The sequence below is a fragment of the Micrasema longulum genome, unplaced genomic scaffold (genome assembly GCF_059751315.1).
Source record: "Micrasema longulum isolate JH-2025_06_02 unplaced genomic scaffold, ASM5975131v1 h1tg001509l, whole genome shotgun sequence".
Lineage (NCBI taxonomy): Eukaryota > Metazoa > Arthropoda > Insecta > Trichoptera > Brachycentridae > Micrasema > Micrasema longulum.
Genome location: NW_028278693.1, coordinates 23,918 through 133,131, shown reverse-complemented (window position 1 = coordinate 133,131; position 109,214 = coordinate 23,918). Strand labels below are relative to the sequence as shown.

The 109,214-nt window shown below is 36.1% G+C and overlaps 3 protein-coding genes across 4 annotated transcripts; 1 reads left to right on the top strand and 2 right to left on the bottom strand.

The window, feature by feature from the left end:
* Positions 1 to 23,699: 23,699 nt before the first annotated feature.
* LOC148275111 (motile sperm domain-containing protein 2-like) lies at positions 23,700 to 25,693 on the bottom strand. The gene has a single exon (XM_088236124.1). The coding sequence runs from the start codon at positions 25,318 to 25,320 to the stop codon at positions 23,914 to 23,916; it is 1,407 nt and encodes a 468-aa protein (XP_088092250.1). The 5' UTR covers positions 25,321 to 25,693; the 3' UTR covers positions 23,700 to 23,913.
* Positions 25,694 to 27,914: 2,221 nt separating this feature from the next.
* Positions 27,915 to 32,603, top strand: LOC148275110 (apoptosis-enhancing nuclease). The gene is made up of 3 exons (XM_088236120.1): positions 27,915 to 28,727; positions 30,057 to 30,252; positions 32,295 to 32,603. Exons 1-3 carry the CDS (start codon positions 28,012 to 28,014, stop codon positions 32,469 to 32,471), a joined length of 1,089 nt encoding a protein of 362 aa, XP_088092246.1. The 5' UTR covers positions 27,915 to 28,011; the 3' UTR covers positions 32,472 to 32,603.
* A 15,361-nt stretch (positions 32,604 to 47,964) lies between these two features.
* LOC148275109 (alpha-1,6-mannosyl-glycoprotein 2-beta-N-acetylglucosaminyltransferase-like) lies at positions 47,965 to 83,318 on the bottom strand. Of its 2 annotated transcripts, none has more exons than XM_088236123.1 (13): positions 83,028 to 83,318; positions 73,790 to 73,949; positions 72,692 to 72,770; positions 72,331 to 72,470; positions 71,483 to 71,578; positions 67,979 to 68,139; positions 62,194 to 62,337; positions 60,798 to 60,895; positions 59,805 to 59,950; positions 58,867 to 59,027; positions 54,433 to 54,653; positions 49,572 to 49,745; positions 47,965 to 48,187 (listed from the first exon to the last, which is right to left on the bottom strand). In XM_088236123.1, exons 4-13 carry the CDS (start codon positions 72,467 to 72,469, stop codon positions 48,097 to 48,099), a joined length of 1,431 nt encoding a protein of 476 aa, XP_088092249.1. In that variant the 5' UTR covers position 72,470; positions 72,692 to 72,770; positions 73,790 to 73,949; positions 83,028 to 83,318; the 3' UTR covers positions 47,965 to 48,096. The 2 variants fall into 2 exon arrangements, with proteins under 2 accessions (XP_088092249.1, XP_088092247.1); XM_088236121.1 differs by having other exon boundaries at positions 71,483 to 71,581; positions 83,028 to 83,304.
* Positions 83,319 to 109,214: the final 25,896 nt, after the last annotated feature.

Genomic DNA, 109,214 nt, shown 5'->3' with positions numbered 1-109,214 from the left:
TCTTGCTAACAACAAAGAGAAACTGCAATTCGTCATTCGTAGCCCTGTCTTACATTGAGTTCCCACACATTCGTCCAAGAGATCGCATTTCAACCGCGTTCATAAGTGTCGGGACTAAAACTCCGCTGTGCACTGCCAGTTTAGCTTCGATTGACATATTTTTACTAGCGAGACTGTGCTTAGTGCGCCGTTCATTTTGCTGCCCGCATTCACTCTCCTTTCAACGTCTTTTTCTACTCTTCCATCTGTTGAAAACATGCTTCTCAGATACACAAATTCTTCTCCTTGTTGGAGACATTCGTTGTTTACATTTATTATGCAGTCAGTAATCTCGCTTCCCCTTTCAAATCACCATCACTTTTGACTTGATTTGGTTCATCGCCAATTGGCTCTCCAGGCATACATCATACATTCTAGAGACTATTTGTTGCAAATCCTCGCTGCTGCTTGCTAACAGAACTGCATCATCAGCATACAACAAGCAGCTTACTGAAAAATTATCCATTTTTGCTCCAATACCCATACTTGTTAAAACATTTCGTAGAAACTCAGCTACTACTACTACTACCATCACGCCATTTCTCCGCAGGGGTAGGCAGAGAGATTGGAACTTAGCTTCTTCCACATTCATACATGCCCTTCGGTTCTGTCTGCTTTTGAAATGACCGGACTTAAGATTTTGGTTTATCTGATTGTGCCACGTCTTCCTCGCTCGTCCCCGTCATTTTCGCCATATATACTTGTTTTACCATTCTTTCGTCGTCCATTCGCTCCACGTGACCAAACCATCTCGGAGACCCTTTCTTAAATTTATCAATTATACTCGACTCAGATTTACACTCTCGCCATTATTCGTAACCCTGTCATACATCAATTTCCCACACGTTCGTCTAAGAGATCGCATTTCAACCGCGTTCACTCGGCTTTCATCCTTCCTCTGCCAGTTTCATGTTTGACTTCCATACATAAGTGTCGGGACTAAAACTCCATTGCGCACGGCCAGTTTAGCTTAGATTGAAATATTTTTATTAGCAATTACTGCGCTTAGTGCTCCGTTTATTTTGTTGCCCAGTACAAATAAAAATTTTACCGCCTTAAATGTTTATATCCAATTTCCCATCACACTGAACTTCACTCACATCTTTTTCGCTTTCGCCACTATTCTTGATAAAAATAAATACGTTTATAATTAAAATGATTTTTGTTCGTTTATTTGAGTATCCAGTATCCGGCCAGATATTAGCGAGCATTTGGCCGTATACCAAACTGGCACTGAAAAATGGCCAGATACCGGAGGAGAGTAGCCGGATATCTGTTTCATCTCTAATTCGTATCCTTGTATGTACAATAATAATAACTATCATAGAGTTTATTTATTTAGTATGTATATTGTTATAGGGTAATATTTAAAATTAAATATTCCTTAAACTAAGAAAATCGCAAGTCGCATTCGATGCGAAAAAATATACTTACGATACATAAAAGACATTGATAACGCAATAAATATACATTAATCGTAAATGTTCGCATGTGTTAATGCAAGATACGTAAATTAAAAATAATTTTAAGAAATACAATACATTAGATAAGTATAAAACATATTCTAATCTGTAGCAATGTTATTTTTTGTGAAGAATTAGTTTTTTTTCATATACATTGTATTCTTTAGCCGAGGCATGTTACATTTGTGTACCGTGTGAATATGATAAATTGTTATGTTGAAACTTGCAAGTTTGATTTCTTGTTATTTTTTACGCTTGCGAGTTTGAATTCTTGATATTTCAATACTTGCAAGTTTGATTTCTTGTTATTTTTTACGCTTGCGAGTTTGAATTCTTGATATTTCAATACTTGCAAGTTTGATTTCTTGTTATTTTTTACGCTTGCGAGTTTGAATTCTTGATATTTCAATACTTGCAAGTTTGATTTCTTGTTATTTTTTACGCTTGCGAGTTTGAATTCTTGATATTTCAATACTTGCAAGTTTGATTTCTTGTTATTTTTACACTTGCGAGTTTGAATTCTTAACACGTCCGCGGACTCATTTTTCTCATAGGGTCCATTCATATGGACACATAACACTCGTAATTTTTGTAATATTTAACCTGATTAAATTTAAAGTAAATCTTAATAGACTAACTTTAAATAAAATTAAAAATTTCATAGTGACCTAACATACAATTATTTTAGTTTCGCGTAGGCTGTAATCGTCTTTTCGCTACCAATGTCTTTTGAACTGAAATTTCCCAAATGAAAGACACGATTTTGACGGCTGTAGCTGGCGTAACCGTGATGTGTTAATATTTCGATACATGCAAGTTTAATTTCTTGTTATTTTCATACTTGCGAGTCTGATTTCTTGTTATTTTCATACTTGCGAGTCTGATTTCTTGTTACTTATCAACTTGCGAGTATGATTTATTGTTATTTTATCACTTGCGAGTTTGAATTCTTGTTATTTTGTTACTTGCGAGTCTGAATTCTTTATCGACGCTCTAGTTTTAACTATTGTTATTTGTCAACTTGCAAGTTAAAATCCTTGTTATATTTTCAAGTCGTCTTGCTTTTTAAAAATAAAATCAAGTAAACTTTTGATCACTGCCATAGTATTATTAACGAAAATTAGACCTTAAATTCCATAAAAACATCGATTTTGCACGGGCAGTTTTTTAGATGCGAAATTCATGCGAATTGGATTTTTTATTATATTGAATTGATTTTATTTATACTGTGTTTATTTATTACATATATTATTAAGAATTGATTGTAAATAAATATTATATTAATATTTTTTATTAATTAAATGTTACTACAACAGAGATGGAGACCAAGGCATTTACAAGGCTTATGACCTGTCACCCAAATGTTTTAATTTTGAAAATGAGAAAATGGGATTCAAATTAATCCACGACACAAGCCACGCTACCACAAACCGGTCCAAGTGGCCCCTTTAAACGCCGTGTAATATTCACCATTCTGCCGGCGTTTGAACGCGTGTATATTTTCAATTATTCCGTTTGTCGATTGAAATCTTTATTGATGCGGGGGAGACACTCAATTTTTACACTTCTCGTACCAGTCGGTATGATCAGCGTAATTTGCGTGATGAAACTCTTGCTTTAAAAAATCAACAAACGGACGAATTGAGAAAATGCACTCGTCCGCATCGTGGTGTTGAGGTCAGCGCGTTTGCGAGAGGTCTCGAGCTCGATTCCCGACGCTGCTGACACGAAACATTTATTGACTGATCGTCTTATCCTCGTATGCAAAAATCATCGAGATACGCGCGATCGCTGTACCGGTGCAGTGCCCTACGCACCGTTGAGTGCAGAGTGGGAGTGACGGTGATGATGTAATGTGGCCCCTTAAAACAGCCGATGACAGATCGTAAGCCTTCTGTATTTCCTTATCTGAAATGTTCACAGTCTCTGCAATATGTGAATCTTGATACCCCCCAGTTGCTCAATCACAAATAACTATCGACGTGCTTAAAATCATGCTAAAAATTTGAGCGATCACAATGAACAATAATGAACATGCTTAAGTCATTGCGGTCATAAGTCGACGCGTGTGTAATCTCTAAGTCAACGCTCGTGCCGGTTTGTTTTTTGTTTTCCTCGTAAATAAATACAGTTCACTGGCGAAAAATCGGCGTTTACTATAAAAAATAATACAATATATTGCATTTGCAAATAGCAAGGAGTATCAAATACCAAATAGTGAAAATTAAATTACATACAATTACTATGGCGATTGCTTTTCTTGACATTTGGCTTGCCAACCGTCGCATCGGCTAAATGCAATAAATAGTGTGATAAATAATAAATAAATAAATAAATAAAAATAGCCGTTTTGGAATGTTTTTCATATTTACACCGGTGAAAATCAAATATGTGATTGCGCAGCAGGATTATACGCCGCGAAACGTTAATATTTTGACATTTAATATAGGGTGTTCACAGATGTCCCATTGTGATCGCGAATACAAATAAATAAAAAATAAATAGCAAATAAATGAATAAAAATAGCAGTTTGTTGCAACAGAGAGGGAAAACATTTAAAAAAATGGAATATGGTAGTCTAGGCAATTACAGGGCTTATGACCTGTCATTGGCTTGTTTTAGTGGCCACTTCACGCACTGTGTAACATTCACCATTCTGCCTATTTCATCCACATTTCCTCAACTCTTCCATCTGTTGACTTTTGTGAAGTAAATTAATTCATCTTTAAATTTATTGCAACAGAGAGGGAAAACATTTTCGAGAAGGGAATATGGAAGTCTAGGCATTTACAGGGCTTATGACCTGTCTGGTTTAAGTGGCCACTTTACACACTGTGTAACATTCACCATTCTGCCCATGTTTGAACATCCACATTTCCTCAACTCTTCCCTCTGTTGACTTTTGTGAAGTAAAAGAGCTGAAACCTTTATCGCGTGGGTGTGATTCATCCGGCTGAACCAAATCACCTCAAAAATGTTTTCCCTCTCTGTTGAAATAAATTTAAAGATGAACCTAGGAAGGAAATCCAGCCAGTCTGCAAGCATTTGGACACACTCAAACATTGTTAAATTAATTCACTTCAAGTACTTCACAAAAGTCAACAGATGGAAGAGTCGAGGAAATGCAGATGTTCAAACATAGGCAGAATGGTGAATTTTACACATCGTGTAAAGTGGCCACTTTAACCAGCCAATGACAGGTCATAAGCCCAGTAATTGCCTAGACTCCCATATTCCCTTCTCAAAAATGTTTTCCCTCTCTGTTGCAACAAATTTAAATATGAACAACTCCCTGCGGAGGAAATCCAGCCAGTCTGCAAGCATCTTGACTTACTCAAACATTGTTGAAAAAATAGCAGTTTTGGAATGTTTTCCATATTTACTCCGGTGAAATTCAAATATGTAATTGCGCAGCAGGATTATACGTCATGAAACGTAAATATTAAAAAATGTAATATTAGGTGTTCACGGATGCTCCATTGTGATCGCGAATACAATAAACAACCATGTTATCACGTCGATAGTTATTTGTGATTGAGCTACAGGGCGTGGAATCCAGTCCTTGTCTGCAAAATTTTGGACGTACTCAAAAATATTGTCGACTAGCATTTTCTTTAGAATTCTATGTAATTAGCGATGTAGGATTATGAGATGTTAAAATCAAATGAATGGTCTAAAGATACGGTGCTTAGGGCAATACGAAAACAGGTATTCAAACTTAACAAGTTACAACAGAGATGAAGAACATTGGGAGCGAAGTATGGACTTGGAAAAACAAGCATGAAAGTAGCCTGAATGCTGTCGAAATGCGATCTCTCGGTCGAATGTGTGGTCAAACTATGTACGATAGATGTACAAATGTCGAGATCCGTACGTTATGTAAGGCTGAGAAAATCAAGAAGGAGGTCTGCGCTGGTTAGGTCATGTGGAGCGAATGGACAGCGAAATAACGGCTAAGAGTATTTACAATGCGAATGTTGATGGATGCAGAAATAGACGAAGACCGATAAAAACATGGCATGATCAAATCTAACAAATACTCGAAGATGGATATGTCAAAAGTCGGAATAATCAGCGTGCGAGCATGAGAAGACGTATGAATGTAGAGGAAGCGAGATCTGAATGCAAAGATAGAGTGATGTGGCGTTCTATCTTTGCCTACCCTTGCGGGGAAACGGCGTGATGGTTTGTTTAAAAATTTTTTGCTCCTATTTCTGATAGTCTAGTCTAGTATGAATCCAATATTTGTCTACAAAAATTTGGACAAACTCAAAATATAGTTTATAAAATTAAACGGTCCAAGAAGCACAAAAATTGAAAATATATTTTTAGGCGTTTTAGTATGAATCTCACCCGCATCCATAAAGGTTTCGGCTCTTCAACTCACAAAAATCAACGGATGGAAAAGAATGTCACACAGGGCGTAAAGTGGGCACTCGAACCAGCCAATGTCGGGTCGTAAGGCCTGTAAATGCCTCGGCTTTCATATTTTCCTGTCTGTAATGTCCTCCATCTCTGTCATCGCGAGAGACGAATTATCAGTGGATAGCTGATTAATTTTCACCGCCATATCTTACACGAGATCCTTCTTCAGATGGTAGTGAAAAGAACTGAGCCATAATATCGTACTTTTGATTGAAATGTCTTTGAAGTCGACTAGTAAACAAAACATGAATATATTTTTAGGTTAATTGAACATTTACGGTATATTCTTCGCTCGCTCTTCTCTTCTTCCAAGTCGGTTCCTCAATGCTGAGGATCGTGACCACCGTGGACACTTCTGATGAGTCTGTTCCACTCCAGTCTGTCCTCAGCCCGACACATCAAATTTTAGCCCCGTAGCCTCATTTATTTGGTCAGTCCATCTATATGGGATTCTACCCCGACTTCTCCTACATTCAACTCGGCCAGACATTGCCTTTCCTAAATTGTCTGGGTCACGTAAATGCAAGCAATATGTCCAAAGAAAGACAGTATCCTTCTTAAACACACCACTGATAGACGAGTTGTAATATGGAGCTCTTCCAGTATCGATGCATTCGTCTTTCTGGCTGTCCGAGGCACGCGCAGCAAATTGATTGAACATTTACAATATATTCTTAACTGCCCAATGGAGCATTAACAGATCAATTGAACATTTACGATACAGTAAAACCTCGTTTTCCCGCTTTCTAAGCCGAAATATTTAGGTGCCATTTTTTTTTCATAATTTCTCATTAAAATATCCCCAATTAACGTTTTTCATAACCCCGGTTTTACGTGGAAAATTTTTCAAAACTACTTTGATCCGTCATTTGCCCAAAATGGTAAAAAAAAAAAAAGTAAATTATTGCCGAAAAGGGAATGATCATGTGTGTAAAGTTGCCACTTCAACCAGCCAATGACAGGTCAAAGACCGTTTCACATTCCAATATACAGGACAAACCTGCCAATGGTTATGCCTGTTGGAAGGGCTATCTCTATGTTGAACAATATTACTTTGGACATTGACATTTTTCACATCTCTGAAGGAGTTTTTTGTTACAAGATTCTCTTACCTTTTTAACATATTATTCTCTGGATATTATGAATACTTGTGTTATTTTTATATATATACAGTATAACCTCATTTTTACGTTTTCCCGCTTTTTACACCGACATATTTAAGTTTAATTTTTTTTCATAACCCCGGTTTTACGTCGAAATTTTTTCACAACTCATTCGATCTGTCGAAACACGAGCCGCGCGCCGCCGCGTGAACGGAGAATAAAATCGAGGTAAATAAAAAAATGTGCAAATTATTGTCTCAAACTAAATTCAAAGTAGGTGCAGTGTATTTGACCATTTTGTTGAAGTGTCTAATTTTGACGTTTTACTAAATAGTGACATGCAGTTGACGCATGTTTAGGAAGAATAAAGTCTTTACATCAATAAATTACGACGCAGAAAGTTTAAAAATTTGGCAATAGAAATATTATTTGATGTCAAAAACCTAATGTGAAAAGAAGATATTTAAACAGTTATCATAAAAGTGTGAAACGTTTTTGCCGCGATGTAAATGACAGATAAAATTCTGCGGTGCCATACTAAAAAAAGTGATACCGCATTAATAAAATTTCCCAATATTTAGGGGAAAAACCATTTTATGTATTTTATGCAAATTCAATTAAAAAACACATAATAGTATTGATTGAAAAAATACAAAATATTTTTAATGAAATCATAAGCAATGATTTATATAATCCCTAATTATGACAGTTTTTACAATTTTCTGCACTATATTTAGTAAAGTCTAGTACAATAATTATATTTTTATGTAATTTCTATTTTTTCATGCATTTTTTTTCCTAACATTAGCGTTTTCCTCAGTTTTTTTTTTTGTTGCTCTAGAAAAAAATAAAACAGGGGTTTTACTGTATATTCTTAACGGCAATGTGGAGCATAAATAGATTAATTGAACAATATTTTGAGTTTGTCCAAATTTTTGTAGACGAGGACTGGATTCAACTCCCTGGGGAGCTGTTTATATTAACATGTTACATCAGAGATGAAGAACATTTAAGAGAAGGTATAGAATAGTATAATATAGAACAGCTCCCCAGGGAGTTGAATCCAGCCCTTTTCTACAAAATTTGGACAAACTCAAAATATTGTTGATAAATCCACCCGGTCCACGAAGAAGTATAGAAATTGAAAAAATAAGATGTGAAATAATTCAATTAGTTGAATCTCACCCGCATAAATAAAGGCAAATCAGCTCCTCAACTTCACAAACATCGACAGATGAATGAATTGAAGGAATATAGATGTTCAAATATGGGCAGAATGGTGAATGTTACACAGTGTGTAAAGTGGCCACTTAAACCAGCCATTGACAGGTCTTAGGCCCTGTAGATGCCTAAACTTCTATATTACAAACCATCACGCCGTTTCCCCGTAAGGGTAGGCAGAGAGGATAGAACGCCACAACACTCTATCTTTGCATACAGATCTCGCTTCCTCTACATTCATACATCTTCTCATGCACGCGCGCCGATTATTCCGACTTTTGACATGTGCATCTTTAAGTATTTGTTGGATTTGGCCATGCCATGTCTTTCTCGGTCTTCCTCTATTTCTGCATCCGTCAACATTCGAACTGTAAATATTCTTAGCCGTTCTTTCGCTGTCCATTCGTTCTACATGTCCAAACCAGCGCAGAGCTGCTTTCTTGATTTTGTCGATAATGCTTGTCTCAGCCTTCCACATTACCTTCTCTTAAATGTTCTTCACCTCTGTTGTAATATTTTAAGATTAATTGAACATTTACAATACATTCCTAACTGCACAATGGAGTATGAACAGATCAATTGAACATTTTAAATTTATTTTTCATTTCTTCAATGGAGCACAAATAAATTAATTGAACATTTACCAAATATTCTTAACTGTCCAATGGAGTGGAGCAATGACAGATTAATTGGATCGGAAATACCATACATTTCAAAAGAAAATAAATGATCGAGCACTTTTCACTACCAAAACCGCAGTATGTTTTTTTGTATGGATTTGTCCGCAAGAGTTGGGACGTGTGAAATGATTATAATCTATTCGGGTTGTACATATTATAGGTAAGAAATTTATCTAAGCAAATGTATAGAGCTCATTGAATAAATACATGTACAGAAAACGGCATTTATCTTATGTAAAATGGCTACGAAATAATATGTTATACATAATAAAATTCGTCAAAAATAATTTTTGTATTTTATTTTTCCCTCTTGTTGCGTATTTGCGCAGCTCGCGACGTGTTTTATCTTCGATCATGATCAGCGAACGCGCCGACCACTACACCGCGAAGTAATATGTAGGGTCCATAGTCGATGACACACACGTGTTAAATTAGTTCACCCGAAGTAGACTAATGACCGACGATGCAATGTCATCATTTTCTATCGAATCCATTACATACGTATAATGCAACTCTTACAGTATTGCTCGTGAAATCGGGAGCATTTTTCTGCAGTACATTCACATTGTCCCTACCATGATGAAATGAACTACAAAGGAACGTCGTCTAAAGAGAGACCACAGGACGTAGCCAACATCAGTCAGCCCAAATAGGTGCGAAGGTTTTCACGGTCACTGTTATCAAAATATTATGTATCTTTTTTGGGTAATACCGTGTATGTTGGATTTGATCCGACGTTTCGGCTACCATTGCAGGAGCCATCTTCAGGGAAAACTGTGTGTTTTATAAAGAAATGTATATGTTTATGTACTAGTAATTTGTACCGTGTCACAGTCAGCAGTAGGCACATTTCTAGTTTTGTAGGAAAGAATAATTATGTTTATGTACTAGTAATTTGTACCGTGTCACAGCCGGCAGTAGGCACATATCTATTCGTTTTTGTCATATGTAGTGCTGGGAACCATGTTGAATTTAATTTAAAATTCAACATAAACCTAGTAATTATAGTGCACGAATAATAAAAGAGGCAATTGAAATACACAGACATCCAGATAATATAAACAATGACGACGGGTTTAAATTAAATTCAACATGGTTCCCAGCACTACATATGACAAAAACGAATAGATATGTGCCTACTGCCGGCTGCGACACAGTACAAATTACTAGTACATAAACATAATTATTCTTTCCTACAAAACTAGAAATGTGCCTACTGCTGACTGTGACACGGTACAAATTACTAGTACATAAACACATACATTTCTTTATAAAACACACAGTTTTCCCTGAAGATGGCTCCTGCAATGGTAGCCGAAACGTCGGATCAAATCCAACATACACGGTATTACCCAAAAAAGATACATAATATTTATATCAGTCAGCCCGTTCAGTTAATCAGCGCAACAAGATCAGTGCAGTTCATTCAGCTCCAGCATGTAGTTCAAGTGCAGTCTCTTCGACCCATCGTCAACGTAACACTCGCCCGGCATAATTAATTATTTATTTGCCATTGCAAACATAAAACAGCAACCTCCTGTCTTCTCTGCCAATCTCAAACTGGGGTAGGAACATCAGCCAATACCCAACTACCATATTCCCACAAATATATTATTTAAAAAGGTTTCTCAGACCTGGTTGTTTCTTTTAATGTGTGGGGAAATTTAATAAATAAATAAAAAAATTAAAAACGCTGTTTTCTCAGACCGGGCTCCTGGGCATTTGCCTCCTCTGTCCCCCCCTGTCGCCGGCCCTGCACAGATTATCCATAGAACCGGTGGGGTATTCTGGATCTTCCCTACCCCCTAGAGCAGTGGTTCCGGTTAACCGGTGCTCCGCGAGCTTGTTGCAAGAGCTCCACGTAATTATGAAAACCCAAATTTGACGTTGACTCATTTGCTGTGCGATTTGAGTTGCAAATATAATTCAACAATGTTTTGAGTATGTCCAAATGCTTGCGGACTGGCTCAGTCTTGGTTCCCATATCCGCTTCTCGCCGTTTCCCCGTAGGGGTAGGCAGAGAGGATAGAACGCCATATCACTATCTTGGCATACAGACCTCGCTTCCTCTACATTCATACATCTTCTCATGTACGCACGCCGATTAATCCCAGATAGCAATTTAAACTTGCCTCAAGCTTGTATCAAGTTTGAAGTATCAAGAGTTCAAGCTTGACCCAAGTTTGAGATTGCAACTCTGTAAACTTGAGGCAAGTTTAAAGCAAACTTCCTAGTTACCATCCAACAAACATCATGCAAGTTTGGATTTATTTAGCAAAAAAAAAAGAAAAAACTAAAACAAAAAATACAAAAAAAAAACAAAAATAAACAAAAAACAAAAAAAGGAAAAAAACAACAAAAAAAACAAAAAACACGAAGCTTCTTAAAAATATTAATATTAAACAAAATATCTTGTTATTATTACTCAGTATATTTATTTTGAATAAATAATAAAAATTACGGGCTATTTTTGCCGAGAAAGTCAGATGATGTGATGACAAATAATTCATGTCAATTGACTGGAGATCAGAGTCCGGTGCATTCTTTTGTCTCTCAACTCTGAAACAAATAAATAAAACTGTTTTATGACTTACTAGCTTTTCGACTAGCGGGATTTCTCATGGTAAAAAGTATCCGATATTCAAATCAAAATTTGTTGCAACAAAGGGAAAACATTTTGGGAAGGACATATGGAAGTCTAGGTATGTACTGGGCTTATGTACTGTCATTGGCTGGTTGAAGTGGCCACTTTACAAACTGTGCAACATTAAGCGTTCTGCCTATGTTTAAACATCTTCATTTCCTCAACTCTTCCATCTGTTAACTTGTGTGAAGTATAAGAGCCTCTGGGGTTAAAGTATTGGTTTATTATATCGATATATTATCAACAGCCTTTTCGTTCCGTAAATAAAACATAATTCAATCAATTCAATTCAATAATAGTATAATGTTTGTGATATTAATTAATTAATCAGTTTAAACTATTGTAAGCATTATGCGGTGGATGAGATATTAACATCATACTTACTTTTAAAGAGCTCTTGACAAGACGGTTTTGTCGAGTGACAGTGCAACAAAAACTCATTTTTATTGTTTTTTCCTCAGTGCCATATCAATAGTTTATCCTTTTAAATGAGAATTAACACTTCGACAGTATTAAAAGTTTTCAAATCGCCGGAAAAACGTCCAACGATAAACGCATAATTAAAAATGACATGAAACCCACGGACAAAAACGTTGAAATATAGAATTTTTCTATGACTTTGATAGTATTGCCAATATGAATGTTGTTTGGAATTAACCACTTTTTTAGATATTTGTCATGCACTCATTTAATTCGGCGGCCTCCGTGGTGTAGTGGTTAAGACATTTGGCTCACATGGAAGGTTCTGGGTTCGATTCCCGGTGAGAACACAAAAATTAAATGTGATTTTCTTAAGGCTGGGCGTACCGTGCTGTAATCCACCACTGTAATTGGGCCTCACGGCCTGTTGTGGTGCCAAAAAAAATCGGTCTTGTAGAAAAGTCCTGGGATTAAATATAACAGTTTAAATAAAATAAAGGAATTCTCTCCATATGTTTATGTATATGGCAATGTGTTGATCATCACTATATGACTTTCGGATTCCATTCTTGACATAACAAGATTCCAAATACCATTCTTGACATAACAAGATTCCAGCAAGTTTTGTCAAAACTTGTCTCTTCAAATTTGTCATAACAATATTCCAACAACTTTCGATAAAAACTTGTCGCGTAAAATTTTCCTTTTCAACCTTCCATCAATCTTAAATCAAGTTTGTACCAAGTTTCACTGCTATCTGGGATCCTACTCTTGACATGCCCATCTTCGAGTATTTGATGGACTCGATCGTGTCATGTCTTTCTCGGTCTTCCTCGTTTTCTGCATCCATCAACATTCGCATCGTAGATCCTTTTAGCCGTTCTTTCGCTGTCCATTCGCTCCACATGTCCAAACCGACGCAGCACCCCTTTCTTGATTCTGTCGATAATGCGTGTCTCAGCCTTACACACTTCACGGATCTCGATATTTGTGCACCTATCATACATCGTTTTACCACACATCCGCCTGAGGGATCGCATTTTGACAGCATTCAACCTACTTTCACGATCATTTTTCCAATTACATACTTCGCTCCCATACATTAGAGTTGGCACTAGAACTCCGCTGTGAACTGCTATGCTATTATTTTTGTATGTTTTTTGAATCCTTAGTTTTGGTGTACCGCGAATTTTCCTTATGATCAAAAGTGCTCCCAGACTTCAAAAAGGTTCAGAACCACTGCCGTAGAGAGTGATTAATTTGAAGATTGTTATTTGCTTCATATAATGGCCACACTGATGATTAAGCGTTAAATGGTGTATAAAACTGCTTCAAAAACGGAAATAAAACTAATACGTTTATTATTAAATCGGATTATTCCTATGACCATAAAATTTTGCGACATTACTTAGTATTTGTCAATAATGCTAATCATATTTCATGAAATATTTGTCTGCTAACCTAACGCTAATAATTACATCACTTGTATAATGGCGTGACTACTTAACTCAAGAATACTATTGACCTTTGACTGAAACTACTTTTTTGTACTCTGCGTAGTTACGTAAACTCGACAAGGTACTAGAAGTAAACTGAATAATGAGGTATTTATGTCAAAATAAAGTTGGAGATGAAATGAACCATTCACATATTATACAAAAGACGTTGCAACAGAGAGCATTTTTGAGAAGGGCATATCAGAGTCTAGGAAAATGCCTGTAATTACAGGGCTTATGACCTGTTGTTAACGAAAAGGCGGACTGTAAATGAAAAACTAATTTCATTCAGTTTTGTGATAGGGAAATATTTGAATAAAGGATAGGAACATGGAATGGATACCTACCTTCAATATTTATTTATTTACTCATATTTTTTGCTTACAAACTATAATTAACAATAAAAGTAATGTGAACTCACTGGGATTTCCCGTGCCGAGGACACTTAACAATATACTTTTTAAAAATTAAATTTGAGAATAAACAAAGAAGACTAACTTAAAAAAACGAAAATAATTAACAAATATTCAGACAGTTTTGAAAAAAAAAATATTTATGTACATCTATATTATTTATATTACAAAACACACAATGAAAATAACAAAAACCTAACATAAGCTATACACTTGTGGAGCAGTTGATTCAATATTGATATATAGGCGAATGAGACAATCCATTTTACTTCTTCCTAGCTCCACTATCCATTTTTTATAGCCTTTTTAAACGTTTTCTCGTTACTAATTGTTTTAATAGATAGTGGAAGTAGGTTACAGATTTTAATTGAATAATACTCAAAATCCCTTTGTCCGAAAATGGTTTTAGTTTGTATTTGTTTAAGTTGTCTATGTGTTGAGGATCTAGTGATTATATTATTTGTATGTGATGTATTGTGGGGGTTATGTCTTTCATTTGAGTTAGAGTAGTTTTTGAATCTGTAAGTGAGTATTGTTTTAGCGTATAATTGTTTTGGTGTCATAATTTGTGAATTATGGAATATTTCTTCAGTAGATGTCTGTATCGGGACTTTTGTTTGTTTGATATTACGATCAAAGGTTTCTTCAACCAAGGTCAAACAAAAAAAGGAAATAAATTTCGTAACAAACAGTGTATAATGACGTACATACAACTTCTAATTTAAAACGATATAAGAGGGGAGTTTTACGATCTAAATTTGTTGCAACAGAGAGGGAAAACATTTCTGTGACGTTCACCGTTCTGCCCATGTTTAAACATCCACATGTGAGGAAATCTGTTGGCTTTTGTGATGTAAAAGAGCTGAAACCGCGCGTGAGATTCATCCGGCTGAACCATTTCACCTACTAGGCAACGTCTGAAAACAATTTTCCAACTTTTATATCTTTTACACCATCACAAATAACTATCGACATGATAACATGGTTGTATATTGTATTCGCGATCACAACGCAACATCCGTGAACACCTAATATTAAATGTCAGAATATTTACGTATAATCCTGCTGCGCAATCACATATTTGAATTTTACCGGTGTAAATATGGAAAACATTCCAAAACTGCTATTTTTGTTTATTTATTATTTATTACGCTATTCATTGCATTCAGCCGGCGGTGGCGAGCCAAATGTCAAGAAAAGCAGTCGCCACAGTAATTGTTTGTATTTAAATTTATTTCAACAGAGAGGGAAAACATTTTTGAGAAGGTAATACGGAAGTCTAGGCATTTACAGGGCTTCTGACCTGTCATTGGCACTTTACACACTGTGTAACATTCACCATCCTGCCAATGTTTGAACATCCACATTTCCACATTTTTAATGAATGTTACACAATGTGTAAAGTGTCCACTTAAACCAACCAATGAAATGTCATAAGCCCTGTAAATGCGTAGACTTCCATATTCCCCTCTCAAAAATGTTCTCCCTCTCTGTTGAAATAAATTTAAATGTGAATAACTCCCTAGGGAGAAAGTCCGGCCAGTCTACAAGCATTTTGACTTACTCAAACATTGTTGAAAAATAGCAGTTTTGGAATGTTTTCCATATTCACTCCGGTGAAATTCAAATATGTGATTGCGCTGCAGGATTATACGTCACGAAACGTAAATATTAAAAAAAATAATATTAGGTGTTCACGGATGCTCCATTGTGATCGCGAATACGATAAACAACCATGTTATTACGTCGATAGTTATTTGTGATTGAGCTACAGGGCGTGGAATCCAGTCCTTGTCTGCATACTCAAATATTGTAATTGTTTGTAAATTAATTTTCACTTTTTTGTATTAGATACTCCTTACTATTTTGCAAATGTAAAATATTGGATTATTTTTTATAGAAGACGCTGATTTTTCGCCAGTGAACTGTATTTATTTACGAGGAAAACAAAAAACAAGCCGACACGAGCGTTAACTTAGAGATTACACACGCGTCGACTTATGACCGCGATAACTTAAGCATGTTCATTATTGTTCATTGCGATTGCTCAAATGCTCAGCATGTTTTTAAACACGTTGATAGTTATTTGTGATTGAGCTGCTGTTAGTTTAATCGACAATGATTTAAGCGTGTCAAAATGTTTGTAGACAGGCTGGACTTTCTCCCTAGGGAGTTATTTAGATCTAAATTTATCTCAACAGAGAGGAAAAATATTTTTGAGAAGGGAATATGGGCATTTATATGGCTTATGACCTGTCATGATAAAATAGTGTTTTGAAAAATGATAACTTTTATGTTTTTGTAAGCCAATTTTCGGCGTGTCTTGGCGAGTAATTTTTCAAGTAATTGATGCGTTTCGATACTGGCTTTAAATTTTTAGAAATAAAACCTGTGTCTGCATGTGTGGCGAATGTCATGTTATCACGAACCTGACTCGGGAGGACGCACAGGAGCTGGCAGCCGAGAGAGATGCGTGGAGGCTGTTTGTGGACACCATACGCGCCAACTAGAGAGCGGACATGTAAAGCTGACGATCAAATAAATATATCGTCAGCATCGTAGAACAACGACTGAAGTACGAAAAATGCGATATTGACTTTTTTTAATATTTGATATTGTGTTCCTGTGGCTAGCGCCTCGGACTCGCGGATTTAAGGTCCGCGGTTCGAACCCCACTCCGCCACAACTTGATTTCCATTTTCTAGTGAGTTATTTACAGCTCATTGAAAATGGCCATTCGTTCAATGATATTCAACAAATAATCAAAACTAGTACAAAAAACATTTTTATTTCAAAATCCTTTTACATTTACAATGTTACAGTTTTTATGAAAATAAATATAACAATTTTAATTATAAATAAATTAAGTATACAAAATAAATTTATTGTACAAAATGGAAGGACCCTTAAAAATAAACCTTAGTACAAACACGATATGATAGCTTCCGAAGCTTAGTTATTTGAGGTCGCTGCGTGAGGCCAGGCTGCGGAGACTCGACCTGACCAAACAAAACAAAAGAGGTGTCCAGGCCACAGCCAAGAAGGAAGAAGGGCTGACGACATCGCTGTTGATTTAAAAAAGGTAAAATCAACAATGCTCTAGTATGTCCAAATGCTTGCACACTGGCGGGATTTCCTCCCTAGGGAGTTATTCATATTTAAATTTATTTCAACAGAGAGAGAAAACATTTTTGAGAAGGGATATGGAAGTCTAGCATTTACAGGGCTTATGACCTGTCATTGGCTGGTTTAAGTGGCCACTTTACACACTGTGTAACATTCGCCATTCTGCTCATGTTTCAACATCCGGAAGTATGAAAATAATTTCAGGCGTTGCCTTGTATGTAGGTGAAATAATTCGATTAGAAGAATCTCACCCGCAACAATAAAGGTTTCAGCTCTCTAACTTCACAAATGTCAACAGATGGAAGAATTGAAGGAATATATATGTTCAAATATGGGCAGAATTGTGAATGTTACACAGTGTGTAAAGTGGCCACTTAAACCAGCCAATGATAGGTCATAAGCCCTGTAGATGCCTGGACTTCTATATTGCCTTCTCTAAAAAGTTGTTCATCTCTGTTGTAATCTGTTAATAAAAACAGCTCCCCGGGGAGTTAAATCCGGTCCTCGTCTACAAAAATTTGGATAAACTCAAAATATTGTTGATAAATCCACCTGGTCCATGAAGAAGTATAGAAATTGAAAAAAATAACATTTTCAGACGTTGCCTAGTATGTAGGTGAAATAATTCAATTAGATGAATCTCACCCGCATAAATAAAGGTTTCAGCTCTTTAACTTCACAAACATCGACAGATGAAAGAATTGAAGGAATGTAGATGTTCAAATATGGGCGGAATGGTGAATGTTACACAGTGTGTTAACAGCTCCCCACGGAGTTGAATCTACAAAATTTTGGACAAACTCAAAACATTGTTAATAAAGCAATAGTTGTCCATGTTACGCTCATAAGCGCGAGATTATTTTTATAACGCGTATGCCGTGCGACGTCATACCATGGGCTTATTCACGATACTACACAATGGCGTTTGTGTATTGAATATTTTGTTTTATAAAGAAATTATTAATAAACTAAAAATATGTTCATATTCCACTGGTTTTCTCAAATTTAACGGTTTGGGTATTTTACCTCTGCAATAAAATCTGCATTTTGCATAAGCTCCCTTGTTCAAGTGACATCTTCGTTTGAAAATGTGTGCTGTTTGAGCTTCTCGCTACTATCCGTGGCCCTGTTATAGGTCCTGTCGGATATACAGATCTGGTGGCTTCTAAAAAGAATTTCGAGGCTTTTAAAAAGTTTTGTAATCATTTCGGCGAATTGATCATGTCCAATCAATTTAATCCCAGTCAGTGAAGAATTCACTTCCCTCTCTTCTCAATCCGATGAAGTACATATTATTTACTTCTGGATTACTTTCTTTCTACCAGATTTCAGAGAGCTCCTTCGGGCAGCTTTTCTCGTTTGACAACGAGCAAATTTTCCGTGTATGTGGGCACCGCCGAGGAGACTTATGTCCTCAGATGCGGTGTGCGGTATGTGGTGGGCGAGCTGTTTATTAAAAACCCAACTGCCCCTCTTAAATAGAAACTTATGAGAATATATAATTAGATTCATTTGTTACAAACATCTCTTAATCGGTAAAAAATTGTCCAAAGGTTACAAAAAAGACTTTGAAACGAGCTCTTCGTAATGAATTCCAATTATAATTAATAATTACTCAACAATAATTTAACGCAATTGGAAAAATGACGATGAAAGTTTTACATTTTCATGAAAAATAGGCTCTAGAATGTATGAGCCTGGATAGCGAATTGGCGATGGACGAAAGTAAGTCAAAAGTGAGGTATTTGAAAGGGGAAGTGAGGTTACTGACTGCATAATAAAAGTAAACAACGAATGTCTCGAGCAAGTGGAAGAATTTGTGCATCTGGGAAGCATGTTTTTTAAGAGATGGAAGAGTAGAAAAAGACGCTGAAAAAAGAGTAAATGCGGGCAACAAAATAAACGGAGCACGAAGCACAGTAATTGCTAATAAAAATATGTCAATCGAAGCTAAACTGATGGTGCGCAACGGAGTTTTAGTCCCGACACTTGTGTATGGAAGTGAAACATGGAACTGGCAGAGGAAGGATGGAAGCCGAGTGAACGTGGTTGAAATCTCTTAGACGAATGTGTGGGAAATCAATGTATGACAGGGTTACGAATGATGAAATCAGGCGAGTGTAAATCTGAGTCAAGTATAAATGATAAGATTAGGAAGGGGTCTCTGAGATGGTTTGGTCACGTAGAACGAATGGACGACGAAAGAATGGTGATATATGGCGAAAATGGAAGGCAACGTGAGGCGAGGATGACCGAGGAAGACGCAGCATGATCAGATAAACCAAAATCTTAAGTCTGGGTCATGTCAAAAGCAGACAGAACCGAAGGGCGTGTGTGACAAGATGTATGAATGTGGAAGGAGCTAAGAATGTATTCCAGGATACAGGAGACGTGTGATGGCGTGATGGTAGTAGTAATGATGAAAGTAGGTTGAATTCTGTCGAAATGCTATCCCTCAGGCGAATGTGTGGTAAAACGATGCATGATAGGTGCACAGACGTCGAGATCCGTGAAGTGTGTAAGGCTGAGACACGCATTATCGACAGAATCAAGAAAGGGATGCCGAGTCGGGTTGGACATGCGGAGCAAATGGACAGCGAAAGAACGGCTAAGAGGATCTACGATGCGAATGCTGATGGATGCAGAAAACGAGGAAGACCGAGAAAGACATGGCACGATCGAGTCCATCAAACACTTGAAGATGGACATGCCAAATGTAAGAACAATAGGTTGTATGCCAAGATAGTGATATGGCGTTCTATCGTCGCTGCTCTGCGTCTCTATGTGGAAACGGCGGGATGGTTTGTTTGTTTGTTTTGTACGCAGAAAGCAGCCAGCCATAGAAAAGCGAAACTTAGATAATAATAACAAATCTACGTAACAATTAGAATGTTTTTTACTTTGATAAATTATAAATAATAATTATTTAAATCTATTTTAATGAAAGTTAGCTGTTGGCGCACTTAAACTTTTCCTAAACAAATCTAAGCCATTGTTAAACCCATTAAGACTACACATTGAGATCAGCTCCTCTGGCAGCTTATTCCAACCATCAACAACCCTATTGCTCAGGAAATGCTTCCGTGGATTTAGAATGAATCTCGTTTTCTCCAGCCTGAGACTGTGGCCTCGAAGATGAGCATCGTGTTAAAGCTCGAATATGGGATCCAAATTTGGGCAGCTATAGTGACTGTCGAGTATCTCGTATGTCTCTATCAGGTCACCCCTTTCTCGCCGTTCTTCGACGTTTAAGGCCGAGAGTTTCCAGCCTCTCCGCATATGGAAGCCGGTTTAGGCTCAGCGACAACTTTGTGGCTCGTCTTTGGACTCTGTCCAACAAATTGATATCTTAAAAAAATAGCAATTCCATATCTGAAACCCGTACTCACATATGATTGGTTTATTCAATGCAAAAATGATTTAATTATGTATTTGACCAGTTTTAATGATTTTTAAAGTCTGGCTGACCACACGACCTAAGATGAGGGACCATGTGACAATGAAACTCTTCAAGATGTCCCTCGCCTGTTGATGCTTTGCCCCTTTTTCAGCTTTCAAAGACAACAGCCGGAGGCACGATGCTGAGGCCTGGGTGAAGATCTACGCGACATCCCATCGGTGATAGGTAATAAAGAACTCACACAAGAGGTAGTATCATTCATGGTCAATATAGTGCAGGCAATTGGTAAAATAAACCAAAGTAGAGAACAAAATGCCGAACACTCTTCTAGTGGAACCGACGGCCTGTTGACTGCTGTTGACAGCAAGTTTTAAGTGGTTTTCTCTCCACATGAGCAAATGCTGAGAAGCTCCTGATTGGCCCACTCTAGTATATCCTTCCTGATCCAAACAGTTTAGATAAATTTAAAGAAATGTGATTGCAGAATATTACTTTGCAATATTTAGGAAGTTGTCAATGCTACGAGAAAACGGATCTTATGCTAACACCCAATACAATTGTCTTGTTTGACCTCCTGGAAAACTTCCAATTTAGACATACCACAATGTGCCTCTGGGCGCGCAACATATTGGTGCATAGGGCACTGCCATGGCACACAAAGTCCGAGAAAGACGTGGCATGAACAATTTCAACAAATACTTAAAGAAGACATATTAATAAAAAGGAATCAAAGTTAGAAAATTATTTGTTTATAAAAATATATTTTTCATTCGGTAATTTTTTTGAAGATTTTTTACATTTTTTCAAATAATTTATTTATGACGATTAATACTTTAACAATTTAACAACATACGTATGTAATTTGTGTAAAATCACAAAGAATTTAATATGCCGACCGGTTTTAAGAAAATGACAGTTCTACTAACACTCGTAGATCTGAATTTGTTGCAACGGAGGGGAAAACATTTTTAACATCCATCGACAGGTCATAAGCCCTGTCGATGCCTAGACTTATATTACCTTCTCTAAAATGTTCTCTTGATCTCTGTTATAATATGTTAATATAAACAGCTCCCCGGGGAGTTGAATCCAGTCCTTGTCTACAAAAATCTGGACAAACTAAAAATATTGTTGAGAAATAAATGTATTTACAATACCATTACTTAATGGGAAAAAGGAGGATTGAGGAAGAGAAAGGAGATGTTTCTTCAGACGTATGAAATGTCCTAGAGCGAAAACATCTTTTTAAATAGATATTCAACGTCAACCATGTCGGGAATCGGACCCGAGACCTCTCGAGTGGTAGGCAAGCGCGCTGACCACGTCACGGCGAGGCCGACAACATTTCAATCTAGTGTCGGTTCATTTCGAAGCCTCGACAAACGAACTGTCACGCTCTGAAACCGGTCAGTACACAAAGTGAATACGACTTAATTTATCCAAACTCCAATCATCGGGATTGTCGTAATAACAAATAAAAAAGGGGCGCCAGCGGCCGGGGTATTTCTACGTCAAAGCAGAATTAACTTTGCTGGACATGTTTAAGTTTATTTGATTAAAAATATATATATACACAAGACCTTTATCGAGGTTTTGAGTCTTGACTCTAAAGACATCGAGCAACTGGAAAAGTTCAAAGATGTGCTACGAAAATCCTCAAATTACTTAGAAGGATGCCTCATCACGGTAGATTAAAAGCGCTAGGACTTACATCATTGGAAGGACGATGGAAGAGAGGACTTTACTGAAACTTATTATGTACTCAATAATTACTAGGACCGCCTCCTGCATGAGATGTATCAACTAAATCCCAACACAAATTTACAGGGTCATACCTGGAAGCATTATCGTCCCCAATTCCACCTCAATCCCAAGATAAACTTCCTTTCCAGCGGGTAGTTTCCGACTGGAATGAATTGCCAAGTCTAGCTGTCCATTTTGTTTTGGTCAACTGGTTCAAAAACCGTTTGGATGCTTTGTTGAAGGCAGAAAAACATAGACAAAAAGCAGTCCACGAGATTTAGGCGCATCAGCAAAACCTGCCGGCTTATAACGAATAATGATTTTAAAAAGTATGAATTTATTGAATTTAACAAACATTATTGCGAAGGGAATATGAAAGTCTAGGCATTTACACGGCATGTGACCTGTCATTGGTTTAAGCGGCCACTTTACACACTGCGTAACATTCACCATTCTGCCTTTAACATCCACATTTCCTAAACTCTTCCATCTGTTGACTCTTGTTTTATTTATACTTCCCTTTGTCTCTACGTTGTAGACGACGACGGGTGGTTTTAGAGCGACAGTGAAAGCGACATTGAAAGTTGTAAATGTAAATATTTGTTTGCGCTTTTTCTTACTGAGTTTGGTTGGTAAAGGATGAAATATAATCAATTCGTAATGAAAAAATAAATAAAAATTGCTCGCTTGTATGAGTGAATCCGAAGAAAGACATTTAGTCTTTAAAACCTTTATCACGCGGGTGAGATTCATCTGGCTGAACCAATTCACCTGCTAGGCAACGCCTGAAAACAATTTTGAATTTATTATGCTTCTTCTTTTACTAGGTAGTTAATTCAACAATGTTTTGAGTATGTCCAAATGCTTGCAGATTGGCAAGATTTTCTCCATAGGGATTGTTCATATTGAAATTTGTTGCAACAGAGACGGAAAACATTTTTGAGAAGGGAGGCATTTACTAATTTAAATTAATGAATATTAATTAATAACGCGAGACTTAAATGCCTAGACTCCCATATTCCCTTCTCAAAAATGTTGCAACAAATTGAAATATGAACAACTCCCTAGGGAGAAAATCCAGCCAGTCTGCAAGCATTTGGACAAGCTCTAACATTGTTGAATTAACTACCTGGTAAAAGAAGAAGTATAAAAAATTGGAAAATTGTTTTCGGGCGTTGCCTAGTAGGTGATTTGGTTCAGCCGGATGAATCTCACCCGCGTGATAAAGGTTTCAGCGCGTTTACTTCGCAAGAGTCGACAGATGGAAGAGTCGAGGAAATGTGGATGCTACGCAGTGTGTAATGTGGCCACTAAAACCAGCCAATGACAGGTCATAAGCCCTGTAAATGCCTGGACTTCCATATTCCCATCTCAATAATGTTTTTCCTCTCCGTTGCAATAAATTTGAATGTGAAATAGGGAGGAAATCCAGGCAGTCTGCAAGTATTTGGACATACTCGAACATTGCTGATAAAAAAAAAAGGTTTTTTGGGACGTCTGGCACTCATTAATCCGGATAATTGGAGTTTTACAGTACTTATATAATTTTTTGCTGATTTCTGCCAGCTGCGTTTACATCGTAGCGAAGCTCGCACAGTGTTAATTTTATTAAGTTATTTAATAGTTTCAAGCAAAACGGCAGTACGCCACAATGTTGATCATCATAACAGCCAGGCACGCCACCACGATACCGTAGCGCAGGGTCCGGTCCGAGCTCGTCAGGCCGGCGGGGAGCTCGTGCTACGGGCGGCAGAACTCCGCGGAGTGGTCCTCGGAGCGCATGAAGAAGTACACCACCCCGCAGAGCAGCATCAAGTTGAGCATCACGGAGAACAGGAGGAGAGACTTCAGCGAGTGGAGTTGGACTTCGAGGAACTTGAATTTTTTATCGACGTACGTTTTGGAGACTTCCGAGTCCACGGGGCTGGAGCTTCCGAGCTTCGATTTTTCTTTGCACATTTCCGCGCTGCCGTTGTCGTCCTCGGAGCCCCGGTGCGCGGGCGTCGCGTACCAGCAGCGCAGCTTGTGCTGCTCCGGCTCCGCCGCCGGGGCCTTCCAGACGCCGAGGATCTCCTCCGCCGACATCCAGTCGCTCGGCGCCGGCAGGCACATGACCAGGAACTTCTCCTTGCCGGAGTTCGTGTCGATCTTGTACGGGTGCAGCAGCGTCAGCTGGATCTGCTTCGTGTCGCCGGCGCTCAGGATGCCGGTGCTGGGCCGCACGCGGAACTTCTCCGGCGAGGTCGTCTTCACCTTGTAGATGATGAATCCGGTGTGCGTGTTCGTTATCGACAGGATCGCGTTCGCGTCGTTCTTTGACTGCGAGAACGCCACGTTCTTCGGCGAGATGGAGATCATGCTGTCGCCCCCGCCCTTCGGGGGCGTCCGGATCCCCGGGTCCGAGAACGTGACTTTCTTCAGCGGGTTCTCCGGCTGCCCGCTCTCCTCGAACGCGTACACGTAGTCGTCCTCGCCGCCCCAGCACCGCAGCGCGCGCTCCGCGGGGATGAACTCCGAGAACGTCGACTTGGAGATGAACTTCATCTTCTCGACGGCCTTGGCCGGCAGCAGCGTCTTGATGACCTTGAAGGCGGCGTTCAGCACCCACGGGAGCTCGAAAATGAATATGTAGTTCAAAAAGTCCGGGTAGTAGTACTTGAACATGCTGATGAGGTATTTCGTCAGTTCCATGTCCATGTTGGACAGTCCGGTGTCGGCGAAATCGAAGAAGACGGAGATCCTGCGGCATTTGTGCACCTTCTCCAGGCGGTCCAGCCAGTATACGACGCACTTCTTGATGTCTTCCAGGTCCCGCTGCCCCTTGACGTGCCTTTTGCACTTGAAGATGAAGAGCGTGCAGCCGTCCACGTCCACGCCGCGCGGGAAGAACAGCCCGTCGTTGATGTAGTCCATGTTCATGTTCGAGGGGCCGATGTCGTTGGCCCCGGAGGCCTTCCGCCACGCCAGGGTGCTCTCCAGCATGTCCGCGGCCAGCTTGACGTCGCCGTCGAGCTGCAGCACGAACCTGGCGAGCCAGCCGTCGTCCTGCAGGCGCTGGGCGTCCGCCGGGTGCGGCTCCGCGCCGCCGTCCGCGATCCGGCTCTTGATGGCGAGCCGCAGCTCCTCGATTTGCTCGCCGGTCGCCATCCCACTGATAACAGCGGAAATCGAACGCGATATAATATAATTTAATCCGCGGAACGCGACGATACGCGATATCAACGAGATTACCGAAAAATTAAATGTGAAAAACCGCTCTGGCGGTTCGGCGGCGTTCGTCGAACGTTTTTTTTGCTACTCTGACGGATGAAAATTACCTCCCGGTACACAGTCCGACACATCCGAACACGCTCGGAACGTTTTCAAACTACCCGACACCAGAGATCACACGCGAGTTCTACAAACGAATAATATTTTTATTGTTCATAATTGCAACAATATACGAGTCTTTGTAGACATTTTCTGCTTGCGGCGCGCCCACATATGTTTACTGTTTGCGGGAAAAGTGTTCACAAAAGTACTGATTCGTTACTTTGTATTCGTTACTTTCTCAAGTATCGAGTACCGAGTAACGACATTCATAAAGTATTCGTTACTTTTATTCGTATTCGGTTTGTTGGTATCGGAGAAAAGAAGCTGCCTGAAATGTTGACAAACAAACAAACCATCACGCCGTTTCCCCGTAAGGGTACGCAGAGAGGATAGAACGCCACAACACTATCTTTGCATACAGATCTCGCTTCTTCTACATTCATATATCTTCTCGCATGAGAATAATCGGCGCGCGTGCATACGCGCGCCGATTATTCCGACTTTTGACAAGTCAATCTTCAAGTATTTATTTATTTATACTTTAACATTGTTTGTATTCTTTTTTTTATACAGAATAATGTTCCCTCACTGGGGTGTCCCGTGCTTGATGCTCTATAAATGATTGTTATCCTGATTTCCTATCCGACCTCTCTGATATTAACATCCCATTATTCCCTACTCATATCCGAACTTTCCTGTCTCCACCCAATAAACATGTATTTCAAATTTTATGTAAATTTCTAGAATTAAATGGTGTTCAATATGTGATATAAATACAGGAAATCCGTAAAAAATCTAGGAGTACAAATGGATGAACATCTCTACTGGCGAGCTCATACAAATGAACTAAGCCGCAAACTATTTTTCAATCTACACTCACTTAGAAGGTCGCATAAATTCTTACCCATTAATACTAAATGCACCCTTGAACAAGAATTACTACTACACATTCTAGATTACGCTGATGTTTCCATGACTGATTTAAGCTGTAAGCAACTAGATAAACTTGAATGACTTCAGAATACATGCATAAGGTACATTTTTGGTCTTGGGAAATATGACCACATTTCTGATTATCGTAGGCAACTGAAATGGCTTAAAATTAGACAGCGGAGAGACTATCACTCCCTCTCACTTCTGTTCAATGTACTTCATAGTCCTAACGCTGTATTCCTGCGTGAAAAATTTCAACGCTTATCAGTTCATGGTTTACCTCTTCGTTCTAATTCTCAAGGCACTCTCTTAATACCCATCCACTATTCCTTTTTCTTCTCTAACTCATATAGTGTCCACGCGGCTCGACTGTGGAATCATCTCCCCTCCACCATCAAAGATGTTACTACATTATCTCTTTTTATTATATAAATAAAACACGAGTGAATAATCCACAAATTTGGAATATCCAGTGACCGGTTTCATCACTTTCGCGACATCTTCGAGACTGGTATCTTTATTAAAAAGTTAAATGTATTTATACAGAACAGAGGTAAGGACACATAATTCAAAGTTATATGTAAGTAAATTTAATAAAGTTATTTTAATCTTAAGGATCATTATCAACAAATTTTCTTTGGTTTAACTAATGAATTGATATAATGCTATTTTAATGAGTTTAAGTATTTTATTTTATTTTTGGTGTCCCAATCTTCGTGAGTGTGGTTTTGTAAATAATGATTTCTGAAAAACAAAGGGTAAAAAGTCATTAGGATATTCCAAATTTGTGGATTAAAGTATCACTCGTGTTTTATTTATATAATAAATTACAATGAACTTCCATCAAGAATTTTCACTTACAAACTTAAATGTTTTACATTATCTCTGTTTAAATTACGTCTGAAGAAACATCTCCTTTCTCTTCCTTAATCTCTCGTCCTTTCCTTTTTCCTCTTTTTTCCTTTTTCCCATTGAGTAATAGTTTTGATTTAAGGTAATTTATAAACAAATACGTTTATTTCTATTTCTATATATCTTTAGCTTCTTTTTTTTCTATTGAATATATTCTGTAACTTGAATTATAAAAGTAAAACTTTTATTTTATTGGTTGGTTGGAAGAAATTGTCATTTGTCAATAAGCCCGCCAATGTACAAATTACATTATGTACAAAAAGTTTAATAAATAATATTTGTAAAGTTTTGAATATATTAAATACTAAACTATTTTAGCCTTAACCACGCTTGCCTACTTTACAAGGCATCAGGTTCTCGGCGTCCTGGACGTCCACTGCTGACTGTTCGTCCGCACTTCGTGTCAGTTTTGATTTCGGGTGAGCTGAATAAACGCCCAATGGTCGAAGGCAAATCTTTCATCAGTTTTTCCGCACGGTGAATCTAGAATCTACTGTAAGCCGTTAACCGAATATTTCTGTAATAATCGACAAATGAATCGGCTGTGGAGGCATCCCTAACTGTCACATATTGTTTTGACTTTTGTTCGAATTAAATTTTATCTATGGTTGACGTATTGAAAGCAGAGCGCATGTACTCAATTGGTTCTCAAAATTGTAACCTATATCTTTGTAATTTTTAATGTACAGTGACATTTTAGAATATATTAAGCTACCTTTTCTTGTCGCGTTTGATTGCATCGCGTTCTTTTATCTAAAAATGACCGAGAGTGGATTTAAATCCAGCGAACCGAAAGGCAAAACCAGAAAACGAAAATCGCCCTCCGATTCTGGTTCGAAATCGTCCACCGTCATAGAGCGAACTGTCATCAGTCCGAACTGGCAGAATTTCCTCCAAAACCAGAAGAAAATGGACAAAAAACCCAAGGAAGACAGGCCCAAAACCGTCGAAAAGGAAATATCGGCGTACTGGAAAGCCAAAAGGCTGGAGAAAAAAGCGAACAGCGACGCGACCTCTCCGTCTTGCCCGAAAGCTTCGCGGGAGCAAGAGGCGCTCGGAGAGCTGATAGAAAAGCCGTCGAACATCGAGGAGATCATCAAAAACAACTCGTACTGGAAGAACAAGAGACTGCAGAAGAAAAATGGCGGCGTGACGGCGAAACCGGCGGGAAACTCGAGCGAAGTTACCGGCTCTGGAATCGACTTGAATTTGAATCCGGCGCCAGTTTTGGACAAGAAGCCGACCGTCACGAAGTTTGTCAGCATGGACTGCGAGATGGTCGGCATAGGGGCCACCGGGAGGGACAGCATGCTGGCGCGGGTGTCGCTCGTCAACAAGTTCGGGGATTGTATTTACGACAAGTTCGTCAAGCCGAGGGAAAAGGTCGTCGACTATAGGTGAGGAACCTGACCAACTGTCGCGTGTTTACGAAGGCGGCAGGCAGAGATAGAAAAATAAATATTACAGTACAAGAACAGTTGAAAACATTAAGAAAGAAGCATTTCCAAACATAAGAAGATGCTCTAGAATGTTTGATAAGCTTCTGTTAATATGTGACCAAATTCGACTGCATCTAGAGTTTCAAAGTACAAACCAAGCATCTTACTAGATTTATCTACAACACTATAGTCCTTGAAATTTACCTTGATTAAAATGACAGCTGCCAAACTAATGTCACTAGTGGTGGGGAAGTACTGAGCACTGACCATGAACTGATCAATTAGATTTTATCAGTTTTTTCATGCTAACATGAAACTCTGTTTGCTCGGAAATTGATATAAAAACGCCAAAACAAGCCTATTATAGTGTGCCTTAGACAATTATTCACCAAAAAATAAGACAACAATATTTTGAGTTTGTCCAAATTTTTGTAGACAAAGAATGGATTCAACTCCCTGGGGAGCTGTTAACATGAACATATTACAACATAGATAAAGAACATTTTAGAGAAGGTAATATAGAAGTCTAGGCATCTACAGGGCTTATGACCTGTCATTGGCTGGTTTAAGTGGCCACTTTACACACTGTGTAACATTCACCATTCTGCCCATTTTTGAACATCTACATTCCTTCGATTCTTTCATCTGTTGATGTTTGTGAAGTTAAAGAGCTGAAACCTTTATTTATGAGGGTGAGATTCATCTAATTGAATTATTTCATGTTGTAATATGTTAATGTTAACAGCTCCCCACGGAGTTGAATCCAGTCCTTGTTTGCAAAAAATTGGACTAACTCAAAATATTGTTGATAAATCCACCTGGTCCATGAAGAAGTATAGAAATTGAAAAAAAAATATTTTCAGGCGTTGCCTTAGTATGTAGGTGAATACATACACTCAGAAAGAACATATATATGGAGTCGATATTAGTTCTATGTTTTTGTAGACTAGAAATATTGAACATTGACAACAATTTTTATGCTTCACACGCGCGAACAGCAAAGATTCTTGTACTTCTCTCAGACGCCCGTTAGCTGCGTTAGTAGCTTCCCGGCTTTCGTTGGGGGCGGTTCTTTTGCGCGCACTGAGAGCCTGAATTAATGTTTTTTTTCATGTTTTTAGCAATTAGGTTAAAAATATCATCACTTTTGACTTCAACTATAAATAATTGAAGCAATTGCCGATGAATATTACACTTTTACCATGTGTAGTGACTACACAGCACCGTAACGCGCGGAAGTTTTTAGGACAGTAAGGAAAAGGTTAAATCAATGTTTATAATTCTCAGGACCCCCGTGAGCGGTATCAGGAGAGAAGACATCGAAAGCGGAGAGAGTTTCGACGTGGTGCAGAAGGAGGTCGCCGACATCCTCCGAAACAGGTTCCTCGTCGGGCACGCTCTCAAGAAAGACTTGGACGTCCTGTACCTCTCCCACCCCAAACGGAAAATCCGCGACACTTCCAAATACAAACCATTCCGAAGGGTGAGCTTCTTATTTTGATTACTTAAGACCCGAGCCTCAAACTACCTGGCCGCCGATGCTAAATATTTTAGCTAATTACACTGTCTCACATCCCGCCTTATATAATATAATATAATGTATTGTTCTAACTTTTGTACCCTTAAAACTCAATACCCTTGAAACTCTTTTCTGTTCCCTGGTTCGCCCGCACCTAGAGTATTCCTCTGTTATCTGGTCTCCGTAATATGATGTTCACATCAAGAATATTGAATCACAATGAAAGCATCCACCCCTTTCCCGAAACTGTTCATAAAGACTTGAGTCTTTCTTCAGTTTCGCATATCAATATCAATTTTTTTTTTTTTTTAAACTAATTAAGCGAAAATTTAATATTTCTTTACAATCAAACCGCGAAAATAACAATCAGTTCAACATCAATTTTTGAGAAAGATAGGCTGGAGGTTGGGCTTATCCGGAGACCAATATACGTATAATTAATTATAATTTGGCGGCCTCCGTGGTGTAGTGGTCAAGACGCTTGACTCACAGACGGAAGGTTCCGGGTTCGATTCCCGGTGAGAACACAAAAATTAAATGTGATTTTTCTCAAGCCTGGGTGTTCTGTGATGTAATTCACCGCTGTAATTGGGCCTCCTGGCCTGTTGTGGTGCAAAAATAAAATAAAATAAAATAAAAATAAAAATAAAATAATGAGTTAGAAACTAGCTTAAATATATCTTCTCTTCGAGACCTTCGAAATAAATCCGACCATCTAGTCCTATTTAAAATTCTCAACTCACTCTTTGATGTGCCTGAACTACTGAGCTCAATAAAATAAATATCCCAACTAGAAACCTCAGACGAGACTTACTCTTTCATACCGAATAACCATAGAACTAACTATGGTTTTCATTCCCCTATGCCCAGAATTCTCAGGTCTGCCAACAAACATACCAGTCTTGATTGCTTTGATAACAAGTTGTCTTCTTTCAAACGATCACTGAATCAAATTCAATTATAAACACCCCTGTCCCGCTTCCACTCCCACCGAGTCTACTATATGCCATTGTGTCTTTCTACTTTCCTTTATAATATTTTTTTATGTATAAATATGTCCTTAAAAATGCCCATTGGTCGTATATATTTATAAATAAATAAATAAATACAAGATTATACAAAAGCCATTAAATTACGGACAACACTGAATGAATTAACCGTGACACGAATTTATATTAACCGAGTATTTGAAAGTCTTAGAAAGAGCAAAACGCAAAACGAACCGGAGTCGACGAGGGACACATAGAATCTGAAGTGCCTCGATCATGCCGATGTCACGCAGTTCCGGTCTGTGCCTTATGCTTGGTGTTGCAAGCGGTGTAATCATTGTGTCTTTCTACTTTTATTTATAATAATTTTAGATGCATATATATAAATAAATAAATAAATTTTGCTGCAACAGAGAGGGAACACATTTTTGAGAAGGGAATATGGAAGTCTGTTTCAGCACTTTTACTTTACAAAAGTCAACAGATGGAAGTGTTGAGGAAATGCGGATGTTTAAACATAGGAAGAATGGTCAATAGTACAGTGTGTAATGTAGCCACTTAAACCATCCAATGATAGGTCAAAAGCCTTGTAAATGCATGTAAATTACTCCCTTCTCAAAAAGTGTTTATAAGAGTGTCTTGCTAAATGTTATTAAATATTTGTAAATAACCACTTATCGACTATTCTATGTCTACCGGTTTCGAGACGTACCCGTCTCTTCGTCAGGACACAAATTAAACCAACATAGTATCCTAAAAGTCCTAATCAGTGCATGTGCTTATTAAAATGCACGTCGTGTTGGTTTTATATTCTTGTGCAACAAGTATGGTGAAGGTGTATAGTGGGTTTTGCATGTTGGTTTAATTGGTGTCCTGACGACACCGGTAGACATAGAAAAGTCGGTAAGTGGTTATATACAAATATTTAATAACATTTAGTAAGATGTTTGACCACAAAGTTAATGCTTTATATATTATAATATTTTATCAAGAGTGTCTTGTCCGTGTGTTCGTCAGGTGACGCTCGGCAACACGCCGTCGCTCAAGCGCCTGACGCAGGAGCTCCTCGGGGCGAGCATCCAGGAGGGCGAGCACAGCTCCGTGGAGGACGCGCGCGCGGCCATGCGGCTGTACTCCGCCCACAGCGGCCAGTGGGAGGCGACCCTCGCCGCCCGCGACCGCAAGAACAACTGACGACGGCAGGGCGCCGATACGACCACAGAGGAATCCTGTTTTGACTGCGGATGCTCGGATACGGATGTTCAGTGCCTAGAAAAATTGAATTACAATTTTTTTTTCACACTCGTCAAAATCTGAGTGTTCAAATGTACTGTTTTTATTATTTGTATAGTTGGAGAATTTATTTAGCGCCATTTTTTCAAAAATCACCTCGAGGGCGCTGTACAGTAAATAAATATCCCAGCATGTCTTGCAGCTACAGAGCGCATGGACTATTGGGATTCTGGTTAAATTTGTTGCAACAGAGAGGAAAAACATTTTGAGAAGGGAATATGGGAATCTAGGCATTTACAGGGCCTATGACCTGTCGTCGGCTGGTTTAAGTGGCCACTTTACACACTGTGTAACATTCACCATTCTGCCCATGTTTGAGCATCCACATTTCCTCAACTCCTCCATCTGTTGACTTTTGTGAAGTAAAAGAGCCGAAACCTCTCTTTAGCAACAAATTTAAATATGAACAACTCCCTAGGGAGAAAATCCAGCCGGTCGGCAAGCATTGTGATTCTAGTTCCTCGTTTCCAATCACGACAACAAACCATCACGCCGTTTCTCCGTAAGGCCAGGCAGAGACACATAATACTCTCTTACATACAGATCTCGCTTTTACTACATCCACCCTTACTTCTTTTAATTCGCGTGCGCCGATTATTCCGACTTTTGACAAGTCCGCTTCAACTACTTGTTGGATTTGGTCATGCCAATTCATACATCACAATTGGCTGTTCGCAATGGAGTCCCGGCGCTGACCCTGATGTATGTAAGAGAATTATGGACTAAATTCTAACAATAATTTGAGTTTGTCCAACGGCTTATGACCTATCATTGAATGTTATGTAGTGTGTAAAGTGGCCACTCAAACCAGCCAATGACAGATCATAAGCCCTGTAGATGCCGAGACTTCTCTAAACTGTTCTCCATCTCTGTTGTAATATGTTACGTTTAAAACAAACAAAACATCTCGCCGTTTCTCCGCAGGGAGGATAGAACGCCACATCACTCTGTCTTTGCATACAGACCTCGCTGCCTCTACATTCATTCATACATCTTCTCATGTACGCATGCCGATTATTCCTACTCTTGACATGCCCATCTTCGAGTATTTGATTCGACTCGATCGTGCCGTGTCTTTCTCGGTCTTCCTCGTTTTCTGCATCCATCAACATTTGCATCGTAGTCGCAGCCGTTCTTTCGCTGTCCATTCGCTCCACATGTCCAAACCGACGCAGCACCCATTCTTGATTCTGTCGATGATGCGTGTCTCAGCCTTACTCAGTTCACGGATCTCAACATTTGTGCACCTATCATACATCGTTTTACCACACATTCGCCTGAGGGATCGCATTTCGACAGCATTTAACCTACTTTCACAATTATTTTTCCAATTCCATACATCGCTCCCATACATTAGAGCCGGCACTAGAACTCCATTGTGAACTGCTAGTTTTGCCTCCTGCGATAAACATTCGTTTGCCAAAGTTTACATCTTGCTAAATCTCCCCCTCCAAGCTCAGATCCTTAAAGTATCGAGTTATGAGGTAGGGTTTGGACACGTAGAGCGAATAGGCAGCGAGAGGACGGCTAAAAATATATACAATTTAAGACGATTTCGAGACGGTACGTCGAAATTTGAAATAATCGATGGACGTAGAGGAAGCGAGATCTGTATGCAAAGACAGAGTAACAATGTGGCGTTCTATCTTCTCTGCCTACTTATAGTGATATGGCGTGATGGTTTGTCCTTCAAATTTCAAGAGAAAATATTTTTATAAAAGGAAGAAAATATCAGTTACTATTATAGATATTTTTCACTGTTGTATTCAAAATGACAATTTTTATTGTACCATAAAAGGTTTTCCCATATTTGTACCACAAAATGTTGTACCATAATTGTACCACAAAATGTTGTACCATAATTGTACCACAAAATGTTGTACCATAATTGTACCACAAAATGTTGTACCATAATTGTACCACAAAATGTTGTACCATAATTGTACCACAAAATGTTGTACCATAATTGTACCACAAAATGTTGTACCATAATTGTACCACAAAATGTTGTACCATAAAATGTTGTACCATAATTGTACCACAAAATGTTGTACCATAAAAGGTTGTACCATAGTTGTACCACAAAATGTTGTACCATATTTGTACCACAAAATGTCTTACCATAAAATGTTATGTAAAAATAAATATTTTTCCATTTATTTCATCATCATCATTATCAGATCATTCTCGAAGCACCCTCCTAATTCCCACCCACAATTCCTCCTTAACAATCTCAAAGTGTCCCATCTCCCATCCACTACCAAAGATGTTTCTACAGCAACTCTGTTTAAGGCCGTAGGCTGGTAAACTGAACGCAAAATTAGGAAATCATACGATTTTGCCATTTTAAAACGAATGTTTTTTTTAATTGCGCAATAATAAAAAAATAAAAAAACGCAAATTAGATAAAGACAATATTTTTAAAGGTATTTCTGTTAAAAAATATACTTAGAGTTTTTATGTGACTAAAATATAATTACTTTTAGACCGGCAGATTACGCCATTTAAAATTTAGACTAAACTTGGGTATCTGGGATCTCAATAAAGACCAAGTTTCGAACTAAAATTTGCTGTAGTAATTTAAAGATAATAAATTCAACATGAAAGTGGCCAAAGTCAAATTTTATTTTTTTGATTCTGAAAAGAAATACGAGCATTTTAAATCACATACGTTTTTGTGACATTTTCCTTTATTTCTACGTAAAATTATGCCTTCGGCAATACTGAAAAAAATTAAAATTATTGAAATCTTTATTTGAAACTTTTTTTTTAAAAAGAAGATAATTCTGGTTGTAATATTCAATTTATAACATCTTATTTACGTTTTTATGATCTTCAGACCTGCCCTTTTCGTTTTCGGAAAGGGCAGGTCTGAAGCAAAATCGTATGATTTATTTATTTATTATATATATATACGGCCTCAGCCAATTACAACAGTTACATGAAGAAACATAAATGCAAGAAACTGAACAAAAAGAACATAAAACTATGTAGCAAAGACAAACAAGGGCAAAACAATAATTGTATACAATATATATTTAAAAAAAACGAAAGACCAAAAACTTAGAGCTAAACCATGCCAATCCAACTTCATCCCACACTGTTTAGTCGCGAAGAGATCTACGAAAAGCCGCAAGATCTATCCCAAAAATTCCAAGTCGTGTGATGAATTGACTAATCTACACATTCTGGACATTGGGGCATAAAAACCAAAGTTGCTCTTGGAAGATTTTACAAATAGCAGATTTTGACTTCTGGTGACACGGTTGGGAACATGAAAAGAAATTGATCGCAACAGAGATGGGACATCACTTAAAGCATTAAGCATTTTGAAAATGCATATAAGGTCCATCTCAGTTCTACGTCTCTCCAATGAAGACAGATTAAGAGATTGCTCTATTTCAAAATAAGAATAATGACCCCTTTGTTATCCGAGCAACCATGCCACTTTTCTTAGAAAACGGTGTTGGACAGACTCGATGTGGTCAATATGAGTCCTGTAGAATGGAGACCAAATGGGAGAAGCGTATTCTAGATGGGGTGGAACTAGCGAGCAATAAAGAGTTTTGATGGTATTAATATTTTTGAAGTCCGCCGTCCCTCTATTGATAAAATCGAGAAGTTTGAGAGAATGATGATTGAATGGTTTGATGATTTATTAATTTTGCATTCGTTTTACCAAACTACAGCCTTAATCACGCCTAAAGCAACATTTCCTTTCTCTTCCTCTCCTCTTCCTTCCTCCCGAAGACCCGTATCGAACTAAATAATTTATCAACAGTATTTTGAGTTTGTCAAAATGCTTGTAGACGCTGACTGGATTTAACATAACATATTTCTATGCTGAAATATGATTGGAAAACTCTTCATCGGAGAACCGTAGAACAGAAGTGGACCTTTTGTGTATTTTTACCGAGTTGAACCTTATTTTTACCGGGCGGACATCCAGTGGAAAACACCCGTCCAGAAATCTGGTTCTATTTTACACGCAGAACTGTATTCATCCGCCCGGACACTGGTATTTTTTATTTATTTAACTTTTTGTACATAATGTTATTTGTACATTGGCGGGCTTATTGCCAAATGGCAATTTCTTCCAACCAACCAATAAAATAAAAGTTTTATTTTTATAATTCAAGTTACAGAACATATTCAATAGAAAAAAAAGATTAAAAAGTCAAAGATATATAAAAATATAAATAAACGTATTTGTTTATAAATTACCTTAAATCAAAACTATTACTCAATGGAAAAAAGAGGAAAAAGGAAAGGAGGAGAGATTTAGGAAGATAAAGGAGATGTTTCTTCAGATGTGATTTAAACAGAGATAATGTAGTAACATCTCTGATGGTGGATGGGAGATGATTCCACAGTGGAGCCGCGTGGACACTATACGAGTTAGAGAAGAAAGAGGAATTGCGGATGGGTATTAAGAGAGTGCCTCGAGAATCAGAACAAAGAGGTAAACCACGAACTGATAAGCGTTGAAATTTTTCACGCAGGTATATAGGAGCGTTAGGACTATGAAGTACATCGAACAGAAGTGAGAGGGAGTGATAGTCTCTCCGCTGTCTAATTTTGGTATCCTACGTTTGCACCAATGCAGTGCCCCGTGCACCACGAATTTGCAGTCTGATATTTGATTTATCAACAGTCAACACATCTCATGATATTAAAAATAAAACAAACTGTTTTTTTTACATCTTTTTATTAATTTTTGAGTTATATTTGACTAGAGACCCAAGTCTTCAATACAAAAATGCTATAGAACATTTTATCAAAACAATTTTTTAATGGAGAAGTTCAATGCTTTTCAAGTTTGTCATAAAACGGAATATGGCCGCACGCAAAGCTTACGCGTCCTAATGGACACAAGTTACATATATATTTGTCTAATATCAATGTAAAAAAAATGAGCCAGAATATCGCCTCTAAAAAATCAAAACAGGATATTTCCACTAGTGAGGAATATCAGGTTTAACGTACTGTACGTAAAAAAGGTTTTTCAAATATTATTAATATTGAAAGCATTAACTTTGAGGTCCAACATTTTAATATTATGTTAACAAAATTTGTATAAAACCACTCACCGACTTATCTGTCTACCGGTTTCGAGACGTAACCCGTCTCTTCGTCAGGACAACAACACTACAAGAAGGCTTTGAAAAATAATGTCCCATTAATTAATAATCAAGTAACTTTCCAATATAGTCCATTATTCGATATTTCATTGTAATGGTCACCCCACCCTCCCCTTTTCCCCCTTTTCCGATTGTTAATCCTTTTGAAATATTAGCTTCATGAGTCATCAACCCTCGGTGGTGGCGTAGTGAAGCATGTGTCTAACCTGCATGTCGATTTTATATTTTTGTAAATCTACTATGATGAAGGCGTGTAGTGGTGTTTGCATGTTGGTGTAGTGTTGTTGTCCTGACGAAGAGACGGGTTACGTCTCGAAACCGGTAGACAGATTAGTCGGTGAGTGGTTTTATACAAATTTTATTAACATAATATTATTTTAGTGTTTATAAAAGCCATAATAATCAATAATTTCATGTGCAAAATTCGCTATCTCAAAAACGGCAGTTTTGTAAGCTGGTAATAAATTAAGTATGCATTTATTCTAATGTTGGTAATCCCATAGACGGAAATTAAATTAAATTAAAACAACCCATAGAAATGGGTAGGTACTCTATAAAACCAGAGATATTTTGGGAAAAACAACCGATGACGTCACAAATTTGCTCATTTTTCACCTTATTCAAATGACTAGAGTTTAACCGTTTATATCTCCCTTATTTCTTACAGAATTCAGGTGAATGACAGGTCATAAGCCTTGTAAATGCCTAGTCTTCATATTACCTTCTCTAAAATGTTCTTCATCCCTGTTGTAATTTGTTAATGTTAATATTCAATTTAAAAGACATGTAAGTAGGGGTGATATTAGGGATGGACTGTCGTGTGCTCTGTAGCTGGAAGACAAATAATTTCCAAAGCAAAGAGATTAAAAGAAGAGTGAAAATTTCCAGATAATTCCTCTAGTACTAGAGTGCATTAATATGAACACAAAATATTGTCTGTATTCGCAGGAATTAATTTAGTTCCGAAGGGCTAAAAAACACTAAACTTCTCCATAGGATTTAATTACGTACAATTTTACAAAATACAATGAATTACTATTCAAATTAAATCTATTTATGGCGTTCATATTATTGTATTAACATTATTCAATTTACAAAGATACAGTTTTTTAAGATTCTTCGACACGTTCGCGGACACTTGTTTCTCATAGCATCCACTCAGTAGACACCTAATTCTCATAGCATCCACTCAGTAGACACCTAATTCTCATAGCATCCACTCAGTAGACACCTAATTCTCATAGCATCCACTCAGTAGACACCTATTTCTCATAGGATCCACTCAGTAGACACCTAATTCTCATAGCATCCACTCAGTAGACACCTAATTCTCATAGCATCAACTCAGTAGACACCTAATTCTCATAGCATCAACTCAGTAGACACCTAATTCTCATAGCATCAACTCAGTAGACACCTAATTCTCATAGCATCCACTCAGTAGACACCTAATTCTCATAGCATCCACTCAGTAGACACCTAATTCTCATAGCATCCACTCAGTAGACACCTAATTCTCATAGCATCAACTCAGTAGACATCTATTTCTCATAGGAATGTTAAACAGGGAGCATTGTTCCGCAGTACATTCACATTGTCCCTACCATGAAGAAATGAACTGCAAAGGAACGTGGTCTATAAAGAGACCACAGGACGCAGCCAACGTCAGTCAGCCCGTTCAGTTAATCAGCCCAACAAGATCAGTGCAGTTCACTCAGTTCCAGCATGTAGTTCAAGTGCAGTCTCTTCGACCCATCATCGCCGTAACACTCGCCCGACATAATTAATTATGTATTCGCCATGTAATAAAGCAACCTTTGTCAATCTCTAACTGGGGTAGGAGCTCCAACCAATCGACCCTCAACTACTAAATGCTGCGGTAGAAAGCGGACATGGATCACGTAAGGCATTTGACGCCGCGCAAGAACGTAAAAAACTGCATCTTTGAGTTTTCAAATAAAAAAGCGTATTGTATTTGAGCTCTGGACATTATTTCGATGGTTGACTAAAAATAAAAATATGTGAACAACGTCCGCGGTCGGAGCTGGACCGTCCGTAGGCTCAGTTGGCACAGAGAGCCAGACTGCGACTTAGCTGCAAGGGAGGGGGAAAAAGTACGCCATCGATTTACAAATGTTTACAGCGGGTTCGAATGTTCAATAAGCCCATGTTGAGGGCCGAGACACAGACACATGAATAATGTAGTTTTACCTCGCAGCTACCAAATCAAAGATCTTGGTATTCTTTTTTAAGCGAATTTCATGTTTAAGTCCCATATGACCTATAGTCCTTAAAATTTAGCTCGATCAGAAGACAGCTGTCGGCAAAAGTGACAACATAACTTTGTAGTAACGTCAAAGAAGTGATTGATATTGACACACGAAAAATCATTTATATCTGGCGTGTTCATTATTTTTTTTAAAACAATGCTTGACATATAAATCAACGTAAAAATATAAAATCAGCTTTAAAACAAACAAAAATAAACCTAATTATTAACGATGTTCTTACAAGTTCAATCATTTTGCAAAAATGTTAAAGACGGGACAAATTGATCGAAAAAAAAAATTCATTAGATGTTGTTCATGAAAAAAGTATAAATGTCTCATTTTTTTAACATATTACAACAGAGATGAAGAACATTTCAGAGAAGGTAATATAGAAGTCCAGGCATCTACAGGGCTTATGACCTGTCACTGGCTGGTTTAAGTGGCCACTTTACACACTGTGTAACATTCACCATTCTTAAATTTATTTCAACAGAGAGGGAAAGCATTTTTGAGAAGGGAATATGGAAGTCTAGGCATTTACAGGGCTTATGACCTGTCACTGGCTGGCTGGCTAGGGAAGAAACCCAGCCAGTCTGCAAGCATTTGGACATAATCAAACTTTGTTGAATTACTACCTGGTAAAAGGAGAAGAATAAAAATTGGAAAATTGTTTTCAGGCGTTGCCTAGTAGGTGATTTGGTTCAGCCGGATGAATCTCACCCATGTGATAAAGGTTTCAGCTCTTTTACTTCACAAAAGTCAACAGATGAAACAGTTGAGGAAATGTGGATGTTCAAACATGGGCAGAATGGTGAATGTTACACAGTGTGTAAAGTGGCCACTTGAACCAGCCAATGACAGGTCATAAGCCCTGTAAATGCCTAGACTTCCATATTCCCTTCTCAAAAATGTTTTCCCTCTCTGTTGAAATAAATTTAAATATGAACAACTCCCTAGGGAAGAAACCCAGCCAGTCTGCAAGCATTTGGACATAATCAAACATTGTTGATTCACCATTCTGCCAATATTTGAACATCTATATTCCTTCAATTTTTTCATCTGCTGATGTTTGTGAAGTTAAAGAGCTGAACCCTTTATTTATGCGGGTGAGATTCGTCTAATTGAATTATTTCACCTGCATACTAGACTAGGCAACGCCTGAAAATGTTATTTTTTCAATTTCTATACTTCCTCATGGACCAGGTGGATTTATCAACAATTTCAGTCCATGGTTTATTATAGTACTTAAAATATAGCTTGATTAGAATGACAGCTGTCAAACTAATTTCATTAGTGATGGGATTACTGATCACAGATCAAATCGATTTTATCAGTTATTTCATGCAATCATGAAACTCTGTTTCCGAAAATTGATATAAAAAACGCAATAACAAGCCTATTATAGTGTGTTTAACACAATTATTCACCAAAAAATGAGACATTTGTAACTTTTTTCATAAACAATATCAAATCAATTATTTTTTTATTCGATCAATTTCAATTTGTCCCATCCTAACGTTTTTGCAAAATGATGTAACCTTGTAAGAACGCCGTTAATAATTAGGTTTATTTTTGTTTAAAAGCTGATTTTATATTTTTACGTTGATTTATATGTCAAGCATTGTATTAAAAAAATTAATTAACACGCCAGATACAATGATTTTTCGTGTGTCAATATAAATCACTCCTTAGACGTTACCACAAAGTTATGTCGTCACTTTTTCTGACAAATGTAATTCTAATCAAGCTAAATTTTAAGGACTATAGTCATATAGGACTTAAACATGAAATTTGCTTAAAAAATAATACCAAGATCTTCAATTTGGTAATCGGTAGTTGTCTGTGTCTCGGCCCTTGACCTTTCCCTCGCCGAGCATCCAAAAATTACACATGATCCGAACGGGGGGACCAAACGACCCCAGCGCCTACTCGTATACGGCGTCAGGAGAATAAAACGTTAGAAGTGTTTGTGACCGTGCAATAATAATCATGTTTTTGGGTACACACATTTTACTCATTCGTGTATTTTATGCATTTTTGTTGGTTTGCCGAATGCTCGCGTACATAGAGTGAATTGACCGAATCGGTCTATGGGGGATTCGAATCCCCCCCTTCGATTCGGCTAGGTTAACATAAGCTTATTTAACATTGGAATGTTGATCATATTTGTGGTCTGGCTCTATCCACGGTGTATTCGTTTGTAATCACATTTAGAATATAATTTCCTATAAATACTTCAACTGGCATTTATATAGCGTGCCATTTGTTAGTACAACTAAAAAAAAAAATATTTTGTAAGCGCTTTGTGAAAATAATCACATTTTAAAACATAACTTGACATCTTCAAACAAAGATCAAATATATAACATCAAATAAATACCTTTGTGACAGTTTTGATTGTGTTAATTTAAAAACTAAATTTGATAATAAATTATGAACATCACAGTAAATTTAGCTTGTCATAAAGTACAATACATAATGGTATGAACAATTAATTTTAATATGTATTAGCTATGTAGTACAGGTTGTAAACATTTCATGGTTTTATGTCCCATATTTAAAATGATTTGCAATACTTGCTTGCGAGTGTTGAAACAGTATCAAGAGCTGTCTTTAAATATTAAAACGCGTCTCGACAATTGTCTTTAAATATTAAAACACATCTCGACAGTTGTCTTTCAATATTAAAACACGTCTTGACAATTGTCTTTAAATATTAAAACACGTCTCGACAATTGTCTTTCAATATTAAAACACGTCTTGACAATTGTCTTTCAATATTAAAACATGCTTCAACAATTGTCTTTCAATATTAAAACACGTCTCGACAATTGTCTTCAAATATTGAAACATGTCTCAACACAATTGTTGGCCATCCATTAAATATTAAAAAGTGTCTTAACAATTGTCTTCAAATATTAAAACATACTTCAACAATTGTCTTTCAATATTAAAACAAGTCTCGAAAATTGTCTTCAAATATTGAAACATGTCTCAAAAATTGTCTTCAAATATTGAAACATGTCTCAACAATTGCCGTTAAATATTAAAAAGTGTCTTAACAATTGTCTTCAAATATTAAAACATGCTTCAATATTAAAACATGCTTCAACAATTGTATTTCAATATTAAAACAAGTCTCGAAAATTGTCTTCAAATATTGAAACATGTCTTAACAATTGCCGTTAAATATTAAAAAGTGTCTTAACAATTGTCTTCAAATATTAAAACATGCTTCAACAATTGTCTTTCAATATTAAAACAAGTCTCGAAAATTGTCTTCAAATATTGAAACATGTCTCAACAATTGCCGTTAAATATTAAAAAGTGTCTTAACAATTGTCTTCAAATATTAAAACACGCTTCAACAATTCAATATTACAAGTCTCGACAATTGTCTTCAAATATTGAAACATGTCTCAACAATTGCCGTTAAATATTAAAAAGTGTCTTAACAATTGTCTTTAAATATTAAAACACGTCTCGAAAATTGTCTTCAAATATTGAAACATGTCTTAACAATTGCCGTCAAATATTAAAAAGTGTCTTAACAATTGTCTTCAAATATTAAAACATGCTTCAACAATTGTCTTTCAATATTAAAACAAGTCTCGAAAATTGTCTTCAAATATTGAAACATGTCTCAACAATTGCCGTTAAATATTAAAAAGTGTCTTAACAATTGTCTTCAAATATTAAAACACGCTTCAACAATTCAATATTACAAGTCTCGACAATTGTCTTCAAATATTGAAACATGTCTCAACAATTGCCGTTAAATATTAAAAAGTGTCTTAACAATTGTCTTCAAATATTAAAATATGCTTCAACAATTGTCTTTCAATATTAAAACAAGTCTCGAAAATTGTCTTCAAATATTGAAACATGTCTCAACAATTGCCGTTAAATATTAAAAAGTGTCTTAACAATTGTCTTTAAATATTAAAACACGTCTCGACAATTGTCTTCAAATATTGAAACATGTCTTAACAATTGCCGTTAAATATTAAAAAGTGTCTTAACAATTGTCTTCAAATATTAAAATATGCTTCAACAATTGTCTTTCAATATTAAAACAAGTCTCGAAAATTGTCTTCAAATATTGAAACATGTCTCAACAATTGCCGTTAAATATTAAAAAGTGTCTTAACAATTGTCTTCAAATATTAAAACACGCTTCAACAATTCAATATTACAAGTCTCGACAATTGTCTTCAAATATTGAAACATGTCTCAACAATTGCCGTTAAATATTAAAAAGTGTCTTAACAATTGTCTTTAAATATTAAAACACGTCTCGACAATTGTCTTCAAATATTAAAATACGTCTCAATAATTGTCTTTAAATATTAAAACACGTCTCAACAATTGTCTTTAAATATTAAAACACATCTCAACAATGGCCTTTGAATATTAAAAAGCGTCTTAACAATTGTCTTTAAATATTCAAACACATCTCAAAAATTGTCTTCAAACATTGAAACATGTTTTGACTGTCTTCAAATATTGTAATTGTCCGAGAGTGTTGAAACATATCTCAATGAATGTCTGCAGTGTTGAAACACGTTTCAATAATCGTCTTTAAATATTTTAACACATTTCAACAATAATTGTTTTCAAATATTGAAACACCTATCAATAATTGTCATTAAATATTGAAACACACTCCAATAGTCAACATGTTGCAACAATTGTTTTTGAATATTAAAACACGTCTCCTCAACTGTCTTCAAATATTGACACATGTTTCAACAAATGTGTTTAAATATTAGAACACGTGTTGACAACTGTCTTTAAATGTAGAAACATGTCTTAATTACCTTTAAATATTGTCTCGACAATTGTCTGCAAAAAATTTTGAAACATGTTTTAAGAATTATTTCATCAGTTAAGTAACATTTAGGAGCAAATTTGTGCTAAAATTAACAGTAAAAATCATTTTGATAATACATTTTTAAAAATACAGTAGTCATTAGTAACATATTCTTAAAAATTTAGATAAATATCAACAAAAAAATAGTTAAAATATAAAGAATATAAAAATGATATTTAAGCTTAGAAACGAACAAAAAATACTTTAAAAATATCAAAAACAAAAAACAGGAATGTAAAATTTTATACATTTAAAAGAAAAGCTAAAAAAATAATACATTTTTAGGTACACAGGTAAAAAGGGGTCAATCTTTTACATACAATAAAGCGCAAGCATACGAGAAAAATGCTGCCTTTTTTACATATTCACATCATATTTTTATACACGAAAAATAATGGATAGAGAAATATTTGACAAATCGATATTTCAACATTGATAGAGAATAAAACATGGATGTCTAAGCGTGTATAGGGCATATGACCTGTCATTGGCTCGTTTAACTTTAAACACTCACCGTTTTGCACAAGTTCGAACATCCATAATGCTTTGATGCATCGATCAAAATCAACAGATGGAAGAATCGAAGCAATATGGGTGATCAAACGTAGGCAGAATGATAAAAAAAAAATTAAGCCAGCCAATTTGAATGCATTTTTTCTTTGAAAAAATGTTCATCTTAACAATATTTTGAGTCTGTCCAAATGTTTGTAGACACGGATTGACAAAGAGTTATCAAGATAAAACATATTACAATAGAGAGTACGTTTCTGAGAAGGATGATATGGAAGTTTAGGCATTTGCACAGCTTATAACATGTCATTGGCAGGTTGAAGTGACCACTTTACACACTGTTTCATATTCACAAACAGCATTTTTCAATTCTCTATACATGCTTGATTCGGATATTAGATTCGCATGCGTTTTGGCACACTAAAGAAAATAAAGGTACAGAGAAAACTAGCGACATCTATTGCTCGAAAGGAGGAATAAAAGCTTATCACTTTTCAACAGTAGATGTCACTACTTTTCTCTGTAGTTAAATTCTCTATAGTGGGCCGACAGGCATACAAATGCAATATCCAAACTAAACATATATAGAGAATTGAAAATTGAAATACTCGAATATGAAAGTCAACTACCTACCTATAGGCAGAATGGCAAATGTTACATTACAGTGTGTACTTGTTACATGACAGATCATAAGCTCTGTAAGTGCCTAGACTTCCATAATTTCAACTACTAAATAATTTGTGATAAAATATACAAAATTGAGGCAAAAATCAACAAAATTATATTTCAGTTGACCTTTTAAATATTTCTTTTGTCACTTACAAATTTTAAGAGGATGCAGTCGGATTTTTCGTCATGTAAACGTATTCTCGTATTTTCTCCCAAGATTATGGCACTATAGCGATAATTTTTATACACACTACAGATATTTATGTGATGTAGTGGTCAGCGCGTTTGCCCACCATGCAAGAGGTCTCGGGTTCGATTCCCGGCATGGTCGAGATGAAATATTTCTTTGAAAAGGTTTTTTAACACTATAATATTACATAGTCCCTGGACTGGCATCTGAAGCGTAAGACTGATCATCTTGCGACAGAAAATGATCAAGATAAGCTGCGATCGGTGCACAAATGCATTGCCCTATGCACCATTAGGTGGGGAGAGAGGAATGATGATGATGATGATACGCTTAGTTTTAAAAAAACTAAATCGGTGGGGTGGGGAAAACGGGAATACGAAGCCTCCATTTTAGTCAGGCATGATCAGTCCGATGTGCAGTTGTCTTTTTCGCACAGCATTCTGGGAGTTTACTCATCTAACTTCTCTACCACCGCATACCCTCTTAAAATTTGGAAATGTTTTATTTGCAAAATTTCAAATGTTATTTCGACATACTTTTAATACTTAAAAGCTAAATTTTTGATATTAAAAATAATTTGGCTGGAATAATCAATATTTTCCTAACTATTTACAATAAAAATAAATATTTAAAAATAAATTTGAATAATCTTTTGGGTACGTCCGGATGTATGTAGACAAGAAGCGGATTCGCTGGGGATTTTATCAACATCGACAAATATTTTCAACAGAGATGTATACAAAATGAAGAAATGCGGAGGCCGAGGCATTTACGGGGCTAGCACCCGTTTGGTTTGAGTGATCACGTTGCGCTCTGTGTGACAAACAGAAAATATTTAAATAAAATGTTTTTTTTTTACTAATGGTGACAGATTAAGCTGCTGATTTCATCAATGGTTATCGATAATTAAATTATTTTTACAAAAGGTTATCGATTATAAACTGATTTCACTTTTGGTTATCGATTATTCATCCGATTTCACTAATGGTTATCGATTATTCCATTATTTTCACAAAAGCTCATGGATTATACAAATGTTTTCACTAATGGTTTTCAAATATTAAATTATTTTTACATGAGGTTATGGATTATTCATTTGGTTTCAATAACCGTTTTCGATTTTTGAATTATTTTCATAAAAGGTCTTCGATTATTCCATTATTTTCACAAAAGGCCATCGATTATTCATCTGATTTCACTAACGGTTATCGATTATTAAATTATTTTCACAAAACTATTATTGAATAGTTTATCGGGACAAAATATATTTTAATACTTTGTTTTCTTTATAATGTATTAATATTGTAATAATGTGTATATTTTATTAAATAAAGATTATCCAATAATTTCCTAAAAGGTCATCGATTATTCATCTGACTAACTAATGGTTATCGATTTTTGAATTATTTTCACATAAGGTTATCGATTATTCATCTGACTTCAATAATGGTCATCGAGTTTTGAATTACTTTCACAAAAGGTTATCGATTATAAAACTGCTTTCAAATATTAAATTAATTTTACATAAGGTTATCGATTATTCATCTGACTTCAATAATGGTCATCGAGTTTTGAATTACTTTCACAAAAGGTTATCGATTATAAAACTGCTTTCAAATATTAAATTAATTTTACATAAGGTTATCGATTATTCATCTGACTTCAATAATGGTCATCGAGTTTTGAATTACTTTCACAAAAGGTTATCGATTATAAAACTGCTTTCAAATATGAAATTAATTTAACATAAGGTTATCGATTATTCATCTGACTTCAATAATGGTCATCGAGTTTTGAATTACTTTCACAAAAAGTTATCGATTATTCAATTATTTTCACAAAAGGTTATGCGCACTTTAATTTAGTAGTTTTCCTAGTAAATTCCATTCTCTAAAAGGAAAGTCATTCTCCTTTGATTGGCGGTTTTGGCTTCGGCTGAGATGTTCAGGCACAGTTCGTGGTCCCTGCAAAATATAACAAGCAAAATTAAATACCTTGTTTTAAAACCCCAAGTATCGCAAACCAACAATTATTTGGGTGTTTGAACCGAATACCATGGTTTAAGTATATTGTTTTTATATCTTCATGAAATAAAATCATAGACGTACTTTAAATGAATAAATAATACTTGGCACAGTACATTGCAATGTTGCCAAAATACAAAATATCATTATTGTTACAATTTATACGATCTGGGCCATAATTTTCTTTTCCTCATTTCGAAAACATGTTTAAACAATTGTGTAGATAGTCGAAGAGGTAAAAAAAAAAAAAAAATATATTATTAGTTATTTATCGAGACGAACTGTTGCCCCGACTTCCCCAGTACGATTTGTTTTCAAATTCGTTTTATGAAAAAGCGCAAATAATTCACAATTTCAACAAACATCATCCCACTTCCAAATCTCACTCTGCACTGGAAAATAAATGATTTTTGATATATTTTGGAATTTTGCGATCGCCGCGCCGAGCCGTGCGCTTACAAATGTTCATACAAAATGGCTATTTGAATAATTTTAATTACTCTGATGCAGTTTCAATGCGTTTAGAATATTATATAACTGATTCTGTCTTGGATTATGAAATAATTTTGGAATTTAATGCCAGCAATAGCCACAAAGATGCAAATAAAAAAGGCATTTTCACGGGATTTAGAAAATTTTAATTCGAAATTTCAATCAATGTCTAAGACTAACCTAACCTAACCTAACTATCTGTATATAATTAACAATTCAATCATTAGTAATATTCATTCTGATTTGGGTTACGCGAAGCGATGTTTCTGTGATGCTGTCGAAATGCGATCTCTCAGGCGAATGTGTGTTAAAACTATGTACGATAGATGCACAAATGTCGAGATCCGTACCTTACCTAAGGCTGAGACAAGCATTATCGACAACATCAAGAAAGGAGCTCTGCGCCGGTTCGGACACGTAGAGCGAATGGACAGCGAAAGAATGGCTAAGAATATTTACAATGCGAATGTTGATGGATGCAGAAATAGGGGTAGACCGCGAAAGACATGGCATGACCAAATCCAACAAATACTTGAAGATGGACATCATGTCAAAAGTCGGCACGTGTGCATGAAAAGATGTATGGATATAGAAGAAAGGAGATCTGTATGCAAAGATAGAGTGATGTGGCGTTCTTTCCTCTCTACATACCCTTACGGGGAAACGGCGTGATGGTTTGTTGTTGTTGTTGTTATTAATTATAACGAGCAAATTCAGTCAGTCCCATCTTCCTCTTACAAGCAAGTTCGACTGTGTGCTCAAATCTAGCAACAGCGAAGCACTGCCGGGTACAGCTCGCGTTGAATCGAAGCACAGAGGCTCGGCGCCTTACCTCACGTCCCCCCAGCCGCCGTTGCCCTTCCATATCTTGGCCTTCTTGGTGGCGGCGGCCACCTGCAGCGTCAGGCCCGCCGGGTACAGGAACTTCCTGGCGCCCAGCACCACGCGCTGCACCTTGCCTATGACGGCGTTGCTGTCGCAGTTCGCCTTCTTGTGATGGACGCCGCTGGGCCAAGCGAACAGAAACAAACGGTCGATTGATTTGAATTATCAATTGACAATGAGGAATTCCAGCCCGACCCAGAATCAAATTTTAAAAATGTTTTCGTGTACACTATCTCAAAAACCCACTCAAAAATAAATAAAAAATAGTATTAATTTTAAAATCGTAAATAATGACGTCACTCCTTATATCTGGGTGTAGTGTTTCCGGTTTCCGCTTTAAAGCCCCCGCACCTTGTAAGGAGCGTTTTGACCATAGAAAAAAAAGAGTATAATTTGAATAATTTGACATTTCAACCAGAGATTATGTCAACTTTCTAGGTTTTTCTAAATGGAAACGTTCGTAAAAACAATCGTAACATAGAAATGAGCAAATTACGATCAACTAAATTAAGTAATCAAAGCAATATTCCATAGATTCTCGTCAGGTCAGTGAAAGTAAGAACGCCAACCGTTTCATGACGTCACTACTGAAAAGTGACACACTGATTACAGTCATTTGGTGCGGTATTTGATAAATGTAACTTAAAAAAATCATATCTTTGTAAATAATGCACAAAAAAAAATATAAAAAATTGCTTAGTTAAATAGTACGCTAATAGAAAAAAAAAATAGAAAATAGTGGAATTCCTCATTCTTGATGGAATTCCATTGTAATGATGTTATAACTTATATTTACATACAAGTTATTAATTACATATAAGTTATGAATATAACTATATAAAAGTACCTATAGTCCTTAAAATATAGCTTATTAGAATGACAGTTGTCAGCAAAAGTGACGACATAACTTTGTAGTAACGTCTAAGGAGTGATTGATATTGACACACGAAAAATCATTTGTATCTGGCGTGATAATTAATTTTTTTAATACAATGCTTGACATATAAATCAACTTAAAAATATAAAATCAGCTTTAAAACAAAAATAAACCTAATTATTAACGACGTTCATACAAGGTTACATCATTTTGCAAAAACGTTAGAGATGGGTCAAATTGATCAATGAAAAAGTATAAATGTCTTATTTTTTCACATATTACAACAGAGATGAAGAACATTTCAGAGAAGGTAATATAGAAGTCCAGGCATCTACAGGGCTTATGACCTGTCACTGGCTGGTTTAAGTAGCCACTTTACACACTGTATAACATTCACCATTCTGCCCATTTTTGAACATCTAAATCTCAAATGTTCTTCATCTCTGTTGTAATATGTTAATATAAACAGCTCCCCGGGGAGTTGAATCCAGTCCTTGTCTACAAAAATTTAGACAAACTCAAAATATTGTAGATAAATCCACCTGGTCCATGAAGAAGTATAGAAATTGAAAAAATAACATTTTCAGGCGTTGCCTAGTCTAGTATGTAGGTGAAATAATTCAATTAGACGAATCTCACCCGCATAAATAAAGGGTTCAGCTCTTTAACTTCACAAACATCAACAGATAAAAAAATTGAAGGAATATAGATGTTCAAATATTGGCAGAATGGTGAATCGACAATGTTTGATTATGTCCAAATGCTTGCAGACTGGCTGGGTTTCTTAGGTAAGTTATTAATTACATGTAACTATATACAAGTACCTATAGTCCTTAAAATATAGCTTATTCGAATGACAGTTGTCAGCAAAAGTGACGACATAACTTTGTAGTAACGTCTAAGGAGTGATTTATATTGACACACGAAAAATCATTTGTATCTGGCGTGTTCATTTATTTTTTTTAAACGATGCTTGACATATAAAGCAACATAAATGTATAAAATCAGCTTTAAAACAAACAAAAAACTAAAATAAACCTAATTATTAACGACGTTCTTACGAGGTTACATCATTTTGCAAAAACGTTAGAGATGGGACAAATTGATCAATGTAAATTTTATTTTTATTTATTTATTTTATTTATTTAGCATTTCACAGTTTTAAAATGTACAGAGTTTATTTGTTTCAGGTCCCGACTAGCTAGGAAATTCCTGTGTTCAGGAAGGACCTTATTTTATTCATGTGTTTTTTTTTATTTTTAATTTCATGAAATGATGCTTAATAAATTCAAAGAATAATAATAACATTATAAAAAATCAATATAAATTTAAATTAGAAAACATGCAAGTAATAATAATAAAAATTGAATCATAAAAATAGATTAGAAAATATGCCATTAATAGTAAATAAATGAGACACAATTATTATAAATTATAAAACATACCGATAATAATACAAATTGAACCACAAATACACATTATAATATATAAAATGAGTAATTAAGAAATTAAACAAAAATATAAATTGGAAAACATACCGATAATAATAAAAATTGAAGAACAAAAATAAATTACAGAATATACCATTTATAATTTTTTTTTTAAAATAAGATACGGTTAAAATACTAGTTTTAAAAAGAAAAAAAAAACATATGTAAATGAATAAACATAAAAAGTAAAAATGAAATATACATAAAAACAATAAGAGATTTTTTTCAATTAAAAGCAACACAATTTTTAGTCATGAAAATAATTACAGGATATAAAAAGGTAAATCGATCGAATAAAAAAATAATTCATGTGATGTTGTTCGTAAACTATAATATAATAAAAGTATAAACTATAATAGGCTTGTTTTCGCGTTTTTATATCAATTTCTGGAAACAGAGTTTCACGTTTGCATGAAAAAACTGATAAAATCAATTTGATCAATGCTCAGTAATTTCCCATCACTCGGGGAGGAAATCCAGCCAGTCTGCAAGCATTTGGACATACTCAAACTTTGTTGAATAATTTACTCGATGAAAAATGCATTCCAGAATATTACTCCAAGGATATTTCTTAAAATATATAAGACCCATGTGAGACCTTTATTGGAGAATGGATATCAAGTTTGGAGTTCCTACTTTACTAAAGACATCGAGCCACTGGAAAAAGTCCGAAGATGTGCTACGAAAATCCCTAAATTACTCAAAAGGATGCCCTACCACGGTAGATTAAAAGCACTAGGACTTATTGGAAGAACGATGAAAGAGAGGGCTTTGTTGAAACTTATAAGATACTCAATAATTACTAAGACCGTCTCCTGCATGAGATGTATCAACTAAATCCCAACACAAATTTACAGGGACATTACTGGACACTCTATCTTCCCCAATTCCACCTCAATCCCAAGATAAACTTCCTTTCCAGCAGGGTACTTTCAGACTGGGATAAATTACCAAACCCGGTTGTCCATTCTTTCGGTCACCGGTTCAAAGACCGTTTGGACGTGTAGGATTAGGCTGTTGAGGGATCGGAGCTCCACCCCAGTTAGAGATTGACAGAGAAGACACGAGGTTTTATTTTTTAAATATTTGGACCTTTTGTATTTAGTAGCCTTACGTGTCATGTACAAGACTAAGGTACTCGGAAAAAATAGTGTTTGTTTGTCTTGGATACGGGATGTTCCAATCGCCATTGTTGCAAAGTCCAAGAACAATGGCGCGTGATAACTACTTTTAACTACAGTGTGGACATCTGTTAAGGATATTCCATATTCCCTGCATTCTGCTTCAAGATTATGGCGTTGTAAACTGAGAAATGGGCACTGAAATAACAGATGTTCTATACTCTGTGAAGAAATATCATCGCATGGACAATAGTCATCATTCCTTAATTTAAACCTATATGGGTAACTTCTCATAGCTCGTGTCCGGTAAAAATTTGGGTCGTTTCAAAAGACACGAGGTTGCCGTTTGATGTTTATTTAATACATGTTGAATAAATAATGAATTAAGTCGATGATGGGTTATTGAGACTGCACTTGAACTTCATGCTGGAACTGAGTGACTTCGTCCAGCTGACTGGCGTTGCCACGCCCTGTGGTCTCTTTATAGGCGACGTTCCTTTGTAGTTCATATATTCACTGTAGGGACGATGTGAATTTACTGCAGAACGATGCCCCCTGCAATACTGTTAAAGTTGCTGTATTGGATTCTATAGGAAATGACGACATTGCTTTCTTCGGTCATTACACTGTTTTTGGTGAATCGTTTTAGTGTGTCATCGATTGTGGACTATGAACCGTTTGGATGGTTTTTTGAAGGAAGAAGAACTTGGACAAAAGGCAGTACGCGAGATATAGGCGCATCAGCAAAGGCTGCCTGCCTATGACCAATAATAATAAAAATAATCACGATTAATGAAAAGAAATTGGAAAATTAGAAAATTTAGGAATACATTTGTAAGAAAAAGAACGGATTGCCTTTCCTCTGAAGCTGCTTCGACTATGGAGTTGTGGGGTTTATGGTCAAAACATTTTACTTGAAATATAGCAATGACCGATGAAGCGGTGTCATCATTTTCTATAGAATCCAATACAGCAAATTATGCAACTCTAACAGTATTGCACAGAAAGATGAGAGCATCGTTCTGCAGTACATCAACACCGTCCGTACCATCGAGATATGAATAACAAAGGAGTGCGGTCTATAAAGAGACCGCAGGGCGCAGTTAACGCCCAGTTCTCGACCAGTCAACGTCGGTCGAAGACTCCGCTCAACACAGTCACTCAGCTCCAGCATGCAGTTACTTCAACTCCTAATTAAACATCAAACAGCAACCTCGAGTCTTCTGTCAATCTCCAACTGGGGTAGGAGCTCCAAACCTCGGCAACCTTAATCCTACGGAGTGAACACGGATTAAGCAAGTGAAGCACTCTGGCACTGACCACTCCCCGATGTGGAAGACGCGCGGGCCGCGCGCCACCATGGCCTTGAGGGGGTGGCGCGCGCGCAGGCACTGCTGCGAGACGCGCTGCAGCGACCAGTCCCAGTTGTAGTCGTCGTAGCGGCAGAAGGTGTCCGCGCACGCGCGCAGCTCCCTCCACACGGAGCGGCGGAAGGCCATGCCCATGTTGTGGCGGCTGCTCTGCCAGACGCCGACCTCCACCTGGAACGCGACAAGCGCATATTCTAACATCGGCAGAATGGTGAATGTTACACAGTGTATAAAGTGGCCACTTATTATTATGGTTGGGTAATTTATTTATTAACGGACATTGTCCATGTATACAATTCATAGGGTTTGAATATTACAATAAAAGAATAGTTTTAAACATTAAAAAAAAGAAAAGAAGCATCGACAAACATAAGGGACATCGAGACAAGATCTGGACTATTTATTTAGTGCTCGTTTAAATCCTTGTAAACTTAAACCAAAAAAGTCCAGATCTTGTCTTGAGTTAACAATACGACAAAGACATTGGAGAATTAAGGCCATAGTTTGTTGTGTGCTGATCAACCTACGAGTCAGAATATAGAATTTTACTTGTCCCAGTAATGATGGCACATCGACTATACAATTTAGTATGCCGAACATATATATGGAGTCAATATTAGTTCTACGTTTTTGTAGACTAGAAATATTTAACATTGGCTCTATATCAGCATAAGAACCTCTCTCTAGTCCGAGCATCCACGCTACTTTTCGAAGAGAGCGATGTTGGACTGATCAATGTGATTTATGCGATTGACATAGAATGGAGACCAGCCCACTATTCTAGGAGGCATATTCTAGAAGAGGGCGAACAGTCGAGCAATAAAGAGTTTTGATTGCACGGACATTAGTAAAACCAGAGGATATTCTGTTAATGAAGCCGAGTAATTTCAGTGATTTATTGACTGTATTATCTATATGCTCGTTGTATGTCAGTTTATAGTCCAAAACAACTCCTAAATCTCTGATGGACTTAACTACATCAATTTTGGAGTTTTCTAATAGGTACTCGCCGAAACTAATTTTACTGTCAGAAATTAATTTTACTGGCCGAAACTAATTTTACTGGCCGAATTAATTTTACTGGCCGAAACTAATTTTACTGGCCGAAACTAATTTTACTGGCCGAAACTAATTTTACTGGCCGAAACTAATTTTACTGGCCGAAACTAATTTTACTGTCCGAAATCAATTTTACTGTCCGAAACTATTTTTACTGGCCGAAACTAATTTTACTGGCCGAAACTAATTTTACTGGCCGAAACTAATTTTACTGGCCGAAACTAATTTTACTGGCCGAAACTAATTTTACTGTCCAAAATCAATTTTACTGGCTGAAACTTATTTTACTGTCCGAAACTATTTTTACTGGCCGAAACTAATTTTACTGGCCGAAAATAATTTTACCAGCCGAAACAGAAATTTGAATAACCCCCCTTCGCCTTCTCGCCAACCCTTGCGCCTAGGACAATGAATCTAATCTGGAAGCGCTGAAAGAGACTTCAATACTCCCTCATCTCTGTTGAAATACGTAACTTCTTAACGATCGGTATTTGCTGCATTGCGTACCAATAGATGCTCTATGCACCATCGTGGGTGGATAAGGGAATGATGATGGTGAATAATAAAAATGTAACAACCATAGAATTATAATATGTTTGCATACATCGCACTGCGTCCAAAAGTCTGATATCCCGCCTGCGCGCATGCGCGATGTGGCCGCGTAATGTTGCCAGACCGCAAACAATATATTTTCGTAACGCAAATAATAGATGATTTTGTGTTATGTTTTACCATCAAAAATATTTTACTGTTGGAACTATAAAAAAAAAACAGATACTATTATTAGGCAAACGTCAAAAAAACAGGTACTATTATTAGGCAAACGTCAAAAAAACAGGTACTATTATTAGGCAAACGTCAAAAAAACAGGTACTATTATTAGGCAAACGTCAAAAAAACAGGTACTATTATTAGGCAAACGTCAAAAAAACAGGTACTATTATTAGGCAAACGTCAAAAAAACAGGTACTATTATTAGGCAAACGTCAAAAAAACAGGTTCTATTATTAGGCAAACGTCAAAAAACAGGTCCTATTATTAGGCAAACGGAAAAAAAACAGGTACTATTACTAGGCAAACGTAAAAAAAACAGGTACTAATATTAGGCAAACGTAAAAAAAACAGGTAGTTTTACTAGGCAAACGTAAATAAAACAGTTTAATATACTCGGCCTCGTGGTGTAATGGTCAGCGCGTTTGCCTACCATGCAAGAGGTCTCGGGTTCGATTCCCGACATGGTTGATATGAAATATTTATTTAAAATAGTGTTTTCACACAAGAATGTTTCACAGTCCCTGGACAGGTACCTGAAGCGTAAGACTGATCATCTTACCTTCATCTAACAAAATTAATCGAGATATGCTGCGATTGATGTACCAATCCAGTGCCCTTTGCACCATTAGGTACGGAAAGGGAATGATGATGATGATGAATATTATACTAAGGCTTACTAATAGAAAGCCGGAGAAAAAATTCTACTACCTTGGCAATTCTAACAAAATGTCCGCCTTGTTTTATTTAACAATCTGACAGAGGGTAAAATAATGGAGTTCTTGCATAATACTATATGTGAATTTGCTACTTACACATGAAATGTGATCCCACCCTATTCTCTTTTAATCCCAGTATTTTGACACTTACAAACGACACAACACGGCGTAGTTGAATTTAAATCGGCAGTTGCGTACTGAGCAACGTCTACAGAGTAACTAATGGCCAAAACGTAAAACTACTCATTTGTGAGTAGTTTTACGTTTTGTTTTTTAGTTATAATTCTATGGTAAAAACTACTGTTAGGCTCAATTTTACCCCCCCCCCCCCCAAAATGGGGCTATATAAGTTATACGATAATATCCAAAACCTTAATAGGGAAATATCACATACTACAAATATGGATAAAAATATATAAAATAGATTTAGAATAATTAATTGTATTTTCAAAATCAATATGGATATTGTAAAGAAATGTTTTCATATATATAACTTTTAAAAATAAATTATTAAAAATATGTCTACAAAAACGCGACATGTTTGGCCTTGATAATTATTGTGACGTCAAGATTCATTTCAAAGCTCTATTTAAATTTAAACGGTCACAAACAAAGTTCAAAATTTAATCCAAATCGTGACGCATTAGGGGCGTGGCCAATGTTACCAATGACCGTTAAAAAAACGTGATATTTCCCTATTCAAATACATGCAAAAAAATAAATATCTAAAATACTAAATGAGTCATAAGGGTCACTTTCCCGTCCAACATTCCACCTAATTAGTATGCATTTATATGCAATTATCATGAAGTGGCATGCAATATTAGTCCCTATTGCTGAATGAAATCCACGCGCCAACTACAAGATTTGACGATTCACCACAAGTGTCACAATCTATTGAAGTAAAATCATCAAACAGTACGCAAATTGCATGGCATATCTGGGGTTCTTGGCAAGCGAAAGTGGTCTCAGCTGCAAAGGAAAAATATTTACAAAATGCACGAGTTAACAGGGTTCATTTTCCCGCGAGACAGGCTGCCAAATTAGTGCGCGGTTGCTAGTGATTTTGTAATCTGTGTGCATGCGATAGTAGACCTTTTGGTAGTATCCGTAGAGGTGAGGCAGCAGATGGTATCCCCAAGTTTGGGCATATGACAACCTCTTGTTCCTGGCGGCGTTTTTCTGAATGTTCCAAAGTTGCGGCGTCCGGGGTAAAAACAAAATGGACACACATATATAAGACATATGCATTAATTATAAAATCAAAAAATTCCATACAAAGTTTGTTATATGTGATTTTAAAAGTACGAAACACACTGCAACATTCACCATTCTGCCTATAGGTTGTTGACGTCCACATTCACAAATGGCATTTTTTGATTTTCTATAAATGCTCGGTTTTGATATTACTTTCACACGCCTGTTGGCCCACTATAGAAAATGAAAGTAAGAAGAAAATTAATGGCATTAATCGTTGAAGAAAGGCAATTTTTATCTTATTCTACTACTACCATCACGCCATTTCTCCGTAGGGGTAGGCAGAGAGAATGGACCGCCACACACGTCTATCCTGGCATACATTTCTAGCTTCTTCCACATTCATGCATGCCCTTCGGTTCTGCCCGCTTTGACATGACCAGACTTAAGATTTTGGTTTATCTGATCATGCCACGTCTTCCTTGGTCGTCCACGCCAATTTATTGATTCTCTTTATTCATGGTGTTTATGCCATACGTGAATATGGAAGTCGACCTATAGGCAGAGTGGTCTATGTAACACATTGTGTAAAAGTTATCTGATATTAAAATATGAATAAATAGTATGAGAATAATTACCTTATCCCCCGTGGAGTAATAATTGTAGGTCTTGAGGTAGGTGCCGAGGCACAGGATATTGCAGTCTTTACACTGGCGGTCGACGGCGTCTTCCATTAGGTGGAGAACGTGCAGGAAGTCTTCCGCCACATAGTGGTCCTCTTCGAGGAACAAAACTTGACCTGGAAATTGAGTTTTTAAACATTTATTTATTAGCCCCTGACGTCCAGAGTGAATAATCCTCTGTGAGTTTGCCTACCGTCATGACCCTTGGTGAGTTTGCCTACCGTTTTGATCCTCAGTCAGTTTGTCTACCGTTATGATTATTGATGAGTTTGCCTACCATTATGATTATTGATGAGTTTGCCTACTATTATGATCCTTGGTGAGTTTGCCTACCGTTTTGATCCTTAGTCAGTTTGTTTACCGTCATGATTATTGACGAGTTTTCCAACCATTATGATTATTGATGAGTTTGCCTACCATTATGAGTATTGATAAGTTTGCCTACCATTATGATCCGTGGTAAGTTTGCCTATCGTTTCGATCCTTAGTCAGTTTGCCTACCGTTATGATTATTGATGAGTTTGCCTACCATTATGATCCTTGGTGAGTTTACCTACCACTATGATACTTGGTGAATTTGCCTACCATTATGATCCTTGGTGAGTTTGCCAACTATTATGATCAATAATGAGTTTGCCTACTATTATTGATTCTTGGTAAATTTATCTACCGTTATGATCTTTAGTCAAGTTGCCTGCCGTTATAATTATTGATGAGTTTGCCTACATCATGATCATTGATAAGATTGCTTACCACTATGATCATTGGTAAGTTTTCCTACCATTGCGATTGCTGGTGAATTTACCTACAATTATGATCATTTATGAGTTTGCCTACCATTATGGTACTCAGGTAGTTTGCCTACCACTATGAGACACACAGAGTTTTCTTACCATTATGGTCCTTGGTGACTTGCAGGCCATCAAATACCCTGTTGGCCTTCCACCACCAGTGATGTTTGGTCTGGGAGAACTTTGCCTCCCTATAATGCCCGTATAGGTCTGGGTGTAACGCGTTTATACATTTCTTCTTGATAGCTCTGTAACAAATAGTTATTTTACAATCCATACAATGTAATTAGAGTACCAATCCAGTTCTCTATGCACTAAACTAAAATTCGAGACATACATACTATAAAAATAAAAAAAATACATAACGAGACTATTGTCAAAGTAATAGGAGAATCCTGCTCCAGAAAACCCCTTCGGATACATGGAACAGATCCACATCCAGAGCAATGTTGTTCAGCGTAGCGATAGCCCTTCCAATGGCAGGGCGCTCCTGCATATCGGAATATGAAACAATCTATGCTGACGCTGTCTTAGGTAATTATCAGGAACATACAAACCAATGCTCATCATAATCTCAGAATTATCGATCACACCGCGCAACAATCGATAAAAATGTGTAGTCAAATACACATTCCTTCTAGTCTCTAAACTGTTGTAGCCGAGCATACCCTGGAGAAACTCGGTTGGGTAGAGCCGAGGATAATACCCGCACTCTCTGATGTAGAGATATCTCCTTTTGGATTTTCTCTATCATAAGAGAGTACTTCAGTTCATGTGGCTCCCAAATCTTCAAATGTTACATCCACCCTGCCAGGAATCGAACCCAGAACCTTAAGAAGGAGAACTGTATTCTTCATCCGACACATCTTAAACACAGAGAAAATACTACCTTCCCTAAAATGTTCTCCATCTGTCTTATAGTTTGTTAATCTAAATCTATTTATAGTTGAGAATCAAATCCATGACCGCGGTAGGCATAAGAGGTGGACTAAAGCTTGTTAAGGCTATCTTGTTCAATTTCAGACTCAGAACTGTATTCTTCATTCGCCTGGACACTTGCACACGGATAATAAAATTCTAAGAAATAACACTCACTCATTCTTCTTTATGTCCCGAGGGCAGTCATCGGGATCCTCTCCGGGGAATTGGTTAGGATATATCTGCATTGAGTGCGGGTAGAATATCTGCATCACCTAGAACCATACGAACACAATTTGCTAGCCGACAACTATAAAGAAATAAATGAGGCGGTTACGAGTGAAAATTTACATAGTCTGGTAGCTGAGGAAATATTGGTAAGCAAATGGCTCCTCGTTGGGCGCCATTTGTAAGGTTTGGTATTATTTCAAGAAGGGACTCACTGATTGACTGACTGGCTGACAGGGCGTTACCACGCCCTGTTGTCTCTTTATAGGCCACGTTTCTTTGTTCTTCATACCTCCATGGTAGGAACAATGTTAATGTACTGCATAATATAATGTATTGAATTCAATAGAAAACGCTGACTTGCTTCATGGATTATGCACTACATTTCAGGTGAAATTATTAAGCATGTGTGTGTTATTGACAAGTGGACCATGAACCCCCCAACAATAAACGAATAATGTAAAACTAAGTAGCAAATATAAACAAGAGCAATAAAATAATGGTATACAATATCAACAAACAAGACTTCGAGCTAACCTATGCCATGACAATCCCACTTCGCCCCACACCGGGTTAGTGGCAAATAGATCCGCGAAAAACCGGAAGATCTATCCCAAAGAATTCCAAGATGTGACGAATTGACTAATCTACACATTCTGGACCACAGAATTTAGAGTAGTCCAAAAACTGCATACGCGCGTCAAACAGAAGGCGACTAAACTACTCTTAAAAGAGTAGTTTTACAATGTTTGATTATGTCCAAATGCTTGGGCAGAATGGTGAATGTTACACAGTGTGTAAAGTGGCCACTTAAACCAGCCAATGACAGGTCATAAGCCCCGTAAATGCCTAGACTGCCATATTCCCTTCTCAATAATTTTTCCCTCTCTGTTGAAATAAATTTAAATAGAGTAGTTTTACGTTTCGATTCATTAGTTTCCTTGCAGACGTCCCGATTTGAATTCAACTATGCCGTGTTGTGTCGTTTTAAAGTGTATAAATACGGCTGGGATCTTAAAGAAACAAGATGGGATCACATTTCATGCTTAATTAGCAAATGCACGTGAAAGTAGCAAATGCATTACTTAAAAATTGAATTATTTTTCCATCTGTTAGATTGTCAAAGAAAACAAAATGGACATTTTGATAAATAGCTGATTTTGACTACTGGGGACATGGCTGGGAACATGCAACAAAGACGGGACATTAAGTATTTTGAAAATACGTATAAGGTTCATCTCCGTTCTACGTTTCTCCAATGAAGACAGGCTGAGATATTGCTCTATTGAAATAATGCTGTCGCCGACCTTGTTGCCCAGTAAATTCACGGTTTCTTGGTTCTTACCTTGCAGAAGTCTATGCTCTGGACAAGCTCGTTGATGCTCTCGTCGTAGTAGTCGTGCGAAAATATCAGCAGAACTGTGTGGATGTCTTTGGCCTGGGCCAAGGACACTATTAGGTGGCGAAGGTACGTAATCCTCTTGTGAACCTTTAACAAAAATATTGGTTGCTCCTATGAAATTGGGGTTTTGTATAACTTATATTGATAAATATGTGGCGCCTCCGTCATAAACAATCCTCAAGGACCTACCGAGGAGCGAAACCACGCAAGCGAACGCAGCTCGTTAAGTTACCAGCCTGCTGTTCTATACCCAGCCGGAAATAGAGGGCGACCAGAACAAAGGCTATAAAAGGCGCGAGGTTCAAGGCCCGTCCTTCTCTCCTTGTCCGAAACTCGACTGCCGTACTTCCTTACATAAAATTAGTCTTCTATAAAACACGTGTTAGATATAAATTCGAAGTAAGTTAGATTTCATTAAACGTGTAATAAAATATCTTTGTATTACACGCCAGTTGTCTTATAAAATAAATAGTGTTATCCATGTAAGTAAGCCGTTCTTATTTCTTGTGTGATAATATATATGTGAATCCTTTTCCCCGCCACCTTCTGAAAAGAACGTAGTAGGGTGTCGAGCGAGAGGCCATGAGGCCCCGAGCGGACGGATGCAGGTAGAAAGGACGATTGCCTAATCCTACCTCACGCACATGCCTCTGCGTATAAAAGTTACACACAGCGTGTGCAGAGAGATTCCGACAGGTAAGCCAAAGGCCACGACCCCCACAAATACATAAAATTTCAAATATCTGCCTTCTAATAACATACAAAATGATAAATCAAACTTCTATAACTGACTTAAACAAAAAAATATTCATTTAAAAATGTGAATTGAACAGGAATGTTGCGTCTCATAAAACGGACCAAAATGGACACCGAGTCGTTGGAACAATAGGCATAATCCCCCAGTCTACACACGTGCGTTTCCAGAAATTCTCCAGCAGCCAGTGGGCCACATGGTGACGATATCTACCTACTGTCTACAAAAGATTCTCTTCGGACATCTATCTCCCTTTGCTAACCATGGAGTTGATACAGTGCTTTATTTATTTAGTTTTTTATTGCTTAGTTCTTGGCATGAACACTTGACAAACTTACTACTATGCTCTATTTTTTATAAATTTATTGATATCATTCTAACTTTGCTAGAATTCCACTCGTCCATGCGCTTTGTAGCTGCACGATGATTGGTTATCTAGCTTTCATATACCAACTTAAAAATACCTAAATTTTATAAATATTACAAAAACTATTCGAATCAATTATTACAAAAAAAATAACACCTATATTTAAAAATGTGCTGATTGAGGAGCAGCATGGATTTAGGACAGCCAAATCAACGACGACCAATTTGCTTTCTTTTACTGATACTATTTTTACAGCGTTCGAGAATAATCTTCAAGCTGATGTACTGTATACAGACTTCTCCAAGGCCTTTGACAAAGTTGATCACAACATTTTATGTGCTAAACTTCGTGCTGTAGGCATTAGAGATCCCTTTTTATCGTTTTTAAAATCCTACCTCTCACATAGAAAACAAAGTGTAAAAATCAATAACTTCATATCAAATAGCTTCCTAGTAACTTCTGGTGTACCACAGGGTGCCCACTTGGCCCCTCTTCTATTTAATCTGTTTGTTAATGATGCTGCTAATGTTTTTTCTTTTACAAAATTCTGGCTTTTTGCTGACGATAACAAGATACTTAAGCTAATTAAAAATATTGATGACTGTGTCAGACTCCAAGAAGACATAAATGCATTTCATACTTGGTGCAAAACTAATAACATGGAACTTAACATCGATAAATGCAAAATTATTTCATACCATAAATGTAAACATCCTTTTATTTTTGATTATAAACTTAATGGCCAAGTTCTCTCGATTGTCACCTCTATAAGAGATCTTGGAGTGATCCTAGATAATAAACTAACTTTTCTGGAACACTTTGATAATATAGTAAACAGATCCTTAAAAATTTTAGGCTTTATTAATAGAACTACGTCTGATTTCCAAAGTATGCTTACACTTAAAACACTTTATTGCTCTTTAGTTCGCCCTATTCTTGAATATGCATCTGTAATCTGGTCCCCTCATTATGCTGTTCATATCAAGCGCCTTGAATCAGTTCAACATCGTTTTATAAGAAAAATTGCATGGAAGATGGGATTGGAAAGAGGAGACTATTCATATTCTGATATGGAGAGGTTTTTAAGCATATCAAGTCTTGAAAAACGCAGATGCATTGCAGATATAATCTGCATGTATAAAATTATGAACTGTCTCATTGATGCCCCTGAAATTTTGCAAAAGATTCTTTTTAACGTTCCCACCCGTAGACTAAGAAATAATGAAATGCTTTTCCTCGGTCACTACAGGACCAATTATGGTGCACAGTCGCCTTTGCCCTGAATGATCAGGCGGGTGAACGATCATCAAGATCTTGATTATTATGGTGTAAGGATGTCTTTCTTTACAAATCAGCTAAAGAATCTGTATAGTTAGCCTATGCTTTTTACTTAATCTAAAAAATCTATCATCTGTCTTTGCTGCTTATTTCTGTTCCTTATATTTTTTTATTCCTTTGTAAAAATTTCTTTTAATTGTAATGTTTATAATGGACTTTGTCCGTAAATAAATAAATAAATAAATAAATAAATAAATAAATAAATGGGGTCTAGAATTCCAATCGTCTATGCGCTTAGTAGCTGCAAGACGTGTTGTAATCTTACTCCTTTTTATTATTCTTACGATTTTTATTGATTTTTTTAGTATCATTAATACACTAAATTTATTTGTCAATTTTTAAAATGTGTAAATGGGGGCTAAATTTCTAACTGTCTATGCGCTCTGTAGCTGCAAGACGTCCTGTAATCTAGCTCCTATCTGTTATAATTTTTTATTGATCTTAATTGAAAACGAGGAACTAGAATCCCAACCGTCCATGTGCTCTGTAGCTGCAAGACGTACTGGGATATTTATTAATTGTACAGCGCCCTTGAGGTGATTTTCACAAAAATGGCGCTATATAAATTATCCAACTATATATAACTATATATAACAACAATGAAAATTATACGTGGTCTATTTGTCATCGCCAAATAGTTAAATCGGCTACTCGATTGAGCGGCTGGGCTGTTCATAAAATGCCAACATTCAACTGAATGGCTAGGCCGTTCATATCATGAACACCCCAGCCGCCCAGTTGATAGGCTGATTTAACTGTGGATATTGGATAGATTTGAAGTGGACTAACCTAACCTAACAGATCGGTTGATGAATGTGGACCAGTTTACAGACACTATTTCGTAAGCCGCCAGATTTTCAATTTTATTTGGCATTTCAATCAAGCACCACGAAGCGTACACAACAGTCAGCAAACGCATAATGGCGTCAATTCATTCTCAAAAGGTCGCGGTAAGTACCACGCGTGCACGAAGCTGCCATCGCAGCAAATACAAACGGATCTTCAAACAAACAAGAAAACTTGATAAAAAAAAGCCTTCTCGTATATAACACTGAATATGCTACTAAAAATATACAAAACCTATCAGATAGGGAATCCCTATTTTGTTAAGGATATCAATTTGTTGAAAAGAGTCCAAAGACGAGCTACAAAGTTGTCGCCGAGCCTAAAACGGCTTCCATACGTGGAGAGACTGGAAATTCTCGGTCTCACAACGCTGCGGGAACAGCGAGAAAGACAGAGACATACGAGGTACTCGACAATCACTATAGCTGCCCAAATTTGGATCCAATGTTTGAGCTTAAACAAGATGCTCGTCTTCGAGGCCACAGTCTCAGGCTGGAGAAAACGAGATTCAATCTAAATCAACAAAAGCATTTCCTGAACAACAGGGTTGTTGATGGTTGGAATAAGCTGCCAGCAGAGCTGATCTCGATGTGCATTAAAAAGATCTCGGCATAATCATATCAATAGATTTAAAATGAGAAGCCATATCTGTTGCCGAAAAAGCCGAGTCAATAGTTTATTTATTTGATTAAAAAGGCATTCCAAAATATTACTCCAGGGCCTCGATTATGATGGTAAGATAAAGACGTCATACCTTCACCTTGACGGTATAGTTGAAGATAAATTCCCTCTAGCGGTTATAAAGATATACTACCAACCCCCCACCTTTAAGTTTTGGGTAGGTACATCGATATGAATCAAGGGGAAGCGTACGTCACGGTACACATATCTACGCTCTAAAATGACATAGCTTCAGTATGACGTCATAGTTGAAGATAAAGGTCTCCGACCGACTACAAAGGTATAGCATCGATACCCCCACCATCAAGTTTTGATGTGAGTACATCATTTTATACCGACGAGTCTAGAACCCCTCGATACATTTAGCTACGCATTAAAAGTGACAAAAATTTTGTTCCACTGAGCAATTTTTCCTTCAATTATGATTTATTAAAAATTTTAATCGTTTTGGGGTTGGCACTTTTTTTCTTAAAAGCCTATTAAAAATATGAGAGAGGAATATGTAAAAATACGACAGGTCATAAGCCCTGTAAATGTCTAGACTTCCATATTCCCTTAATTAAGGTATTCTCCATCCCTGTTGTAATTCATTATTTTTTTTATTTTTTTTTATTTAAATCTTAAAGTAGGGCACACATATCATACATATTGTTATGTGTGTTCTAATAATAACATTGAAAATATATTTAATTTATAAATAGTTTATCACATATGTCTTGACCATTATTTTAAATTTTGATATGTTTTTTTCTTCATAAATATTTTTTTCCATTTCGTAATACTTTTTAATTGCTTTAAATAAAATGGAATTTTGTGACTTTGCCTTTTTCCTAAATGGAAGTCTAATTTTGTTCTTTTCTCTAGTATTGTGATCGTGTTCACGCTGGTTCCGATCAATTTTTTTCCAAAATTCTGTTTTTTTATTAGAGTTTATAATTTTATGAACAAATATCATTGTATTGTAAAATATTCTTTGTTTATATGTTAATAATTTCATTTCATTTACCATCGACTTTACCCTCGTGTATCTGTTTTTTTTCAAAATGATTCTAAAGGCTTTATTTTGTAATACAGTTAGTTTATCTATGTTTTCTTTGTTTGATAAAAATAAAATGCTACTACAGTAGTTAACGTGTGGTTCAATAATTGCTTTGTAAATAGTTTTGCAAGCGTCCTTATCAATAAATCTTCTGATCCTTCCCAAAATTGGTATTGTTTTTGCAATCTTATTTATTACCATCTTAGCGTTTTGGTGAAATGTAAGTTTTGAATCCAACATTACACCTAAATATTTAATTTCAGTGACTTCATTAAGTTTTTCATTTTCTATTACAATTGATGGTGTAATTTCTATTCTTTTGTTTCCTATATTCATATATTTAGTTTTGTTAACATTTAATTTTAATTTATTAATTTTTAGCCACAGTGATACACTACTAAGATCATGATTTAGTCTGTCCATAATTGTTTTATAATTTTCTCCCGATATATATATTAAGGCATCGTCTGCAAAGAGTCTTATTTTTGAATATTTTAATGTTTCGACAATATCATTTATGTATATATGTATATGTATTATTAAATCTATTAAATCCCAAACGAATTTGCGGTGTCATAACTGGAAGGTCTATCGTCTCCGATTCCACCTCGATCCCGAGAAAAACACAAATACATTTCCAGATGGTAGTTTCAGACTGGAATGAATTGCCGAGTCTGGTTGATAGAAAAAAGACTGTTCTAACCTGTATTGCGATTACGACAGAGTTGTTCTGCAGGGGGCCGAACATCTCTTCGTTGATGACCGTCTGCTGCAGGTTGTACCTCGTTATGCTTCTCTTGATGTCGGAGATGTTGAGCGGACTGCTCACAGCAATGTCGGAGGAGATCGCTGACACGTTGACGCCTGGAACGAGACGAAACGAACCTTTTGATGAGCGAGTATTTGAGAAACATTTGAAAATACTCTTACTCTCGTTTTTGGCTCTTCGCGGACGACAACAAAATTCTCAAAATAATTCAAACTTTACAAGACTGCTTTCTTCTTCAATCAGACATTAACTCTTTTAACCAATGGTGTAAAGTCAATAAATTAGAACTAAATATTAAAAAATGCAAAATAATGTCATTTCATAGAACAAAACAACCAATTTCCTTCGAGTACCTATTAGAAAACTCCAAAATTGATGTAGTCAAGTCCATCAGAGATTTAGGAGTTGTTTTGGACTATAAACTGACATACAACGAGCATATAGATAATACAGTAAATAAATCACTGAAATTACTTGGCTTCATTAACAGAATATCCTCTGATTTTACTAATGTCCGTACAATCAAAACTCTTTATTGCTCGACTGTTCGCCCTCTTCTAGAATATGCCTCCGTGGTCTGGTCTCCATTCTATGTCAATCGCATAAATCACATTGAATCAGTCCAACATCGCTTGCTTCGAAAAATAGCGTGGATGCTCGGACTAGAGAGAGATAATTATTCTTATGCTGAAATAGAGTCAATGTTAAATATTTCTAGTCTACAAAAACGTAGAACTAATATTGACTCCATATATATGTTCGGCATACTAAATGGTATAATCGATGTTCCATCATTACTGGGACAAGTAAAATTCAATATTCCGACTCGTAGATTGAGAAACAATGAAGTACTGTTCATCGATCAGCATAGAACAAACTATGGCCTAAATTCTCCAATGACCCGCCTTTGTCGTATTGTTAACTCAAGACAGGATCTGGACTTTTTTGGTTTAAGTTTACAACGATTTAAACGAGCACTAAATAAATAGTCCAGATCTTGTCTCGATGTCCCTTATGTTTGTCAATGCTTCTTTCTTTTTTCTTTAAATGTTTTAAACTACTCTTTTATTGTAATATTTAAACCTTATAAATTGTATACATGGACAATGTCCGTTAATAAATAAATAAATAAAATGGAATCAATAGAAAAAACTTGTTTTGAGTTGGGACTCTGGGAGTTATTAAGAATGACACGTTACAACCGAGACGGAGAACATTTAAGGGAAGGAATATGGACATCCACTGGGTAACATTCACTATTCTGCTCATGTTTGAACATCTATGTTACTTGAATTCTTTATTTAAAATTTTTATTTATTTCACACTTTATATACATTTACAATTCATATCAATAGAAAAAACGTGTTTTGAGTTTGTCCAAATTTTCGTAGACGAGGTCTGGATTTCACCCTCTGGGAGTTATTAAGAATAACACGTTACAACCGAGATGGAGAACATTTAAGGGAAGGAATATGGACATCCTTATGGCCTGTCATTTTACTCACTGGGTAACATTCACTATTCTGCTTATGTTTGAACATCTATGTTACTTGAATTCTTTATTTAAAATTTATTTCACACTTCATATACATATACAATTCATATACGAGATGTGTTGGGAATATTCAATTTAAAAAAAAATATTTATTTATTTGTCTGCAATATTTTGAGTTTGTCCAAATTTTTGTAGACAAGGACTGGATTCACTTGTAAATATGAACATATTACAACAGACATGAAGAACATTTTAGAGAAGATAATATAGAAATCTGGGCATCTACAGGTATTACGACCTGTCATTGGCTGGTTTAAGTGGCCACTTTACGCAATAGGGAACATTCACCATTCTGCCCATATTTAAGCATCTAAACAAACAAACAAACCACCACGCCGTTTCCCCGTAAGGGTAGGCAGAGAAGATAGAACACCACAACACTCTATCTTTGCATACAGATCTCGCTTCCTCTACATTCATACATCTTCTCACGTACGCGCGCCGATTATTCCGACTTTTGACATGTCCATCTTCAAGTGTTTGTTGGATTTGGTCATGCCATGTCTTTCTCGGTCTTCCTCTATTTCCGCATCCATCAACATTCGCATTGTAAATATTCTTAGCCGTTCTCTCGCTGTCCATTCGTTCTACATGTCCGAACCAGCGCAGAGCTCCTTTCTTGATTTTGTCGATAGTGCTCGTCTCAGCCTTACATAATGTACGGATCTCAACATTTGCGCATCTATCGTACATAGTTTTACCACACATTCGCCTGAGAGATCGCATTTCGACAGCATTCAGCCTACTTTCATCCCTGTTTTTCCAAGTCCATACTTCGCTCCCATACAATATTCCTCCAATTCTTTCATCTGTTGATGTTTGTGAAGTTAAAGAGCTGAAACCTTTATTTATGCGGGTGAGATTCATCTGATTGAATTATTATAATTATTATGTTGATAAATTACCTGGTCCATGAAGAAGTATAGAAATTGAAAAAATAACATTTTCAGGCGTTGCCTAGTATGTAGGTGAAATAATTCAATTAGATGAATCTCACCCGCATAAATAAAGGTTTCAGCTCTTTAACTTCACAAACATCAACAGATGAAAGAATTGAAGGAATATAGATGTTCAAATATAGGTAGAATGGTGAATGTTACACAGTGTGTAAAGTGGCCACTTAAACCAGCCATTGACAGGTCATAAGTCCTGTAGATGCCTAGACTTCTATATTACCTTTTCTTAAATGTTCTTCATCTCTGTTGTAATATGTTAATATAAACAGCTCCCCAGGGAGTTGAATCCAGTCCTTGTCTACAAAAATTTGGACAAACTCAAAATATTGTTCTATATTACCTTCTCTAAAATGTTCTTCATCTCTGTTGTAATATGTTCATATTAACAGTTGAATCCAGTCCTTGTCTACAAAAATTTGGACAAACTCAAAATATTGTAGACAAATAAATATATTTATTTTTTTAAAACCGAATATTCACAATATTTTCTGAACACATCTCGTATATGAATTGTATATGTATTTAAATTGTGAAATAAATAAAAATTTTAAAGAAAGAATTCAAGTAATTTAGATGTTCAAACATAAGCCGGATGGTGAATGTTACCCAGTGAGTAAAATGACAGGCCATAAGGATGTCCATATTTCTTCTCGTCAATGTTAATTTTTTTTTAATAAATGAAAATCGCCGAGCTCATAAAAACACATCTGACCTAAGCGGCTGCCACAGGCAAAGTAAACAATTGCAATAGCTTACTTCAGGGGCATGTATACCAACATAATAAAATCGACCATCGGACTCTCCAAACCCGCAAAAATTTCTGAACACACCTCGTACATATAAGGGCGGGCATATTGCCTTAAGGCAATTTGTTCCTACCAAACTCAGAGGAAGCGGAAGTCTTAAATTAGTGGGGCGTTGACTTACCCGGATTAGAAGCATTCTTGGATTTGCCCATCAGGTATTTGTGGTAGAGCGGGGGCACGAGGGCGAGAACGGCTGCCGATGTATCGTTCCATTTTTCTGCTGAAATCATACAAGGTCACGGTCAAATAAACACGCGCGAGGAAACAGCATTGTCGAAGCAAATAGACCACGGCGTTCGCTTTTTGTATAATCTTGTATTTATTTATATAAACGCCCAATGGGCATTTTCAAGGACATATTTATACATATAACTAACTAACTAACTAACCATCACGCCATTTCCCCAGAGGGGTAGGCAGAGAGGATAGAACGCCACACCACTCTGTCCTAGCACACTTCCTTTGCTTCCTTCACATTCATACATCTTCTCATGCACGCACGTCGATTATTCCGACTTTTCACATGACCACTTTCAAGAATTTGTTGTACTTGATCATGCCATGTCTTTCTCGGCCTTCCTCGACTTCTACAACCAGACACATTCGCATCATAAATCTTTTTAGCCGTTCTTTCATCATTCATTCGCTCCACATGACCGAACCATCGCAAAAGACCTTTCTTAATTTTGTCGATAATGCTTAACTCAGCCTTGCATTCAGCTCTAATTTCGACATCAGGGCACCTATCATACATTGTTTTTCCGCACATTCGCCTGAGGGATCGCATTTCAACAGCATTCAGTCTACTTTCGTCCCTTTTTTTCCAACTCCATGCTTCGCTTCCATACATTAGGTCAGTCAGGTAAGTCAAACCAACTCTTTCATTCCAACAAAAGAGTTCACTTCAATACAGTCACCAAAATCCATTTTTCCTTTGCGGTATTAGAGACAAATTCGACAACAGCATACCCGAATCCGAGAACATCTTGGCTTGGTTGCTCATGGATATCTCCAGCCAGACTATGAAGATGAGGAAGGCGGACAACAGCACCCTCAGTAGTGGCCGGCATCGGAAGCGGGCCATTCTCTGGAGGCATCGCACGAACATTCTACAAAAAAAAAACAGATTGAAATTGACAACACTTTATTTTCATTTCTGTCGAAAAAATACAAAATTTTACGAGTAAAAGTTATTTGAAAAAAACTATCTACTTTTCCCACTGTTCAATTATTTGAAAAAAAATGGGTTTCAGATTTAAAATCAGTCAAATCTAATAGTAATAATATAGATTTGAACTATTGTTTGAAAAAAAAATGATGATTTCTGTACCTGGTCTGTCTTTAGGGAAAAATCTCCATACAGGAGATGGAACGCGGCAATCTCCCACTATATGAACAGAAGAAGCATTCTGAAAAGACAAATACATTTTAAAGTCCTTCAAATATATCTAGATTAGAATGACAGCTGTCAAAGTAATGTCATTAGTGATGGGAAATTACTGATCACTGATCAAATCGATTTTATCAGTTTTTTCATGCAATCATGAAACTCTGTTTCCGAAAATTGATATAAAAACGCAAAAACAAGCCTATTATAGTGTCAACAATGTTTGATTATGTCCAAATGCTTGCAGACTGGCTGGATTTCCTCCCTAGGGAGTTGTTCATATTTAAATTTATTTCAACAGAGAGGGAAAAAGTTTTCGAGAAGAAATTTGGAAGTCTAGGCATTTACAGGGCTTATGACCTGTCATTGGCTGGTTTAAGTGGCCACTTTACACCTGGTAAAAGAAGAAGTATAAAAATTGGAAAATTGTTTCCAGGCGTTGCCTAGTAGGTGATTTGGTTCAGCCGGATGAATCTCACCCACGTGATAAAGGTTTCAGCTCTTTCACTTCACAAAAGTCAACAGATGGAAGAGTTGAGGAAATGTGGATGTTCAAACATGGGCAGAATGGTGAATGTTACACAGTGTGTAAAGTGGCCACTTAAACCAGCCAATGACAGGTCATAAGCCCTGTAAATGCCTAGACTTCCAAATTTCTTCTCGAAAACATTTTCCCTCTCTGTTGAAATAAATTTAACTATTATAGTGTGTTTAAGACCATTATTCACCAAAAAATAAGACATTTATACTTTTTTCATGAACAACATCAAGTGAATTATTTTTTATTCGATCAATTTACATTGATCGATTTGTCCCATCTTTAACGTTTTTGCAAAATGATGTAACCTTTGTAAGAACGCTGATAATAATTTGGTTTATTTTAGTTTTAAAGCTGATTTTATATTAATATATTACAACAGAGATGAAGAACATTTAAGAGAAGGTAATATGGAAGTCTAGGCATCTACAGGGCTTATGACCTGTCAATGGCTGGTTTAACTCCATTGTGAACTGCTAGTTTAGCCTCCTGCGATAACTTACCCGTAAATAAAACCACCGCTCGCCACTGCTGTATCGCCATAGCACTTTTGCAAAGTGTTATTTGGAAGTTCTCGAAGTGAACATCGCGCGCAGCCGGGTCAGGTCCATCGTTCGAGCCAGCAATATCAAGCTGATGCTGCAAACGCACTCTTCAACGAATCTGAAAACAAACAGAAATATCGACAATGTTTTGAGTGCATCCAAATGGCCATAGTCAGGCTGGATTTAGGAAGTTATCAGATCTAAATTCATTTCAACAGAGAGGGAAAGCATTTCTGATAAGGGAATACGGAAGTCTACGCATTTACAGGGCTTATGATCCGTCGTTCGCTGGTCACAGTGGCCACTTTACACACTTATTTTCTTATTTATTTTATTTATTTATTTATCTTATTTTCGGAATCTCTAAGTCCAGTCATATCACTCCACTACTTCGGGAACTACACTGGCTACGTTTTGTATAAGTCACTGCACAACTCGGCTCCGGAATATCTAAGGGAACTATGCGTTCCAGATGAACTAGCTGACAGGCGTCTCACGCTTAGATCAGCTACGTCTACGGCGAGAGGAAAAGTTATTATACCTCTACGCAAACAGCGCACTAAATTTAGTGAACGCGCATTTGCGGTCGCAGGCCCTATGGCATGGAATGCTCTCCCAGCAGAGGTGCGAGGCTGTGAGAGTGAAGTGATGTTTCGGAAAAAACTTAAAACCCACTTGTTCTCTAAATCATTTGAATAAATCCGTAGCACGTGACAGCAAAATAAATTATTTTAATTAAATTACAAATTTAAAAGCTTCAATTAAATTAATTTAACAATAGAATCACCATGTAAAGCGCCCTTGAGGTATTTTATTACGAAAATGGCGCTGTATAAGTTATCCATAATAAATAAATAAATAAATACTGTGTAACATTCACCACTCTGCCTGTGTTCGGATCATACATCCGTATTTCGTCGATTATCCTAGAATGGGAGACATTACGCGATGGAGACTCGTGTCAAAGTCAAGAAGAATTGGGAGTAACTCGATAATGAAAGCATCCACCCCTTTCCCGAAACTGTTCATAAAGACTTGAGTCTTTCTTCAGTTTCGCATATCAATATCAATTTTTTTTTTTTTTAAACTAATTAAGCGAAAATTTAATATTTCTTTACAATCAAACCGCGAAAATAACAAAACAAATAAACTTTAAAAACTTTCATTGTACCCCTCACTGCAGTTTTGTCAGTTTGTGATCAATCAAATACACATGGTCAGCACAATCACCCTTCTCTAATTTCCCAGTATTACAGTGGAGGAATACAGTGTTAGTTCCAAATTGAGACCGCGGCCGCACGCTCCAGATCCCGCATCGGAAAGGAAGAAGAACGTAGTAATACAAACAAATCAATCAAACGACACGAAACCCAAATATATATAGGAAACATTAGAATAATTTGCCCTATACAACATGCACTCAATCAACAGATCTATAACAAATCACAGTGGAAAATCAAATCATCAAGACACTACCGGCAAAATCCTAAAGATCCTAACACGATCCCTATCGAACTCAGGCGAAATTACTTTTCTTCATAGTACTGAATTCCTCGCAAAAACCATTTTCCTAATACCAACAGTAGAAACAATCCTATGCAAAGACCTTAATCGTCCTAACAATCTCACAGACCTTAAAGCAGACGAAACGGGTCCTGGAGCATGGTCGGCGCGTGGTTCTCTCGAGTTAGTCTACTATTTAGATTTGTAATTTACCATTTCCCTTCTATGGGACAAAAACAACACAGACGGACAAGAGTTCGGTTCAGACAACCAATGCTAGTACCCAAGTATGCGTCCTTTTATCTTAGTAGTAGTAACTCGATAAGCACAACAACAACAACAACAAACCATCACGCCGTTTCCCCGTAGGGGTAGGCAGAGAGGACAGAACGCCATAACACTCTATCTTGGCATACAGACCTCGCTTCCTCTACATTCATACATCTTCTCATGCACGCGCGCCGATTATTCCTACTTTTGACATGTCCATCTTCAAGTATTTGATGGACTCGATCGTGCCATGTCTTTCTCGGTCTTCCTCGTTTTCTGCATCCATCAACATTTGCACCGTAGATCCTTTTAGTCGTTCTTTCGCTGTCCATTCGCTCTACTCGATAAGCAATCTCAAAATATATAGATAGGCCCAAAAATTTTTAATTATTTTTTTACTGATAATATTTAGTTGATCCCAAACTTTCAAAATTTTCTTTCTTTTAAAAAACACGCTCTCTCCTGGATTCAAACTAAAGATATGAACTCATTTTTCTATGATATATTTTGTTGCCTTTTAATAATAAGGAATATTTTTATGTTTTTTTATATTTTTTATTTATATAAAAAAAAAAAATGCCTTAGAATCAACAATGTTTGAGTATGTCCAAATGCTTGCAGACTGGCCGGATTTCCTCCAGAGGGAGTTGTTCATATTTAAATTTATTCCAACAAAGAGACAAAACATTTTTGAGAAGGGAATATGGAAGTCTAGGTATTTACAGGGCTTATGGCCTGTCATTGGCTGGTTTCAGTGGCCACTTTACACGCTGTGTAACATTCATCATTCTGCCCATGTTTGAACATCCACATTTCTTCAACTCTTCCATCTGTCGACTTTTGTGCAGTAAAGGAGCTGAAACCTTTATCACGCGGGTGAGATTCATCCGGCTGAACCAAATCACCTACCTCATCTTCTTGAGTGGTTTGCGCTATGTATATGTGCCGCATGTAATGTATATATTTGTGTATGTTTTATATGTGCGTTTGTGTGTGTGCGTGGATGGCTCGGAGTGTACATTCGGTATTATTTTATTTTATTTGGGAAATCAACAGTTCTACATACATATTTTTAGTAAACAAACAGATATAGTGTATAAACTCATAACTAATAACAGATTTCCACATAGTATACAAAGTTAGTAAAGAAAATATATTACATATCAAATAAATACATACAATTTATACATATAAAAATGTTATTTTCACTCAAATGAAAGACATATAACCCTCACAATACATCACATACAAATAATTTAATCACTAGATCCTCAACACAAAGACAACTTAACAAGTACAAACTAATATCACTTTCGGACAAAGGGATTTTGAGTATTATTCAATTAAAATCTATAACCTACTTCCGCTATCTATTAAAACAATTCGTAACGAGGAAATGTTCAAAAAGGTTATAAAAAAATGATTACCTCTCTCTAGTCCAAGCATCCACGCACTCTAAAATATTCTCCATATCGGTTGTAATTTGTTGATAATAAATAAATCAATTGAAACGAAGCAATGTCTCTGAACAATGCTGACGAACACAGGTGAGAGTAAAACACGCTTGTGATAAAGTCAATTAAAGCTAATTAAAATTCAGTTTGAATATTAATGATACATTTTCATACAGGAAGTTGGCAAATGAAGTCTGTACGAGAATATTTCGAGTATGCGCAAATTTTTGAAGACAAAAACTAGACTACATTATGACAGAGATGGAGAACTCATAGGACGCTTTCACCAGCTGAGACAAGTCAAATGAATACGCAAAAATTTGCCGGTTGATGCCGCCCGTCAATTAATAAATGCGTTTGTAGTGTCTAGAGTCGATTATTGTAATGGTGTCTACGCAGGTCTACCGATGAACAAAATGACCCGCCTACAGTCTGTATTAAATGCTGCAGCGAGACTTATAATCTTAAGTTCAGTCATATCACTCCACTACTTCGGGAATTGCACTGGCTACGTTTTCCACAGAGGGTGGAATACAAGCTAAACTAAAAGAAACGCATCTGTGTGCGTAGTGTAGAGTGTAGGTACCAAGGAATCTATCCGTTTGTTGATTTTGTTTGTTATTATTATACGCATTATTTCCCGCTTAAAATTTCTGATTATTATTATTTTACTTTGATTAAGATGTCAGATGAACTTGTGTATTACTTTTGATATTCGAGTAATTTTACGTGATACTGAATTTTAAATGAACATAGAGAGGTAGCACTATATCAAACAGAAATTGTTTTATAATAAATAGTTAAATTTCGGCACTTGATCTTCACAAAAAAAAAAGGAACTATAGTTCACGTCCAGCCGGTACGGAGGCTGAGCGCGAATTCCTTCCCTGGCACACTTCCTTTGCTTCCTTCACATTCATACATCTTCTCATGCACGCACGTCGATTATTCCGACTTTTCACATGACCACTTTCAAGAATTTGTTGTACTTGATCATGCCATGTCTTTCTCGGCCTTCCTCGACTTCTACAACCGGACACATTCGCATCATAAATCTTTTTAGCCGTTCTTTCATCATTCATTCGCTCCACATGACCGAACCATCGCAAAAGACCTTTCTTAATTTTGTCGATAATGCTTAACTCAGCCTTGCATTCTGCTCTAATTTCGACATTAGGGCACCTATCATACATTGTTTTTCCGCACATTCGCCTGAGGGATCGCATTTCAACAGCATTCAGTCTACTTTCGTCCCTTTTTTTCCAACTCCATGCTTCGCTTCCATACATTAGGGTTGGTACCAGAACTCCATTATGAACTGCTAATTTTTTTTTTTTTTGTTGAAAATGTAATTTTTTAAAAACCAACAACCATGCTTGCAAATATAGTATTTTAAATATTGTACGATACGTCATCCTCAGAACAGTTACATATTCTAGCTAAGCGGATGTATTAGTGATAATTTTTATGACTAGATAAGATATTATGGCTGTGTTAGCCCACATAATTAATAATTATTGTAATCTCATTTCTGTGCTGATAAGGAATTGCAATACCTACTATACCTAATAATACAAAGAAGACAAAATATTTTTGAGTTGGAAATATTTTTTTAAATTTTATTTTTATTTATTAAGGAAAAACAACAGTTGTTATATAAGAATACAAAAACAAGGGGTAAAAAAAGATCATATTACCAATGAGGAGAAAAACAGAATCTCAAAACTTATTGTACAAGGGGTTGAAGCTGTACAATGAGTTACCTGAAGAAATGAATGAAACAGAAAAAATTTCAATATTTAAAATTAACAATGTTTGATTATGTCCAAATGCTTGCAGACTGGCTGGATTTCCTCCCTAGGGAGTTGTTCATATTTAAATTTATTTCAACAGAGGGGGAAAATGTTTTCGAGAAGGGAATATGGAAGTCTAGGCATTTACAGGGATTATAACCTAGAGTTTAGGAAATGTGGATGTTCAAACATGGGCAGAATGGTGAATGTTACACAGTGTGTAAAGTGGCCACTTAAACCGGCCAATGACAGGTGATAAGCCCTGTAAATGCCTAGACTTCCATATCCCCTTCTCAAAAATTTTCCCTCTGTTGAAATAAATTTAAATATGAACAACTCCCTAGGGAGTAAATCCAGCCAGTCTGCAAGCATTTGGACATAATCAAACATTGTTAATTTTAAATATTGAAATCACAAAAGTCAACAGATGGAAGAATTGAGGAAATGTGGATGTTCGAACATGGGCAGAATGGTGAATGTTACACAGTGTGTAAAGTGGCCACTTAAACCGGCCAATGACAGGTCATAAGCCCTGTAAATGCCTAGACTTCCATATCCCTTCTCAAAAATTTTCCCCCTCTGTTGAAATAAATTTAAATATGAACAACTCCCTAGGGAGGAAATCCAGCCAGTCTGCAAGCATTTGGACATAATCAAACATTGTTGAATTACTACCTGGTAAAAGAAGAAGTATAAAAATTGGAAAATTGTTTTCAGGCGTTGCCTAGCAGGTGATTTGGTTCAGCCGGATGAATCTCACCCGCGTGATAAAGGTTTCAGCTCTTTTACTTCACAAAAGTCAACAGATGGAAGATTTGAGGAAACGTGGATGTTCAAACATGGGCAGAATGGTGAATGTTACACAGTGTGTAAAGTGGCCACTTAAACCGGCCAATGACAGGTCATAAGCCCTGTAAATGCCTAGACTTCCGTATCCCCTTCTCAAAAATTTTCCCCCTCTGTTGAAATAAATTTAAATATGAACAACTCCCTAGGGAGGAAATCCAGCCAGTCTGCAAGCATTTGGACATAATCAAACATTGTTAATTTTAAATATTGAATTTTTTTCTGTTTCATTCATTTCTTCAGGTAACTCATTGTACAGCTTCAACCCCTTGTACAATAAGTTTTGAGATTCTGTTTTTCTCCTCATTGGTAATATGATATTTTTTTACCCCTTGTTTCATACGTATGACATTGTTGGTTAAATTTTATTATTGTTTTTATTTTATTCATCCCCTTAATTAATTTATGTATAAAAATTGATACATTATATTTAATTTGTTGCTTTACTGTGAGCGAGCTCATTTCTTTGTGCATTATTTCTACATTAGAATAGATATTTATTTATTTGACACTTTATATACATATACAATAAATATACATATAAGGGCGGGCATATTGCCTTAAGGCAATTTCTTCCTACCTACCCAAACCGTTCAGTTTGAGAAAATTATAAATACATGGACATATTGAATCTGACAATTTTATACAAAAATTAAAAGCAAAGATTAACAAAAATAAATAAATATATATTTAAAAAAAATAACACTATACTACGAAGAGAGGAGAGGGGATGGGAAGGAAAGAAGAAGGATAAAGGAACAATTTAAATATCTAGATAGTGACATTTCAATCTTGACTTAAATGTAAATAATGAAGGGGCGTCTCTAACATTAGTGGGTAGATTATTCCACAATCGAGCGGCTACTACTGTGAAATAGGAGGCAAAAAGAGTTCTCAGTATAATCCTCATCGCCTTATTTTGAAGAATTTGTACATTTTTAATTTCTCCTTCATTACATAAAAAAAGAGTGAAAGAACAGTTATTTATGTGTGGACATGTTATTGTTTTATAGTCCGTGTTGTGAAAGAGGTTGGATGAGCTCTCTCAGATAAACAGGCGAAGTGGGATTATTAAAAATATTATTATATATTACTTGAGTATAATCCTCATCGCCTTATTTTGAAGAATTTGTACATTTTTAATTTCTCCTTCATTACATAAAAAAAGAGTGAAAGAACAGTTATTTATGAGTGGACATGTTATTGTTTTATAGTCCGTGTTGTGAAAGAGTTTGGATGAGCTCTCTCAGATAAACAGGCGAAGTGGGATTATTAAAAATATTATTATATATTACTTGAGTATAATCCTCATCGCCTTATTTTGAAGAATTTGTACATTTTTAATTTCTCCTTCATTACATAAAAAAAGAGTGAAAGAACAGTTATTTATGAGTGGACATGTTATTGTTTTATAGTCCGTGTTGTGAAAGAGTTTGGATGAGCTCTCTCAGATAAACAGGCGAAGTGGGATTATTAAAAATATTATTATATATTACTTGAGTATAATCCTCATCGCCTTATTTTGAAGAATTTGTACATTTTTAATTTCTCCTTCATTACATAAAAAAAGAGTGAAAGAACAGTTATTTATGAGTGGACATGTTATTGTTTTATAGTCCGTGTTGTGAAAGAGTTTGGATGAGCTCTCTCAGATAAACAGGCGAAGTGGGATTATTAAAAATATTATTATATATTACTTGAGTATAATCCTCATCGCCTTATTTTGAAGAATTTGTACATTTTTAATTTCTCCTTCATTACATAAAAAAAGAGTGAAAGAACAGTTATTTATGAGTGGACATGTTATTGTTTTATAGTCCGTGTTGTGAAAGAGTTTGGATGAGCTCTCTCAGATAAACAGGCGAAGTGGGATTATTAAAAATATTATTATATATTACTTGAGTATAATCCTCATCGCCTTATTTTGAAGAATTTGTACATTTTTAATTTCTCCTTCATTACATAAAAAAAGAGTGAAAGAACAGTTATTTATGAGTGGACATGTTATTGTTTTATAGTCCGTGTTGTGAAAGAGTTTGGATGAGCTCTCTCAGATAAACAGGCGAAGTGGGATTATTAAAAATATTATTATATATTACTTGAGTATAATCCTCATCGCCTTATTTTGAAGAATTTGTACATTTTTAATTTCTCCTTCATTACATAAAAAAAGAGTGAAAGAACAGTTATTTATGTGTGCACATGTTATTGTTTTATATATATAAAAAATACTAATTTTAAAATCTATTAAATTTCGTTTCGTATCGGTGTGAAAGAGTAAGTTTTGTCTGAGGTTTATAGTTGGGATATTTAATTTGATCGATCTCAGTAGTTCAGGCGCATCCAAGAGTGAGTTGAGAATTTTAAATAGGACTAGAAGGTGGGATTTGTTTCAACTATGACGTCATACTGAAGCTATGTCATTTTAGAGCGTAGATATGTGTACCGGGACGTACGCTTCCCCTCGATTCATATCGATGTACCTACCCAAAACTTAAAGGTCAGGGGTTGGTAGTATATCTTTATAATCGCTAGAGGGAATTTATCTTCAACTATACCGTCAATGTGAAGGTATTTTTATTTATTTTTTATTTTCTTTTTATTCAGAAAACATACAGTACAGTTACAAAGTTTAATATTTTACACAATTAGACTTAATTCTAATGGACCAGTGAAGTTTCCATATTATAAAGCAATTATATGTAAGGTTAATTATGAAAGTATAAAAAAGAAAAGGAAAAAGAAAACATAAATGAAAGTTGTTTAAAAATTAAAATTTAAGTGGAAAAAAGATATTTTAAGGTTTGTAGTTTGTAGTGAGTATTTACAAATGGAAATAATATTAAAAATGAAGAAAATTTGTAAGAGTAATAAAAAATGAAAGGTATGACGTCTTTATCTTCCCATCATAATCGAGGCCCTGGAATGCAGAGTTCCCTGGGATATTCCGGAGCAGAGTTGTGCAGTGACTTATACATAAGCCGACAGAGGTTGTATTCCACCCCCTGTGGAAAACGTAGCTAGTGTGATTCCCAAACTCCCTTGTTACAAGATATTTATTAATTTTTTTTTCTAGAGTAGAGTCCGTGGGGTGTAACATCCCCGTGTGGAAGCTATAAATTCCCCCCCTTGAAATACATTGAAAGGATTTTCATAATTAAATCAAACACACATATTTCAAGAACCAAATTATTTATCAACGTGTATTATAAGCCAAAAATTAAGTTTTATATCTGCTATAATTTTGCCTTTTTAAGATCCATGTCAACTAAACGATAAAACACTCGTGCATTAACATGCAAGCGATATAAAATACATAATTCTACTCACGTTTACGCTTCGTAGGAATCCAGAAAATGACAAGTCACACGATCATCGATTTTTATTTGACATTTCGCGAGAGGATGATTCGGTTTACGGATGATTATTTGGACAATTTTTACGCAGCGAGTGGGGTAAAATACGCGAGAAATTTAAGTATATTTTTACGTGCACATATCGCGACGCTTCATAAGTGTATTTGTATATTTATTTAGCAAGTAAAAGTGAAAACTGAACACAGCTCGGGTACTAGAAGTATCTCCTAGCAACTGTCAAAACTCAAAACATCGGATCACTGTCACTGGTAACTGAGTGACAGCGTAATCGAATACCGCTATCGAATAATTCCGGTTATTTACTGTACCTTTACCGGAGTCACATTATTTATTGTTATTGTGGGGATCAGAGAGTGAGAGACGAGGATGTGTTGTCTGTGGCCGCAGTGCTCAATGGACCTTTATAGGGGCGCGTAACACGTCACTCGCCCTTCTCTGTCTACACCAGTATTCAAATCCACTTGAAAATATTGTTTGTTTAATCTCTGTATTTTCATGTGTAATAAACCAAAAATGGTAACTAAATTAAATTACTTCTACTACTACCATCACGCCATTTCCCCGTAGGGGTAGGCAGAGAGAATGGACCACCACACACGTCTATCCTGGCGTACATTCCTAGCTTCTTCCACATTCATACATCTTGTCATACATGCCCTTCGGTTCTGTCTGCTTTTGACATGACCATACTTAAGATTTTGGTTTATCTAGTCATGCCACGTCTTCCTTGGTCATCCTCGTCTCACGTTACCGTTCATTTTCACCATATATACTTGTTTTACCATTCTTTCATCGTCCATTCGTTCGACGTGACCAAATCATCTCAGAGACCCTTTCTTAATCTTGTCAATTAAACTTGACTGAGATTTACACTCTCGCCTGATTTCATCATTTGTAACTCTGTCATACATTGATTCCCCACACATTCGTCTAAGAGATCGCATTTCAACCGCGTTCACTCGGCTTTCATCCTTCCTCTGCCAGTTCTATGTTTCACTTCCATACACAAGTGTCGGGACTAAAACTCCGTTGTGCACTGCCAGTTTAGCTTCGATTGACACATTTTTATTAGAAATTACTATGCTTAGTGCTCCGTTCATTTTGTTGCCCGCATTCACTCTTCTTTCAACATCTTTTTCTACTCTTCCATCTCTTGAAATTAAATTAGATTATTCATTTATTTATTGAGGTTAAATCCTTTAAATTCATTTAATCCATTCAATCTAACAAATAAAAAGTATCTAGGAAGGTATAATAAAATACCATTACATTATTTATTTATAAATTTATAGCATAAATAAGAATATATTTAATACCAGGGAATCTATTTAAAACTAGTGAATTACAAAATGAATACGGAGTTTCCTCTGGTCAGGATAGTCTCCATCTAACGTGGCTCAGCCTGTTTTAAGATGGAGATTTTTTATGTTTTAAAGTATCTTCTTCTTCTTCTTTTCCACATCCGCTCCAAACTGGAGAATGTGGATATTACCAGTTGTCAACCCAGCGCCCCTTAGTTCCGCCGAATAAAGTTGAAAGATCGTCATCGACGGACTTCCGGAACTGCGTGAGCCAGCAGGTTTAAGAAGAGGCAACTTGAGTTTAGGTCCTCCTGAGGCAGGCGCAGAACGTGTTCAAGCTACGAGGAAAAAACATGGTTGGTTTATTTCTAAACATGTTGCAACAGAGATGGAAAGCGCTTTTGAGATGGGAATATGTAAGTCTCGTCATTTACAGGGCTTACGAACTGTCTGTTTAAAGTGGCCAATTTATTCACTGTGTATCATTTAACATTCTGCCCGTGTTTAAACATCCACATTTCCTCGACTCTTTCGTCTGCCATATACCCTTCTCAAGAGTGTTTTCTCTCTCTGATGCAACAAATTTAGATCTGAATTACTCCCTAGGGAGGAAATCCAGCTTGTCAGCAAACATTTGGACATACTCAAAACATTGTTTGTTTGCGACTTTTTAAAATCTATCGATTAAATACCCAATCGATACTTAAATATTCGAACTTTTTTAAATCTGCTCTGTTCCTTGACATCACTAAACTGTCATTATCTTCAAGTCAAGATTATCTTTGCTTTGACACTTCGCAAATCTATGTTTATCAAGGCGTCACAAAATAGTTTACATGCAACTAACTAATAAATAAGATAATTAGATTATTATAAGATTATTAGAATATCATTTATAAAAATCCCGAATGCGGAAAACACAGGCAGCAATAAAAAAATCATATAAAAATTAAAACAGTAGTATTGCCAAGCTTTAAAAGCAATTTGAGCCTTATTGACATAATTACACACTGTATACACATAATTTTATCTTGAAGGTATTTTAACGAGCGGACAAATAACAAACCTATTTTGAAATATCTTTTGAGTATGTACAAATGTTTGTAGACAAAGCTGGATTACGCTTCTTGGGGAGTTTAGAGAACATTTAAACACACTTAAATATGTTTGATTTAACTAACTGTTATAAGAAGTAGCGTGAAAAAATAAAAAGTATCTTCTGGCTTTGCGCATTGTGTTGTAGGGGAGGCTGTAGGGTATGGTTGTATGCAACCAGATGAATCTCACATACATCAATAAAGGATTCAGCTCTTTTACTTCCAAAACTGGAGTCTTCGGACGTATGGTATACAAACATAATAACTAAAAATATTACAACAGAGATGAAGAACATTTAAGAGAAGGTAATATGGAAGTCAAGGCATCTACAGGGCTTATGACCAGTCAATGGCTGGTTTAAGTGGCCACTTTACACACTGTGTAACATTCACCATTCTGCCTATATTTGAACATCCATATTCCTTCAATTCTTTCATCTGTTGATGTTTGTGAAGTTAAAGAGCTGAAACCTTTATTTATGCGGGTGAGATTCATCTAAACAGCTCCCCAGGGAGTTGAATCCAGTCATTGTCTACAAAAATTTGGACAAACTCAAAATATTGTTGATAAATTACCTGGTCCATGAAGAAGTATAGAAATTGAAAAAATAATATTTTCAGGCGTTGCCTAGTCTAGTATGTAGGTGAAATAATTCAATTAGACGAATCTCACCCGCATAAATAAAGGTTTCAGCACTTTAACTTCACAAACATCAACAGATGAAAGAATTGAAGGAATATGGAAGTTCAAATATAGGCAGAATGGTGAATGTTACACGGTGTGTAAAGTGGCCACTTAAACCAGCCATTGACAGGTCATAAGCCCTGTAGATGCCTTGACTTCCATATTACCTTCTCTTAAATGTTCTTCATCTCTGTTGTAATAATTTAATATAAACAGCTCCCCAGGGAGTTGAATCCAGTCCTTGTCTACAAAAATTTTGACAAACTCAAAATATTGTTAACATGCTAACTGGTTTTGAAAAAAAGTAAAATTGTGTTTTTTCGATTTCAGTTAGGCATAATCAGTCCCACGTGCAGTCGTCTTTTTCGCACAGTATTCGGGGAGGCACCCGCGAGAGAGTGACAGAAAATCATCATCGTCAAAAGCTTATCCGCTCCTTGTGATGCATTGGGCACTGCAATGGAAAAGTCCATGCAGCGTATCTCAATCATGTGTTTCAGGAAGGTAAGGTCATTAGCCCTACGCTTCAGGTGCCAGTCCAGAACATAAAATATGCAGAGTGTAGAACCACCATACTGATCAATATTTACAAGTATAATACGTTGAATTTCATTCCCAGGAGTTACAACGACTCAATTCAGGACATAAATAGTATTAACATCTAGAAAATAACACATATTGAGAATAACAAAGAAACAAAGCAAGTTTAGCACCTTTATAACTAAATATAGCACAATAATATATACGCTAAAACCTTTTCTTACACAAACGAAATAAATATATTAAAAAAACGCTTTTAAGAATGAAAAAAGTACTGAATCTACTAAGGGAGATAAGGTCATTAAAATCACATGCCATGCAGATGATGCTGCCATAGTGATGATGAGAACATATCCATCTCAACAATATTTTGAGTTTGTCCAAATTTTTGTAGACAAGGACTGGATTCAACTCCCCGGGGAGCTGTTTATATAAACATATTACAACAGAGATGAAGAACATTTAAGAGAAGGTAATATGGAAGTCTAGGCATCTACAGGGCTTATGACCTGTCAATGGCTGGTTTAAGTGGCCACTTTACACACTGTGTAATATTCACCATTCTGCCTCTATTTGAACATCTATATTCCTTCAACTCTGCCATCTGTTGACGTTTAATATGTTGATATTAACAGCTCCCTAGGGGGTTGAATCCAACTTAATATTTACTCGGCCATGTGCTTCGTGAAAAAAGTAACTGATCCAAGATACAGCTTGTCCACCACATACCGCACACCGCATCTGAGGACATAAGTCTCCTTGGCCGTGCCCCAACATACACGGAAAATTTGCTCGTTGTCAAACGAGAAAAGCTGCCCGAAGGAGCTCTCTGAAATCTGGTAGCCTTGGCATCTTTGCGCTGAAAGAAAGTAATCCAGAAGTGATCCAAGATGTCGCCAGTCGCTCTACCTGCGTACGCTGTGTTACCGTTTGTTTATTTTATTAGTGCGCCCGAGTAAGTATGTCCCCATTCTGCCTATATTTGAAGATCCATATTCCTTCAATTCTTTCATCTGTTGATTAAATTACCAATTTAAAAGCTTCAATTAAATTTATTTATCTATAGAATCACTACGTAAAGCGCCCTTGAGGTATTATATTACGAAAATGGCACTTTATTAGTTATCCATAATAATAATAACACATTCCGCGAACCATCTATTATAAGCGCTCATCTGCCAACAGGCAAGTGGCGCGATCAAGATATTTACCATTGGCGTTTTGTTTTTGATAAATTGTTTCTTTGCCTAGGACCATCCAAAAACCCACAAAAGCGCCCAGTTTTGCTGCCGTCTTCGGACGCACGGCATTTAAATTTGATAAATAATTCTGAAAAACAGAAAACGAACAGAGGCAGAAAATTTCATAATGATAATTAAAAAATAAAAAAAACAAAATCTATTCAGTTTTGGGGTGCGGAAAACGGGACAGCGAAACGCCGATTTTGTCGATTTCAGCTAAGCATAATTAGTCCGACGCGACGCAGAGTAACGGGGGGACATTTGCGAGAGTGTCAGAAAAACTGTTTTCAAAAATACCTAGCTATTCATCAACTCTTAAAAAAACTGTGGTAAATAATTCCTTTGCGCGCGGTGATATAACATCGTGTTACCACTACTAAAATATGGAATATTCTAAAATTCAGACATTAGAAAAAAAAAACAACACAGAGACATACTCTTTAATAACTCATTTTCCATCATTTTTGCGAATAAACACATAATTTAGCCCTGTTACAGAAAAATAAATTAAATATCACAATTACGCCGCTTATTTTACGCGCGTGCGTCCCCCATCGCTGTCATCAACCGACTGCAGACTTATTTTGTTTTAGACAACACCCGCCGCAGAACAACGCCTCTGTCTTCCTTGTTGTGACTTATATCTTCGCGCGTGTTCTCTCTTGTACAAGGTATCTGTATAGACGTGTTGCTGAATTAGCGGACATTCATTCTTCGAATAGCATAGATAAATATATTTGTATTAACATTTAGCATAGTTGTACAATTTTTTCTTTCCAAATCGGGTGCGAAAATGTCCATTTGAAGATTACAAAAATATTAATTCATCATTTAAAAAAATAAGAGAGATATATCAAATCTTGTGTCCTTTGTACACGAGTGTGACATCACAGCCACTCAAGAGTTAAACGCTCTACCACTGCATATATTCTGAAACCCAAGGGGAAATGGCTACTGTGTTCATTGTATGATTTCATAATAAATTATCATATGTTACAAACAGGTTAATTTTACTGATTGCAAAATGTGAAACTCTTTTCGAATCAAAACCAGTTTTTTTTAACAACTCATTAATTTCTAGTTACGTACGAAATGTAGCCATTAAAATTACTAAACTTCATAGCAGGTGTACCAAAGTTGGTTTGAAATATTGTAAAATTTATGATAGAGACATCTGTAGATATATTTTTTAACTAAAATGCTTCACGGGTAATTTAGTTCCGTGTTTTGTTCACAGAAAGCAGTAATTAGATATAATATTTTAAAATGGATGCCGAATTTCAAAAAATGCCTAAAGTCCTGAAAATGTAACATGATTAGAATGACAGCTGTCAAAAAAGTGACGAAATAACTTTGTAGTAACGTCAAAGGAGTGATTTATATGTTATATATTATTATTATGACACGAAAAATCATTTGTATCTGGCGTGTTAATTATTTTTTTTAATTTCAATTTCAATTTATTTAATTTAAAAACGTTTATATACATAACAAAAAAATTCAATGCATACATGAAACGAAAAAATGAACACTAAAATTTAAATATACAAAAATGGTAAAATAAAAAATACCCAGCAATTATAGAGAAAGAATGCAATCCTCTCTGAACTTTTTTTCACTAATATGAAAGATGTCAATATCCGAAGAGATACGGTTGAGTAAAGACATCGCTCTTCCTACTGGCATTACCATCGGCAGGTTGGTTCTGCAAGCAGGAAGATAAAACAGCTTAAGCTGTCTATGTCTAAGGTAGTCATTAGGAACATAAAGAAAAATACTCTCCGTTATACCTATGTTGATCTTAATACCACGGATCAATCGGAAAAAATACATAAGCAAGTATGCATTTCTTCTTTTCTCCAAACTATTGCAGCCAAGCATTCCCAGTATGAAGTCAGACGGGTACAACCACGGATAATATCCGCACTCCCTAGTAGTAAAGTAAAGATACCTCAGAAATTTCTTCTGAACCATCTCCAGTATAAGAGAGTACTTCAATTCGTGGGGCGCCCAGATCAGAGATCCACACTCGAGTCTGCTTCGCACCAATGAGTTATAAAGAAGCCTTAGAACACGAGTATTCAAGAACACCTTAGCTGTTCGGAGAACAAATCCCAACATTTTGCCCGCATTGTCACAGACAGTGCCTATGTGAGTATGAAATTTCAGTCTAGCATCAAACATACATAATTCCTAGATCTTTGATAGTGGCAGTTCGCTTAAGTGAACACACTCCAATGCTTGACACATAAATTAACATTAATATATGAAATTAGCTTTAAAACTAAAATAAACCTAATTATTAACGACGTTCTTACAAGATTACATCATTTTGCAAAAACGTAAGAGATGCGACAAATTGATTAATGTAAAATGATCGATTAAAAAAATAATTCCTTTGAAAAATGAAAAAAGTATAAATGTCATTTTTTTGGTGAATAATTGTGTTAAACACACTATTTACACGGCTTTTTTGCGTTTTTTATATCAATTTTCGGAAACAGAGTTTCACGATTGCATGAAATAACTGATAAAATCGATTTGATCAGTGATCAGTAATTTCCCATCACCGATGAAATTAGTTTGACAGCTGTCATTCTAATCAAGCTATATTTTAAGGACTATAGGTATCAGAATTACAAAAATAGACCTATATTTCATGACAATATTTTGAGTTTGTCCAAATTTTTGTAGACAAGGACTGGATTCAACTCCCTGGGGAGCTGTTTATATTAACATATTACAACAGAGATGAAGAACACTTAAGAGAAGGTAATATAGAAGTCTAGGCATCTACAGGGCTTATGACCTGTCAATGGCTGGTTTGTGGCCACTTAAACCAGCCATAGACAGGTTATAAGCCCTGTAGATGCCTAGACTTCTATATTACCTTCTCTTAAGTGTTCTTCATCTCTGTTGTAATATGTTACTATATTTCATAGTTTAATTTTTGTAGTTCTGATATATTTCAAGTTTAAGTATTTATTTAGTTCCTGAAATGTTAAAAGACAGAATTTCGGAAAATTGAAAATACGTATTGTAAAGTTTTTCTTCTTCTTTATTTTAAGATAAAAAAATACAAAATTGTTGCATATTTAAGTACAAAATTATTGCTAGTAAAAAAGTGGATCATAGTCCTTAAAATTTAGCTTGCTGCTGTCAAACTCATGTCAATAGTGATGTGAAATTACTGATCACTGATCGTGTACCGATCAAATAGATTTTATCATTTTTTTCATGCAAACATGAAACTCTGTTTCCGAAAATTGATATAAAAACGCAAAAACAAGCCTATTATAGTGTGTTTAAGACCATTATTCACCAAAAAATAAGACATTTATACTTTTTTCATGAACAACATCAAACAAATTATTTTTTAATTCGATCAATTTACATTGATCAATTTGTCCCATCTCTAACGTTTTTGCAAAATGATGTAACCTTTGTAAGAACGCTGTTAATAATTTGGTTTATTTTAGTTTTAAAGCTGATTTTATATCTAAATTTATTTCAACAGAGAGGGAAATTTTTTTTTGAGAAGGGGATATGAAAGTCTAGGCATTTACAGGGCTTATGACCTGTCATTGGCTGGTTTAAGTGGCCACTTTACACACTGTGTAACATTCACCATTCTGCCCATGTTTGAACATCCACATTTCCTCAAATCTTCCATCTGTCGACTTTTGTGAAGTAAAAGAGCTGAAACCTTTATCACGCGGGCGAGATTCATCCGGCTGAACCAAATCACCTACTAGGCAACGCCTGGAAACAATTTTTCAATTTTTATACTTCTTCTTTTACCGGGTAGTAATTCACAATGTTTGATTATGTCCAAATGCTTGCGGACTTGTCCAAATGTTGCCTAGTAGGTGATTTGGTTCAGCCGGACGAATCTCACCCACGTGATAAAGGTTTCAGCTCTTTTACTTCACAAAAGTCAACAGATGGAAGATTTGAGGAAATGTGGATGTTCGAACATGGGCAGAATGGTGAATGTTACACAGTGTGTAAAGTGGCCACTTAAACCAGCCAATGACAGGTCATAAGCCCTGTAAATGCCTAGACTTCCATTTTCCCTTCACAAAATTTTTCCCTCTGTTGAAATAAATTTAAATATGAACAACTCCCTAGGGAGGAAATCCAGCCAGTCTGCAAGCATTTGGACATAATCAAACATTGTTGATTTATATTTTGTTTTATTTGGGAAATCAACAGACCTACCTACATATTTATAGTAAACAAACAGATATGGTGTATAAACTAAGAACTGTAGGTACATGTCGGCCTCGTGGTGTAATGGTCAGCGCGTTTGCCCACCGTGTAAAGAGGTCTCGGGTTTGATTTCTGACAGGGTTGATATGAAATATCTATTTAAAGGGTGTTATCCCACAATAACATTTAGCAGTCCCTGGACTGGTATCTGAAGCGTAAGACTGATCATCTAACCTTCATGTAAAAAAATAATCAAGATTTAAGCGCGTGACTTTACGAATAATTTTATTAAAACATTGTGTAGTGGTGAGTGTTTTTTGAGACAAACATTTCTTAAAAAAATATGTGTCTTTTGTTGGTAAACCATTTTATAAAGTACGTTTTTACTAGAAAAAAAAACTTAATCAGTTTTGTCAACAGTGTTTTGAGTCGGTCCAAATTTTTGTAGACAAGAACTGGAATAAACCCCTTAGGGAGCTGTAAATATCAACATATTACAACAGCGATGGAGAACAATATAGAGAAGGGAATATAGAGGTCTAGACATCTACAGAGGCTGGCTGGTTAAAGTGGCCACTTTTCACGCTGTGTAACATTCACGGAACAGAAGCGGATAGATTCCTTGGTACCTACACTACGCACTCAGATGCGTATATATCATCTACGAGGGAACAGCCAAATGTGAACCAAGTGTTTTTACAGTTATTTACTAGGAAAAGGACAATAGATCCTGTTTACTGCACACCAAAATAAAACTGGGACGAGTTTGAGTTTGAGTATCGTCTATTGTCTTGTTAACCTTTATAAGTTAAGGAATGCTATCTTTGTTTAGTTTTTTATATTTTACTTTTTGTGCTGTTACATGTTCACTTCATAGCCATATTTACTAGTTCTTTGCTCAATGTATTATTTTTAAGTTTGTAAGTGAAAATTCTTGATGGAAGTTCATTGTAATTTATTATATAAATAAAACACGAGTGATACTTTAATCCACAAATTTGGAATATCCAGTGACCGGTTTCATCGCTTTCGCGACATCTTCGAGACTGGTATCTTTATTAAAAAGTTAAATGTATTTATACAGAACAGAGGTAAGGATACATAATTCAAAGTTATATGTAAGTAAATTAAATAAAGTTATTTTTATCTTAAGGATCATTATCAACTAATTTTCTATGGGTTAACTAATGAATGGATATTATGTTATTTTAATGAGTTTAAGTATTTTATTTTATTGTTGGTGTCCCATCCTTCGTGAGTGTGGTTTTGTAATGATTTCTGAAAAACAAGGGGTAAAAAGTCATTAGTAAAATTATATTACAATGGGTAAAGTAATGGAGAATGCACATACATATAATGGAGAATGCACATACATATAACTTTGAATTATGTATCCTTACCTCTGTTCTGTATAAATACATTTAACTTTTTAATAAAGATACCAGTCTCGAAGATGTCGCGAAAGCGATGAAACCGGTCACTGGATATTCCAAATTTGTGGATTAAAGTATCACTCGTGTTTTATTTATATAATAAATTACAATGTATTATTATTGTGTTTTTTATTGTTAACTTTTTAAAATCATTCTTATGTTGTTGAAATTCCATTCGTCGATGCGTTTTGTAGCTGCAAGACTCTTTGTGATGTTAACTATCATGTTATATTTATCATATTATGTAAATGTTATTAACTATCAAATATCTAAATTTAGTAAATAGGGTCTAGAATTCCAACCGTCCATGCGCTCAGTAGCTGCAAGACTTATTGTTATCTAACTTCTATTTTTATAAATTTGCTTTTTATTTCGTTTTTTGAAATGTCACTTAAACTCTAAACTTCATTGTCAAATAAAATTTAAAAAAATAAATATGTAAATAGGGGCTAGATTTCTTATTGTCCATGCGCTCTGTAGCTGCAAGACGTGCTGTTATCTAGTTTCTTTAAATCATAATTGTTATTTATCATAATTGGAGACAAGGAACTAGAATTACAACCGTCCATGCGCTCTGTAGCTGCAAGACGTTCTGGGATATTCGTTTATTGTACAGCGCCCTTGAGGTGATTTTCACGAAAATGGCGCTATATAAATTATTATCCTTTTGCTGCGATTAGTTTAGTACCCTATGCACCATTAGGTGAGAAAAGGGAATGATGATGACGTATGTACATGTAGATGCGAAAATGGAAAAAAATGCACAATTGCTTACCTATAAAAAATGTCACCGTTTGCCGCTGGTCTCTAGTGGGATTTTAAATTTTTAGCACAGTCTTCAACGAGTTAAAATGCCCATTTTATGAATTGACAGCGACTTGAAATTTGAAATAGCATTTTTTACGCCCTTCCTGTGGAAGCGAGTACCTAAACAACGATTGTTTACAACAGTCGGGGTTTGTTTACAACTAAATACGGGAGGAGCTCTGTTTGAACATGTGTCGGCTGTCAAACTCGAGTTGAAGTTTGAAGTTTCGTAACACACACCCTTGTCAGATCTCGCTACATGACCTGACCACGTGTGAGCGATGTGAACACCGACTTTATTTACGCATATTATTTATTACTACTGCCACCACGCAATTTCCTCGTAGGAATAAGCAGAGAGAATGGACCGCCACACACGTCTATCCTGGCATACCTTCCTAGCTCCTTCCACACTCATACATCTTGTCATACATGCCCTTCGGTTCTGTGTGCCTTTGACGTGACCAGACCCAAGACAAAGGCACGTGGTGACAAAGCACATTGTTTTTCTTAAATTACAAATAAAAAAAGTACAGCCAGTCTGCAAGCATTTGGACATGCAGTGTTGAATTAACTACCCGGTAAAAGAGGAAGTATGAAAATTAGAAGATTGTTTTCAGGCGTTGCCTAGTGGGTGATTTGGTTCAGCCGGATGAATCTCATCCGCGTGATAAAGGTTTCAGCTCTTTTACTTCACAAAAGTCGACAGATGGAAGTGTTGAGGATATGTGGATGTTCAAACACGGGAAGAATGGTGAATGTTACACGGTGGACTCCCATATTCCTTTCTCAAAAATGTTTTTCCTCTCTGTGGAAATAAGTTTAAATATGAATAACTCCCTAGGAAGGAAATCCAGCCAGGCTGCAAGCATTTTGACATACTTAAACATTGTTACATTGATTACATTTATAAGTTATTTGACACATCAGAAATTTAGGAGTTTTTTGGACCATAAACTGACATACAACGAGCATATAGATAATACAGTAAATAAATCACTGAAATTACTTGGCTTCATATTTATTTAATTTATTCATATTTTTCGCTTTACAAACAATAATTAATAATAAAAATAATGTGACCTCACTGGGGTTACCCGTGCCGAGGACACTTAACAATATACTTTTTTGAAATATTTTTACATTTGAGAATAAACAATGAAGACTAACTTAATAAACAGAGATAATAACCAAAATGTGCCGACAGTTTTAAACACTACATATATACGTACATCTATATTATTTATATTACAAAACGCACAATGAAAGAACAAAAACCTAACATAAGCTATACACTTGTGGAGCAGTTCATTCAATATTGGTTTGGGCGAATAAGACAATACATTTTACTTCTACCTAGTTCCACTATCATTTTTTTATAGCCTTTTTGAACATTTTCTCGTTACTAATTGTTTTAATAGATAGCGGAAGTAGGTTATAGATTTTAATTGAATAATACTCAAAATCCCTTTGTCCGAAAGTGATATTAGTTTGTATTTGTTTAAGTTGTCTTTGTGTTGAGGATCTAGTGATTATATTATGTGTTTGTCAACAATATTTTAAATTTGTCAAAATTTTTGTAGACAAGGACTGGATTCAACTCCCTGGGGAGCTGTTTATATTAACATATTACAACAGAGATGAAGAACATTTAAGAGAAACAATATTTTCAGGCGTTGCCTAGTATGTAGGTGAAATAATTCAATTCGTTGAATCTCACCTGCATAAATAAAGGTTTCAGCTCTTTAACTTCACAAACATCAACAGATGAAAGAATTGAAGGAATATAGATGTTCAAATATAGGCAGAGTGGTGAATGTTACACAGTGTGTAAAGTGGCCACTTAAACCAGCCATTGACAGGTCATACGCCCTGTAGATGCCTGGACTTCTATATTACCTTCTCTTAAATGTTCTTCATCTCTGTTGTCATATGTTATTATGTGTTTGTGATGTATTGTAGGGGTTATGTCTTTCATTTGAGTAAGAGTAGTTTTTGAATCTGTAAGTGAGTATTGGTTTAGCGTATAATTGTTTTGGTGTCATAAGTTGTGATTTGTGGAATATTTCTTCAGTAAATGTCTGTATCGGGACTCTTGGGTATTATTTTTATTATGGATTATTCATTAACAGAATATCCTCTGATTTTACCTATGTCGTACAATCAAAACTCTTTGCTGCTCGACTGTTCGCCCTCTTCTAGAATATGCCTCCTAGAATAGTGGTCTGGTCTCCATTCTATGTCAATCGCATAAATCACATTGAATCAGTCCAACATCGCTCGCTTCAAAAAGCAGCGTGGACGCTCGGACTAGAGAGAGGTCATTATTCTTATGCTGATATAGAGTCAATATTAAATATTTCTAGTCTACAAAAACGTAGAACTAATATTGACTCCATATATATGTTCGGCATACTAAATGGTATAATCGATGTTCCATCATTAATGGGACAGGTAAAATTCTATATTCTGACTCGTAGGTTGATCAGCACAGAACAAACTATGGCCTTAATTCTCCAATGAGCCGTCTTTGTCGTATTGTTAACTCAGGACAAGATCTGGACTTTTTGTTTTAAGTTTACAAGGATTTAAACGAGCACTAAATAAATAGTCCAGATCTTGTCTCGATGTCCCTTATGTTTGTCAATGCTTCTTTTCTTTAAAAAAAATAATATTTTAACTATTCTTTTATTAACATATTACAACAGAGATGAAGAACATTTAAGAGAAGGTAATATAGAAGTCCAGGCATCTACAGGGCTTATGACTTGTCAATGGCTGGTTTAAGTGGCCACTTTGCACACTGTGCAACATTCACTATTCTGCCTATATTTGAACATCTATATTCCTTCAATTCTTTCATCTGTTGATGTTTGTGAAGTTAAAGAGCTGAAACCTTTATTTATGCGGGTGAGATTCATCTAATTGAATTATTTCACCTACATACTAGACTAGGCAACGCCTGAAAATATTATTTTTCCAATTTCTATACTTCTTCATGGACCAGGTAATTTATCAACAATATTTTGAGTTTGTACAAATTTTTGTAGACAAGGACTGGATTCAACTCCCTGGGGAGCTGTTTATATTAACATATTACAACAGAGATGAAGAACATTTAAGAGAAGGTAATTGAAAATTGAAAAGGTAATTGAAAAAATAATATTTTCAGGCGTTGCCTAGTATGTAGGTGAAACAATTCAATTTAATGAATCTCACCCGCATAAATAAAGGTTTCAGCTCTTTAACTTCACAAACATCAACAGATGAAAGAATTGAAGGGCTATAGATGTTCAAATATAGGCAGAATGGTGAATGTTACACAGTGTGTAAAGTGGCCACTTAAACCAGCCATTGACAGGTCATAAGCCCTTAAGATGCCTAGACTTCTATATTACCTTCTCTTAAATGTTCTTCATCTCTGTTGTAATATGTTAATATAAACAGCTCCCCAGGGAGTTGAATCCAGTCCTATCTGCAAAAATTTGGACAAACTCAAAATATTATTATTTTATTGTAATATGTAAAACCTGTAAATTGTGTAAATGGACAATGTCCGTTAATAAATAAATAAACACATATGTCTTAACTTTATGCTTGTTAAAGCAAGATTTCACAATGGAGTTTTGGTCCCGACCCTGATGTATGGGAGCGAAGTATGGACTTGGAAAAACAGGGATGAAAGTAGGCTGAATACAGTCGAAATGCGAACTCTCAAGCGCACGTGTGGTAAAATTATGTACAGAAGATGCACAAATGTAGAGATCCGTACATTATGTAAGGCTGAGATAAGCGTTATCGAAAAAATCAAGAAAGGAGCTCTGCGCCGGTTCGGACATGTAGAGCGAATGGACAGCGAAAGAACGGCTAAGAATCTTTACAATGTTGATGAATGCAGAAATAGAGGAAGGAAGACCGAGAAAGACATGGCACGATCAAGTCCATCAAATACTTGAAGATGGACATGTCAAAAGTAGGAGTAATCGGCGTGCGTGCATAAGAAGATGTTTGAATGTAGAGGAAGCGAGGTCTGTATGCCAAGATAGAGTGTTATGGCGTTCTGTCCTCTCTGCCTACCCCTACGGGGAAACGGCGTGATGGTTTGTTGTTGTTGTTGAAAACTCAACCTATTAAATATTTATAAAAATACAGTTTGGCAATACGCTTTCACCACACTAATTCGAAAAAAAGATAGTCTTGTACCGTTTTTTGTTCATCCCTAAATCTATCGTTGCCCCCTTGAGAAATATCTCAACATGGCTATTTAAGGTTACAAGTTACAAGTTACAATACCACCTAACGCGCTTCTAGACTTCTCAAACCTGTACTTGTTAATTCTTCTGTGTCTGTGATGACACACTAGGCTACAGACGATACAAGCCTGATATAACTCTTTTAACTAACTAACTAACCATCACGCCATTTCCCCGGAGGGGTAGGCAGAGAGGATAGAACGCCACACCACTCTGTCCTGGCACACTTCCTTTGCTCCCTTCACATTCATACATCTTCTCATGCACGCACGTCGATTATTCCGACTTTTCACATGACCACTTTCAAGAATTTGTTGTACTTGATCACGCCATGTCTTTCTCGGCCTTCCTCGACTTCTACAACCAGACACATTCGCGTCATAAATCTTTTTAGCCGTTCTTTCATCATTCATTCGCTCCACATGACCGAACCATCGCAAAAGACCTTTCTTAATTTTGTCGATAATGCTTAACTCAGCCTTGCATTCTGCTCTAATTTCGACATTAGGGCACCTATCATACATTGTTTTCCGCACATTCGCCTGAGGGATCGCATTTCAACGGCATTCAGTCTACTTTCGTCCCTTTTTTTCCAACTCCATGCTTCGCTTCCATACATCAGCGTCGGTACCAGAACTCCATTATGAACTGCTAATTTAGCCTCTTGCGATAGACACTTATTTGCTACGACAGACTTTAAGGCACCATTAACTCTGTTACCGGCACTAACCCTCCTTTCAATATCCTCGTCCATATTTCCGTCTCTAGTAAACATACTACCCAGATATACAAATTCTTCGACCTGTTTCAAACTATCTCCATTTACTACAATCTTACATTCAGTCATAGTTACATTTCTTTCAAAGACCACGACGTTGGACTTTTGCACATTCATTAGCAAATCACTCTCCTTGCACACTTCGTAAACCTTTGTAACCGAGGATTGCAGTTCCTCTTCGCTGTCAGCTAGGAGGACTGCGTCATCGGCGTACAGAAGGCAACTGACAGTTAGATTACTCATTTTCGCTCCCACAACTCTTAAAACTAATCTAACTAACTAATTCCTAACTCTTTTAATTTTTTTAATAATAAAGTCGTATTTTTTGCAAACTTCAAATGGAAATTTTAACACCGGATTTGGAAAGCAAAATTTGTACAACTATTAAAAAAATATTCATCCTTACAATAATTATGGATAACTTGTATAGCGCCATTTTTGTAATATAATACCTCAAGGGCGCTTTACAAAGTGATTATATAAAGATATAAATTTAATTTTTGATTTAAGAAAAATAATGTACTTTGTCTCCACATGCTAAGAATTTTTTCAAATGATTTAAAGAACAAGTGGGTTTTAAGTTTCTTCCAAAACATCACTTCACTCTCACTTCTCACCTCTGCTGGGAGAGCATTCCATGCTGTAGGGCCTGCGACCGCAAATGCGCGTTCACCGAATTTAGTGTGCTGTTTGCGTAGAGGTATAATAACTTTGCCTCTCGCCGTAGTTGTAGCCGATCTAAGCGTGAGACGTCTGCCAGCTAGTTCATCTGGAATGCAGAGTTCCCTTCGATATTCCGGAGCAGAGTTGTGCAGTGATTCATACATAAGCCGACAGAGTTTGTATTCTACCCTCTGTGGAAAACGTAGCCAGTGTAATATCCAAAGTAGTGGAGTGATATGACTGAACTTAGAGATTCCAAAAATAAGTATCGCTGCGGCATTCAATACAGACTGTAGGCGAGTCATTTTATTCATTAATTTTTATTTATTTATTTATCTTTTTGTACATAATGTTATTTGTACATTGGCGGGCTTATTTCCAAATGGCAATTTCTTCCAACCAACCAATAAAATGAAAGTTTTATTTTTATAATTCAAGTTACCGAACATATTCAATAGAAAAAAAAAAGATTAAAAAGTCAAAAATATATAAAAATAGAAATAAACGTATTTGTTTATAAATTACCTTAAATCAAAACTATTACTCAATGGGAAAAAGGAAAAAAGAGGAAAGAGGAAAGGAGAAGAGATTAAGGAAGAGAAAGGAGATGTTTCTTCAGACGTGTTTTAAACAGAAATACTGTAGTAACATCTCTGATGGATGGGAGATGATTCCACAGTGGAGCCGCGTGGACACTATACGAGTTAGAGAAGAAAGAGGAATTGTGGATGAGTATTAAGAGAGTGCATTAAGAATTAGAACGAAGAGGTAAACCATGAACTGATCAGCGTTGAGGGAGGTATAAAGGAGCGTCAGGACTATGAAGTACATTGAACAGAAGTGAGTGGGAGTGATAGTCTTTCCGTTGTCTAATTTTGAGCCATTTTAGTTGCCTACGATAGTCAGAAATGTGGTCATATTTCCTAAGACCAAAAATGTACCTTATGCGTGTATTCTGAAGTCGTTCAGGTTTATCGAGTTGCTCACAGCTTAAATCAGTCATGGAAACATCAGCGTAATCTAGAATGGGCAGTAGTAATGCTTGTACCAGGGTGCATTTAGTATTAATGGGTAAGAATTTTTGCAACCTTCGAAGTGAGTGTAGACTGAAAACTATTTTGCGGCTAAATTTATTAGTATGAGCATAAGTTCGTATTCGCGATCAGAATGCAACACCTGCGAACACCTAATATTAAATGTCAAAATATTTACGTTTCGCGACGTATAATCCTGCTGCGCAATCACATATTTGAATTTCATCGGTGTAAATATGGAAAATATTACAAAACTGCTATTTTTATTTGTCATGCTATTTATTGAATTTAGCCGACGGTCGGCGAGCCAAATGTCAAAAAAGCAGTCGCCATAGTAATTGTAATTTAATTTTATCTTTTTTGTACTAGATACTCCTTGCTATTTTGCAAATACAATATATATTATTTTTTATAGTAAACGCCGATTTTTCGCCAATAAACTGTATTTATTTACAAGGAAAACAAAAAACAAACCGACACGAGCGTTGACTTATGACTGCGATAACTTAAGCATGTTCATTATTGTTAATGAACAATTGTGATCGCTCAAATGCTTAGCATGTTTTTAAGCAGGTCGATAGGTATTTGTGATTGAGCTATAGAGCAGTGTTGTTCAGCATAGCGGCATAGCCCTTTCAACAGGCATAACCATCGGCTGGTTGGTCCTGTACATCAGAATATGCTATGGTTTTCAATGAGCAATTTCAGCCCTACGGGAAATTGGACACAAAAAACGTAAAAATTAGAGAATGAAACTGTACCGCAAAGTAAATAAAAAATATAATATTTTTACAAAAAAAAAAATTAAATATTTTTACAAAAAAAAATGTAATATATGTAAAAACAAAAAAACAGGCAAATTTTTACAATTTTTTTTTAAATATTTTTACAAAAAAAAGAGAAATATTTTTACAAAAAAAAATGTAATATTTTTACAAAAAAAAACTAGTTAATATCTACGTTATTTCAAGATAAAAAATAAAAAAAACAAATGTCCATGTTTGAACATCCATATTTCTTCAATTCTTCCATTTGTTGATTTTAGTGAAGTTAAAGAGCTGAAACCTTTATTGTTTTGAAGAAATATGGATGTTCAAACATGGGCAGAATGGTGAATGTTACACAGTGTGTAAAGTGGCCACTTAAACCAGCCAATGACGGGTCATAAGTCCTGTAAATGCCTAGACTTCCATATTCCCTTATTTAAGGTATTCTCCATCCCTGTTGTAATTTGTTAAACTTAATGACTCCCGGGGCATGAAATCCAGTCTTTTGTCTACAAACATTTGGACAAACTCAAATATTGTAATAAAATAAATGTGTTTTTCTTCGCACGTATTTTTGGATTGTTATTTTTAAACCCAAACACAGCGACCTTTGAAATCTTTTTTTCGCCAGGTTTAATTCTTGCGCATCAACTTAGAATTACGTACCCTAAAATACTCGTGACAACATTAAAACAGTCGTAACAAGCGCTAAATATCTTTTTACTAATTAATTGCTTGTAACACAAGAATAGGAACCCTCCCTAACAAAGAAATTATTGTAATATGTTGCGACGCGCGCAACTAGTAACAGTATGCAACCGAATAATTTATAACCGGTTACAATTTTATTTTTATTGTTCCGGGTCACCTAAAAACCGAATTTTTCGAAAAGAAAATCTTACACAATGAGGAAGTTCAGTGGTTTTAAAAAAAAAAAAATGTCTATAGACTGTTAAACTAAGTAAAAATTTTTTTTTTTTAATTTTTATATATCGTATTATCGGCGCTACGATTTTTCAAAGTTTTGTATTTCTGAAATAACTCCGCGTGTAACGTCAGAGGTTCATTTCCGCTTATTCTCATTCAGTTCTTCCCATTGGTTTAGAAGCGACAAGCAGACCGGAAATCTTCCATAGCTCTCAGATCATAGATTGATCCACATGAACCAGTGACGTCATTTAAAGCAGTGCGTTTTTATCAAAATATTTTTTATTATTTTTTCTGTACATTTTCAAGAAACTTTGCCGTACAATTTAATGCTCTAATTTTTACCCCGCGTAAGAAAAAAAATGTTGTATCCAATTTCCCGTAGGGCTGAAGTTCCTCATTCTGTTGTTCAAAGAATTGTCCATCGGAAGTTACAACATTTCCTCATCTTTCTGGCAATTTGTGGATGCCATCCCAAAAAAACCGGTCATCTTTTGAATCAAAGAACGATCGAGCGAATTTTTGATGCCTCGGACTAAAGTGACACGTATTTTGGAAAGTGCGTTCTGCATCGATCGAAACAAATTGAAGTCAGAAGGCACCGAGTCTAGACTATATTGCGGGTGAGGCAGAACTTCTCATCCGCTATTTACCAAATAGTTTTTAACGGGTTGAGCAATATGTGGCCGAGCATTGTAATGTTAGAAAATCAATGTCTGGTGTCTGGTCTCCTATTCTGGCCGTTTTTTCTTCAATGCTCTCTTCAAACGAATCAGTTGTTGTCGGTACAGTTTTTCAGTAATGGTTTCATCTGGTTTTAGAAGCTCATAATACACAGCTCCCTTTTGGTTTTGTATTTCTAAAATTACTCCGCATGTGACGTCAATGGTTCTCTTACGCTTATTCTCTGTCATTTCTGCCGGCTTGTCCGTTTACGGTAAGTAAGCCGGATATCTTTCACAGCTCTCTTATAATTGTTTGATTCATATATATATATTTTCATACATATCTTATTTACATAGAAATATAATTAGAAAAATACACTTTAGAAAAATACATCTTAAAATTTAGCCATGACATAAATTGGAAAAAATGCCCACAAAGACTTCAGCGTCTGAGCGCGGGCCATTCCTTTTTTAATTATTGAAAAGTTTATAGCATATATATATGGTATGATATGACCACGACATGACCATGACCATGACCATGAGAAGAGAAGAGAAGAGAAGAGAAGAGAAGAGAAGAGAAGAGAAGAGAGAAAGAAGAGAAGAGAAGAGAAGAGAAGAGAAGAGAAGAGAAGAGAAGAGAAGAGAAGAGAAGAGAACAGAGACAGAAAAGAAAAGAAAAGAAAAGAAAAGAAAAGAAAAGAAAAGAAAAGAAAAGAAAAGAAAAAACAATTTACACCTGAAAACAGTTTTGTCAAAACTTCACAAAATTTTTTCTCTCTTTGTTGAAATAAATTTAAATATGAACAACTTCCTAGGGAGGAAATCCAGCCAGTCTGCAAGCATTTGGACATAATCAAACATTGTTGAATTACTACCTGGTAAAAGGAGAAGTATAAAAATTGGAAAATTGTTTTCAGGCGTTGCCTAGTATGTGATTTGGTTTAGCCCGATGAATCTCACCCACGTGATAAAGGTTTCAGCTCTTTTACTTCACAAAAGTCAACAGATGGAAGAGTTGAGGAAATATGGATGTTCAAACAGGGCAGAATGGTGAATGTTACACAGTGTGTAAAGTGGCCACTTAAACCAGCCAATGACAGGTCATAAGCCCTGTAAATGCCTCGACTTCCATTTTCCCTTCACAAAATTTTTCCCTCTCTGTTGAAATAAATTTAAATATGAACAACTCCCTAGGGAGGAAATCCAGCCAGTCTGCAAGCATTTGGACATAATCAAACATTGTTGAATATAAAAATTAATTAAGACTGATTATTTCTGACTGCGATACGATCCCACTTGCTATTCAATGATGCGCACACTTACACACACCTGAACACTTACTCCCACATACACGCAAACACACCTATACACGTACTCTCATACAAATACATATAGACACATCCTTTTGTTGTACCACAATTCAGTATGTATGATTTTTATTTAGAATCTTTGCTGGTCCGTCCTTAAACCGTATCTTTTTATGTTATTATATCATCGTCGACTGTTTGTTTCTGTAAAATAAATAAATAAATATATTCATGTAGATTATTCGATTACAAGCATCGATCGGCCTCGCCCATCGCTACCGCAGACACGAGCTGTCAGCGAACCGATAAACAACTCCATAGACAAAGTATCTCGCGGTATTCGTGGCATCTATGGCGCGCGCTAATTGGCGGGAACGCGCCTGTCAACGTGACATTTGACATTTGACACCTCACACGTCGGTAAAGAAGCTTAATGTTACTTACCTACTCGAAATTGCATGTAAAAATAACATTTTAATTTTTACGGCAGAACATCTTTAAGAGGATATATTCAATGTAAGTTTAGATATACAATTGTAAAGTGCCCTTGAGATGATTTTTTACAAAAATGGCGCAATATAAATCAGCCAAATATTATAATTATTATTATATACGGTCATCATCATCATTCCATGTCCGCTCCCTAGTTGTAGCATATGGTATCTACAAAGAGCCCCCATGCATCTCTATCAGCTGCCAACTCCTTTGCGTCCTCCCAAGTCATGATCTCTCTGACATAAACTGCCGACGAACAGTCAGCAGTGGACGTCCAGGACGTCGAGAACCTGATGCCTTGTAAAGTAGGCAAGCGGGGTTAAGGCTCTCAGGAGGCATCCGCAGCACATGGCCAAGCCAACCGTACCGCCTCCGCTTGATGACAGTTGTCACCGGAGTTTGCTGCGTCCGTTCTCTTATTACTTCATTCCACACAAAGTCAAACCACCGCACACCCAAGATTCTTCTGAGACAGCTATTCTCAAAACGTAGTATTTTGCTGTTTTGGGCCCTAGTGAGGCGCCACGATTCGCATCGTAGGCGTTATATAGGCGGCATTTGGTTTTCACTGAGTATGCACACGTTATTTTTTTTTCGTTTATCTGCTGTATTTGAAGTGTTTATTTCTACACACTGTGTATTTTTAGTACAGTTAAAGGCATTTCACGCCGTGTATGTTAATAAATTAATAAATAATTATATAGATATCTGGTGACAGATTCTTCATTATTACACTTAGATTGCTCCGAACAGCAAACAATAAATTGTGAGGCCCGAAGGGCTGATATTTTAGGTGCCCGGAATTCTAATCAACCGAGGCCCGAAGGACCGATCAACTGTGGCCCGGGGGGCCGATCATCCAAAGCCAAATAAAAAATTCCATTCATAAATAAGATAATTTTATTATTTTTTAATAATAAAAGTAAGTACATACATAATACATTATAAAACATTGTGGCATATAAATAACAATCGCATTTTGAGTTTGTCCAAATTTTTGTAGACGTGGACTGTATCCAACCCCATACGTAGTTATTAAAATAAATATAGCACAACAAAGATGAAAAACATTTCAGAGAACGGAGTATGGAAGTCTAGGCATTTATAGGACGTATGTAGACTTATAGTAGTGTGAGATTCACCCGGCTGAACCAAATCACCTACTAGGCAACGCCTGAAAATACCCACGCGATAAAGGTTTCAGCTCTTTTACTTCACAAAAGTCAACAGATGGAAGAGTTGAGGAAATGTGGATGTTCAAACATGGGCAGAATGGTGAATGTTACACAGTGTGTAAAGTGGCCACTTAATGGAAATGCCTAGACTTCCATATTCCCTTCTCAAAAAAGTTTTCCCTCTCTGTTGAAATAAATTTAAACATATAATTTAATTTAATTTAAATTATTTATCGACAATTCTTGATGGAATTCCATTGTAATGATGTAAAAACTTATATTTACATATGAGTTATTAATTTAAAAATTACTTTGTACACTTCCACTTATTTATTTTGACCAATTAGCGCTTTCAGCCTCTAATGGGCATCTTCAGACTGGTGAATATTATCCAGTGTAAGGATAGTTTATATAAAACTAAGTATTATCTTAAGTGTAGGTACATTTAAAAATAAGTTGAAAAAGATACAATACGCAATATTGCAATGGAACAGAGTGAGGCATATTATAGAAACATGTGATGGCGGTGTACTTTAAGAGAGTAATTGTAAACAGTATGGGTTTCAAAAAAGGAAAAACACAACACAGTTATTGTCTGACTTTGCAAACAATATAAAACAAGCCTTAAATAGTGAATATGGAATTGTATTTTGATAAAGAGTGTGAATAAATAAAATAAATAACAAAAAACACGTGATTGTTATATTCATCCATTATGCTAAAGCCTTCGACACCTTAGATCACTCTCGCCTTGTAGAATGTTTGGACGATGCTGGGATCAGAGGAAAGTATAAAGAACTACTCGCTAACTATCTCAATAATCGAAATATATTTGTGAAAATACAAGACGTATTCGGCAAAAAAGTACAAGTAAAAACGGGAGTAGCCCAGGGGTCAGTAATTGGTCCCCTAGAATACCTGATATACTGTAACTCTATGGCAAATGTCATACAACACTCACTGTGCTATCAGTTTGCAGATGATACGGCAATTGTTGCTATTGGAAAGAAAGAATTGAAGGAATATGGATGTTCAAATATAGGCAGAATAGTGAATGTTACACAGTATGTAAAGTGGCCACTTAAACCAGCCATTGACCGGTCATAAGCCCTGTAGATGCCTAGACTTCCATATTACCTTCTCTTAAATGTTCTTCATGTCTGTTGTAATATTTTAATATAAACAGCTCCCCAGGGAGTTGAATCCAGTCCTTGTCTACAAAAATTTGGACAAACTCAAAATATTGTTGATAAATTACCTGGTCCATGAAGAAGTATAGAAATTGAAAAAATAATATTTTCAGGCATTGCCTAGTCTAGTATGTAGGTGAAATAATTCAATTAGATGAATCTCACCCGCATAAATAAAGGTTTCAGCTCTTTAACTTCACAAACATCAACAGATGAAAGAATTGAAGAAATATGGATGTTCAAATATAGGCAGAATGGTGAATGTTACACAGTGTGTAAAGTGGCCACTTAAACCAGCCATTGACAGGTCATAAGCCCTGTAGATGCCTGGACTTCTAAATTACCTAAAGGACCAGGTAATTTATCAACAATATTTTGAGTTTGTCCAAATTTTCACAAACATCAACAGATGAAAGAATTGAAGGAATATGGATGTTCAAATATAGGCAGAATAGTGAATGTTACACAGTATGTAAAGTGGCCACTTAAACCAGCCATTGACCGGTCATAAGCCCTGTAGATGTCTAGACTTCTTAATTACCTTCTCTTAAATGTTCTTCATCTCTGTTGTAATATATCTTATTTTTATTTTATTTGGGATTTTTACAGCTATTACATAAACAAAATAAGTAGAAAAATATTAAAAAATACTAGAGCCAATTAAAAAAATCCACTGTAAATCTAATGACACATAAATAAAATAAGAGTTTACGTAATTGTATGTGTGTGACGTTTGTATTCATGTGTAGGTGAATGTGTGTATGCGTGAATGAATGAGGGAAAGGGTACATGTGCGTGTGGGAATGAATGAGAGAGAGGGTGCGTGTGTGTGTACAAATAATTGTTTAAAACTTGTAATCACATTAAAAATGGTACAAGAAAGAGCTTGGTAAAATGTTTGAAATCTTTTTGTTTTTATTCTCTTTACTAAAATGTTTATCGTCTCTCTTGTAATATATTAGCTTGCATAAGTATATTTTAATTTCAATTAAAAGAAGACCCCTCAATAAAAAAAACATTTTCTGATGACATTACTTTGAATTTATCATTTGTTCATATTTAGGTCAAACTATTAAAAAACCTTTTTTTTAATTTATTAATTCGGTAAATCATTAGTCGGCCTCGTGCTGTAGCGGTCAGCGCGTTTGCCTACCTCGCAAGAGGTCTCAGGTTCGATTCCCGACATGGCTAACATGAAATATTGATTGAAACATGTGTTTTTACACTAAAATATTCCATTGGAAGCGTAAGCCTTATCGTCTTCATCATCACCCCCTTTTAGGCACTGCATTGGTACACCAATCGTAGCGTGTCTTTAACGTTTTTGTTACACGCTAACATGATCAGTCTTACGCTTCAGAGACTGTAAGTGTAAAACACCTTTTTAAATAATGTTTCAGCAATGTAGGTAAACGCGTAGACCACTGCGCCACGAGGCCGACCTGATCATTTTACTTTTACGTAACAAAAATGATCAAGGTACGCTGCGATTGGTGTACCAGTGCAGTGCCCTATGCACCATTGTGTGCGAAAAGGGAATTTCGATGACGATGAAATCATAAGAACG

Coding starts and splice junctions, on each gene's coding strand:
- LOC148275110 (XM_088236120.1), top strand. CDS start 28,012: ATGTACAGTGACATTTTAGAATATATTAAGCTACCTTTTCTTGTCGCG. Junction 28,728..30,056: donor GAAAAGGTCGTCGACTATAG/GTGAGGAACCTG, acceptor TATAATTCTCAG/GACCCCCGTGAGCGGTATCA. Junction 30,253..32,294: donor AATACAAACCATTCCGAAGG/GTGAGCTTCTTA, acceptor TGTGTTCGTCAG/GTGACGCTCGGCAACACGCC.
- LOC148275109 (XM_088236121.1), bottom strand. CDS start 72,469: ATGTTCGTGCGATGCCTCCAGAGAATGGCCCGCTTCCGATGCCGGCCA. Junction 62,338..67,978: donor CTGTCGTAATCGCAATACAG/GTTAGAACAGTC, acceptor TTTTTGTTAAAG/GTTCACAAGAGGATTACGTA. Junction 60,896..62,193: donor AGAGCATAGACTTCTGCAAG/GTAAGAACCAAG, acceptor GTATGGTTCTAG/GTGATGCAGATATTCTACCC.
- LOC148275111 (XM_088236124.1), bottom strand. CDS start 25,320: ATGGCGACCGGCGAGCAAATCGAGGAGCTGCGGCTCGCCATCAAGAGC.